At 44.2% G+C, this 144179-nt stretch overlaps 7 protein-coding genes, 4 non-coding genes and 1 pseudogene across 14 annotated transcripts in view; 2 read left to right on the top strand and 10 right to left on the bottom strand.

Moving 5' to 3' along the window:
- Positions 1-31175: 31175 nt before the first annotated feature.
- On the bottom strand, positions 31176-42950 carry LOC115206152 (deoxyhypusine synthase-like). The gene is made up of 9 exons (XM_029772806.1): positions 42674-42950; positions 42009-42149; positions 41586-41707; positions 35546-35642; positions 35313-35399; positions 34846-34951; positions 32698-32801; positions 32047-32172; positions 31176-31707 (listed from the first exon to the last, which is right to left on the bottom strand). Exons 2-9 carry the CDS (start codon positions 42009-42011, stop codon positions 31618-31620), a joined length of 735 nt encoding a protein of 244 aa, XP_029628666.1. The 5' UTR covers positions 42012-42149; positions 42674-42950; the 3' UTR covers positions 31176-31617.
- Positions 42268-42983, bottom strand: LOC115206162 (deoxyhypusine synthase pseudogene; annotated as a pseudogene).
- Positions 42984-44317: 1334 nt separating this feature from the next.
- LOC115206146 (guanine nucleotide-binding protein G(I)/G(S)/G(O) subunit gamma-12-like) lies at positions 44318-45054 on the top strand. The gene is made up of 2 exons (XM_029772795.1): positions 44318-44416; positions 44802-45054. Exons 1-2 carry the CDS (start codon positions 44324-44326, stop codon positions 44925-44927), a joined length of 219 nt encoding a protein of 72 aa, XP_029628655.1. The 5' UTR covers positions 44318-44323; the 3' UTR covers positions 44928-45054.
- A 157-nt stretch (positions 45055-45211) lies between these two features.
- Positions 45212-56062, bottom strand: LOC115206142 (F-box/WD repeat-containing protein 9-like). The gene is made up of 8 exons (XM_029772780.1): positions 55509-56062; positions 53775-53908; positions 51848-51995; positions 50482-51529; positions 50024-50172; positions 47251-47454; positions 46607-46672; positions 45212-46468 (listed from the first exon to the last, which is right to left on the bottom strand). The coding sequence occupies exons 2-8, from the start codon at positions 53894-53896 to the stop codon at positions 46394-46396; spliced, it is 1812 nt and encodes a 603-aa protein (XP_029628640.1). The 5' UTR covers positions 53897-53908; positions 55509-56062; the 3' UTR covers positions 45212-46393.
- Positions 56063-56468: 406 nt separating this feature from the next.
- LOC115206133 (transportin-2) lies at positions 56469-86339 on the bottom strand. 2 transcript variants are annotated; one of them, XM_029772757.1, is made up of 24 exons: positions 86233-86339; positions 84290-84389; positions 83136-83211; positions 82638-82787; positions 77326-77432; positions 76683-76816; positions 76213-76294; positions 75754-75876; positions 75527-75645; positions 74931-74991; positions 74040-74211; positions 72198-72350; positions 69452-69677; positions 68807-68978; positions 68215-68301; positions 66175-66282; positions 63446-63604; positions 63126-63213; positions 62763-62861; positions 61631-61726; positions 61203-61378; positions 60813-60887; positions 60395-60534; positions 56469-60204 (listed from the first exon to the last, which is right to left on the bottom strand). In XM_029772757.1, the coding sequence occupies exons 2-23, from the start codon at positions 84386-84388 to the stop codon at positions 60427-60429; spliced, it is 2670 nt and encodes an 889-aa protein (XP_029628617.1). In that variant the 5' UTR covers position 84389; positions 86233-86339; the 3' UTR covers positions 56469-60204; positions 60395-60426. The 2 variants fall into 2 exon arrangements, with proteins under 2 accessions (XP_029628617.1, XP_029628626.1); XM_029772766.1 differs by lacking the exons at positions 56469-60204; positions 60395-60534; positions 60813-60887; positions 61203-61378; positions 61631-61726 and adding an exon at positions 61838-62198.
- On the bottom strand, positions 71891-71961 carry LOC115147562 (small nucleolar RNA SNORD41). Its single transcript, XR_003866401.1, has one exon. It is a non-coding gene; the product is annotated as a small nucleolar RNA SNORD41 (small nucleolar RNA).
- On the bottom strand, positions 75131-75201 carry LOC115147569 (small nucleolar RNA SNORD41). The gene has a single exon (XR_003866402.1). It is a non-coding gene; the product is annotated as a small nucleolar RNA SNORD41 (small nucleolar RNA).
- On the bottom strand, positions 76909-76979 carry LOC115147575 (small nucleolar RNA SNORD41). The gene has a single exon (XR_003866404.1). It is a non-coding gene; the product is annotated as a small nucleolar RNA SNORD41 (small nucleolar RNA).
- Positions 83887-83957, bottom strand: LOC115147559 (small nucleolar RNA SNORD41). Its single transcript, XR_003866400.1, has one exon. It is a non-coding gene; the product is annotated as a small nucleolar RNA SNORD41 (small nucleolar RNA).
- A 7473-nt stretch (positions 86340-93812) lies between the features above and the next one.
- Positions 93813-127137, bottom strand: LOC115206127 (interleukin-6 receptor subunit beta). Its single transcript, XM_029772746.1, has 15 exons — positions 126837-127137; positions 123735-123833; positions 119214-119355; positions 106614-106765; positions 106232-106374; positions 100411-100555; positions 100220-100296; positions 98894-99131; positions 97581-97775; positions 97356-97457; positions 97100-97234; positions 96486-96626; positions 96037-96097; positions 95487-95559; positions 93813-95065 (listed from the first exon to the last, which is right to left on the bottom strand). Exons 2-15 carry the CDS (start codon positions 123805-123807, stop codon positions 94733-94735), a joined length of 2010 nt encoding a protein of 669 aa, XP_029628606.1. The 5' UTR covers positions 123808-123833; positions 126837-127137; the 3' UTR covers positions 93813-94732.
- Positions 127138-128535: 1398 nt separating this feature from the next.
- On the bottom strand, positions 128536-130587 carry LOC115205299 (relaxin-3-like). The gene is made up of 2 exons (XM_029771155.1): positions 130302-130587; positions 128536-129348 (listed from the first exon to the last, which is right to left on the bottom strand). The coding sequence occupies exons 1-2, from the start codon at positions 130492-130494 to the stop codon at positions 129083-129085; spliced, it is 459 nt and encodes a 152-aa protein (XP_029627015.1). The 5' UTR covers positions 130495-130587; the 3' UTR covers positions 128536-129082.
- A 3984-nt stretch (positions 130588-134571) lies between these two features.
- The window catches only part of LOC115206111 (MHC class II regulatory factor RFX1), a 27306-nt gene continuing 17698 nt past the window's right edge, over positions 134572-144179 (top strand). The window contains exons 1-5 of one of the 3 annotated variants that reach the window (XM_029772724.1): positions 134572-134758; positions 140728-140990; positions 141192-141320; positions 142307-142419; positions 143147-143251. In XM_029772724.1, coding sequence (XP_029628584.1) covers positions 140750-140990; positions 141192-141320; positions 142307-142419; positions 143147-143251 — 588 coding nt within the window. In that variant the 5' untranslated portion in view covers positions 134572-134758; positions 140728-140749. Of the gene's footprint in view, positions 134759-134792; positions 135641-140727; positions 140991-141191; positions 141321-142306; positions 142420-143146; positions 143252-144179 lie in introns of those variants that run through there. The other 2 variants (XM_029772709.1, XM_029772717.1) reach the window with 2 other exon arrangements.

The following is a 144179-nucleotide window of genomic DNA, read 5'->3' as shown; positions in this document are numbered from 1 at the left end:
GTCTGACTATGAAAAAGAAAGAGAGAGAAGCACTGAACGATTAAAAAGAGAGACATGCAGAGAGAAATACAAAAGAAGGGAGTAGAGAGAAGAGAGAGTGGAACCACAAGCAGACAAATGTGGATGGATGGAAGGAGGAGAGGAGAGAGGGAGAGGTTGGAAGAGGGCACGGGCACATACCTCTTCCCAGGGGCACACTTTATGAGGGATTCAGGGCGGAAATGAACACACCCTGTTAGTGCACACCTTGGCTTAGCTGACTAATCCTACAGTTACAGACTTAAGGCAGTGATTCCCAACTCCAGTCCTCCAGTATCCCCAACAGTACACATTTGTTTGTAACCTCAGACAAGCACACCTGATTCAACTTGTCATCTAATCATCAAGCCCTCAACGAGTTGAATCAGGTGAGTTTGTCCGAGGCTACAACAAAAATGTGTACTGTTGGGGATACTGGAGGACTGGAGTTGGGAAACGCTGCCTCTAGGGATTGTCCTATATGCCTACACATATACAGTTCCCTCCTGAATTATTGGCACCCTAGGTAAATATGAACAAGAAAGGCTGTGAAGAAATGTCACTGTTGTTTGTCAGCTTGATCTCACACTCAAAATAAAATATGGATCTAACCTTTAATTGAATTGATATTGTTTAAAGAAAAAAAATCATCAAGAAAAAATAACTTTATTCAAAAACATGCGTGTCACAATTACTGCCACCCCTAGAAATTCTTATGAACAAAATCTAATTGATGTATATTCCGATTAAGATTTGACTTTTTAAAGTTTATCTGATTCTATGGGAACTCTTAAGTGGTCATCCATGACTTCCTGTTTCACTGGGGAATAAATATGCGGTGACACAGGCTAAACTCCCTTAGTCATCCTTCAACATGGGAAAGGCCAGAGAACACACAAATGAAATGATACAAAAGGTTGCTGACCTTCACAAATCAGGCAATGCCTATAAATAGATAGCTACACACCTGAAAATACCCATCTCCACTATTAGGGCAATAATGAAGAAATGTAAAACAACGAGCTGTGATGAGCCTGCCTGGAAGAGGACACAAGTGTGTTTTGCCCCCACGCACAGTGAGAAGGATGGTTCATATTTGGAGAATTGCAGAAGTTGGTTACATCTTGGGGTCACCAAGTCTCTAAAACTACAATTAGACCCCACCTCCATGCCACCAAGTTATTTGGAAGGGTTGTCAGAAGAAAGCTTCTGCTGTCACCAAACCACAAGCGTAAGCTTTGATTGGAACCAGATTCTATGGTCTGATGAGACTAAAATAGAGCTTTTTGGCCACAAACACCAGAGGTGGGTTTGGTGTAAAAAGAGCCATGGTCATGCAGAAAAGAACCTAATCCCCACTGTGAAGTATGGTGGTGGATCAGTGATGTTGTGGGGCTGTTCTACTTCCAAAGGCCCTGGAAACCTTGTTAGGATACCTGGCATCATGGACTCTTCAAGTACAAGGAGATTTTAGGCCAAATCCTGTCTGCCTCTGCCAGGAAGCTAAAACCGTGTCGTCGCTGGATCTTCCAGCAGGACAACGATCCAACACACACCTTCAAATCCACATGAAAATGGTTCACTGACCATAGAATCAAGATTTTGCAATGCCATCCCAATCCCCTGACCTAAACCCCATTGAAAACCTGTGGGGTGAGCTGAAGAGGAGAGTCCACAAGCAAGGACCAAGGACTCTGAATGATCTGGAGAGTTTCTGTATGGAGGAATGGTCTCAAATCCCTTCCTATGTGTTCTCCCACCTCATCTAACATTATAGGAGACGACTCAGAGCTGTTATCTTGGCAGAGGGAGGGTGTATTCGACCACCTTGTCTAACATTATAGGAGATGACTCAGAGCTGTTATCTTGGCAGAGGGAGGGTGTGTTCTCCCACCTCGTCTAACATTATAGGAGACGACCCAGAGCTGTTATCTTGGCAAAGGGAGGGTGTGTTCTCCCACCTCGTCTAACATTATAGAAGATGACTCAGAGCTGTTATTTTGGCAGAGGGAGGGTGTGTTCGACCACCTCGTCTAACATTATAGGAGATGACTCAGAGCTGTTATCTTGGCAGAGGGAGGGTGTATTCTCCCACCTCGTCTAACATTATAGGAGACGACTCAGAGCTGTTATTTTGGCAGAGGGAGGGTGTGTTCTCCCACCTCGTCTAACATTATAGGAGACGACTCAGAGCTGTTATCTTGGCAGAGGGAGGGTGTGTTCTCCCACCTCGTCTAACATTATAGGAGACGACTCAGAGCTGTTATCTTGGCAGAGGGAGGGTGTGTTCTCCCACCTCGTCTAACATTATAGGAGACGACTCAGAGCTGTTATCTTGGCAAAGGGTGTGTTCTCCCACCTCGTCTAACATTATAGGAGACGACTCAGAGCTGTTATCTTGGCAGAGGGAGGGTTCTCCCACCTCATCTAACATTATAGGAGACGACTCAGAGCTGTTATCTTGGCAGAGGGAGGGTGTGTTCTCCCACCTCGTCTAACATTATAGAAGATGACTCAGAGCTGTTATCTTGGCAGAGGGAGGGTTCACAGTACTACATGTACTAAATGCAGGGATGGTAATCATTGTGACATTTATGTTTTCGAATATAATAAAGATTTTTTAAACTAAATAAACGGTTCAATGCAAATTATATTTTGACTTTAAGATCAACCTGATAAACAACAATTACATGTATTTTTTCACAGCCTTTTTGTTCATATTTACCTATCCTAATCTATATAATAGAGTGGTGTCTGATTTTAGTCCTACACCTACACACCAAGAGATGAACACCATCATCTATATAAAAGACAGGTTTCAAAGCTCTTAGAGAATTACCCAGAAAGACTCACAGCTGTAATCCCTGCCAAAGGTGATTCTAACATGTATTGACTCAGGGGTGTGAATAGTTATGTAAATGAGCTATTTTGTATTTCATTATCAATACATTTTCAAAACTTTCTAAAAACATGTTTTCACTTTGTCATTATGGAGTATTTTGTGTAGATGTGTGAAAAAAATGTGTTTTATCCATTTTGAATTCAGGCTGTAAAATAAATAAAAATATGGATTAAGTCAAGGCGTATGAATACTTTATGAAGGCCCTGTATCTTAGATAACTATCTAAGATGCACCAAATACATTTTCTCTAGCTCAGGGCTCCAGCTGTGCATTTGGTTTGCTAACTTGCTCGCTATAGGTAGCTGGCTTGCAAGATCAAGCTTCTTATTTACAGCAGAGACAATCAATCCCCTGCTGGATCAGGTGTGAGTAGCCTTTTGAGATACTGTAGTTGTATAACTTTATGAGCTGGGTTGTCTATCCATGCATTTAGTTTATGTCTGCTTGCGCTAGTTAGCATTTAGCTAGCGTCGGCTATAGCAATTCACTAGTAATTTGATAGCATTTGTTAGCATAAAAAAAAACGTTTGGAAAGAAATAGAGCTCTTTTTTATGTTTGGAAAGAAATGGTGCCCCTTGTGTTCACTACCGGTAATACCGTATACAACAGTATGGTACAGGAATGGTATGGAAATCTGGATACTGCTCAGCCCTAGTAAGCCCTGCTCTGTTCTGTCCTGTTCCCTTCCGTGACATACATCTCCTGTTTTTACACTATCATAAAAGCAGTGATATACTCAAGTACTCAACACTGAACATCATACATTTTTTCTCAGAGTGTCCCCGACTCCCCAACTGATGCTAAGATATGCTATACAACTGCTTTGCAGGACAGCCAATGAGATAGCAGGCCATGCATGGCTATAAGTCTTTACTATTTCCTGACCATGTGACCTGACCACCAAAAACTCCTACTAAGGCCCTATAAATAGTCTTCTAGCCCAGTCAGTATGGCATCGACAAGATGGCATTACATGTTCTACCATATGGTCCATTAGATCAGGAGGCTAATTGAAATGTAAATATGTCATATGCGCAACTGTTTGTTCTGTGTGGCCTGCCATCCATCTGTTGTATGTCATGGTAATGGTAAAGCAGACAATTCTATTAATATGGGGTTGTCCATGCAGGACTGACATTGTTACAACAAACACTTCTGACTGGAGTGGGAGGTCAGTGGGAGGTCAGTGGGCAATGAAGAATAATACATGGATTTTAACACAGAGAGCGGTGGGGGGGGAGGGAGAGAAAGAGAGAGCGAGAATGTGACAGAAATCATGAGAGAAAAAATTGTGTGTGAGAGACTTAGAGAGATAAGTGTGTGCGTGCATGTGCCTATTTACTTGCATAGATGCCTGCGTATGTGTGTGCCCGTGTGTGTGGCACGCCCGTGTGTGTGTGTGATAGAGAGACCTTGCAAGAGCTATTTGATTGATGAACAAGAGGAAGTCACTGGGCTTGTGTCATTACAGATGACCTCAGACAGTTGAATGGAGGAACAGAACACAGACTTCCCCCCCCACCTCAACAGTTTACTCACACCCACACAGTTTTACAATTAACTCAGTCACTTCACTAGGATACCACTGCAATATATTCAACACAACACATTTCATTTCCTTCCTTTTCATCACCGTCACTGCTGTTTCACCACGGCTTGCAACACTACAGTTGTGGGTTGGATTCTCGTAGGGTCATGGATATGGTTTCCACAAATAATAAAATACGTGTTGTTTGAAAAATACATACAAACTTTATATAAAGTCTTCAGCTAAATGACCATATCATCACCATCACTATCATGCTCATCATTATAGTTGTCATCATCATCATCATCGTTATCATCATTATCACCCTCTCTTCCCAGTGTGTTGTTCAGCTCTGCTGGAGTAGTCGACATAGAAATAGAATAACTAGACTAGACAGAGAATAGCTTCTCTAATCATTCCCAACATGACCTCATCTCTGGAACATCCACACCACAGTGTCTCTATTAGTGAGCTGAGATTAGTCTGTGCAGTGTTCATAACATGCAGTGTGTGTGTATGTCTCGGGACTGGGTGGAGAAGCCCTTATCAGAGGGACAGGAGTCAATATCATTTAATTACAGATATTAACTAACTAAGTAGAGAAGGAGACAGAGAGAGGGTGAGGGATAAATGAGAGAGGAGAGGGGGAGCAGGATAGAGAGAGAAAGAGAAATATTAAAAAAGGGAAGGAGAAAAAGGGAGGAAGGACAGAGAGAGGAGAGAGGAGAGGGAGAACGAGGAGAGAGGAGAGGGGAGAACGAGGAGAGAGGAGAGGGGAGAACGAGGAGAGAGGAGAGGGGAGAGGGAGAGGGGGTGGCAGAGAGAGGAGGGAGAAGAAGGAGAGGGGAGAGGGGGAAGGAGGATGGAGGGGAAGAGACAAAAGGAGAGAGGGCAGAAGGATTGAGAGAGGGAGAGAAAAGGGGGATGAGGGAGAGAAAGGGGGGGATAAGGGAGAGAAAAGGGGGATGAGGGAGAGAAAAGGGGGGATAAGGGAGAGAAAAGGGGGATGAGGGAGAGAAAAGGGGAGATGAGGGAGAGAAAAGAGGGGATGAAGGAGAGAAAGGTGGGGATAAGGGAGAGAAAAGGGGAGATGAGGGAGAGAAAAGGGGGGATAAGGGAGAGAAAAGGGGAGATGAGGGAGAGAAAAGGGGAGATGAGGGAGAGAAAAGGGGGATGAGGGAGAGAAAAGGGGAGATGAGGGAGAGAAAAGAGGGGATGAAGGAGAGAAAGGTGGTTATGGCAGGATATATTTAGCCAGTGAAGGGGTAGAGGGCGGTCTCTTCTCAAGGGGTTTTCCAGGGTATATTTAGGCTAGGCCTCCACTAAAAGAGAAAGAAAAGGAATGATGTGCTTACAGTACAGAAGGACCACCAGTCTGATGTAACACTGTGCAATAAGGGACACACACGCCCCACTTTTCATCAGGGACACATGCTTCTGCTAACAAGTTAACAACACAAGACGGATTTTAGACTGCCAAATACCACAAGGCAACTGTGGACCCCATTTTATTTCAATATTAAAACTCCTTGAGACTTTTCAACACGTCCACCGACACTCAACTCCCAGACACCACAAACGGAGTGGACAGGGGGTACCGTCAGGAGCCAGTCTACAAGTCTGTTTTCCCCACACAAATGTAGCTAACGTAGTGAAAATTAAAGAGAGTAAGACAGACACCGCTGAAAAGTGACGCTAATAATAATGAGGCCAAAGCTGTGCGGTCTCAGTAGCATTAACGATAATAGCATGCGTACTGGCCGGGGAGCGGTGAGTGGAGAGCGAGCAACGAGCCGCAGTGACGTCATTGTGGTTCCACAGCACTTCCTGTCTCTGCTCTGCTGCAATGTTTGTGTGTCTTGTCTCCATGGCGACTGCCAACACATAAATACCAGAGAGAGAGAAGAGAAAAAGAGGGAGAGAGAGAGGGCGAGGGAGAGAGAAAGAAAGAGAGCGAGGGAGAGAGAGAGAAGGAAAGAGGGTGAAGGGAGAGAAATAAAGTGAGTGAAAGAAATGAAAGGAGAGTGAAAATGAGGACAAACTCATTACCCACCAAAGTCAAGTGGACCCAATCTAGCCCTCAGTGACTGGCTAACTGGACCCAATCTGGGCCTCAGTGACTGGCTAACTGGACCCAATCTGGGCCTCAGTGACTGGCTAACTGGACCCAATCTGTCCTTCAGTGACTGGCTAACTAGACCCAATCTGGGCCTCAGTGACTGGCTAACTGGACCCAATCTGGGCCTCAGTGACTGGCTAACTGGACCCAATCTGTCCTTCAGTGACTGGCTAACTAGACCCAATCTGGCCCTCAGTGACTGGCTAACTGGACCCAATCTGGGCCTCAGTGACTGGCTGAGGGAGGCATGATGGTCCTGACTTTACCACCCTGCACTGAGCCTGGAAAGCATTCTGTTGACGTGGTACCAAGAGAACAGAGACTGTGACCCCAAGTGCCCAGGTCTGGGTCTGTTCTGGGTCTGGTTTGGGTCTGGGTCTATACAGTGCCTTAGGAAAGTATTCAGACCCCATCAATATTTCCACATTTTATTACATTACAACCTTATTCTAAAAAAAATCCTCATCAATCTACAAACAATACCATAATGACAAAGCAAAAACTGGTTTTTAGAAATTTGTGCTAATTTATTAAGAATAAAAAACTGATATCACATTTACATAAATATTCAGACCCTTTACGCAGTACTTTTTTGAAACACCTTATGCAGCAATCACAGCCTTGAGTCTTCTTGGGTATGACGCTACAAGCTTGGCACATTTGTATTTGGGGAGTTTCTCCCATTCTTCTCTGCAGATCCTCTCAAGCTCTGTCAGGTTGGATGGGGAGCATTGCTGCACAGCTCTTTTCAGGTCTCTCCAGAGATGTTCGATCTGGTTCAAGTCTGGGCTCTGGCTGGGCCACTCAAGGACATTCAGAGACTTGTCCCAAGGCCACTGCTGCATTGTCTTGGCTGTGTGCTTAGAGTCATTGTCCTGATGGAAGGTGAAACTTTACCCCCAGTCTGAGGTCCTGAGTGTTCTGGAGCAGGTTTTCATCAAGGATCTCTCTGTACTTTGCTCCGTTCATCTTTGCCTCGATCCTGACTAGTCTCCCAGTCTCTGCCGCTGAAAAACCTCCCCACACCATGATGCTGCTACTACCATGCTTCACCGTAGGGATGGTGCCAGGTTTCCTCCAGATGTGATGCTTGGCATCCAGGCCAAAGAGTTAAATCTTGGTTTCATCAGACCAGAGAATCTAGTTTCTCATGGTCTGAGAGTCTATAGGTGCCTTTTGTCAAACTCCAAGTGGGCTGTCATGTGCCTTTTACTGAGGAGTGGCTTCCATCTGGCCACTCTACCATAAAGGCCTGATTGGTGGAGTGCTGCAGAGATGGTTGTCCTTCTGGAAGCTTCTCCCATCTCCACAGAGGAACTCTAGAGCTCTGTTAGAGTGACCAAGGCCCTTCTCCCCCAATTGCTCAGTTTGGACAGGTGGCCAGCTCTAGGAAGAGTCTTGGTTGTTCCAAACTTCTTCCATTTAAGAATGATGGAGGCCACTGTGTTCTCGGGGACCTTCAATGCTGTAAACATTTTTTGGTACCTTTCCACAGATCTGTGCCTCGACACAATCCTGTCTCAGAGCTCTACGGACAATTCCTTCAACCTCATGGCTTGGTTTTTGCTCTGACATGCACTGTCAACTGTGGGACCTTATATAGACAGGTGTGTGCCTTTCCAAATCATGTCCAATCAATTGAATTTACCACAGGTGGACTCCAATCAAGATGTAGAAACATCTCAAGGATGATCAATGTAAACAGGATGCACCTGAGCTCAATTTCGAGTCTCAAAGCAAAGGGCCTGAATACTTACGTAAAATTTCTACAAACCTGTTTTCTCTTTGTCATTATGGGGTATTGTGTGTAGATTGATGATGATTTTTTTAGAATAAGGTTGTAACGTAACAAAATGAGGAAAAGGTCAAGGGGTCTGAATACTTTCCGAAGGCACTGTGTGTACCGTAGTAATAATATTGATTTGTAGAGCAAAATGTAATGGAAAATGCACCCATCTTACTCAGAGTATCTTACAACAGTCATGTTTAGGAGGGCGTATAACTATGAACATTGCAGATAGAAAAGTCATAGAGCTGACTCTACATGACAGAGGAGTATGTCTCTTCTACACCATACATCTCTATCTGAATGTTCCATAACATTTTGCCTCACTGAATGTGACCCAGGTCTGCAATGTAGTAGCCTGGGCCGCCAGTATTCAAAAAGTACCTTAGAGTAGGAGTGACAAATCTAGGATCAGTTTAGTCTTCTAGATCATAATGAATAAGATTATATGGGCAGGGAAGATCTGATCCTAGATCAGCACTCTTACTTTGAGACGCTTTGTGAATACGGGTCCTGGTCCTAGATCGGTATGGGCTTTAGCCAATTAGTCCTCTGCATGACAACGGTAGTCAGAGGAAGTTGGTGAAAGCATGCATTCAGATCTGGGACCAGTCTAGCAAAACCTTCAAAGAAGTTTGCTGAAACACATACAGATCTGGGTCCCATCCTCACTGAGTCTCAGTGTATTCCCAGTGTAGAGTGATTGAGAGATGAGGGAGTGGAGTTAGGTAGTAGTTCGGTCCAGTGGAGGGACGTCTCTCTCCACTCTCTCAGAGGAAGACCTATTTCCTCTCTGGAATGCTTGTATAATTAGATCCCTGCTGTCATGACAACCAAACGGGATCTTTTTTTTCGTATCCCGGGGCTGAGTTTAGAGTCACTTATAGTTGTGTGACTCACTGTCTGAGACACACTGACTCTGACACTTCACATGACTACCTCTCACACACACACACACACACACACACACACACACATGCACACACACAACAGACAATTACTCTCACATTCATTTTGAAGTCAGATTCAAAAAGATAAGTATTTTAATTTTGGAAAGTACTTGGAAATACACTTGGAAAGTATTGGCATGCATTTGAAAATACTAAAATACACTACACACCCATGCATTTAACCCAGATATTTGAAAATAGTACTTAAAATAAGTAAGCTATTTATAGGAAAGTATTTTAAAATACTTCCAATAGAAGAAGTTGATTCGGGCCAGATTATTTAAAAATGCTCAAATACACAGAAAATGTGTATTTAACTAACAAATAATCTAATACACATTTTAACCCAGGTCTGACACACACACACACACACACACACACACACACACACACACACAAGAGTCACATGTTACACATTTCTCTCAATAAACTCTGAGCTGAAGGTGCAAACTGACCCAGCGTGAACATGTACTGTAACATAACGTCCACATTCATTACACTGAACTACAACTCCTAAATGTTGCAAACAGGCATTCCTTTATGACCTCCCTACCCTTTACACACATACACTCCACAGACACACACACTGACACACACACTGAGCACACAATCCCATGCATGCACCTTGCACTGTGAACCTGGACCCTCAAGGACACACTCACACTCTACTTGAGCTTTGTTCTAGATTATAGCTCTGCAATCTATATTAGGACTCACATGATGACTTTTTCTGTCTAGACCATGACATTTCATATGCTACGACAGAGGAGCCTTCTTAGTGCTGAGACACACCACTGATTCAGTATCAGGGAGACATTACAGACAAATTCAGCCCATCTGACCCTGACGCACTCACGCACGCAACAAGTTATTTTTCAGACAGGCCTTACACACATACACTCACACATGTACATAAACACACACACACACTCACACATGTACATACACACACACACTCACACATGTACATACACACATACACTCACACATGTACACACACACACACTCACACATGTACATACACACACACACTCACACATGTACATACACACACACACACACATACACATGTACATACACACACACACACACACACACACACACACACACACACACACACACACACACACACACACACACACACACACACATACACACACACACACATACACATGTACATACACACACACACACACACACACACACACACACACACACACACACACACGCACACACAAATAGATACACACACAGATACACATTATTACTGACATACACAAACAATACACGCTTCCCACAATTCAAAAGAAGTTCTATGACAACATAACACTCACACATGTACATACACACACACACTCACACATGTACATACACACACACACACACATACACATGTACATACACACACACACACACACACACACACACACACACACACACATACACACACACACACATACACATGTACATACACACACACACACACACACACACACACACACACACACACACACACACACACACTCACACATGTACATACACACATACACTCACACATGTACACACACACACACTCACACATGTACATACACACACACACTCACACATGTACATACACACACACACACACATACACATGTACATACACACACATACACATGTACATACACACACACACACACACACACACACACACACACACACACACACACACACACACACACACACACACACACTCACACATGTACATACACACACACACACTCACACATGTACATATATACACACACACACACACACACACACACACACACACACACACACACACACACACACACACACACACACACACACTCACACATGTACATACACACACACACTCACACATGTACATACACACACACACTCACACATGTACATACATACACACACACACACACACACACACACACACACACACACACACACACACACACACACACACACACACACACACACACACACACACGCACACACAAATAGATACACACACAGATACACATTATTACTGACATACACAAACAATACACGCTTCCCACAATTCAAAAGAAGTTCTATGACAACATAACAAATCCACACAAATCCATGAACATTATCAAATTTGTCAACCAAAAGACCCATTTCAAGACAAATATATCTCTGTTATCATCTGCCTTACGGTAAGAATCATTACATATGCCTTTGTTAGTGTTGCTTAGAAACAACAAGTGTGTGTATATGTGTGTGTGAGCGTGTGTGTGTGAGGAATGTGTAACGTACACTACACACTGTGCTTACAGGGGCGTGGTCATCTAAGTAAGGCTCTTTCCTCACACACTACCCACCCTGAGGCTTGTGGCGGTAGGGGAGGAGTGGATGGAGGGAGGAGAAGAGAGAGTAAGGAAAGTCGTAAAGTCTTTAATAGCCTCTCTCAGAGGCTCGTCTTACCCGCGGGTGAGGAGAGGAAGGAGGAGGCAGGGAGGGAGGCTGTGTCAACACTGGACAGGTGCGGACCAAACCACACAGGCCCTCTCCTTCCCTCCCCGCCCCCCCAAGAGTTACCAACCACTGAGCCTCACAGAGCCATGAGGACTCATAAAGATTGTCGTCCCTAAAAAATCTAAACGAGCACCTGTTGCTTCACAACAAAAACAGAAAGTGGAAACACATGATAGAATCAAACTTAATTGGGAGGCTTAAAAACAACAGAAAGAAGGGCCTCCCGAGTGGCGCAATGGTCTAAGGCACTGCAGCGCAGCGCTAGCTGTGCCACTAGAGATTCTGGGTTTGAGTCCTGGCTCTGTCACAGCCGACTGTGACTGGGAGACTCATGGGGCGGTGCACAATTGGCCCATCGTTGTTAGGGGAGGGATTGGCCGGCAGGGATGTCTTTGTCCCATCGCGCACTAGCGACTTCTGTGGTGGGCCGGGCACAATGCACTCTGACATGTTTGCCAGGTGTACAGCGTTTCCTCCAAACACATTGGTGCGGCTGGCTTCCAGGTTAAGTGGGTATTGTGTCAAGAAGCAGTGCAGCTTGGTTGGGTTGTGTTTTGGAGGATGCATGGCTCTCGACCTTCGCCTCTTCCGAGTCCGTACGGGAATTGCAGCGATGAGACAAGATCGTAACTACTAATTGGAAACCACGTAATTGGGGAGAAGGTGTACATTTTTTAAATAATAAGTAAAAACAACAGAAAGACAAAAATATGAGGCTTATTGAATTTGTGGACTTTGGTTCATAGTTTTCCACCTCAAGCATAATCTGTTACTGATGCAGTAACACAAAATAAAGAGCATAAGTCAGTGACTTCCATTGCAAAGAAAACAGGTCAACCTAAAACAGTAAAGTATGTTAAGCATGGGCCAAGACATTACACAATGAACACCCCATAAAATGTTATCCTCTCAGCCCAGGCTAAGTCTTGGTGAAATAGCATTGCCCCTTTATTACCAGCATTACAGCTAATTGCCTCCCTGCCCTCTTTCCTGTGTGTTACAGCGATGTGGGGAAGGGGTGGACCCAAGCTTTGACGTTTACAAAAAGGAATCCCTCAATGGCTGGGGCTGGGCTGCCCGACTCACTCAACCCGTCTGGCTCCCAGACACACACACACACACACTCACACACACACTGTCTACTCTGGGAGAGAGACAGAACAGAGAGAGAGAGAGAGAGAGAAGGAGAGACACTGCAACCTTGAAGTTCAACTCAGTCTCTGGGAGAGAGAGAGAGAGGCAAACAGTCTCCTCTCAGGTATGTAACACTTATATCTTCTATCACATAGGATGTTCTTTTTTTACCATTGTCCCAGATAATGGTCTTATTGGATTATTGACGACTTTAACTTTGTTTTGTTTTTTAAGTGAGGATGTAGGCCTAGGTGTATGTTCCTAACAGGGGAGGGAACCACTTCACTTTTCACCAGCTGTTTGTACAACAACCTGTGGATCAGGCTTTTAACTTTTTCTAGTGAACGGTGGATATGCTTATCTGGATCTGCTACTCAAGTGTCGTTTGGATAAGCGACATATCGCCCTGATCTAAGAGTAATCTCTGCCGCCAATGTGAACATCCACCCAAAGGTCATGCTGTACATAGTTTCATTGTCTGTGACAGTCTGTCTAGTCTGTCTAGTTTGTCTAGTCTGTCCGTATGTCTGTCCGTATGTCTGTCCGTCTATCTATCTATCTGTCCGTATATCTGTTAGTCTGTCTCTTGCTCTCTCTTTCTGTAAGTCTGTCTGCCTATCCGTCCGTCTGTCTGTCTACGTCTGTCAACCAGCCCTGAGTTAGTTGGGGGCTGAGAGACAGAGCTCAGCGGATGTCATAAAAAGTTTGTTGGAAAAGCAGGCGAGAGAAGGACGTGGAGCAGACAGAGAGAGGGAGAGAGAGGGGGAGAGAGAGGAGAGCTCTGAACATTCCTGTCATTGTTCAGAAGTCCTGTAAGTCTGCTACAGCAGCCCAGAGAGGAGAGAACCTCCATGAAAGGGAATTATACAGATCACGGTTCTAGTCAAGGGTTTAGCCAGCCAGGATGTCTGTCTCTGGCTATCTGGCTCCCCCTCTCTGGGGCTCTCAGCATGGGTCTCTACTGGAGCTAACTGGGCCTCCAGTCCTAGACCTCCAGGCAGAGGGAGTGGTGGGGGGGTGATCATTTATCCTCTCACACTGTGCTCATTAAGGCTGCAAGTGTCACCGGACATTGGGGAGAGGGGTGGAGGAGCGGAGGGGTGGAAAGGTGGAAGGGCGGATTGTGACGAAGAGGAGAAAAATAGATGGAAGGGAGAGAGAGGAGAGGGAGGTGGAAGAGGGCGAGGAGAAGGAGAAGATGAGGGGCTGGAGCGAGGCCTGGTGTTTGGGGTGTCTAATTTGGGGTGTCTGCGTGTGTATGTGTGTGTGTGTACGTGTGTGTGTGTAAGGCGGCGTGGGCGTCCGTGGCAAAGTACGGTGGTGGCGGGGTTTGGCAGGGGATAAGGCCCAGGGTAGGGTTACAGCCGCTGGGCTGAAGGGAGAGAAGGATTGGCCGGGCTGAGCTGGGCTGGGTTCTGGGCTGGTACGGCCATCGAGCTTTTCGTCTGGAAATACTTTTTATTTTCATACTAATGTACCACGTGATGCGTTCCCTTGGTTGTTGGTTCGACTTCCAGTGAACTTTGAATTGGCTTTGATTCTGTTACCGCTGTTAAACATAACAATGACATTGACATCTTTCTGTGAATGTCCTTGAATGTCACGGAATCAGCACTAACTATGCCCTCACACGCATGCAAACACACACACACACACTTACTAGGAGGAAATGGAGGCAAGCACACACAAAGGAACGGGTGTGGTAGTGTATCAAGGTGTGTAGGTCTATAGAACTAGGTTAAAGCGAGTGTACCACACAGTGATTCCGCTGTGTCACACACACTACTTCAGATCTCTTGATTGAAGGACTGATTGAAAGGCTTAAGATGATTCATGGTAATTTACGGTAGGCCTCATCCTGTTTGTTACGATGTCATCTTAGCAACACCCCTGATCCCTGCTTATTTACAGTATTGAGCATCATGTAGATCATAGGAATACAGTAGTTTTCCATAGTAACACATAGAAATATAATTCAACTAGACATTATGTTCCAGTCTATATTTATCTGTCTATGTACAGCAGCGGAGGCTGTTGAGGGGAGGACGGAGCATTCACTCCATTCCAGACATTATAATGAGCCGTCCTGCCCTCAGCAGCCTCCACCGATGTACAGTTTGCTGTAGTCTGGAAAAACACAGTATTACACTTTGGTGAAAGTAGACCATAGTGGTACGGTTGGTCCAGTTGGTTCTGTATAAGCTAACGGGAGCCAGTTCACACCACCAAGTTGAGTATGATGTCAGGCTGCTACAGTATCGCTTTGGATTCTGTTCTCCTTTTATGAGTCGCTAAGGTCAGAGTGCTGTTAACACACTCACTGTGTTTGCTCTAAAGGACATTGTGAAAAAAATGCTGTTTGTATATTGATTATATGCATACTCTGTGTGCATTGTACTCTGAAGTGTACTCAGCAGTGTGTGTGTGTGTGTGTGTGTGTGTGTGTGTGTGATAGGCTGCCTGGATAGGAACACAGGGAGAAGATATGTGTTGAGACAACACACATTGAGATCCAGCTGTCTTCACAGAGTGTTTTCCACTTAGCGTTATGCCCTTGTGTAAATGCTACTGCTCAACTCACACACACACACACACACTACCCAAATATCTGAGAACAGAGAGATTGGTGGCAGGAGGTGTCCACGTCTACACATAGAGAAACACACACACACCCTATACTCTCTTTTCCATATACACACACATAGGCTACATACGTACGTATGCATGCACAAACACACACACACACACACACACACACACACACACACACACACACACACACACACACACACACAGGAACAGCTTGTCATTGCTAACATACATCTGCTTCTGAACATCACACAGTCAGTGATTACATTTTCCTCCAATTCTTCGCTTCGCTCGGGATTCACAAATTACCAAATGATGATTAGTTGAGAATTAGCCAAAACTCGTTGACTCAGAATGAGAGAGAGGGGGAAAGCAGTGAGAGATATTAGCCGTCTATCCCTTGAATAAGTGTTTGAGGTGAGGCGGCAGGGCGGCGTGCGTCACCAGCCATGCTGTCATTAAGAGGAGAAGAGGGAAGGAATGAGCTCATATACTAACGGCTGGGGGTTAGAATGGGGAAAGGGGAAAAAGAAGGCCCCAATGGAAAAGATGGGGGGAGAGAGAGAGATCCAGCTAGGAGATGAAAGGACATATGGGTACACAGCATAACTGGCTGATATGCTGCCAGAGAAGAGTTTCAGTTCTGGTCTTTCTTATAAGGGCACTGACAAAGACCTTGAATGACCTTCTGTCTCCAGGAGACTAAAGCTTTAGTAAATATTATGAACATGAAACTGTCTTGAAGGCAAAGTTATTCATATGTAACTCATACAGTTAGAAGCATAGATGCAATAAAAGACATCAGATACAACTCAATGATAAAAGGCTAGACATACTGTAGCCTAAATTGTGAAGAAAATTGAGTATTTCTCTAAATCAACTTGCAGCTTCCCTGTGTCCACTGACATGTGAACCAACAACAGTGGCCCTCAATGATGCAAAAACGATAACTCAGCAGGTAATTGAATCAGTCCCCAAATTGAAGTCAGTCACACTCCATACTGTAAGCAGGGAGAGCCAGAGCTAGAGAGAGAAGAATGACATACAGAAACTTCTATTTGCTCGGTTTCTTCCCAGCAGCCACCCTATCACGTCTAGTCCTGAGCTGTTAATCAAGCTTTGATTGATGAATTGACCCACAGAGAGAAGCAGTGGTGGGACAGAACATTGGTTTGGCAGAGCAACCCAGGTTTTGGTCAGAAAGAGAGAAGCTTGTTAGCATTAGCATGTACTCATAGGGCTGTTATGCACCAGTACAGAGAGAGCGAGAGATGTTTGTTAGCATTAGAAGCGGTCATAGGGCTAGTCTGTTCCATCAAGAGATATTATTAGCATGTGCTGGGCTGGTCTGTCTGTAGGCTGACCCAGAGATAAGAGAGAGATGTTCGTTAAAGTTAGCATTAGCATGCCAGCCTGCAGGCTACACAGAGATGTCTGTCAGCATTAGCTAACAGTGAGCACTCATAGGGCTGCTTTATACACAGTTCATAGCGTGACCCGGTATGGAATATAGAACCTTTATCTCTGTGGAATCTTATCTCCGAGGGACCATTTACTTCAGGTAGTCCAAATACATACAAGTTACATTTAGACATAAATAGTAACTGTATATCAACATTTTGGACACAATCAAGTGAGCTGTGTACACATTTTGTAATGAGTGTTTATTTCACTGTTTATTGTCTTTGGTTTGTGTTAAAACCGCCAGTCTGTTAGACATCAATGACACACTACATTAGCTAATTATAGTCTGACACTACTCTTCATTCACAGATCCAGCTTGGTAAAGTATATTAGAAACTTTACAGCTTTCAGTGCTACAGCTACCATTAGCATCTGCCTATACAGACGACAGTTATATAGCAAGTTAGCATTAGCGATGCTAACACGGGTGTACCTTGGCTGGCACGGCACGGCAGGCCTTGTGTACAGACACACGACAGACACCAGACTAACTTATTTAGGGCCTGGAATTCCCCCCAAAAGGTGCTCTAATACTGACTCATATGGTGTGATCTAGAGTCACTAGACTAGAATAAAACAGCTCTCTAAAATTGATATCCGTCCATTAGGTAATGGTTAAATATAGCACTTTGGTAGTACTGGATGTACCAAACTCTGTCTTGACGTGTCATTCACTGTGGCAGAGGAAGAACCCAGTTCCTGTGAGGTTTGGTTGGGGCAGAGTTAGGACAAAACCCCAGCTCCTGTGAGGTTTGGTTGGGGCAGAGTTAAGGACAAAACCCCAGCTCCTGTGAGGTTTGGTTGGGGCAGAGTTAAGGACAAAACCCCAGCTCCTGTGAGGTTTGGTTGAGGCAGAGTTAGGACAAAACCCCAGCTCCTGTGAGGTTTAGTTGGGGCAGAGTTAGGACAAAACCCCAGCTCCTGTGAGGTTTTGCTGGGGCAGAGTTAGGACAAAACCCCAGCTCCTGTGAGGTTTAGTTGGGGCAGAGTTAGGACAAAACCCCAGCTCCTGTGAGGTTTAGTTGGGGCAGAGTTAAGGACAAAACCCCAGCTCCTGTGAGGTTTAGTTGGGGCAGAGTTAAGAACAAAACCCCAGCTCCTGGGAGGTTTGGTTGAGGCAGAGTTAAGAACAAAACCCCAGCTCCTGTGAGGTTTGGTTGAGGCAGAGTTAAGAACAAAACCCCAGCTCCTGTGAGGTTTGGTTGAGGCAGAGTTAAGAACAAAGCCCCAGCTCCTGGGAGGTTTGGTTGGGGCAGAGTTAGGAGTGGTCCTGTCCATGGTGAGTTATGGTTAGGGCAGAGTTAGGTGCAGATCCACTATGAGGTTTGGTTGGGGCCGAGTTAGGAGTTAAGAGCAGCGCCACTGTACACTGAGTCAGTTTCCCCAGTCAGGGGCACAGCAGAGGGGCACAGAGCGTACTGTATAACATCTTAATGGGAGTGACAGAGAGAGGGGCCCAGAGGGTACTGTATAACATCTTAATGGCAGTGACAGAGGGGCCCAGAGGGTCCTGTATAACATCTTAATGGGAGTGACAGAGAGAGGGGCCCAGAGGGTACTGTATAACATCTTAATGGGAGTGACAGAGAGAGGGGCACAGAGGGTACTGTATAACATCTTAATGGGAGTGACAGAGAGAGGGGCCCAGAGGGTCCTGTATAACATCTTAATGGGAGTGACAGAGAGAGGGGCCCAGAGGGTCCTGTATAACATCTTAATGGGAGTGACAGAGAGAGGGGCCCAGAGGGTACTGTGTAACATCTTAATGGGAGTGACAGAGGGGCCCAGAGGGTCCTGTATAACATCTTAATGGGAGTGACAGAGAGAGGGGCCCAGAGGGTACTGTATAACATCTTAATGGGAGTGACAGAGAGAGGGGCACAGAGGGTACTGTATAACATCTTAATGGGAGTGACAGAGAGAGGGGCCCAGAGGGTCCTGTATAACATCTTAATGGGAGTGACAGAGAGAGGGGCACAGAGGGTACTGTATAACATCTTAATGGGAGTGACAGAGAGAGGGGCCCAGAGGGTCCTGTATAACATCTTAATGGGAGTGACAGAGAGAGGGGCACAGAGGGTACTGTATAACATCTTAATGGGAGTGACAGAGAGAGGGGCCCAGAGGGTCCTGTATAACATCTTAATGGGAGTGACAGAGAGAGGGGCACAGAGGGTACTGTATAACATCTTAATGGGAGTGACAGAGAGAGGGGCACAGAGGGTACTGTATAACATCTTAATGGGAGTGACAGAGGGGCCCAGAGGGTCCTGTTTAACATCTTAATGGGAGTGACAGAGAGAGGGGCCCAGAGGGTACTGTATAACATCTTAATGGGAGTGACAGAGAGAGGGGCACAGAGGGTACTGTATAACATCTTAATGGGAGTGACAGAGAGAGGGGCCCAGAGGGTACTGTATAACATCTTAATGGGAGTGCCACTTGGCTATACTTCCTTCTGACCTAATTCTCTACACTATCATTGAAAAGCTATTTTTAAGAGGCCTCAGGAAGCTGGGTCTTCAAGAAGCTACAACACACTGCTGAAAAAGGGTATCAACAATGACCTGTGAATGACGAAGATATGACAGTGCTGAAGAAACACACACACCCAGGCACACACACGCACAAACACACACACAGACACAGACACACACACACACACTGAGCTGGCTGGAGTTGTAGACCGTGTGAAAGGAGGGACCAGGGGAAGATCCAGAACAACACCCTCATGGACTTATACAGAAACTATCTGTGGGTTTTCATCGGGTGTCTTTTAGGATAGCACATCCATGGACCTACACTTGTACCATAAGTTACCATGGACACAGACACACACCTCCACCACAAACGCCTCAAGTCTAGTCAACCATGCTGCCGGCCAGGGGAATTCCTGGTAGAGTGATTTTTAAGACTAAAGACTGAATCACATTGCCAGGGATTTCCAATGGCCGGCATGAAGTATGCAACCTGGATCTAATGGGAATAAAGGTGTGTGAACAAACATTTATATATATATATATATATATACACACACACACACACACACACACACACACACACACACACACACACACACACACACACACACACACACACACACACACACACACACACACACACACACACACACACACACACACACCTGGTTGCGCGGCGGCAGGACTTAGCACACATGTGAACACTGTAAGTTTACCTCCATGTTCACAGTGGTTAAGTTCTGCCGCCCTGGAGCCACAGCCTGTATGTCTGAACCCAGGAGAGGAGAGGGGGCACTGGGGAGGATCACTGGGACCCTTACCCCAGCCTGGATCTCTAAGAATGGACCTTAGTATTGCCAAAGTTCAACCAGTTAGTGTTTACGCCATTGTAATACAACGCATTGGTGTTATTTGAAGCATGACATTAGGTAACACTTCATTTGGATAGTCCCAAGTAGATAGTTTGTAGATGTTCAATAACTGTCAGCAACATTTCAGCTAACTATCCATTACCCGTAACCATCTGCAGATCATCTGTTTGGGACTCTCTAAATAAAGTGTGGCCTGACATTATCAGGGCTGTTTATATGTCTGTCTGTGATTCTGATGGATCTGTTGGTCGCTCCTATCTCTCTATCAACTGGCTGTGTGACCAGGTGGGAAGTCTTTCATCCTCTCCAGGTGCATTAATGCTTCTCGGACTGTGTTCATGCATGAATAAAATAAGACAGAATTCATAGTCATCCATCACAGTTTCTATTCTCAGTTTCCTGTGTGTGTGTGTGTGTGTGTGTGTGTGTGTGTGTGTGTGTGTGTGTGTGTGTGTGTGTGTGTGTGTGTGTGTGTGTGTGTGTGTGTGTGTGTGTGTGTGTGTGTGTGTGTGTGTGTGTGTGCGTGTGTGCGACCCCAGTGCTTGTAATTGAAGTGTTGGTCTTACTTGTGGTTTTAGCAGGGAGTGTTTGTGTACCCACTATTTCCTGTCATCCGAACAATACAAATTGAATGCTTTGATCTCTCTGTGTGTAACTAAAACTTTCCAAATGTCAGTGTTTGGTTACTAGTGTCAATTAGTACAGTATAGGACATGTAGTGTATTCAAAGAACTGTGAAGGTCTCTCTCTCCTCATTAAGAGTAGTAGGTCAGCTATCTCACTGCTGTCTCTTCCTGCTGGGGTAGCTACTGTATGTGTTAGCATATTAACTACTCTGTGTGTGTGTGTGTGTGTACATCCGTGCCTGCATGAATGTGTATTATGTGTGTGTGTGTGTGTGTGTGTGGTCTCTCTCTGCCCCCTCACTGGGCCTGTCTCCCGTGCCTGCTGTGCTGATAATCAGTGTGTGAGGTTAGCTGGCTCAGTTCAGCAGGAACAGGGGCCTGGCCCATCCACAGTGGCTGGAGGCCAGAGAGAGACATACTAGAACAGGAGAACCATCCCCACCTGAGACCAGTGTTTCACTCCACTAAACCATCAGCAAGAGGTGTATTCATTACTGCAAAACGTTTTGCAACAAAAATGACAATTTCTTATAGGACAAATTCAAGGTTAGTCCCTCCCAATTTGTCCAGTGTACTTGTTTGGTTCCAAGTGAATACACCCCCGTCTTCCTCCATCATATCCATCTCTCCATCAACAAAAATGTAGCCATGCTTCTTAAATTGAAGTACAGGACAGGTGAACAGAAAACAGATTGAATTGTTGCATATGTTTTAATGTTATATTATAAAAAATGCATAAATGTGTGTGTTTGATATGAAAGTATGCAAATAAAAGAATACTCTAAAATGCATTATGTTTTTCTTTGTGTTATTTCTCAAGTTTGTTATTTCCAATTAATACCACGGTAACAAAACCTATTCTACAGGTTTATAACAAGATGTACTATCTCTATTTATCTCTCTCAATCTCTATGTTCCTCTTCCTGTCTTTCTTTATCTCTGTGTCCCTCCTCTTTATCTTCCCCTATGTCCTCCTCCTGTTTTATGATCTTATTGTCCTTGACTTGTGCTGTGAACTCTCTCAGCCCTCACAGCAGATGTGATGTGGATTGAGTAACAACAGCAAAATGGAAAACTTCACATAATGTGCTTTCAGTTACATGTGCAAGTTGTGAAACTTCATAACTTAGGAAAAAAATCTGTTTTTTATTGTCACATATACCAGCTAGGTGCAGTGAAATATGTTGTTTTACAGGGTCGGCCATAGTAGTATGGCACCTCTGGAGCAATTTAGGTTTAAGTGCACATTGACAGATTTTTCCCCTTGTCGATTTCTGTAAACGAACCAGCGAACTTTCGGTTACTGGCCCAATGCTCTAACCACTAGGCTACCAATAGACTAGTACATGTCATAATGTACTACTAACTACATTCCTGAGCTAGGTTTCTCCTTTGGGACTTAATCTGTAAATATCTCAATGTATTTGTGATATTAATCAATATTGTTATGATGAATAAAGGTTGCTAGAACAAAGTAACTCACAAATATTAAACAAAACACTAAAGACAATGCCTGCATGCCACACCCTTCTAGCGCAAATCATTTGCAACGATGAAACGACTGAAGCTTAGCTATCTGAACACATCATATAACACTTGTGGTGTACTAGAACATGGTGAACCGTGTTGTGAACTAAAAGGCAACCTGTCTCGACTGAATATCACACCACAATATTACATCACAATCCTCTGTTTCTGGCTTGAGGCTAAGGTTTGTAAAACGCTGTCTCTTTTACATATATGGAGGTAGTGTTGCCAGATTTCATGACACTTTACAGATGAATCTGAGCCAAAATCCCACCAAGTCCATTAAAAGTAGCCCAGTTGCAGGTGAGGAAAACTGCCCAATCTGGCACCACCATATGGGGTAACAAAAGACAGATGAGAGGGCTGACAGAGTTCATGTCTTCTTAAAGGGAGATATATAGAGTGAAATTGATCCCTATCTATGTTTTTATTTTTATTTATTTAACCTTTTAACTAGGCAAATCAGTTACGAACAAATTCTAATTTACAATGACGGCCTACACCAGCCAAACCCGGACGACACTGGGCCAATTGTGTGCCGCCTCATGGGACTCCCAATCAAGGCCGGTTGTGGATTTGAACCAGGGTATCTGTAGTGACTAACTAACTGTGGGAGGTTATCCACAGCAGGTGAGACAGGGTCAACCAAACGATCTATATCAATGGGGTCATAATATCACTGACTTCTACAACCACCAACCAACCCGACCCAGCCTGCGCCAGCTGTCGAAGCTAATGATCATAACGGCAAAGATGATAACGACACCGATTATAGAGGCAATGACGATAATGCTGATGATGGAGGTAAAGAGTTTAGCGTCGGTCCGGATGTTTGTATTCTCTGGGTCGTTGCCGGGCCAACGGAGAAAGTCTCCGTCAGCAGCGGCAACTGGCTGCGTCAGAGGTTACACCACATCAATCAACTTCCTGTTTCTAAGAAAGCAGTTTGTAGGTGAGGCTAAAGCTCTCTCTCTTTTTCTCTCTCTCTTTTCACTCTCTAGGTTGACTCCCTCTCTCTCACTCACTTTCGCTCTCTGTTATTTATTTTTATTTAAAAAATGTACAGGACAAATCGGAGGGGTCAAGTGCCCCGCACTCCCTCACCTGCTGCCACCTCTGCACGTAGAGGCGTCATGCCCATAGGGGGCACAGGGGTACATGCCCCCTCAGATTTGTCCTGTAAAAATAAATGTATAATGAATAAAAGGGTTTGTATTACAAATAGAAAATGGAGGGGGAAAAAAGTTACATTTTTGGTTGTTGTTTCTTTGTAATACTGCTAGCCACCTAGCAATTTTATGAATTTCTCTATAACTAGCCCAGATAGGTTTCCAATCTCCAAACATCATAACTAGCTACCAAGAAGCCATTTCAGGCTATCAATCAAGTTAGAGTAGCTAGCTTGTCAAACTATCTACGATGGGATGCCTGCTAGCAAGGTTGGTAGACTTTAGAAAAGCAAGCAATTACTACATGTACTGAATAAAACTCACATTCCTTTCAATACCAAAAAAGATATAACCACCAGTCTGGAGGACACAGACAGCTCAAGAGATATGCTTAGATATGCAGAAAAAAAAAGTTCAATTCTCAACTTCCAGCAAGAGGCCTGGCCCCCGTCCGAACCACCCCCCAGCCATCTTCACAAACTTTGTGCCCCCTCAGATTTTGGGGATGAATGACGTCCCTGTCTGCAGGTTAGCTTGGCATGGATCCAGGGCGGGAGTCCCCATGGCAACATAACAGATAAACAGTGAAGCAGATAAGAGCATGAGGACGCCGCTGCTAAAGAGTGTACAGACAGGACATACACACACTACATACATAGAAAAATACGCACAACAACACACACACGCTGCACTAGACTCTCGACAGGCTCAACCCACCCTGCAGCTGTGCAGCCTGTCATCTTTCACTTTCCCTCTTTCTTTTTTCCTCCTCCCACTCCCTTTCTTTCTCTCTTTCGCTCTCTTCTCTGTCTCTCCCCCTCTTTCTCTCCCCCTTCTGCACTCTCTCTGTCTCTCTCTCCCTCTTTCTCTTTCCCTCCTTCCCTCCTTCTCAGCAGATATCTGCCAATCTGGCTGCTGTACAGACATAATTGCCATTATGACTGTTGTGGCCCCCACATCACACAGAGTAGTGATTGTTCAGCGAGAGAAGGTCCTAACACTGTCCGCTCTGTGGAGACGTCACACAACATTATCATAGCGTGACTAGATAATGCACACACACACACACAGCCCTGAGCACGCACGCGCATTCACACACACACACTGCCGTGAGCACACATGCCCACACACACACACACGAGACAACTATCCACGCAATATCTTCTCTCTCTCAGACTTTCTGTCTCCTCATCATCCAATAAAGCGCTAAACAAACATAAGCGTCTATAGGTGATGGAAAATCCATACAGTGTGGCCTTTGTGCTGTCAATCTAATGTCTAGCCCTTGGTAAACACACCCTACAGCACACCGTGCCACACACACACACACACACCATACAGCACACAAAGCCAATAGAAAATGAAAGGTAGATTAAATGGATGGAAAAGCAGTTTGGGCAAAAAGAGGAACTGCAGAGAGTGTGTGGGGGGAGGACACATTGAGGCTGAGGTTTGGGAAAATGGACCTTGTCCAAACATTCTATTCTGTTTTGTTTTATTCCCATCTTGGAAAAAATAAATAAAACATTCCTGACGTCACTGTGGCTTTACATGAATAAACACATTTGTGGTTGTTTGGAAAAGTTCCATTTAAAAGGTTGTAATATAATGGGTCTGCATGGTGACGTGTAGGGTGGAAGTTTGGGTATATGGGAACTATGATTAGACATTGGAAGGCTCAACTCCCCTTAGGGAAACACTGATGGTACTATTTCAATGAGAGAAGAGTGCATACTCTCTCTACTATTGAGGTTAAGTTTATAGTGTGAAGTGACTGATGCCAGACTCATAAAAGCTGAGAATGTGTTGACAATTATTTCATCGTTATGTAATGCAGGTTTTTGGTTTTTACTATCCTTGTGGGGACCAGATGGAAAATTAGCTGTCCTCCGGCTACACCATGGTGCTACTCTACAGAGTGCTGTTGAGGCTACTGTAGACCTTCATTGCAAAACAGTGTGTTTTTATCAATTATTTGGTGACGTGAATATATTTAGTATAGTTTTATCTAAAAAGGATAACTTTGTTTCACCATTTTTATTTTTATGAAATTCATTGAGGATGTTCCTCTCCTTCGTCCTCTGAGGAGCCTCCACTGCTCATGGTTACATTAAGACACCCAGGAGCTGGCGCGAGATATGGGTTCGAAAACGTACCTCAATGCAGGGATGGGATATGCCAATGTACTCCAAATTTGACCTTTACCCACACTGATACATAGAGATTGAAATACTGCTAGTTTTCCCGGAAAACTGCCTTTTTCGTCCTCATGCTAGCTAGCAGTAGCCAATCAGTTCCTTTGTTGTTCAATATGAAGTGCCATTCCATAATGGCTGTTGTGGCTACTGCTAGCTAGCATGAGGACAAAAAGGGCAGTTTTCTGGGAAAACAGCAGTATTTCAATCTTCTTGATGGACCAGTGTTGTAGAGTAGTGGTTCGTTTTAGGGTTAGGAGTTAGGGTTCTAATCAAGTCAAATCAAATTATATTGGTCACATACATGTGGTTAGCAGATGTTATTGTGCGTGTAGCGAAATGCCTGGCTTCTAGTTCTGACAGTGCAGCAATATCTAACAAGTGATATCTAACAATTTCACAACATATACCCAATACACACAAATCTAATTTCACAACACATACTCAATACACACAAATCTAAGTAAAGGAACGGAGTTAAGAATATATACATATTTGGACAAGCAATGTCAGAGCGGCATAGACTAAGATACCGTAGAAAGTATAGAACGCAGTATATAAATATGAGATGAGTAATGCAAGATATGTAAACATTATTAAAGTGACTAGTGTTCCATTTATTAAAGTGGCCAATGATTTCAAGTCTGTGTATATAGGCAGCAGCCTCTCTGTGCTAGTGATGGCTATTTAACAGCAGGATGGCCTTGAGATAGAAGCTGTTTTTCAGTCTCTTGGTCCCCGCTTTGATGCACCTGTACTGTCCTCGCCTACTGGATGATAGCGGGGTGAACAAGCAGTGGCTCAGGTGGTTGCCGTCCTTGATTATCTTTTTGGATTTCCTGTGACTTCAGGTGCTGTACTGTAGGTGTCCTTGAGGGCAGGTAGTTTGCCCCCGGTGATATGTTGTGCACCACCCTCTGGAGAGCCCTGCGGTTGTGGGGGTGCAGTTGCCGTACCAGGCGGTGATACAGCCCGACAGGATGCTCTCAATTGTGCATCTGTAAAAGTTTGTGAGGGTTTTAGCTGACAAGCCAAATTTCTTCAGCCTCCTGAGGTTGAAGAGGCACTGTTGCGCCTTCTTCACCACGCTGTCTGTGTGGGTGGACCATTTCAGTTTGTCAGTGATGTTTACGCCCAGGAACTTAAAACTTTCCACCTTCTCCCCTGCTGTCCCATCGATGTGGATTGGGGGGTGCTCCCTCTGCTGTTTCCTGAAGTCCACGATCAGGTCAGGTTAGGTTAAGAGAAAATAGGATTTTGAATGGGAATCAATTGTTTGGTCCCTACAAGGATAGTAAAGCAAACGCATTTGTGTGTGTGTGTGCGTGTGTGTGTGCGTGCGTGTACAACCGGTAACGGTGCCAACAGACATTTCACAGAACAGCCCACACGCGATGCATGATTCGTTCATTAACTCTTCAGGGGAACTGGGAGGGGCGGAACAACATAGACAACAGCCGTGATTGATGGAATGGTTACCTGACATGGCCTCTTGGATCTGGAAACCCATTCAATAACACCCACCAACTGAAAACACACACCAATGAACAAACACACATCTCACCCCACAGTAGCATGTAATGGCAGTGTTAATGCCAATATCCTCTCACTGTCAATAACTACACCCTTGACTTGTTTTGAGCTTTATAACTTCATTTACTTACTACGACTGCGATAGGTTTCTGTCTCACCTGGCTATCTTAAGATGAATGCACTAATGGAAGTAGCTCCGGTTGCCAGAAGACACTGACCCTACCGTTACACTTGTTTACACTGAGCTGCACTGGGGTCAGAACACAATCGTGGTTACTTTAAGACACTTAGGAGCTGGTGCCAGATGTGGGTTTGAAAACGTGCATCAATATGCCAATGTACTAAACATTTTGCCTTTATCCACACTGATACATCGAGAAGATTGAAATACTGCCCTTTTCATCCCCATGCTAGCTAGCAGTAGCCACCGCAGCTATTTTGGAATGGCTGTGTCAGCCAATCAGTTCCTTTGTTGTTCAACATGACGTGCCTTTCCATAATGGCTGCTGTGGCTACTGATAGCTAGCATTAGGACAAAAACGGCAATTTGGATAAAGGTACAATTAGGAGTATTGTGGCATATACCATCCCTGCATTGAGGTACGTTTTCCAACCCATATCTCTTGCCGGCTCCATGGCGTCTTCATATAATCATGATTGTGTTCCGACCCCAGTGCTGCTCAGTGTAAACAAGCATAATGGTAGGGTCGGTATCTTCAGCACACATTCAACTCAGAGGGCTTGATGATTAGTTAAATCAGGTGTGATTGTCCAGGGTTACAATAAAAATGTGTTCTGTTGGGGGGACTTGAGGACATGACTTGGGAAACGTGCTAAATTACTAAAATGTAGTGTCTGCTGGTTTCTGTTTTTTCCTTTCAGTTAAGTACTAGACAACCAGGGGAGTGCAGTTCCTTACTAATTATTGACCTTATTTCATCAATTGAGTACAAGAGAGGAGCGAAAACCCCGCAGACATGTGACGTAACTGTTGTGCTGCTGTCATGTTGCTACCATGTTGTTATGTTGTGCTGCAACCACGCTGTGTTGTCATGTGTTGCTGCCATGTTATGTTGTCTTAGGTTTTTCTTTGTAGTGTTGAGTTGTCTCTCTCGTCATGATGTGTTCTGTCATATATTTTTATTTGTTATTTTTAATCCCAGCCCGTCGGCTTTTTGCCTTTTGGTAGGCCATCATTGTAAATAAGAATTTATTCTTAAGTGACTTGCCTAGTTAAATAAAGGTTAAATTAAATAAATGTATAACGCTGCACAACAAAAGTGAGCTGCCCAATTCAGATTTCTTTTCTACACTTGTTGGTTTTTTGACCAATCAGATCAGCTCTTTTTACAATATTTGGGCAAAATATCAGAATTGAGCTGCCTGTACTCAGTTGTAGATTTGCTCACATGATGCTGATTCATGTAAAGTATAAACATTCTGACTGGTTGGCAAGTACATACATGTACACAATGGTAGCTAATGCCTCCAGATCACTGTCAGAGATGATATGCACTGTAGCTAGAAGAGTTGCGGTCAAGGAATATTGTATATGTGCGTGCAAAGTGTTTGAGGCGTCACCCCGCTCCTCCGCTCTCTCCACTGGCTTCCGGTTGAAGCTCGCATCCGCTACAAGACCATGGTGCTTGCCTACGGAGCTGTGAGGGGAACGGCACCTCCGTACCTTCAGGCTCTGATCAGGCCCTACACCCAAACAAGGGCACTGCGTTCATCCACCTCTGGCCTGCTCGCCTCCCTACCTCTGAGGAAGCACAGTTCCCGCTCAGCCCAGTCAAAACTGTTCGCTGCTCTGGCACCCCCCCCCCCCCCCTTAAAGGATTTAGATGCACTATTGTAAAGTGGTTGTTCCACTGGATATCATAAGGTGAATGTACCAATTTGTAAGTGTTAAATGTAAATGTAAATGAGGCAGGGGAGACCCCTTATGGTCATTTCAAGTACTACAGCACTGCTGAACATCGTTTTTGGGAGAAGAAAACAAGAGGTAGTAAGACATCAGATGTTTTATTCTGTAATAATGGAAACATTCTGAGGTTGTTTTTATTCATTTACATTTTCAGATATACATGAGTAGGTACTAGGTAATAAATAAATACATTTCACATCAGGTAAGCGTTTCTTTGAATAACAGTGCATGCTCCCCTAAAGAGACCCTCTCACTCAGGGGCGAAAATCTGATATCAACTTTGGAGGGGACAATTACATTACATTTTCTCAAGAGCAATTCCTGAGGGGGACACCAAAAGTAGTGCTGTAACACATAGCCTACATTGTAATATGGTAAATGTATATTGAGAAACCAAAGAAATAAGGTGTTTGCCGTACTCCTAACTACCGGTACCCAAAACTACACAACTAATCACAACAGCAATACCATTGCCTTTAACAAATCTTAGTTCAGTCACCAGTTTAAGTTGAGAGTGGGGGTATCCATGGCATTTTCCAATTATGTTCCTATTTTACAAGTAAAAACAATTGGGAACCTTTCATAATGTTGCCAAACAAAGACTCAAACTTACCTGAGACTCCCTGTCTCTGCCAGTCTGTCCCTGCATATCTGTCCCCAACTCTGCTGTCTGTGTGCCATCTGTTGCCTGCTCTGCCTAATGACATCATTGTGAAACATTTCCATTAGAATTTAATTTATTTCTTATTAACATTTTATCAACTAGTCTTTGAGATATTAGGCTACTAGGGTTCTTACTTTGCGTTTTGGTGTACTGAAAAATACTCTGATGTCCGTCTTATTTTTCTGCCATTTTTCTACCTGGCTGGCTGGCTACACTCACACACAGTGTGTAGGTTATTTACAGTAGGAGATGGGCTTCTATCATCTTATCTTTTATCATTCTATTTGGGCTTCGATCTAAAAGGTAGCTAGCAAATGTGAAACGGATTAAAATGACAAGAGTTGACAGCTGTATGAGTTCCCCATTTACACAACATATGCTGCAACCTTTTGTAATTTTAATAGTTTGTTTCATATTGGCTGGCTTCCAACAATAGCTGAATTTGCAAAGCTAGCTAGCACCAATTCCGTTTCAGTGGTGTTTGCTATAATCTTTGCTACCCGGGTTAAATAAAGATGAAATAAAATAAATAAATAAAAGTTCCCTTGCGACAATTTAGCTTTTGCAACGAGACCATTAAATATATTTAAGACAATGGTAGAAGAGTGTAGTTCTGTTCAGTTTGGACTCCAGTTTATCGCTAACCTTATCACAGGGACTTTGAAGCACTAACTTACATCATCTGCATGCTGATCTTGGAATAAATTGACGATAGCAAAGATTCCATCTTTGAAGAGGCCACATAAACTAGCTAGTACCTATTCCATTTAATAGTTAATATTTGCGCGCTAGCTCTGCATATTCAGCTAGTGTGTGTGCGCGATTGACTGGATTAACCTCACGTCAGTTACGTTCATTGAGTGCCTTTCAGACAGTGGATACGACCCCTCTGTTACCTTGCCAACTAAGGAACTGGCAGTGGATCAAACCATTGTGAGGCAAAGGGTGGGGGGGTCGCAATCTTTTGAAACTTAAAAACGCGCTATTAAGTGTCTATAATCAGCACAATTGCTTTCATTGCGTATTATTAATATTATTTAAATTACATAGTTATGTTTCAGTGATATATTGGGGGGGACAAATAATATTTTTCCCAGGATGGGGGGGGGTCGTGTCCCCCCCGTCCCCCCCGGGATTTCCGACCCTGCTCTCACTAACTTAAATCAATAACATCTCATAAGTTTACCATATAGTAATGTCTCACTCAGCAATGGCATTCTCATACGTGCCAGTATGCACGCATACACACGCCTGTACACACACAACTCATTGCTACATGGCAATTCACGTCATTCAACAACAAAAACACTTTCGCTGCGCTAAATGTATCCCGTAGCAAATACTTATTTCTGAAATAATGGAGAGAGAAGTCCGTAAACAGAACATCACAGCTAAAAATAGACACAGAGAGAGATCACTGTCATATGATGCATTATCATGATGATGTGGCAAGTGACAATTAACCTTTTGAAAGTTCTATATCTTGAAAACTTGATTGCTGACATGTAAAACATTTTGGGACTGTATCAACAGTTGACTAATGAAACAAAAAACGTTTTTTTTTTGTGGATTATTCTTTTAAGTGTGGAGTGGGAACACCTTGGATAGTTTGGTTATTATTTCTTGTCAGGAATCAGCTTGTCAGCATGGTGGGCAAACGTCTCAGCTACCAGCAGTGGGAAGACTATGGAAGCATCAGCGTACACCTGGAGAGAGAAACAAAACAACACAGAAAGGAAACAGAAGCCTAAACATACAGATCTCTAAGAGAAATGTCTGGAGATGGGAACGGAAAGAGCCATTGGAAAAGGTTCAACATGAGTTTGTGTTTTATCTTTGGTCGATCTAATGCATCTATCAAGAGTTCTGGGGGCACTGCTCTCCTGCTTGACCCCGAGTTACACTTTCATGTCATCTATATTAGCGTAAGGTGAGGCCAAAAGCACATTTCCATCTTCAGGTGGCCAATAAAGTTAGATTATTTTCTATTCTATTCCATCCATTAACCTTCAGACTGGGAATAAGATAGCTGGTGAGTGAGTTACCTTGACTGGCTTGGCATCCATGCGGATCTTCCCCCAAGACACTGCCTCATCAGGCCTGGCCCCCGAGTCTGAACCATCAAACTCCTGCCCAGTGTTCACAAACACTGCATAGTCCGCTCCATTCCTCTGAGGGAGGGAGGGGGGGTTACATTATAATAAAATGGTTTGACCTGGTTGGTTAGTTACGGTTGCTAAGCACCTGTGTTGGGGAAGCTACTCTGAAAATAGTTTACCAAGCTACCAACTACTTTGAAAAAGTAGTTCACTACATCCAAACTACTACATGATAAACTATATTATCTCAATCTGAAATGTCCTTGACTTTCAAACGGCAAGAGCAGTAGTTCCAGTAGTTAGCTACACCGCTACCTGGCAGATAAGTCATTAACTACTGGAAACACTACCAAGGTTTGAATGTAGTTCAACTACCACCAAGCTACTGCATTATGTAATTACATTACTAGTTGAACTACATGTAATTTACTACTCCCCAACACTGCTAAGCACTCAACTTTCTAACTGGTGAATTGCGACAGCACAAAATTATAGGATAATAGGTGAATTGAACAGTTCATAATTTACACCAACATTATAATTAAGGAATATGATCATAGAGAACATTTTATAGTAGTAGTAATAGTAGTTACTTACCATCAGATTGGCATTGGCTATATGGTGTTTGACCAGGCCCCCACCCAGAATAATCATCCCTGTCCGTTTGGCAAACACTGCCTTGCTGTTCAACCTGTGGATTTCTACAATACAGACCGTGTTATCAGCACAATACATTACACACCACCCTTCAACTACAAAACCAAGCACCAAAACAGTGACATATACTATTGAGTGCATAGATATCTGGAATGAATGTCACCAAGTGGCAAGTTTGTGGTGGATGAGATATGTACAGTAGAAGTCAGAAGTTTACAGTCACCTTAGCCAAATACATTTAAACTCAGTTTTTCACAATTCCTGACATTTAATCCTAGTAAAAATTCCCTGTCTTAGTTCAGTTAGGATCACCACTTTATTTTAAGAATGTGAAATGTCAGAATAATAGTAGAGAGAGTGATTTATTTCAGCTTTTATTTCTTTCATCACATTCCCAGTAGGTCAGAAGTTTACATACACTCAATTAGTATTTGGTAGCATTACCTTTAAATTGTTTAACTTGGGTCAAACGTTTAGGGTAGCATTCCACAAGCTTCCCACAATAAGTTGGGTGAATTTTGGCCCATTCCTCCTGACAGAGCTGGTGTAACTGAGTCAGGTTTGTAGGCCTCCTTGCTCGCACACGCTTTTTCAGGTCTGCCCACAAATTTTCTATAGGATTGAGGTCAGGGCTTTGTGATGGCCACTCCAATACCTTGACTTTGTTGTACTTAAGCCATTTTTCCACAACTTTGGAAGTATGCTTGGGGTCATTGTCCATTTGGAAGACACATTTGCGACCAAGCTTTAACTTCCTGACTGGTGTCTTGAGATGTTGCTTCAATATATCCACATACTTTTCCTACCTCATGATGCCATCTAGTTTGTGAAGTGCACCAGTCCCTCCTGCAGCAAAGCAATCCCACCACATGATGCTGCCACCCCCGTGCTTCACGGTTGGGATGGTGTTCTTCGGCTTGCAATCCTCCCCTTTTTCCTCCAAACATTACAATGGTCATTATGGCCAAACAGTTCTATTTTTGTTTCATCAGACCAGAGGACATTTCTCCAAAAATACGATCTTTGTCCCTTTGTGCAGTTGCAAACCGTTGTCTGGCTTTTTTTAATGGTGGTTTTGGAGCAGTGGCTTCTTCCTTGCTGAGTGGCCTTTCAGGTTATGTCAATATAGGACTCGTTTTACTGTGGATATAGATACGTTGTACGTGTTTCCTCCAGCATCTTCACAAGGTCCTTTGCTGTTGTTCTGGGATTGATTTGCACTTTTCACACCAAAGTACGTTCATCTCTAGGAGACAGAACGCGTCTCCTTCCTGAGCGGTATGACGGCTGCATGGTCCCATGGTGTTTATACTTGCGTACTATTGTTTGTACAGATGAACGTGGTACCTTCAGGCGTTTGGAAATTGCTCCCAAGGATGAACCAGACTTGTGGAGGTCTACCATGTTTTTTCTGAGGTCTTTGCTGATTTCTTTTGATTTTCCCATGTCAAGCAAAGAGGCACTGAGTTTGAAGGTAGGCCTTGAAATACATCCACAGGTACGCCTCCAATTGACTCAAATGATCTCAATTAGCCTATCAGAAGCTTCTAAAGCCATTACATAATTTTCTGGAATTTTCCAAGCTGTTTAAAGGCAAAGTCAACTTAGTGTATGTAAACTTCTGACCCACAGGAATTGTGATACAGTGAATTATAAGTGAAATAATCTGTCTGTAAATGATTGTTGGAAAAATTACTTGTGTCATGCACAAAGTAGATGTCCTAACCGACTTGCCAAAAATATAGTTTGTTAACAAGAAATTTGTGGAGTGGTTGAAAAATTAGTTTTAATGACTCCAACCTAAGTGTATGTAAACTTCCGACTTCAACTGTAGTTACAATGTAAAGCAAGGCAAGTGTGTGGTCTCACATCACCAAAGGAAAGAACTAGCAGCAGCTAGCCTAGCGGTTAGAGCTTTGGGCCAGTAACCGAAAGGTTTGAATCCCTGACACGACAAGGTGAGAAATCGGTCGATGTGCCCTTGAGCAAGGCATTTATTCCTAATTGCGTCGGTAAGTTGCCATGGATGACAAAAACTGAAATATACACAGACAGAACCCCAGTCCTCATGTCTCCTCTCTCTCTTACCATCTACTATATCCAGCACCAGCCCAGGGTTTTTATATGAGTGGAAAAAGATCATGTCCCCAATGGATCCATCTGTCAGAGCAGGGCTGAACACTGGGATGTCATTCTGCAACAGAGGTTGAAAATTTATTGATTATATGAACACAGCCTATTGTAACTCAATGAGGGCTACAGGGAGGGAGGGAGGCAGAGAGAGAAAATGTGAATGACAATTTTGTGTATTAGAAAGCACCCACAAACAACTGATACAGCAACAAATATGAACAATAATATTATAAGGTGAGGCCAAAGAGGGGCATGAGCCCCCTACTGTCATTATACTGGTGAGTTTAGAGAGGGGAATGATAAGGATACTTCACAAATGGAGAGAGAGGGCAAAGAGCACTGGTTTCAATTCATTCCACTGATATCTCCTGTTTTATATCAAGGACAGGCTGATGAGACCAGTGAGCCCCTCCAGTCCTCACCTTACAGGCCCAGTAGTAGACAGACTCTGGGTTGTTGATCTCTTTGCCCAGACGGTGGATCATCTTGGACGGGGTCCAGTGGGTGCCCTAAAGGGTTAAGAGGTCAAATGAATGTCACAATACCAGCAACACCAGGATGATAAACTTTTTTGATACTTTTTACCCCAATTAATACAACCCAGACACAGATACTAAAGATGACATTTCCTGCACGAAGAGTTAAATTAGCTCACCTCATCTTTCTGCTCCTGCACCATCTGGTCCAGAATGGGCATCAGCCAGTCCTCAAACTTACAGTAGTTATCATTAGGTACCAGGAGGTTACCTATCCTAGAAAGAGAGCGAGAGTGGAGAGAGGAGAAAAGAGAGAAAAGATTAATGACAATTTAGTGTATTAGACAGCACCTACAATAATAACAACTGGGTGGTTCGAGCCCTCTTCACCGTTAACTCAGACACCAGCCAGCTTCAGCTCGATCAATACCTGCCAGTCTGCACAGCGCGATATCAACCCAGAACATATCGGACTGCTTTTTCTCTACCACATCACCAGATTCCTGCCGCAAGCTCTGGACCATTACACCGGATCATCGGAGCTAGCTAGCTGCAACCAAGTGGCTACTACTGGCTAACGCCTCTGTCCCGAAGCAAGCACCAGATAGCCTCGAGCTAGGCCCATCTCCCGGCTAGCCGAAGAGGTCTACCAGCTAATTATTGGGCTACAATACTTATTTTGCCAATTGGCCTGGCCCCTTTATTGCCGACACGGAGCCCCGCCGATCCATCACGACTGGTCCGTAATCGTCCGAGGTGGTTTCAACAGGCTTTTCCGTTGCGATGCCGCCGAAGACCCATCTGCTAGCCCCGGCCTGCTAGCTTTCTGAATCGCCATGTCTCCAGATCACCTAGCGTAATAGCGACTACCGAACGGCTCCCTGACTCACCTATTGCTGCTCATTGGACCCTACACATGCCTCTCCCTAATGTCAATATGCCTTGTCTACTGCTGTTTCGGTTAGTTATGATTGTCTTATTTCACAGTAGAGGCCCCAGCCCCGCCCAACATGCCTTAGATAGCTCTTTTGTCCCACCCCCCCACACATGCGGAGACCTCACCTGGCTTAACTGTTGCCACCAGAGACACAAGCTCTCTCATCATCACTCAATGCCTAGGTTTACCTCCACTGTACTCACATCCTACCATACCCTTGTCTGTACATTATGCCCTGAATCTATTCTACCTCGCCCAGAAATCTGCTCCTTTTATTCTGTTCCCAACCCACTAGACGACCAGTTCTTATAGCCTTTGGCTGTTCCCTTATCCTACTCCTCCTCTGTTCCTCTGGTGATGTAGAGGTTAACTCAGGCCCTGTAGCCCCCAGCACCACACCTGCTCCCCAGGCGCTCTCATTTGTTGACTTCTGTAACTGTAAAACCCTTGGTTTCATGCATGTTAACATCAGAAGCCTCCTCCCTAAGTTTGTTTTATTCACTGCTTTAGCACACTCCGCCAACCCTGATGTCCTAGCCGTGTCTGAATCCTGGCTTAGGAAGGCCACAAATCTCTGAAATTTCCATCCCCAACTACAACATTTTCCGACAAGATAGAACTGCCAAAGGGGGCGGCGTTGCAATCTACTGCAGAGATAGCCTGCAGAGTTCTGTCATACTATCCAGGTCTGTGCCCAAACAACTCGAGCTTCTACTTTTAAAAATCCACCTTTCCAGAAATAAGTCTCTCACCGTTGCTGCTTGTTATAGACCCCCCTCAGCCCCCAGCTGTGCTCTGGACACCATATGTGAATTGATTGCCCCCCATCTATCTTCAGAGTTCATACTGTTAGGTGACCTAAACTGGGATATGCTTAACACCCCGGCCGTCCTACAATCTAAGCTAAATGCCCTCAATCTCACACAAATTATCAAGGAACCTACCAGGTACAACCCTAAATCTGTAACCATGGGCACCCTCATAGATATCATCCTGACCAACTTGCCCTCAAACACACCTCTGCTGTCTTCAACCAGGATCTCAGCAATCACTGCCTCATTGCCTGCGTCCGTAATGGGTCCGTGGTCAAACGACCACCGCTCATCACTGTCAAACGCTCCCTGAAACCCTTCAGCGAGCAGGCCTTTCTAATCGACCTGGCCCGGGTATCCTGGAAGGATATTGACCTCATCCGGTCAGTAGAGGATGCCTGGTTGCTATTTAAAAGTGCTTTTCTCACCATCTTAAATAAGAATGCCCCACTCAAAAAATGTAGAACGAAAAACAAATATAGCCCTTGGTTCACCCCAGACTTGACTGCGCTTGACCAGCACAAAAACATCCTGTGGCGTACTGCATTAGCATCGAATAGCCCCGGCGATACCCAACTTTTCAGGGAAGTCACGAACCAATATACACATTCAGTTAGGAAAGCTAAGGCAAGCTTTTTCAAACAGAAATTTGCATCCTGCAGCACTAATTCCAAAAGGTTTTGGGACACTGTAAAGTCCATGGAAAAAGAGAACTCCTCTCAGCTGCCCACTGCACTGAGGCTAGGAAACACTGTCACCGCCGATAAATCTACAATAATCGATAATTTCAATAAGGATTTTTCTACAGCAGGCCATGCTTTCCACCTTGCTACCCCTACCCCGGCCAACAGCTCGGTATCCCCCGCAGCAACTTGCCCAAGCCCCCCCCCCCGCTTCTCCTTCACCCAAATCCAGACAGCTGATGTTCTGAAGGAGCTGAAAAATCTGGATCCCTACAAATCAGCTGGGCTAGACAATCTGGACCCTCTCTTTCTAAAATTATCCGCCGAAATTGTTGCAACCCCTATTACTAGCCTGTTCAACCTCTCTTTCGTATAGTCTGCGATCCCCAAAGATTGGAAAACTGCCGCGGTCATCCCCCTCTTCAAAGGGGGAGACACTCTAGACCCAAACTGTTATAGGCCTATATCCATCCTGCCCTGCCTTTCTAAAATCTTCGAAAGCCAAGTTAACAAACAGATTACCGACCATTCGAATCCCACCATACCTTCTCCACTACGCAATCTGGTTTCCGAGCTGGTCATGGGTGCACCTTAGCCACGCTCAAGGTCCTAAACGATATCATAACCGCCATCGATAAAAGACAGTACTGTGCAGCCGTCTTCATCGACCTGGCCAAGGCTTTCAACTCTGTCAATCACCGCATTATTATCGTCAGACTCAATAGCCTTGGCTTCTCAAATGACTGCCTCGCCTGCTTCACCAACTACTTCTCAGATAGACTTCAGTGTGTCAAATCGGAGGGCCTGTTGTCCGGACCTCTGGCATTCTCTATGGGGGTGCCACAGGGTTCAACTCTCGGGCCAACTCTTTTCTCTTTATATCAATGATGTCGCTCTCACTGCTGGTGATTCTCTGATCCACCTCTACGCAGACAACACCATTCTGTATACTTCTGGCCCTTCTTTGGACACTGTGTTAACAAACCTCCAAACGTGCTTCAATGCCATACAACTCTCCTTCCGTGGCCTCCAACTGCTTTTAAATGCTAGTAAAACTAAATGCATGCTCTTCAACCGATTGCTGCCCGCACCCGCCCGCCCGACTAGCATCACTATCCTACCGATCCTTGACTTCTGCGATGTCATTTACAAAATAGCCTCCAACACTCTACTCAGCAAATTGGATGTAGTCTATCACAGTGCCATCCGTTTTGTCACTAAAGCCCCATATACTATCCACCACTGCGACATGTATGCTCTCGTTGGCTGGCCCTCACTACATATTCGTCGCCAAACCCACTGGCTCCAGGACACCTATAAGTCTTTGCTAGGTAAAGCCCCGCCTTATCTCAGCTCACTGGTCACCATAGCAACACCCACCCGTAGCACGCGGTCCAGCAGCTATATTTCACTGGTCATCCTCAAAGCCAACACCCGCTTTGGCCGCCTTTCCATCCAGTTCTCTGCTGCCAATGACTGGAACAAATTGCAAAAATCACTGAAGCTGGACTTATATCTCCCTCTCTAACTTAGGGATTCAGCTGTCAGAGCAGCTTACCGATCACTGTACACAGCCCATCTGTAAATAGCACATCCCCATACTGTAATTGATTTATTTTTTTGCTCTTTTGCACCCCAGTATTTCTACTTGCACATCATCATCTGCACATCTATCACTCCAGTGCTAATGCTAAATTGTAATTATTTCGTCTCTGTGGCCTATTTACTACATTTGCACACACTGTACATAGATTTTTCTATTGTGTTATTGACTGTACGTTTGTTTATTCCATGTGTGACTCTGGACCCTGATCTCTCTTTTGAAGAACATATCAAGACTGCTTCAAGGACAGCTTTTTTCCACCTATGTAACATTGCAAAAATCAGAAACTTTCTGTCCAAAAATGACGCAGAAAAATTAATCCATGCTTTTGTTACTTCTAGGCTCGACTACTGCAATGCTCTACTTTCCGGCTACCCGGATAAAGCACTAAACAAACTTCAGTTAGTGCTAAATACGGCTGCTAGAATCCTGACTAGAACCAAAAAGTTTGATCATATTACTCCAGAGCTAGCCTCCCTACACTGGCTTCCTGTTAAGGCAAGGGCTGATTTCAAGGTTTTACTGCTAACCTACAAAGCATTACATGGGCTTGCTCCTACCTATCTTTCCGATTTGGTCCTGCCGTACATACCTACACGTACGCTACGGTCACAAGACGCAGGCCTCCTAATTGTCCCTAGAATTTCTAAGCAAACGGCTGGAGGTAGGGCTTTCTCCTATAGAGCTCCATTTTTATGGAATGGTCTGCCTACCCATGTGAGAGACGCAGACTCAGTCTCAACCTTTAAGTCTTTACTGAAGACTTATCTCTTCAGTAGGTCCTATGATTAAGTATAGTCTGGCCCAGGAGTGTGAAGGTGAACGGAAAGGCTGGAGCAACGAACCACCCTTGCTGTCTCTGCCTTGTCGGTTCCCCTCTTCCCACTGGGATTCTCTGCCTCTAACCCTTTTACAGGGGCTGAGTCACTGACTTACTGGTGTTCTTCCATGCCGTCCATGGGAGGGGTGCGTCACTTGAGTAGGTTGAGCCACTGACGTGGTCTTCCTGTCTGGGTTGGCGCCCCCCCCTTGGGTTGTGCCGTGGCGGAGTTCTTTGTGGGCTATACACGGCCTTGTCTTCGGACGGTAAGTTGGTGGTTGTAGATATCCCTCTAGTGGTGTGGGGGCTGTGCTTTGGCATAGTGGGTGGGGTTATATCCTGCCTGTTTGGCCCTGTCCGGGGGTATCATCGGATGGGGCCACAGTGTCTTCTGATCCCTCCTGTCTCAGCCTCCAGTATTTATGCTGCAGTAGTTTATGTGTCGGGGGGCTAGGGTCAGTCTGTTACATCTGGAGTATTCTCTCATCTTATCCGGTGTCCTGTGTGAATGTAAATATGCTCTCTCTAATTCTCTCTTTATTTCTTTCTCTCGGAGGACCTGAGCCCTAGGACCATGCCTCAGGACTACCTGGCATGATGACTCCTTGCTGTCCCCAGTCCACCTGGCCATGCTGCTGCTCCAGTTTCAACTGTTCTGCCTGCGGCTACGGAACCCTGACCTGTTCACCGGACGTGCTTGTTGCACCCTCGACAACTACTATGATTATTATTATTTGACCATGCTGGTCATTTACGAACATTTTAACATCTTGACCATGTTCTGTTATAATATCCACCCGGCACAGCCAGAAGAGGACTGGCCACCCCTCATAGCCTGGTTCCTCTCTAGGTTTCTTCCTAGGTTTTTGGCCTTTCTCAGGAGTTTTTCCTAGGGAGTTTTTCCCAGCCACCGTGCTTCTTTCACATGCATTGCTTGCTGTTTGGGGTTTTAGGCTGGGTTTCTGTACAGCACTTTGAGATTTCAGCTGATGTACGAAGGGCTATATAAATAAATTTGATTTGATTTGATTTAACTCTGTGTTGTTGTTTTTGTCGCACTGCTTTGCTTTATCTTGGCCAGGTCGTAGTTGTAAATGAGAACTTGTTCTCAACTGGCCTACTTGGTTAACTAAAGGTGAAATTATTATTATTATTATTATTATTAATTATTATTATAAAAATATAAAAATAAAAAATATGGCCAATATACCACGGCTAAGGGCTGTATCCAGGCACTCCGCGTTGCATCATGCATAAGAACAGCCCTTAGCCATGGTATATTGGCCATATACCACACCCCCTCGGGCCTTATTGCGTAATTGTATTATGATCTGTGATCCATAGTCGAGGTGATAGTGCTCTACCTGTTGATGCCTCTCTGTCTCAGCTCTTTGCCAGACAGGCTGAACTCCCCCAGGTAGGTGGGGGCCAGACACTTGATGAAATCCTCCTCGACTCCCCCCGCTGTAGTCACTATCACATCCACCTGTTAGGAAGGTCCACAAACACATGTAGCATTTTACTAGTGTATACGATCACCTATATGCACTGGCATCTTGAAGTGAGTGTTTATGTTGTAGGGGTGTCAAACTTCATTCCTGGTGGGCTGCAGCATCTGCTGGTTTTTATTTTCAATAGGTGTCCAATTAAGACCTAGATAACCAGGTGGGGGCAGCTCCTACTAATCAAACACCTTAATTGATCAAGTACAAGTGAGGAATGACAGCTAGCAGACACTGAGCGCTGGAATTTGACACAAGAGGGTGGGATGTTGTATAGGACTGTACCATTTTGTGCTGTGCCAGGTAGCGGATGGACTCCCTCACTCCAGAGCTGATGAGGTTGGAGGTATACCCCAGGAAGATGGTACAGCCCGAGTGGGAAGGGGAGGAGCCGCATCCTTCCTCTTCCTCCAGACGCTTCTCAATCTGTGGTTATAAATAGATGACAGAAGGAGAGAAATATAGACCACATACAGTATGATAAAAGCTCTCTCTAATAAAGGGGTTTAAACATTTCTCCCTCTTCTTATTCCTCTCCCTCTTCCTCTCCCAATCCCCCAAAAAGCAAGGCCTAGAATCAGACAAGGAATGTCATATGTCTACATAAATGGCAACAACTTGGATGCTAACATAACTCTCCACATCCCCAACTACTAGGCATCTTATCCCCTTATACGTCCTGGGATGTTTGGAGTAGGATCCCTAGTTCCCCCCTGTACACAGATCTTCGGTCAGGTGATTCTAGATCTGTACCGAGTAGATTGAGTCCTACACAGAGCAGGACATCCTCTAACCCAATGACAACACTAGCCTGCTCCCAGATCTGTTTGTGCTGTGTTGTCAACTCCTATGGTCATCAACACAAACAGATCTGGGACCAGGCTCTGAGAAGGCATCTCAACTCCCTAAATCTCTTTAGATGGATGTCGTCATCTAGCCTGGAATATAACCTTTTATGCTCCGTTTCACCATAGTTTTACTGAGCATATCAGTTAGGATTCCAGGCTAGATGGCCTCCAGTGAGTCATCATCTTGTTGATCTCCTGTATGGCATGGGCCACGCTGCTAGCCTGGAAGCCTGTGGTGTGGAAGGACTGGAGCAGGGCATGGTGGTCCACTCCCTGGTTGAAGTCATAGCCCTTGATACGGGGCATGTCATCTGGGAGGGCCATGCTGGGCATCAGCACCGCATCCATGGCCACGAAGGGGGCGTGTTGTTCCGCCATGCCGTCTGTCAAAAACAAGGAAGCAAATCAAAAAGTTACGCAACGGTTGCATAAAGAGTGTTGAACATTCATTTTACCTAAGTGTCTGCAAAGATAGTTTTAGTGGCTTTCAACCTAGAATAGCTACAAGCAAAATTATCTGACAGCTGGAATCCTGTAGTTCATGTTGAAAAGGTTTGCAGTGTCAGCACCATTATCAACTCCTTAAATCAACTGTCAAATCCCTTCAGTAGCTAGCTAAATCAACTGTGAACTCCCTACAGTAGCTAGCTAAATCAACTGTCAACTCCCTACAGTAGCTAGCTAAATCAACTGTCAACTCCCTACAGTAGCTAGCTAAATCAACTGTCAACTCCCTACAGTAGCTAGCTAAATCAACTGTGAACTCCTTGAATCATTCTGATTCTACTGTATAGCTGGTGGCAAGCAACAATATTAGGATCATGCCTTGTATTGTGCTTAGTAGCAACTTATAGAGACAGCATTCTAACGTCATCATTCAGCACATTTCATGACACCGAGATCAAAGTATAACAAGTATAGCAGACGTTAATTAGCAACTAACACTCCATCGCCTGCTGGCTGCCTGGCTTGCAACTAGCTAGCAGCTAGCTATCCATTCTCTATTGGCTTAAAAACAATTACACACACTGACAAAAGAAGCAACAAAGTTTTTTGAATTAGAGAATGCTGAAACTAAAAAGGTATCACTGTATAAAGACAGCCAAAACAATAGCAACACAGCACAGGTCTAGCGCTCTGACACTCCCCATGCAGTAAACGAAACAACTACGGAAAACGCAAAGGTTCAAACGTAGCAACGCATTCTGGTGAAAGATTGTGTTCTGTACGCATCCTTCCTATGCTTATCATTATGTGGGTCAACATTAATATCACACACACACACGCACGCACATTTCCTGTCCTCCCTGCTCCCTCCAGTCTCTTTTATCATCAGTGAGGGATGTGTGATGTTGATGTGACATTTCCAGGACTGTGTGTGTAACCTTTAAACCTGACACACATCACCGCAGCTTTGAAGTGGCCTCCACAGTAACAGCAAAGAACAGAGGGGGAAACCAGAGGTTAAAAAGGGAGGCCAGATGCCACTCTGACAGAAATTGGGACCTCAGTTGGACGTAGGCACACATAGCCTAGTGTTATACTCTAACAGTAACTTTTCCATTATTATTTCAAATCTGAATCCATATTTGGAGGTGGAACAGGTTTCTGTGTTCAGCAAGTTGTATATTTTCAACTCTCAACAATTGATTGCAATTCCATTAATTTATTTTCTCTCACTTTGGAGTGGAAAGAAGTGGAGTTTCAGCTTGCTGTCTGGGGCTAAAAGTGTGAGTCTCTCTGGAGGAGGGGATGTCAGGGAAGGTGTGCAGCAATAACAGTGTGATGCAGGCACGGAGGACTGTGGAACAACTACGAGTGGAGGCAAGCATGGAGAGGATCAAGGTGAGAGTACACTAAAGTAGCCTGTGTGTAATGAATTGGTTGGAAAGAGTACACTAAAGTAGCCTGTGTGTAATGAATTGGTTGGAAAGAGTACACTAAAGTAGCCTGTGTGTAATGAATTGGTTGGAAGTAGAATTTCAAATTAATTTGGAGAATGACAATTTTGTTGATCAGTACTTTCATTTGATGAATCAAAAATAAGATCAATTGTGGGAGCAGTCTGATACAGAACGGATAAAGGAAAATGTGAACTTACCCCCAGCCTCGTCTTAGGACACATCAGTAACTCTGTGTATATTGGGCATCACCTTTCTCCTGAATGTACAATAACCTCAGCTTTGAGACAAGCTTTGAGATATGGCTGTAACTTACTTCTTCCTCCCAGATCTCCACAGCAGCTGCCCAGCTGGTGCAGTACTGTCAGGAGCACAGTCGCAGTGACCCCCTCCTCACCGGCATCTCTGCCTCCTCCAACCCCTTCAAAGACAAGAAGACCTGTGTCCTGCTGTAGAAAGGCTGCCTCAGGACACTGCTCTCTGGTGCTGCATTCAACAGTGCTTCATCATCAACAACAATTAAACGTTTTGATGCCAGGCTACTTCAACATGTCCTACTTCATCATGCCAGACAAGACATTAACGTGTTGGCTAAAGCAAAAACTGACTGGTTGGTACAGTATTGGTCATGCTGTAACTTCAGCATATGGCTTGCAGTCTAGAGTGTCTCAATAACAAAGGAGAGCAAACTGTTTATATCTTCTTCTTGACATTACAGAACCACAGGGTACACTGGTAAACAATGAATTGATTGAGTGTAAACATTTTATTCATAACAAAAGAAATCACACATAGCATATTCACAAAAGCATATTTATAAAATCTGAATCATTTGGATATTTTTATGCAGTCAGAGGACTCTCTTGCAGCAGGTGAAGAGGGGTCGCAGATAAGGAGTTGGCATGGAGATTGATTGTTGCTAAGGACAGACACTGTTGCCTCAGACTATCAGTGTGTGTAATAACAAAAACTTGTAAGAAATAATTAGTGAACAATGCAGTACTATTGGGTTTTGCACTCAAACGAGCCACTTGAGCGAGGTGGATGCTGGGACGCTACAGATTCAAATCAACGTTTATTTTGTCACGTGTGTAACGGTACAGCGCTTTCCTCAACAGTGCAGAATGAAATAAAATATAAAAAGAGCATCACGTAACACGGTAAGAGTTGGTAAAGTAGTTACCCTAAGAGAGACCGAGGAAGAACTCAGAACAGTGTAATTGACAAACAGGTGCTGTGGTACTGAGTATAAGAACGCCACTACACACATTATGACAGTTAGACCAAAATACTTTACAATCAGTGTGTCAGAACGGCTTGACTGATCCTTTCCATTGTGTTTCCGAATCTGTTTCAATTGTCAAAGAGAAAAATACTTCATCTATTTTCTAGAGACCAACTGTCTGGAATGCTGGTGGCAGAATGTCCTCATTTTAATCAACAAGCTAAAATCAGGCCATTGAAAAATCTAATCATGTACAAGTGTTTAAAACCCTTCAGTAGTGCTGTGCCTCAAATTAACTCCCAAATATACGCTTGAAGCTAAAACCCAGTTTATGCGAAATCTTTTGAACGAGTGCTGGGTCAACAACACAGGGACACAGACAGAACTACACCATACCATGAAGTGTTATTATCTAGGCCTTTTCGTTTACATTTCTTTACATTAGTTAAGGAAGCCTTTTTGTGTGTTCTTTTCTTATTTTCTTTGATAAAATACATGGGAATCACACAGACACACTAAATATGTTTGGCTTGTATATAGTTTTTGGGGTAAAGCTAAGAGCACTGGTCCTTCACGTCCACATTCTCACAGCATACAGTATGAGAAGGTTTATCATTTAAAATGACAGACCATTATACGTCAGTCATCTTGCATCACTTCAGGAACGTAAGTAGATTAGGGTGGGTGTGGCCCCCCTCACCTCCTGGCCCTCCACACCTCCACACACATTTCTCCTGATGCGATAGCCAGCACTCCTGCTTCCACACTCAACTACAGAGAGCGAGAGAGAGGACAGAGACAGAGAGAGAGTAAAACAGATCTTTCTTCAACCAGATCAAGGTAGGAGGCTAAGGAGAGAGGCTATCAGCCATCAGAATAAAAAAATAAAAAAAGCGATGTGAGACTCACCCCATTGACGCCTGCTTGGTGGTGCAGTGTGCACAGCGTCCTTGGAGGGGAACAGGGGAGATGCACCTGAAAGATGAATGTTTGATAAGATAGGAACAGGGAATGAAGGAACATGGATTTGTTCATTCATGTCATCAATGCACACGCTCTTTGATAATGGTTTAATGTTGTTTGTAACCGAATGGGCAGTGAAAATGATTTTCCTCTCTGAGGACAATAAAGTAGCGTATCCATTTATCTAAAACCCCCAAACTTTGTTTTGGTCTCACATACTGAATGCTCTGGCTATTGGCAGCCGTCCTTGCCCAATCGCGTTGTAGCACTGCTCATACTACAAGATACACAATCAACATTTCTGACGTCAAAAAATTATCGGGACCTCCGACAGGGGTCTGGAGAATGGAACAGCAATCATCAGTGAGTCCTTGACCCGCTCAAACAAACTACACGAGTCCTGACGTACTGATCCTAGTCCAAATTAATAAGATTTCACCCCGATCATGAAAATTAATCTGGGACGGCAAAAACATGGCGAATTCATGGCAAAATCGTGTAGTGTATGCCTGGCATAAACCAGGAAGAACGCCATGCCCACCATTGTTCCACAGCATTCAGACTGGTTTAACCAGGCTAACAGGACATACCTTGATGGTGCGGTCAGCGGAGCAGGTGTAGAGGCTCCCAGGGGACCTGTGGATGCCGGTGACCAGTGAGGTGTGTCCCACGTCGAACTGGGAGAGGGGCTTGAAGAAACCGGCCTGCATGGAGAAGGCATGGAGCATGCCCCGGTTGTCCCCCGCCCACACCTCACTGTCACTGTAGCACATTGACAGCAGGTACGAGCTCAGCTGGGAAGAGAGGAGACAAACCAGAATGAAGACACACATACTAACATATTATAGCCTGGTCCTGGATCTGTTTGTGCCGACTTGCCAAATCCTGTCATTGTTGAACCAAATAAGACAAAACAGCACAAGCGGAAGGGTCAGAAATTAAGGAACTTGTCTGTTGGCCCTGCGTTAAAGAACATTTTTATAAATAAAAAAGTACCAGTTTCATTTAAGGACCAAAAACTTGACAGCTGTGCCATATAGATTGCAAAATAGTTTGGAAGAGATTTTCGAGGTACCGAAACCATGGCACATCGTTTATGAACTGATATGCAAAATGACACCGGATTCAAAATGTAGAATGTTTTAATTATTATACAAAATTCTTGCAACCAATAGAATGTTATATATATGGGGGATTCAACCATTCCAGCTGTGCAGATTTTGCTGTGAAGAGACAGAATCATTAGATGACTTGTTTTGGTACTGTCCACATGTAGCTTGTTTTTGGTCGCAGGTTCAGGAATGGCTGAACTTTCAGAATTACCTGGAGCTAACTCTGCACATAGCACTGCTGGGTGATTTGAAGAGTCATAGTCAATCAATCAATAATATAAAACTTTTAGTCAAAAAATCTTTCATTTACAATCTGTAGAAATAATGATAATAGAAAGGTTCAGAACTTTTGTGAAACATCACAGTTGAAAACTATATGGCCAGAGTTAAGAGATAGATGGGAGGGGTTGAGTGGAGCTGAAGGGTGGGACTAAAAACAAGATAGCTAATGTCAAATATTATGTACCTGTAAAATGTATATAGGTTCAGAACTTTTGTGAAACAGCAGAGTTAAAAACATATGGCAAATAGAAAAAAATCAGTTTGGACACACCCACTCATTTAAGGGTTTTTCTTTATTTTTAATATTTTCTACATTTTAGAATAATAGTGAATACATCATAACTATGAAATAATAAATATGGAATCATGTAGTAACCAAAACAAGTGTTAAAAAATAAATCAAAATGTATTTGAGATTCTTCAAAGTAGCCACCCTTTGCCTTGATGACAGCTTTACACACTCATGGCATTCTCTCAACCAGCTTCATGAAGTAGTCACCTGGAATGCACTTCAATTAACAGGTGTGCCTTGTTCAAAGTTAATTTGTGGAATTGATTTATTCTTAATGCGTTTGAGCTAATCAGTAGTGTTGTAACAAGGTAGGGGTGGTATACAGAAGATAGCCCTATTTGGTAAAAGACCAAGTCCATATTATGGCAAGAACAGCTCAAATAACCAAAGAGAAACAACAGTCCATAATTTCTTTAAGACATGAAGGTCAGTCAATACAGAACATTTCAAGAACTTTGAAAGTTTCTTCAAGTGCAGTCACAAAAACCATTAAGCACTATGATGAAACTGGCTCTCATGAGGACCGCCACAGGAAAGGAAGACCCAGAATTACCTCTGCTGCAGAGGATAAGTTCATTAGTGTTAACTGCACCTCAGATTGCAGCCCAAATAAATTCTTCAGAGTTCAAGTAACAGACACATCTCAACAGCATCTGTTCATAGGAGACTGTATGAATCAGGCCTTTATGGTCAAATTGCTGCAAAGAAACCACTACTAAAGGACATCAATAAGAAGAAGAGACTTGCTTGGGCCAAGAAACACGAGCAATGGACATTAGACCGGTGGAAATCTGTCCTTTGGTCTGATGAGTCCAACCGCCGTGTCTTCGTGAGACGCAGAGTAGGTGAATGGATGATCTCTGCATGTGTGGTTCCCACCGTGAAGCATGGAGGAGGTGGTGTGATGGCGCTTTGCTGGTGACACTGTCAGTAATTTATTTTGAATTCAAGGCACACTTAAACATGGCTACCATGGCATTCGGCAGCGATACGCCATCCCATCTGGTTTGCGCTTAGTGGGACTATCATTTGTTATTCAACAGGACAATGACCCAAAACACACCTCCAGGCTGTGTAAGGGCTATTTGACCAAGGAGAATGACGGAGTGCTGCATCAGATGACCTGGCCTCCACAATCACCCGACCTCAACCCAATTGAGATGGTTTGGCATGAGTTGGACCGCAGATTGAAGGAAAAGCAGTCAACAAGTGCCCAGCATATGTGGGAACTCCTTCAAGACTGTTGGAAAAGCATTCCAGCTGAAGCTGGTTGAGAGAATGCCAAAAGTGTGCAAAGCTGTCATCAAGGCAAATGGTGGCTACTTTGAAGAACCTCAAATTTAAAAAATATATTTATTTGTTTTACACTTTTTTGATTACTACATGATTCCATGTGTGTTATTTCATTGTTTTGAGGTCTTCACTATTATTTTACAATGTAGAAAATAGTAAAAATAAAGAAAAACCATGGAATGAATAGGTGTGTTCAAACCTGACTGGTACTGTATGTATATTATTATTATTATTATTATTATTATATAAATAAATAACAGTATTCATTTTTATATCTGTGTCTACACATACCTGTGATGACCTGCCTTTGCAACCCTAAGTGTGGGGACTACATGAACAGTAAATTGTCAACCTAATACTGTGTGTGTGTGTGTATGTGTGTACCTGTAGTTTCTGTAGGGTTTTCCCTGCTCTTCGGTCGTAGATGACCACAGTGCGGTCTTTACTCCCAGATAGGATGTACTGCTCGTCTGCTACCAGGCAAAGCACCGCGTTGCTATGGAGACGCAGGCTCTTCACCAGAGGCTCCGCCACTGCAGCGCAGACAGATCATGACATCATCATCCAGCGACATCTGACAATGTTAGTCTGTCAAATTTCATAAACCCATTGATTTGCTCTAATCAGATATATTCTGAATGGGCAGTCCATTTGGCCAACCAAAGGATAACACATAGAAATATAATTACTAGAACGGGTAAAGGCCCTTAGTCCAATTACCCCCTCAGTAAGTCTATTTCTATATGATAACCATTAGTATTGTTTGTGTTCACTTTTATCGACTGATATAATCTAATTTAGTAGAACAGAGACTACAAGTACCCATCTTATGAATCACTCACCTCTTGTGTCGTAGACGCTGACCTTCTTGTCGTAAGTGCCAGCCAGCAGCACGTCCTTCTGGGGGAGGGCCAGGCAGAGCACGGCAGCCCGGGCCCTGATTAGGCCCCTCTCAGCTCCTTGGGCCCCCAGGTCCCATAGCCTCACTGTGCTGTCGAAGGAGCCCGAGGCCAGCAGGGGTCCCCGGGCCGCCAGGCACCACACCCAGCCTTTGTGGGTGCTGAAGAGGCCCTGGCCCCCCAGTGTATGGAGTAGCCTGCCCGTGGAGCCCCCATCCCGTAGGTCCCACAGGTTCACGTTCCTGTCCCGGGAGCCTGAGGCACACACCGCCCCGTCGCCCCCTACCAAGAGGACCGAGTTGACCTCAGCGATGTGCCCCGAGGGGAGGGAGAGGCGCTCCAGGGCTGGGGGAGGACTGGGAGCGCGGCTGGACCCATTTCTCTCCCCCTCTCTTCCCAATCTCGGGCCCGCTATGTAATCTTGACCATCTCTATCCGCCAAAACTCCCACTCTCTCCTCCACCTCGATGGCCTCCAGGACACCTTGTTCATCATCTCTCTCCTCCTCCATCATGGCCTCAGCTGCAGCCTCCTGCCTCTCCTCTCCCTCCCCAACTCCCATCGGTAGATCCCCTTCCCTATCTTGCTGCATCTCTCCCTCCTCCATCAACTCCTCCCCATCCCACTGTACCGCCATCACGCCCTCCACTTGAAAATCCACCTCCTCTACCCCTTCTTCCACTTGGGGCCTGCCCTCTTCCACCTCCTCCCACTCTCTAATCCCTTCCTCTGCCAGGGCCTCTCTATCCCTTTCCCTCTCCTGAGCCCTCTCCACCTCTCTCTCCCTCTCTGCCTGCTCGGCCTCCCTGGCGGCCCTCTCCCCCTGGCCCGTCCAGCAAGCGATCAGCTCCTCCATCTCCAGGCAGGCCGAGGGCCAGTCGAAGCCGTCCCGTGGCCCCACGGGGAAGGAAGCCCTGGGACCAGTTAGCCTGCGTGCCCGCAACTGCCATGCCGTGCTGTCCTTACCCACATTTCCCAGGGCATGACACACCTGTAAAGGGAGAGACATGGACCTGATTCACACTGTAGGGCTGGCCTGAATAGTACTAGGCTGGCTTGGAAATTGTATTTTCTCAAGATCCTTTCCAGCATGGTTCCAGCAGCTATGATGGATGTGTAACCAGGTCATGACAGCCCAGTACAGCTCAGATTGAGTTCTTTATCTATGTCTTACTTTTTCAAATGTCCCTAGCCTAGCATGGTTTCCAGTTTATTATGGCATTAGCCAACACTGTTGTCAATGGCATGCTGGACAAGCTAAAGCAGATGGGCATCCAGGAAAGGTATGACGCTGTCCACTGACACACACCTGTGGCAGGACCGTGATAACACACTGTGCCGGGAGGTGCGAGGCGATGCGTGCCACCATCTCCCACGGCAACGACAGCAAGCCGCTTCCTTCAGCAGACGGGGAGGGGCTCGGTTCAGCAGAAGGGAGCGGAGAGCCTGGGTGCAGCCTGTGAAAAAGAACAGTGTGTTATACCCTTCTTACACATCCATGTCAACCCAAACAGTATAGGCGCTGACACTGTCTTTTCCAGCACGGTTCCAGCTACTATGGCGGGCGCATCAAAACCAAGCCAGCAGTGCTCATTACTGCACTATTAAGTACACTGCTCAAAAAAATAAAGGGAACACTTAAACAACACAATGTAACTCCAAGTCAATCACACTTCTGTGAAATCAAACTGTCCACTTAGGAAGCAACACTGATTGACAATAAATTTCACATGCTGTTGTGCAAATGGAATAGACAACAGGTGGAAATTATAGGCAATTAGCAAGACACCCCCAATAAAGGAGTGGTTCTGCAGGTGGGGACCACAGACCACTTCTCAGTTCCTATGCTTCCTGGCTGATGTTTTGGTCACTTGAATGCTGCCGGTGTTTTCACTCTAGTGGTAGCATAAGACGGAGTCTACAACCCACACAAGTGGCTCAGGTAGTGCAGCTCATCCAGGATGTCACATCAATGCGAGCTGTGGCAAGAAGGTTTGCTGTGTCTGTCAGCGTAGTGTCCAGAGCATGGAGGCGCTACCAGGAGACAGGCCAGTACATCAGGAGACGTGGAGGAGGCCGTAGGAGGGCAACAACCCAGCAGCAGGACCGCTACCTCCGCCTTTGTGCAAGGAGGAGCAGGAGAAGCACTGCCAGAGCCCTGCAAAATGACCTCCAGCAGGCCACAAATGTGTATGTGTCTGCTCAAACGGTCAGAAACAGACTCCATGAGGGTGGTATGAGGGCCCGACGTCCACAGGTGGGGGTTGTGCTTACAGCCCAACACCGTGCAGGACGTTTGGCATTTGCCAGAGAACACCAAGATTGGCAAATTCGCCACTGGCGCCCTGTGCTCTTCACAGATGAAAGCAGGTTCACGTGACAGACGTGACAGTCTGGAGACGCCGTGGAGAACGTTCTGCTGCCTGCAACATCCTCCAGCATGACCGGTTTGGCGGTGGGTCAGTCATGGTGTGGGGTGGCATTTCTTTGGGGGGGCCGCACAGCCCTCCATGTGCTCGCCAGAGGTAGCCTGACTGCCATTAGGTACCGAGATGAGATCCTCAGACCCCTTGTGAGACCATATGCTGGTGCGGTTGGCCCTGGGTTCCTCCTAATGCAAGACAATGCTAGACCTCATGTGGCTGGAGTGTGTCAGCAGTTCCTGCAAGAGGAAGGCATCGATGCTATGGACTGGCCCGCCCGTTCCCCAGACCTGAATCCAATTGAGCATATCTGGGACATCATGTCTCGCTCCATCCACCAACGCCACGTTGCACCACAGACTGTCCAGGAGTTGGCGGATGCTTTAGTCCAGGTCTGGGAGGAGATCCCTCAGGAGACCATCCGCCACCTCATCAGGAGCATGCCCAGGCATTGTAGGGAGGTCATACAGGCACGTGGAGGCCACACACACTACTGGGCCTCATTTTGACTTGTTTTAAGGACATTACATCAAAGTTGGATCAGCTTGTAGTGTGGTTTTCCACCTTAATTTTGAGTGTGACTCCAAATCCAGACCTCCATGGGTTGATAAATTGGATTTCCATTGATTATTTTTGTGTGATTTTGTTGTCAGCACATTCAACTATGTAAAGAAAAAAGTATTTAATAAGATTATTTCTTTCATTCAGATCTAGGATGTGTTGTTTAAGTGTTCCCTTTATTTTTTTGAGCAGTATATAATGGAACTGTTCTGAAAGCAGAAGACTGTTGTGAGGGTCATCAGAGGTACTAACCCTAGCTGTCCAGGCCTGGAGGCTTCATTGGAGGGCTGTTTCAGTGGTGCCGATTTAGCTTCTTTCTCCCCTCTCCCGGCCCCTGCCTCATCTTGCCCCACAGTGACCCGAGGCTCGGACATCCACTCCACTTACTGCAGGAGAGTGCATCATACATTTTTGTTTCATTTCTGATTCTCAGCTAAGACGGTCTATCATTGATGACTGGCACAATTAAATTGTCAATTTTCTTTTATTTTTTATCCATTTCACCTTTATTTAACCAGGTAGGCAAGTTGAGAACAAGTTCTTATTTACAATTGCGACCTGGTCAAGATAAAGCAAGCAGTTTGACACATACAACAACAGAGTTACACATGGAGTAAAACAAACATACAATCAATAATATAGTAGAAAAATAAGTCTATATACAAAGTGAGCAAATGAGGTGAGATAAGGGAGGTAAAGGCAAAAAAGGCCACGGTGGCAAAGTAAATACAATAGAGCTGGAAGGAGAGGTGGCCGAAGGAGGAATTGGCTTTGGGGGTGACCAGAGAGATATACCTGCTGGAGCGCGTGCTACAGGTGGATGCTGCTATGGTGACCAGCGAGCTGAGATAAGGGGGAACTTTACCTAGCAGGGTCTTGTAGATGACCTGGAGTCAGTGGGTTTGGCGACGAGTATGAAGCGAGGGCCAGCCAACGAGAGCGTACAGGTCGCAATGGTGGGTAGTATATGGGGCTTTGGTGACAAAACGGATGGCACTGTGATAGACTGCATCCAATTTATTGAGTAGGGTATTGGAGGCTATTTTGTAAATGACATCGCCGAAGTCGAGGATCGGTAGGATGGTCAGTTTTACGAGGGTGTTTGGCAGCCTGAATGAAAGATGCTTTGTTGTGAAATAGGAAGCCAATTCTAGATTTAACTTCGGATTGGAGATGTTTGATGCAAGTCTGGAAGGAGAGTTTAGCATCTAACCAGACACCTAGGTATTTGTAGTTGTCCACATATTCTAAGTCAGAACTGTCCAGAGTAGTGATGCTGGACAGGCGGGCAGGTGCAGGCAGCGATCGGTTGAAGAGCATGCATTTAGTTTTACTTGTATTTAAGAGCAGTTGGAGGCCACGGAAGGAGAGTTGTATGGCATTGAAGCTCGTCTGGAGGGTTGTTAACACAGTGTCCAAAGAAGGGCCAGAAGTATACAGAATGGTGTCGTCTGCGTAGAGGTGGATCAGAGACTCACCAGCAGCAAGAGCGACATCATTGATGTATACAGAGAAGAGTCCAATAATTGAACCCTGTGGCACCCTCATAGAGACTGCCAGAGGCCTGAACAGGCCCTCGGATTTGACACACTGAACTCTATCAGAGAAGTAGTTGGTGAACCAGGCTAGGCAATCATTTGAGAAACCAAGGCCGTTGAGTCTTCCGATGAGGTTGTGGTGATTGACAGAGTCGAAAGCCTAGGAAAGGTCAATGAATACGGCTGCACAGAAGTCTCTTATCGATGGCGGTTATGATATCGTTTAGGACCTTGAGCGTGGCTGAGGTGCACCCACGACCAGCTCTGAAACCAGATTGCCAGACCCTAGGTCAATAGGGTCATGATTGCGCATTCATTGCTAACAAACGGAATAACTACAGTAAAAAAACTAAAATCTATACACCACAGTGGGATATTGCCCTAGTAATTTGATAGATACAGGCAACAAGTGTAACATGCTAGCAAGCTAGTTAGATGATGCACTTACCCACAAGTCCCTATGTCACTTATGGAGAGGTCTGACAGACAGTTCATTTGACAGCAGTAGCCTTAGTCAGTCCCCGTATGCTTTAAAAAAAAACCGTATGCTGAATATTTTCAATATGAGGCCGGTGCGAGACGAAAAAGCCTAACAGCTAGACAGCGACAGTTGCCACCGGGCGTTGGCTGGTAATATACTATCAGTGTCAAGCACGCTAACTTGCAAGATGGCCTTTGTTTGCAAATCAAGCGAGTAATCCTGGAACTGATCACATGCACAAGTTCACAACTGTGCTCACCAGCTCCTCGACATTTAAAGAAAACACTGACCGATCTCTAACTCAGGCTTTCAAAGAAATCGGTTTGACATGAGTTGCTAGCTATTGTAAGAAGTTGATCCTTCATTCAAATGAGGTTTCCACTAGCTAGACAGCTGTATCGTAAAAACGAGCATCTGGATCTCAATTTAATGTGAGCAGTGTGGTTAAGGTTACCTATTCTAGAAATAGGTACGGTTTATGACTGCCAGTGGCGCGACGACCCTAACAAATGGGGTTTCTTTTCCGGCGCATTCAACATTTCGTCATCAGCCTAAAACGTAAACAAACTACAATCTGTTTTTTTTGTATGGCTATTTGTTTGTACACTAGCTGTTTGTTGGCTTTGTAAATTGTATTGTTCATTTAAGAAAAAAAAGCATAGGATCAGTTTTGACAGTGGTTAACAATAAAGAATTGCATTCATACATTGAATGATAGGTCTGCACTTTAATCGTAATCCATAGGTTGTCTCAGAACAAGCCGAGTTCAGATCCTCTCATCTGATGGAAGCCATGAAAAAATGATACCAAATGTGACAGGGCGCAACATTAACTTGGCACAGCCATACTCAATAATATGTCAGAAAATTGCTACATTAATGCTATAATCCCAAATTCATCTAAATAAAAAGAGTCCACATCGGTTTATTCCCAGTTTGATAGAAAACCTTTTATTTCCCCATTCTCAAAAGTAAACTAGAAAGTGATACATCAGTTAACATCCCACCTGCACCACAGTTGAGGAAAAAAATACCAGTACTACATCAAATTCATTCCTCAAGGCTCATATCTAGATTGAAACAAAAATACAGGAGTTTTCACAATTCTTCCCTTCTTTCCCCAGGTATGCACCACGCTCTGTCTCCCCCTCTCAGTAATACCACTTTACATTAAATTTGACAAAATCAAATGGTCCGCTATAAAACAACGAAAACAAAAAAATTCTTTAAATAAAAAGAACATTACAGGGGGAAAAAACTTTTAAAGTCTAAAAAAAACTTTGTGCGCTTCTTCTGCACAAAAACAAAATATAAAAAAATAACGGTCATTTAAAATAAAAATGAACATAAATAAAAAAACAAAATGAACATCTCATTAGCCTTGGAAAAAAGTAAAATGCCTCTACTTGTGGAAAACTGTTAAACTTGAGAAGTATAGATGGTTTTGAGATCAATGTTTCGCTACTACGATTTAAGAGGAGATTTAACACCGCTCAACATTTTTTGCCAATTCTTCCTGATAGGACCAGTATCACATTGTGCAAAGACTGTGGCAATTAGCCAGTATCTCTGTGCACACCTATCCTACTGTCAACCTTGGCGGACCAGACACCCATCCACCAACACTTGCATATCAGTTTACCCCTTTAGGATATGATTAAAGTGTCACCCTCTAAGGGTGGAAGCGGTTTACAAAAGTGTGTAAAGATTCAAAATACTGTCCAATCAACCACTTATGTACAAGTGGGTTGGTGTTAAAATTCACGTTATATGGATAAACACATCTGTATAGAGCTTACTTGAAATTGCATTTTCACAGGTACGCCTGATGCTTAAGGCAGTGTTTTCTTCACATTTTGAATATCTATTTTCATTGTGCGGCGTAAGATAAAGATGTCCATAGTTTAATTGACTCGCTAAATCTTAGCTAAGCTCTGAAAGAGAACTGATGTACGACTGGCAATCACAAACTGAGATGGTAAAATATGACAAGTGTTGATGATACACAGGGTGTCTCCAATATCTCAGGTGTGAGCTACATGTCCATCACCTTGCGGGAGGGCCGGTACAGAGTTAAGTCTAAACGGCACACACGCTTACAGTAAAATACAGACACACTCAACGAAATAGTCCGACGTGACAGACCTCCAGACATTGACAAAATACAAGACAATCACTCCCTCACGAATGTTAATGTATCCAATCTCAGGGGAAACAAAGAGAATTAGGATCAGTATAATAATACCCAGACATATCCTACACAGTATCAACGGGTTGAGGAAAACAGCAACTGGACTAGAGCCAGTTTAACCTGGACTTTAAGTACTTCTACTAAAGATAGCCGCCCACTTTTATTATCACAGCATGCGTGGGTGCGTTGCAATTGATGAAGCTCTTAAAGACGTCCCCCTAGAAGGGCATGTATCCGCCTTTAATGAGATGATAGTCAAATAAAGCGATTATGGAAAAGCATGCAACTCAAGGTTGTTCGGGACCATGGACGAGATATGTATTATGTATTATTATGATAGCCGACTGACTAGTCAAGCAAGGTCTTTTTCCATCTTCGTGGACTCATTGCATTCTCCACTATACTCATCATTCTGCTCACGTAGAAAAGGCTGGTAAATTTTCTGTTGGACTGTCTGGAAACACTGGTGGGAAGTACATTTGATCCAAAATACTTGATGTTGGTCAGTCCTTCCCCTTTAAAAGGGCTTTCAAAAGAAATCATACCCGTTGATTCTTGAATATAACATATGCCTAATGCGTTTAGCTCAACTGTCAAACACCATCAGAACCCAAAATAAGCTTTTTAGTCCTGTTTAATAAAAATGTATACAAACACTGTATAGCCTCAAAACACGGTTAAAACGATAATCTTGATACCATGGACAGTCAGCCCTTGTATCCATTACTCTGTCCATGAGGCTGAGCATCGTTACATTTCTCCAGCCTCATCCCTCAGCTGTTTACCAAATCAGTGGCGGATTAGCCGTTTGGTATTGTTCAAAATGCTGATTGACCATTTAAATCTTTTCCATCCATCTGACTGCATGCCTTACTTTTAAACCAAGCATATGAACGGAGGCATTAGCCTTAACCTAAAATTCTCATTTTGACCATTGCTTATACAATATCTTATTTATATCGTGTCTTACTTCAGCAAGCCATAACAGTCGTAAAAAAAACAAGTGCATAATTTCAATTAGAACCAGCAACTGATTTATTCTAAAGTTCTTCCTGAAGCCTTAATGCTCAAGTCCATTGTAAATACTATAAAAACAAAAGTAGCAGCAAAACGGATTATGATTTTTACTACAGTATAACTGGTTGCAGGGATGTGATTCTTCCATCTTCTATAAGATCGATTGAATCTTGCGTCTCTGAACTATGGCATCGCTGGATCTCGACACTATAGAAACCCACCCGTCCTGTTTGTTAGGTCTGGCGACGGGAGCTGGTCACAGAATAAGTACGATGGGGGTGGCTAAATAACCTGGTGTTGTTACCTTAGAACAATAAGCTGACTACCATTGTTTCTAAAGGTAGAAATCTACTTGTAACAATGAGATACGCACACACGTTACTTAAGAGGTTATCATTGCCATGCAAACCAATCACACGTTACTTAAGAGGTTATCATTGCCATGCAAACCAATCAATCCCTTATTGGAAAAATGACCTTTGTCAGCACTACAGTAAAATGATTCCTGGTAGGATTGTGTCTGTCTGTTGTAGTAAAACTATGAAAGGGAAAAAAAAGACTACATTTATATTAGTATTTCTCTTAGAGGGGAAAAAAATGTAATTTCAAAAAGTAAAATGAATTCAGCAAATGTGGGAAAAGGAAGAAAAACTGTCTAAATATACCCGTGTTTAATAGAGAAGTCCCAATATGAACAGGTACTGTACTGTCTATGAAAGCTTGAGTAGTAAAGGTGCAAATTACTCTTCTAGAACTCTCCCCGTTATTACGTTGAAAAGCATTTCATGCTTTCCCCTCTGAGGCTAGCCTTCGGGAAGCTATTATAAAACATTAGCGCTACTTCGGTATCCCACCCACAGCCTTTGTATAGATTATCAAATGACTATTGTAGAATGTATGCAAAGTGCTTGTGCACTGATTGGTCTTTCGGGCCAGGGCAACTACCTTCCCTTCCGGAACTAAGTCTAAGTGTGCCAGTCTACATATTATGTGAGTTGTGTTTTTAAACTGTGGCTCCTGGGCTGGTTTTTAGATTTCTCCTTAATTGATTTATTCTGGGGTTGCTGCCACCCCGCCCGCCCGCCCTCCCACCACAGCTCTCCTCTAACCTTGGTATCTAAAGAGTTATCGAATGGATTTAGGGCCGTTCGCAGCCGACCCCTGCATATGCTTATCCTACCCTCCCTCCCCCTCTTACAGAACCCTGTGGCTTTGGTTACATCGGAGTATGTCGTCGGATTTAAGTTTGGCGTTTGAAATCCAGAGGCTTTCTCCCCAGTTTCCCTCCCAGTAACCCTCCCTCCCACCCACCCTCACAGAGACACACAGGGTCGTGGGACTTGTAGTCTGAATGGACAGGAGCCAGGGCCAGTCCCTCTCCTCCTGCCCCCACGATCAGGGCAGTGCAGTAACACAGATGGATGAGTTCCCCCAGTAACCCTCCCGTAGATTAAACCTGGAGAGGGGAGAAAGTGGGAGAGAGGAGGAAGAGGAGCGAATAAGAAGGAGAGAAGAGGGAATAGGAAGAGAGAAGAAAATGTTTTTATTTATTCAGGTGAACAGAGAGAACATGGAGTAAACATAACATTAGGATTTGGGGAAGGGAAGCTGATCCTAGATCAGTTCTACCTAAAGTGAGTCAATACCTGACAGGCGTGTCCTGTGTCGGCGAGGGGAACTACACGCCATAGCAGGCCGACAGCCTCTCCTTCAGCAGAGGGGGGAATTGTTCTGAGAACTGCTGCCAGTTCTCCTCGCCCACCTGGTCCTTGAAGCCATGGAGGATCTACAAAAACAACAAAGCTTGTAAATCAAGGTGAGATATAGGGTCAGAGGACTTCAACGACTGGCAAAGCTGGTTCTCTTTTGTTTTCTTAGCACCACACGTCTCAGAGTCTAAAATATCCACAAGATATGTTCAGATTTCGAATGTCTGTAGAAAAAGATTATCACAGGCTGTGGAGCACTAGGTCGACTTAGAACCCAGCAGTCTAGAACCTTTGTATTCTGAGGATCAAACATATGGGTGAGATTTGTTGAGGTTTATATCTCCCGAGTGCTTACCTTGTAGAACATGTCCCTCAGATCGTCCTTAGGACTAACCCAGGAGGCCACAGCATCACAGAAGAAAATGAAGTCCTGAAGAGACACCAAAGTTCATATGTCAACATCCTCATCATGCAACATTCATCCACATTCATATCGCTCATTTAGCATCCAATCATCCTTCAATGACACCAAACGCGCTAGGTTGAATACAATGTGCCTCCTCTCACCAGTTATCTCAGTCTAAATTACATCCACACTAGTTATTCAGATTTCGAATGTCTGTTTAGAGTTCATCATAGACAAGAGCAGAGGCAACACACTCGGGGAATAAAAACATAACAAGTCCTGGCCCCAGTAAATACATGTTCCTGTGTGGAACAGTGTTCAGAAGCCCCCCCCCCTCACCTGAACCACTCCAGCAGGGTTGACTCCAATCATCATGCAGATTCCACGGAACGCAGAGTCTTTCTCCTCATTGTCCCTGATGTTCCTCAATGATGTGCACCAGGGTCTGATAAACTGTTGCAGCATGGGAGACACCTCCTGTGGACACACGTAGCCCAGCCTGCCGATCGTAATGGCTGTCCCAAGTGAAACAAAGAGGAGTGATGATTTATGTGGCAATAACTACCGGGCCATAACAACAGGGTTTAGAACAATCACTTCAGTGTCAGAAGTGTTAGTCACACACTCAGACCTTAAACTTCCACATAGAATATTTCAGATTTCGAATGTCTGTTAGAGAGATCATCATAGGTGTGGACTGGAGCCTAAATACTGGTTTTGTCTATGGGGGTGGGGGGTTTAAGCATGCGTGTCTGTGAGTACCGTACCTGTATTCTCCAGGAGGGTCTTGGGTGTGTTAGGTCTGTTGATGATCTCCACCAGGTTGTTGAGGACCAGCCCAACATAGGGTTGCATGTCTGATCCTACAGGCACCAAGGAAAACACCACAATCATCCAGTTGGAAATAATGGCATTGCTCGCCATACATGGGTTCAATTACTATTGGAAATCTTTCAGATACTTTGAGCATTTTCTGAAGCCTGCCTGGAGTGGCAAATGGACAGGGTTTGAACTTTAGGGACTTTTCTATTGGTTCCTTTCCAACACAATCAAGCAAAGCTTAAGTATTTCAAATGATTTCAAATATAATTTGAAGCCAGGTCTAAAATCAATCGATTCCTACATCAGCACTGTCAAGTATTCACTGTCATTTAGAGTATTTATAGTGTCATTACAATCATTCCTATCAAATCACCACTACCAACATGGATTACTGATGGAGTCAATCTGGTGGTGTTGCTTTCTGGCCAATTTTCCAAAATGGCCGCCATCTTTAAGCAATGGTTCCCCCTAGCTCAGCTGAGCAATCTCCTTCATCCTTCTTGTCAGTTCTCCCTGTAGAGGTATTATAGCACAATGTCGCTACACTGTACTACTGCTGGTCGGCCTGCCATGCTTGCACACACCTGCAGGCCTCACTGTTACCGAGTCCAATGGTAGCAGGACCCATCACTCAGGCATCTTGCAGCACACTGTAGTCAAGGAAGATTGGCTCACTAGTATGACAGAGGGTCATTGAGTTCATGGGTTATAGAGCAAGGGCAGCGAATCAAATCGGACAGAGTTAGTTACATGCTCCATCCAAAAGACACCAAACCCTAGCAGCACACACCATAACACACAGCACCATAACCATCTGTGTGTTCATCCCTATGTTGTGACCTCACGGTCACACTCAGACCTTTAACTTCCACATAGAACACTTCAGATTTGGAATGTCTGTTAGAGATCATCATAGGAGTGGATGGTCGTTGGTGGTCTGTGTGTGTTGTTATGAGAGTTAGAGGGAGAGGAAAAGCAGAGATAGCGAGACACACATTTTAGAGTGGTTGTGAGGTAAAGAGTGGGTGTGTAAGAAATGAAGACTGCAGTAAGTACACACAGCAAGCAGTAACTCACCCATCTGCATGGCGATCTCGCCAATGGCCCAAGTAGCGTTGTTACACACAGAGATGAACTCTGGGTTCAGGTTCAGGCCCAGGATCGGCATGAACTCAGCTGGAGGGGAGGAGACAGGTTTATATACAAACTAGTCACACAATCACTGGTATACACACACTCCCACAAACACACAGGTTCATTAAACAGTACACACAACTAGTCACACAAATGTTATACACACACACCAACATACAAATAAAACAAACTACTAGTCACTCTAACACACTCCTCAGCGCCAGTAACTGGTGATCTCGTCCTGATTATCAATCTACTTTTTCATGACATTGACAATTCATGTCTTCACTACTATGGTTGACTCACCAATGCAGGGTTTGACATGAGGGAAGCAGGCCTTGGTCAGGTCACCCAGCAGGGCAAAGGAGCTCTGTCTAACCTCTGGCATAGGGTCCTGGAGGAACGCACAGTTAGTCTCAAACTCAGACACACATCTGGTTAAAACTACTATTTTGAACTTTCCTTAACACTCCAAAAAGTAAGAATATCAACTTTCATGTATTTTTTTTGGCCAACGACAGAGCAGCACTGTACAAGCTATACGGCAACATATCCTCCTTCAAGTTGACTAACTTCACATTTTCAAAATGGCCGCTGACAGTTGGCACTTGGAGGCCCCTGAGTACCTGCATGCACTGGAAGAGCAGGGTCATGATGTTGCTGCGGGCCACCAGTTGGTCCACACTGCCCCCCAAGCCCTCGGCCAGGCCACTCAGCAGGTCCAGGGCCACAATCATGAAGTCCTTGTCAGGGGCTTCGTACTGGTCAGGGTGCTGGTTGTACATCTGGAGAGAGAGGAGACGGACAGAGAGTCAGTGGGTTTTTGGTCACAGTTAGGATATGAAGCTAAAACGTACGATTTGTTAAATAAATTGCTGAATAAACGCAGTTTGTTCACACTAACTCATGCTTTGTGGTGTAGAATAAATTGACAAGTAACATTTGTTTATAGTAAAACAATTCCTATCTGAAACCAGGTTTCCATCCAACCTTTTCATGTGCGGAAAGTAAATGTCGGATAAAAAAAAAAGTCACGACAGGCATGATGGAAAGAGAAAATTTGTCTAAACTTCCAAAATGTGGACAAAAAAAAAATACGCTCAACAAGGTGGAATCTTTTTGCTTAGGTAAAATGTATTATGCGAGAAATGGCAGTGGAAAAACTAGTGTAAATATTGATATAACCATCATACTGAAGGTTGAGTCACATGATGACATGTGGTCCCCCCACTACAACACAGGAAAGCATGCAGTTTATAAGGCTACAGATGAAAGTTATGATGAACTTCACAGGGTGGTTAAAGTGCAATGATGAGTTTGATGCTCCTTTCCAATAAATATCATGGGTCTTATTCTGGTGACATGATGATCGACGCTTGACTGCAGTTTGAGAACTAAAAATATTCTTGCTCTTTTGTCCACGATAATCTAATCATGTAGGCCAGCGGTCACCGACCTTTGAGAGTCAAGATAACTTTCTGAATCAAAATGTAAACGGAGATCTACTGCTAAGATTTTTTTTAAAGTTGACTTAAAAAACCTAAGCCTATGCAACATTAACCAATTAAAACAGTACTGTAGCAATGAGGTTTGTGCAGTAGGCTATAGGCCCAAAACATTATCACTGCATATTGGCTATGCATGAATTACCCTGCCAATTTCTTTATTATATTAAAAATGTAGGTATATGATCACACTGGTAATATATCACCTATTGTAATACTTGTGAGGCATAGCTAGGTGAGCATAATTTGCGTTTGTTTTTTACTGGACTGTTGGTCTGCATCTGATGGTCAGTCTGAGGGGAGGAAGGGAGCAGCGGTGAGGCTGCCTTACACCCGACTCGCCATCCCTCCGCTCTACCTCCCTCCCTCCGCTGAGAAGTGGACAGTCTTCAAGCTGATGGCCAAACTAAAGTCGCACTGCATTATTTCTGCCTCATGCACCAATTCAGAAAGTGAAATATTCCTTGATATTAAAAAATAAGCCGTTAATAAGAACAAGCTTATTGGAACACTTGGTTTCTCAAAGATTTGAACGATGTGTTCACAGTGATGAATAACAGCTTAAACATGAACTGACTCATAAAACCAGTAGCTTGATGCTGTACTCATTGAGTCTCTCTAGACATGGTTTTAAACCTTTGCTGTGTGTTGGAGGCTTCTATTTGCAGTCTATGGCTGGAGGAAACTTTGCAGACAGTGATCTGAGCTATCTGATGGCCAGCGATAGGCCTATAGGTGCACTTGATTTGCTCTCTGAGCCTACCGGGAAGGCAGAGTTCTACCTTCAGACACATGAAATGGTTCAAAATGTGAACACTGTCTTCCCGGCACTAGGGCTGCTGAATCAAGTGCACCTACAGCCAACAGAGCAAAACTAATACAAAAAATAGGAACGCAAGGCTTTATCATCAGTAGAGTTGAAAACACAATGGAATTTAACTTTTTTATTTTATTTGGGGGTACATGGAAATTTAACCACAAAAGTTGTGCACGACGTCATCACAGCCTTTAATTTAAATGTTTACATTTTAATCCTTTAGCAGTCGCTCTTATCCAGAGCAACTTACAGGAGCAATTAGGGTTAAGTGCCTTGCTCAAGGGCACAGACATTATTCACCAAGTCGGTTGGATTAACGAGAAGTGTATCTTTAAAATGGGATATAATAGTTGTATGTTTGAGAAATTTGAATTATGAGATTTTTTGTTGTTTTGAATTTGCCGCCCTGCTATTTCACTGGCTGTTGAATACTGTGTCCCGCAGGTGGGAAGCTAGCGTCCCACATACCTCAGAGAGCTTAACCACTATGCTACCTACACGCAACAAGTCAATTGGATGGAAACATCTCTGGTGGGAAAACGCCCATAATGTTTTTATGTCGAATATTTGCATGAAAATCTGGTCGCCAATTGGAAGGAAACCTAGCTATATCTGGCTTATTTTGTAACCGTTTGTTGCTATACATTAACATGGTTCTTCACTGAAGGCATGTCTGGTGATTTAATGTGTATAAACTGTACTAGAGAGAGCAATAGTAATGGCGTCTTTGTAGGTACTAACTCCACCATGGCTCGTAGGACAAAGCCTATGGGAAAACAAAACGTATCATTTTGGGGGGATAAACGGCAAAGATAAGGTCTGTGGTAAACACAGGCTTAGGAGATCTTATACATTTTGTTTTATGAGAATCTTCAACTAACGTCACTTCTTGTGAATTGAAGAATTTATGTAATCAAAACAAGCACATAAAGGCTTCATAATTCATAAAGGTTATGTCATTAACCGACTGTGTTACCCGAGGTAACTCATTTCCAGTTTTTAGAACAAGCTGTCGAGCTCTATAGGTTCTTACCATGGCCTGAGCGAGGGTCTTCTGGACCAGGGTTACGCAGCGCTGGTAGACAGGCTCACAGTAGGGCAGGAAGCCACTTTGCAGGGCCGTGGCCACCGACGACAGACACTGGGGAGGCACAGGGAGAGACAGGGTTAGTTTGGTGGGTGGGGGACGGTAACAACAAAAATACAGCCTGCATACCAACAGGTCAAAGTAGTGTCCTGTCAGCGTGTCCTTTCCTTCATTTGCACCGATCTTAAAGGGACAGTCCACAAATTTGAAGATGTATTTTTTTTATACCTAGGTAATTTGGAAAAAAGATTCTAATTCTTAAAATTCCCTTTAAGATATAGCATTCTTTTACTGTTCCTGTGATTTCATATCAACAAAAGTAGTCAAGGAGAGGGAGTGTATTTATAACTTTTCAGATACAGAAGTCAGTCAGTCCCCGTTTAGACCTCATGAGCCAATACATTTTTTTGCAAAATCACGTCCAATTTCTTAAACAAACCCAAGATCGACCAGAGCCTGTCGTTTCCAATGGGAGGAAATTAATCATAGTGGGCATAACAAGCAAGAGGTGGGTAGCGCCAAGCACCAGCTAGTGAGATTCTATTGGCGCATTCAAGTACATATTTGCATATTTTCGTGAGGGAATGCCTACTCTGAAGTGAGCGTGTGCAATAACTACATTTGCCCTTGCACTCCTAAACACACATTTGTTTTACTTTGGCAAAGGGTAAAGTCTCAAACACAGTCCAGTCTGTTACAGATTCTAGTTTTAGAAACAGAAAACTGTATGGAGATCAAATGTTCCATCGATGAGAACATGCAGAATGTCAGACTAAATACATCTCTCTCCATCTTCTCCCACGGCCGGCCACTGGGCTTCCTCTCATCAGTCAGACTAAATACATCTATCTCCATCTTCTCCCACGGCCGGCCACTGGGCTTCCTCTCATCAGTCAGACTAAATAAATCTCTCTCCATCTTCTCCCACGGCCGGCCACTGGGCTTCCTCTCATCAGTCAGACTAAATACATCTCTCTCCATCTTCTCCCACGGCCGGCCACTGGGCTTCCTCTCATCAGTCAAACTAAATACATCTCTCTCCATCTTCTCCCACGGCCGGCCACTGGGCTTCCTCTCATCAGTCAAACTAAATACATCTCTCTCCATCTTCTCCCACGGCCGGCCACTGGGCTTCCTCTCATCAGTCAGACTAAATAAATCTCTCTCCATCTTCTCCCACGGCCGGCCACTGGGCTTCCTCTCATCAGTCAAACTAAATACATCTCTCTCCATCTTCTCCCACGGCCGGCCACTGGGCTTCCTCTCATCAGTCAAACTAAATACATCTCTCTCCATCTTCTCCCACGGCCGGCCACTGGGCTTCCTCTCACCATATCTGGTAGTGAGTGGAAACGCCAAGCGGATGCTTCACACATACATCCGGTGAAATATCTGTCTCTGTTCTATCATTAAGATGTGTAGTACAATAAGATGTGCAGTATAATACAGACCATTGGAAGCACAACAGTCACCCGTTTCCATTGGTATGCTTTGAGTGGCTTTAAGAGCTAAAGATCCTTTTAAAAATCAATAAAAAATGACCTACAACAAAAAACCAGCCTAGTGCCTCATCTCCGGCACCAGTTATTTGTCAGCTGAAGAGGTTAAGGAGACCAGTCCTACCAACATGCTGCTGTGGATCAGAAAACGATCTCTAATTAGCATCATGTATGTTCAGATGAGAACATGTCATCACTTCCACAGTAGCAGCTAAACGTAAAGTCGTTCTGCAGTCTTTAAACACACACACTAGCAACAGTCTACCAGCCACTTAAGGAGTTCTACGCTTTTCCCCAACATGCCAGATTGTCCTTCACCAGAATATCATTATTGTTGGTGTCTGGCTCACGAGACTAGCAACAGCCATAAAGCAATGACGGCAAATACCACAAAATCTCGCCTAAGAATGATCCACCTCCTGATGCACCAAACATGGTTGTATATAATGTATATAATAATGTATATATGTATATAATGATGTATAACCTCCAGAAGTGGAAAGAGATCCTTGTCCTCGTCCTTCAGCTCATTCCATTTGGCAATGAGGGGAGGCATCAGCTTCTGGATGTACTCCTGTAGGGGGAGAGAGGAGACTCATTATACAGTTCAGTAATATTGTGTCTCTTCACCATAAAGATGAAACCTGTGTAAACCAACCAGGTTGAGGTTGTGACGTAGCGACAACCTACACGTGACATGATTTATACACGTGTCTTCTCTCACTAAACAACCTCAGAGTCTAAAATACATCCACACTGGTGATTCAGATTTCGAATGTCTGTTTAGAATTCATCATAGAGGAGAGCAGAGAGGCAACCATCTTCACCATAAAGATGAACCTCTGAAAAGTAACCAAGGAGGTTGTGATACAGCAACAAAGCACCACAACAGAGGATGTTGTACATCATAAGACGGTTAGGAGTTGTTGGCCATGAAGCTGATCCAGCTTGCTGATCCAGCTTGCTGATCCAGCTTGCTGATCCAGCTTGCTGATCCAGCTTGCTGATCCAGCTTGCTGATCCAGCTTGCTGATGTTTCTAAGTGCTAGTTTTCTAACTAAGTGAAGATCCAGACTCACAGGCTGGTTGAGGTGGTGTCCTACGGAGTCGGCGAGCGTTCCGATGGCGTCGTAGAGGATGAGCAGGTTCTTGTGCTGGTACTTGCCGAAGGCGAACACCAGCGTGTCCAGGATGAAGCTGAGGTAGGGCACCAGCTCTGTACACGCCTCCTCCTCCAGGGTGGCAAACGCACTGAGGGACACAAAGGCCAAAGGGTCAGAGTACAAAAATGGACACGTCACACACACGGACATTAATACAATGGAAACACAATAACATCTGCTTTAACAACCAAGCTGGCCTATACACAACCCTTTAGGAGACCAGTCCTACCAATATTCTGCTGTGGATCAGAAAACGATCTCAAATTAGCATCATATGTTCAGGTGAGAAACATGTCATCACTTCCACAGCAGAAGTCAAATGCCCAGTCATTCTGCAGTCTCTGAACACCCCCCCCCTCTTGAGCGTTTAATTGAGCTTGCCTTGAGTGCCAGGGTTGAACTTTTGGGACTATTCCATTGGTTCCATCACAGCAGGCAAGCTCAATCAAGCACAGCTTAAGTAATTTGGGGGGGGGGGGGGGGGGGGGGGGCAGGTCTGACTGTCATAGCTGAAACACATTGACAATGCCAAAAGGACCCTCCCACACACACAGTACACACCTGCAGGCGGCCTCCTGCACCCTCTTGTTGCCGTCCAGTATCCTCTTGAGCAGCTCGGTCATCAGGGGTTTGAGGTGGGAGTCTGGGGGCTGGCTGACCACCCAGTGGGCGTAGCGGGACAGGGTCCAGCAGGCGATGGAGCGCACCAGGGCCTTCTTGTCACACAGGCACGCAATGAGGTGGGGGAGGAGCTCCGGAAGGTAGGGCACCATGCCCTGCATACAGCCTGGAGGAGAGGAGGGGTTAGAGAGAGAGAGTGTTTTTTCACAGACACAGGATGAGGTGGGGGAGGAGTTCTGGGAGGTAAGGCACCACAATGCATGGAATTTTATTTTACCTTCTATGATGCTATTTCAATATTTGGTCTGTGATTGGGGGTGGGGCGGATCAGTTTAGTAGGGAGGGTATGAGGTCAAAGCACATATTGGAGATAAAACCTCATATTAAGTGATCAGTTTAACCATGACACATTGTCTTTAGCTGGTGTATTTGTGAAGAGATTCAATTGAATATTGCCATCTGTGTATCGCTTAGGCAACGTTCAATTCCTCCTTTCATGACGATAAAGTTGGATAGAATTTGAATCTGGCTAGCCTGAGGCAAATTCTTTATTGACAACACTCAATTGTAGGCCAAGTCTTTTATCAACACAAAGCCACGTGAAGGACAGCCAGTCATCTGGCTTAGTGTTTATACGTTTTAATATAAAATATACTCTCAAATGGAATCCAATTAGTGTACATCCTATTAGTGACGTGTTAACTGGGTCAGCGCAGTGGAAAATATATGGCATTACACCTACTCTGCATTAGGACAGTGACATGTCTCCCTATACTGTCAACATCTGCTGTCTGCCTATATGAGTGTGTTACTGACTAACAGACAGGGGGGTCATAAAGGGCTGAAGAATGAGAGAAAGAGAAGGTGTAGCCAAATCACAGTGGAGAGAGAGAGCAAGACAGAGACACAGTAGAGTGACAGGGGAACCAGACATTGGCTTGAGCAGCCACTGACAAAAAGGAACGACAGCACCACTGCTAAGTCAATCTGAACTGACCTATCGCAACACGGAACTAGACAGAGTTCCACTAGCAGAGAGTCCGCAGGGACAGAGAGTGCAGTGTTCATTTCGTTGACACTTATTTGTCAGTGGCAATTGACGAGACGATAACTGACTAAACACACCCAGAAAACACTACAATTCACCAAAATTATTTTTCATTTAAGTTGATGAAAACAAGACTAAATACTACTACAATCACTTGTTTTTTTACCTGCTGCAGAGTAATGTGTTCCTCTGCCAATTGGGCTATAGGGAAGAGAATCCTACGATGTGTTATGCAGAACGATATGTTGGATGGACAAGGCTATGTATGTTTGTGCACATGGAAGTCAGTGATTTGTGTTTACTATTGGTTAATGAGCCATGAAAAATGTGATGACTAAAATATGACGACAATGAAAAGACATTTAGTGGACTAAAATGGTCCACTATTTCCATCATTTTAACAATTGCTACACTAAATCATTATTGAAATGACAAAAATGTGACTTTGAAATATTTTAGTCAAAATGACTAGACTCAATCTAAAAAAGAGTGGCAAAATGAACCGAGTAGAGAAGTCTGACTGAAGGAGACCTCTGGATCAGACAGAGTAGAGAGGTATGACTGTAGGAGACCTCTGGATCAGACAGTAGAGAAGTCTGAATGTAGGAGACCTCTGGATCAGACAGAGTAGAGAAGTCTGACTGAAGGAGACCTCTGGATCAGACAGTAGAGAAGTCTGACTGTAGGAGACCTCTGGATCAGACAGTAGAGAGGTATGACTGTAGGAGACCTCTGGATCAGACAGTAGAGAAGTCTGACTGAAGGAGACCTCTGGATCAGACAGTAGAGAAGTCTGACTGTAGGAGACCTCTGGACCAGACAGAGTAGAGAAGTCTGACTGAAGGAGACCTCTGGACCAGACAGAGTAGAGAAGTCTGACTGAAGGAGACCTCTGGACCAGACAGAGTAGAGAAGTCTGACTGAAAGAGACCTCTGGACCAGACAGTAGAGAAGTCTGACTGAAGGAGACCTCTGGATCAGACAGTAGAGAAGTCTGACTGAAGGAGACCTCTGGATCAGACAGTAGAGAAGTCTGACTGTAGGAGACCTCTGGATCAGACAGAGTAGAGAAGTCTGACTGAAAGAGACCCCTGGACCAGACAGTAGAGAAGTCTGACTGTAGGAGACCTCTGGATCAGACAGTAGAGAAGTCTGACTGAAGGAGACCTCTGGATCAGACAGAGTAGAGAAGTCTGACTGAAGGAGACCTCTGGATCAGACAGAGTAGAGAAGTCTGACTGAAAGAGACCTCTGGACCAGACAGTAGAGAAGTATGGCTGTAGGAGACCTCTGGACCAGACAGAGTAGAGAAGTCTGACTGAAGGAGACCTCTGGATCAGACAGTATGAATACTAACACCATCATTAACAGTCAGGAGTTACATAGAATGCATCATATCCAGAGGGACAGTCAACTCTCAATGGAGTGAGAGAGGAGAAAGAACCACTGTGTACTGAACGTCACAGGACACAGAAGAGAGGAGAGCAACAGAGCAGAGTAGCAGACAGAGAGAGAGAGATGGAGTCAAGAGAGAAAGAGTCCAAAGTGTGGAGGGGGAGACACACAGATGGAGAGAGACTGAGCAAGAGATCTATGTGAAGTGTCAACAGTGTGATTGATTGATTTCCTAGTCCTTACCCTCAGCGATGGCCCCCAGCACCAGGATGCCAGACTCCTTTATGACCCAGTCAGGGGAGAAGAGAAGGCCCTTGAGCAGGGGCAGCAGGTGAGGCAGCAGCTCGTCTCGGAAAACATTGGCCAGCACATCCAGCGCCGCCGCAGAACACTTGCCTACAGAAAGATAAGAGGGACAAACCTTTAAAGGGATAGTTCACTCAAAAACATGACAAAACACTTCTTTACAGTTTTGCTCTGTACAGAAGTGCTCTATGTTGAAAACTTAACTGCAGGGACATGCACCATTTTGGGGGATTTTATTAACAGTGGACTAATGAACAAAACACTAAGATGGTTTTAGAGTGAACTAGCCATGTAATATCACACACTTTTCACACTACTGAATCTGGGCCACGCCAAGTTGTAAAGGTCTGAAAAGTAACAGATTCTCCTAATAAACCAACTAAGCTGGGCTGTACATCCATTCCTTTAAGGTGGTCACGGAGACCAGTCCTACCAACATGCTGCTGTGGATCAGAAAACGATCTCTAATTAGCATCATGTATGTTCAGATGAGAACATGTCATCACTTCCACAGCAGCAGCTAAACGTAAAGTCGTTCTGCAGTCTCCGTACACACACACACACACACACACACACACACACACACACGAGCAACAGTCTACCAGCCACTTAAGGAGTTCTAGGTTTCTCCACAAGTCAGATTGTCCTTCACCAGAATGTCATTGATGTTGGCGTCCGGCTGACGAGACTAGCAACAGCACTGAAGCAATGACACAGCAATTTCCATAAAATTGTCTAAGAATTATCCACCTTGTAATCTAGTTACGACACCGGTAAAAAGCGATATCATTTCGGTAAAGGCTACGTGAACTAACACTCATATACAGAATAACACTTCCATGTTTTATTTCTATACAGACACCATTGTGATAACAGTGGTCTTCCACCGTTCTGGTGCATCTCTGCATGCCAATCGCTACTGATGCCAGTAATCACTACTCTGGCTGTGCTGTTCAGGGTTCACACTGTCCAATTAGCACCTCTAGCTCTACTGCTAATGAGACGCTGGGGAGCAGTGCACTAACAGTGGAGAGCAGCCAAACAGGGAAGTAACCGAATCGGTGCTGTCAGGATGGTGTGAGTACATTTGATGACACATTGTCCCACAGGGATGACTATCAAATGTATATTACGCTGTTCAGCCGGCACACGCAGACCAGACTCGCGTAGAGCCTGCAGCAGACCAGACTCGCGTAGAGCCTGCAGCAGACCAGACTCGCGTAGAGCCTGCAGCAGACCAGACTCGCGTAGAGCCTGCAGCAGACCAGACTCGCGTAGAGCCTGCAGCAGACCAGACTCGCGTAGAGCCTGCAGCAGACCAGACTCGCGTAGAGCCTGCAGCAGACCAGACTCGCGTAGAGCCTGCAGCAGACCAGACTCGCGTAGAGCCTGCAGCAGACCAGACTCGCGTAGAGCCTGCAGCAGACCAGACTCGCGTAGAGCCTGCAGCAGACCAGACTCGCGTAGAGCCTGCAGCAGACCAGACTCGCGTAGAGCCTGCAGTAGACCAGACTGGCGTAGAGCCTGCAGCAGACCAGACTGGCGTAGAGCCTGCAGCAGACCAGACTCGCGTAGAGCCTGCAGTAGACCAGACTCACGTAGAGCCTGCAGCAGACCAGACTCACGTAGAGCCTGCAGTAGACCAGACTCACGTAGAGCCTGCAGCAGACAATCCTCCTGCTCCATTCATCTACAGTATCAGTCTGTTTTCTCTAACGCATCTCCACCCTGGCTGCGGGGGTTTCAGTTACAGTCGGCTTTAAGTCATGTCCGACTCACGTAGGTTCCAGTCAGATAATGTATCGTCATCATCGTCGTCGTCTTCGTCGATGTCCTCTCCCTCCTCGCCCTCTCCTCCCTCGTGCTGCAGGGTGACGGTGCGAGACTTGTGGAAGCGGGGCTTGATGTCCTGCTCACTGTCCGGCACAGCCTCGTCCTCCTCCACATCACCCTGGAGAGAGAGAGATGTATCATTGCTATGCGTTTTATTTTTCTGGTCCGAGGTCTGTGCTGTGAAACATGACAGTATGCATAAGAGATGGCTATACAGCACAAACATATCTGGGACCAGGCTAATATTTAATAACTTGGGCCAAATGTGATTTCAGTTCAGGAGGCTAAGACATTCTCACTCTAAAAAGCATGCTGAACCATGGACATATGGACACAGCTTAGTGCCAGAAACAGCCAGAAGGATATTAATGCAGTCAAACTAGTAACTGTGTGGCTTCTATGACCGAGGACTATGAGTCAGAGTAAGGAGTGCCTGGCAGGGGAAATCCCCTGTGGGTTAGCCTGGGTGATGTGTTGTGGAACTGGGAATGTGTGGACAGTTGGGAGAGGGAAAAACCGTGCTACACCATTAACTGGCATTAACCAGATACAACACTTAGGTCAGAGAGTACGAATACGTCAAACATCAGTCGAGTCTCAAGCATAAAGCTGTCACCACATCAAGAGTACCAGTAAGAAGAGAGAGGAGGGAAGGCGGGAGGAAAGACTTCTGGGTCGTGTTCATTAAGCACACAACTGAACAAATGGTCCGAAACAGGGAGGTACTGTCTTAACTGGTCCTTTTCAAAGCGGTCCTTTTCGTTTCGAACACAACCCCGGTGGGGGGAAATAGGTGTGGTGTCATCATTCACACCCAGAACAGAGAGACAGGCTCACCTTCAGCAGGATAATGTCTATCTCAGAATACTTCATGCCGTTCACCAGGATAGGAATGAGCCTACAGGAGGAGAGAAAAGACACCATTAGTCAAGCAGTCTTCCTACTGTTGGTCAAACAGCAACACTGCATTTCTTGGTTCCATATAATAATTGATTGAAGTTACACAGCGTCAGATGTGGCAAGTGGGCTGCAGCTGTCTGGATCAGACAGTATGAATACAACAAGCATCACTGACCATCACAGTTAATGTGTTATGCATCATATCCAGACAGCATGGGAAGGGCAGAGGGTAAACGTCATAATGAGGTCTGTACTGCAGCTAGCCAACCCTTTTGAACTGTAATCAACATTCTGTTCCTCTGAACATTCTTCTCTTTACATCACCCATAATAGAACACAGTACAGTGTGTAAACAAAATGAAACACACCAGGAAGTATAGGACCTCTATGGGTATGTTACTCTTACATGCTGTACTATTGACTCTGTTGCCCTCTACACCTCTGACCTGACCGTCCCCACTCTCTCTACATCACGTACAACCAACACAGTCCAGGTGATGCTGTATGTTACAGGTATGTTTAGGATTACTCACTGCACCAGGTGTCCAGAGAGCACCTCCTTGCAGATGGGCTGCTCAGCCAGGGTGAGCCAGAACTCACAGGCCTCCAGAGAAACGTTCTCATCCGGGTCCTGTGTGCGCTGCAGCATGTACTGGTGGGGGAGAGATACAGACACAGCAGTGTCAGGGGTTGGGATTGGCTGATGGGGTATGACAGTGTCGGACGTGCTGACCGGTAAATAAGTAAGTGGTGGTCTCACCTGTATGATGCTGTGCATGTGAGGGATTAGCCGGTCGATACGGACCTCCAGCAGCATGACCAGAGCCCGGCACACGTTCTTCCTCACCTCAGAGTCCTCGTCTGTAGCCAGCGCAAACAGGCTCTGAGAGAGACGGAGACACGAAGAGAGAGAGAGAGAGAGACCAAGAGGGGCCAGAGAAGAAAATGAGACAGAGGTCAGTGTTGAATCTACAGCTATCCTCAACACAGTTGATTACAGTACACACCATTGGCTGTAGATTCTGGATTAGACAGTATGAATACAACAAGCGTCAATGACAATCACTGTCATGGTGTTCTGCAACATAGCCAGATGAGCAGATCAGTGTTCTTCAGCGTCACCACCATAGAAGTAGAACTACTAGAATGGGAATAGCCCATCAGACCACGGTGATTATATTTCTATGGTCAACAGTGTTGTGTGTTGCCTGATGCTCACCTCGATGAAGGTGTCGATGTTGTCCATCAGGGCCTGGGCTCTGCCGATGATGAACTGGTTCACACAGGCGATGGCATGAGATCTATAGGCAGAGAGAATAGGTACCATGAGAAATAGAGTTTTATAAAGGGAGAAAATTAATGTCTTTGAAAACAGTGGGATAGTAGGTGGAAAACGTTTTGAAAATGACTCAAAAAGTTCCACGCAACTACCTGAGCTGGTCCAATAAGAACACAGATGTGTAATCCGGTGCAAAACGTTTTGCTATGGTGTGCTATGCTCTACTGGACACAACAGTGAGAACAGAGGAACAACCAATGGCGTCTGGATGCAGCCTGTTCACAGATCTGTTTGTGCCGTCTTGCCAACACCTATAGTCACTGGCATAACAATGACCATAGGTGTTGGCAAGACAGCCCAAAGTGATCTGGGACCAGGATAGTCTGGAGTACAGGGGACCTGGGACTGACCTGATCTTAGGGCTGCAGTGCTTGAAGAACTGCAGGAACTTGGGGATCATGATGTTAAGCGGACGGTTGAGCGCGTCGCTCTCCAACAGCTCCGACGAGTCCTCGCAGATCTTCTGCAGGGCGCCAAACGAGCCCTGATCAAGAGAACACACGCAGACAGACGGAATCAAACTCAGAGCAACAGAGGGGAATGATGTAGGATGTTTGGAGGCAATAGGCTACAGGTCTGGATCAGACAGTATGAATACAACAAGCATCACTGGCAATCACTGTCAAGGTGTTCTGCATCATATCCAGATGGCATGGGATGTGGAGAGAACGCTACTGAAACATTTAGCAGAGAGAGTAAAATACTTCTTAGGAGGTAAAGAGGGTTGCGGAGAGGTAGAGAGCGGGGCAGGAGCGGTAGAGAGCGGCAGAGAGGTAAAGGAGAAGGGATATGAAGATGGAAGGAAGAAAAAGGGACAGGGGAGGTAAGGGGAAAGAGAGGGTGACAGGGAATGAGGAAAAAAGAGAAAAGCAAGGGAGATCGGAAAAAAATGAGAAAGAAAAATGAAGGGTGACAGATGGAAATGAAAGGAGGAAGAGAAAGGGGGAGAGGCTAGAAAAAGATGGGAGTGTGTGGCAGGTAGGTAGCTCTGACCTCGCAGGTGTTGTAGTCCTCAGAGTTGAGCAGGTTACACAGCTGGGGCAGCAGCTCTGGCCAGGTCTGCAGCTCCCCTTTAGAAGTGATCGTGGTGATCAGGATACCTGAGAGAGAGGGATGAAGAGAGAGGTTAGGAACCAACAATCATAGGGTGGTCTGGTCTTAATACTCTCTGGGAGGGGACACTGCCGTTCTCACTGGGCACCTTCATTTTGCATTGCCCAGTGACTAGGGTGGGCGGAGTTTACACATTTTAGACCATTCCATTGGTCCTTACGTGAAATCTCCACCCATCCAGGGCACCAGATGAAGCAAAACGATTGAGCCCACTGATCTGGAAGAGGTGGACAGGTGAATGTAAACCCTCCTGAAGGCTTCCACCTATGCTGTCTTGTCAGACCAGATGTAGGGAAACAGGGATGTACAAGAGAGTTAAGGAATCAAGAGACCTCTGGATCAGACAGTATGAAGACTAACACCATCATTAACCTCTCTAGGGCAGGTGGCACCAAATTGTCCCACCTACGTAACAGCCAGTTGAATCCTGTGGCGCGATTTTCAAATACCTTAGAAATGCTATTACTTCAATTTCTCAAACATATGACTATTTTACAGCTATTTAAAGACAAGACTCTCGTTAATCTAACCACACTGTCCGATTTCAAAAAGGCTTTACAACGAAAGCAAAACATTAGATTATGTCAGCAGAGTACCCAGCCAGAAATAATCAGACACCCATTTTTCAAGCTAGCATATAATGTCACAAAAACCCAGAAGACAGCTAAATGCAGCACTAACCTTTGATGATCTTCATCAGATGACACACCTAGGACATTATGTTATACAATACATGCATGTTTTGTTCAATCAAGTTCATATTTATATCAAAAACCAGCTTTTTACATTAGCATGTGACGTTCAGAACTAGCATACCCCCCGCAAACTTCCGGCGAATTTACTAACAATTTACTAAATTACTCACGATAAACGTTCACAAAAAGCATAACAATTATTTTAAGAATTATAGATACAGAACTCCTCTATGCACTCGATATGTCCGATTTTAAAATAGCTTTTCGGTGAAAGCACATTTTGCAATATTCTAAGTAGATAGCCCTGCATCACAGGGCTAGCTATTTAGACACCCAGCAAGTTTAGCCTTCACCAAACTCCGATTTACTATATGAAAAGTTTGATTACCTTTCCTGTTCTTCGTCAGAATGCACTCCCAGGACTTCTACTTCAATAACAAATGGTTTGGTCCAAAATAATCCATAGTTATGTTCCAACAGCGGCGTTTTGTTCGTGCGTTCAAGACACTATCCCAATGGTAAATAAGGGTCATGCGCACGGCGCATTTCGTGACAAAAGATTTCTAAATATTTCATTACCGTACTTCGAAGCATGTCAACCGCTGTTTAAAATCAATTTTTATGCCATTTTTCTCGTAAAAAAGCGATAATATTCCGACCGGGAATCTGCAATTAGGTAAACAGCCGAAAGAAAATACAGCACGGGGTCGACTCGAGCACGCGCCTAATTCCTTTGTCCTCTGATCGGCCACTTGGCAAAGGCGATAATGTGTTTCAGCCAGAGGCTGCCTCGATATCGTTCAGCTTTTTCCCGGGCTCTGAGAGCCGATGGGTGCCGTAGGAAGTGTCACGTTACAGCTAAGATCCTCACTCTTCAATAAACAGAGACAAGAAGAACAACTCCTTGTCAGACAGGCCACTTCCTGCATGAAATCTTCTCAGGTTTTTGCCTGCCATATGAGTTCTGTTATACTCAGACACCATTCAAACAGTTTTAGAAACTTTAGGGTGTTTTCTATCCAAAGCCAATAATTACATGCATATTCTAGTTACTGGGCAGGAGTAGTAACCAGATTAAATCGGGTACGTTTTTTATCCGGCCGTGTAAATACTGCCCCCTAGCCCTAACAGGTTAACAGTCAGGAGTTATAAAGAATGCATCATATCCAGAGGGCAGGATAGGGGGGGGTGAGAGAAATTTATTTTTGGGGAGATGAGGTGAAGATACAGTTGAAGTCAGAAGTTTACATACACCTAAGCCAAATAAATGTAAAATCAATTTCAAAATTCCTGACATTTAATCCTAGTAAGAATTCTTTGTCTTAGGTCAGTTAGGATCACCACTTTATTTTAAGAAAGTGAAATGACAGAATAATAGTAGAGAATTATTTATTTCAGCTTTTATTTTTTTCATCACATTCCCAGTGGGTCAGAAGTTTACATACACTCAATTAGTATTTGGTAGCATTGCCTTTAAATTGTTTAACTTGGGTCAAACTTTTAGGGTAGCCTTCCACAAGCTTCCCACAATAAGTTGGGTGAATTCTGGCCCATTCCTCCTGACAGAGCTGGTGTAACTCAGTCAGGCTTGTAGGCCTCCTTGCGCGCACACGCTTTTTTAGTTCTGCACACAACTTTTCTATGGGATTGAGGTCAGGGCTTTGTGATGGCCACTCCAATACCTTGACTTTGTTGTCCTTAAGCCATTTTGCCACAACTTTGGAAGTATGCTTGGGGTTATTGTCCATTTGGAAGACCCATTTGCGACCAAGCTTTAACCTGTTGGGGTGTAGGGGGCAGTATTTTCGCGGCCGGATGAAAAAACGTACCCAAATTAAACTGGTTACTACTCTTGCCCAGAAACTAGAATATGCATATTATTAGTAGATTTGGATTGAAAACACTCGGAAGTTTCTAAAACTGTTTGAATGGTGTCTGTGAGTAGGCAAAAACCAGAGAAAAATCCAACCAGGAAGTGGAAAGTCTGAGAATTGTAGTTCTTTTGATTCTCTATCGAAACTACAGATTCTGTGGGGTCACAGAAGGCTTCCATTGGCTGTCAACAGCCTTCAGAAAGTTCTTTCAGCATTCTCCTGTCACTGGGCAGATAATAGGAGCTCAGTCAATCAGTGGACTACCTGTGGACAAAGGGGTTAGATATGCTCGATCCCGCGAGTGTGCCGTTCCTTCTTTTTCTTCTTGAATGAATATGCTATTGTCCGGTTGGAATATTATCGCAATTTTACATGAAAAATAACAAAGATTTATTTTAAACACCGTTTGACATGCTTCTAAGTACGGTAATGGAACATTTTGACTTTGTCTCTGGTACCGTGCTCGCGCGTTATGCCTTTGGCTAAGTGATCTGTACGCACAAACAAAACGGGGGTATTTGGACATAAATATGGATTATTTCGAACAAAAACAACATTTATTGTGGAAGTAGCAGTCCTGGGAGTGCATTCTGACGAAGATCAGCAAAGGTAAGAGCATATTTCTAATACTAATTCTGAGTTTAGGTGACCCCGAACTTGGCGGGTGTCTGTATAGCTTGCTGTGATGGCGAGCTATGTACTCAGAATATAGAAAAATGTGCTTTCTCCGTAAAGCTATTTTAAAATCTGACACAGCGGTTGCATCCAGGAGTAGTCTATCTATAATTCTTTAAATAATTGTTATATATTTCGTCAACGTTTATGATGAGTATTTTTGTAAATTGATGTGCACATTCACCGGGAGTTTTGGTGGGAATACATTTTCTGAACATCACGCGCCAATGTAAAATTCTGTTTTTGGATATAAATATGAACTTTATCGAACAAAACATACATGTATTGTTTAACATAATGTCCTAGGAGTGTCATCTGATGAAGATCGTCAAAGGTTAGTGCTTCATTTAGCTGTGTTTTGGGTTTTATTGACACATGTCCTTGCTTGGAAAATGGATGTGTGATTATTTTTGTCTATGTACACTCCTAACATAATCTAATGTTTTGCTTTCACTGTAAAGCCTTTTTGAAATCGGACAATGTGGTTACATCAAGGAGAAGTGTATCTTTAAAATGGTGTAAAATAGTTGTATGTTTGAGAAAGTTGAATTATGACATTTTGTTGTTTTGAATTTGCCGCCCTGATATTTCACTGGCTGTGTCCCGCAGGTGGGACGCTAGCGTCCCACGTAGCCCATAGAAGTTAACTTCCTGACTGATGTCTTGAGATGTTGCCTGTATATATCCACAATTTTCCATCCTCATGATGCCATCTATTTAGTGAAGTGCACCAGTCCCTTCTGCAGCAAAGCACCCCCACAACATGATGCTGCCACCCTCGTGCTTCACGGTTGGGATGGTGTTCTTCGGCTTGCAAGCCTCCCCCTTTTTCCTCCAAACATAACCATGGTCATTATGGCCAAACATTTCTATTTTGTTTTTAATCAGACCAGAGGACATTTCTCCAAAAAGTATGATCTTTGTCCCCATGTGCAGTTGCTAACCGTAGTCAGGTTTTATTATGGCGGTTTTGGAGCAGTGGCTTCTGCCTTGCTGAGCGGCCTTTCAGGTTGTCGATATAGATACTTTTGTGCCTGTTTCCTCCAGCATCTTCACAAGGTCCTTTGCTGTTGTTCTGGGATTGATTTGCACTTTTCGCACCAAAGTACGTTCATCTCAAGGATACAGAACGCGTCTCCTTCCTGAGCGGTATGACGGCTGTGTGGTCCCATGGTGTTTATACTTGCGTACTATTGTTTGTACAGATGAACGTGGTACCTTCAGGCATTTGGAAATTGTTCCCAAGGATGAACCAGTCTTGTTTACAATTTTTTTTTTCTGGGGTCTTGGCTGAATTCTTTAGATTTCCCATGATGTCAAGCAAAGAGGCACTGAGTTGGAAGGTAGGCCTTGAAATACATCCACAGGTACGCCTCCAATTGACTTAAATGATGTCAATTAGCCTATCAGAAGCTTCTAAAGCCATGACATCATTTTCTGGAATTTTCCAAGCTGTTTAAAGTCACAGTCAACTTAGTGTATTTAAACTTCTGACCCACTGGAATTGTGATACAGTGAATAATAAGTGAAATAATCTGTCTGTAAACAATTGTTGGGAAAATGACTTGTGTCATGCACAAAGTAGATGTCCTAACCGACTTGCCAAAACTATAGTTTGTTAACAATAAATTTGTGGAGAGGTTGAAAAACAAGTTTTAATGACTCCAACCTAAGTGTATGTAAACTTCCGACTTCAACTGTAGCTACTAAAAGGGAGGGACAGTGAGAAAAATGAACCACATTAAAGCAACAGAAGGACAGCAGTTGCCTGAGACAATGACAGATTTAACGCGTGTCACGACCCCACCCCCAGTCCCAACTCACCCACCCACCTACGCACCCAGACCTAACCCACCCACCTACGCACCCAGACCTAACCCACCCACCCACCCAGACCTAACCCACCCACCTACGCACCCAGAGCTCTCACACACACACACTGACTCACCGATGGTGGCGCGGATGAGGGGCGACGGGTCGCCTATGTTGTTGAGGCATTCCTGCTTGATGAAGTCAGCCACGGCCGGGGGGAAGTTCTGGTAGTGGGCCTTCACATTGTTCTTCAGGATCAGACCACTCAGAGAACGAGTGGGTTCATCTGGAGAGGGAGAGCAGGAGAGGATGATGTGCGGGGAGGAAAGGATGAGGTCGGGGGGGGAGAAGTAAGGAATGATGAGGTCATGGGGTAGAGGAAGAAAATAAGAAAGTCAGAGATGCAGACGAAGACCACAGCAACGTGCATTCCAAATGACACGTAGCAGCCTAGAGAACCACTAATAACAAGGCTAGCAGATAATGACGGCATGCTGACCAAAGAATGGATACAGACAAAGAAACCCAAAACTACTTTTTGAGCTAAGAAGTAATACGTGTGCCCTAATGTACACGACTCAGGCTACCAGATGCTCAACTAGAACATATAAACTCACACAGACAGGGTTCTCACCTTCAGTTTTCAGTCTTGTGAGCACAAAGATTAGATAGTTGTTGAAGTCAGGGAACTGGTTGAGCTGTTCAAGTTTCTGACAGCGCGGTTAAGGGAAATATGACATCACAGACAACTCACACGATGCTCAACTCAAACAAATAACTATGAGTTTTTTCTTTCACTGCAGCACTAATCTACGGGTGACACTTAGACAGGGGAAAAATACCACTTGTTGAAATACTAAGTGAGGCACTTATTTCATAAGTTAGGAATGCGACAGAGTTTGGAATGCAACGGAACTGCGATTTCGTCACATACCGGCTAAGTTTAATTCTAAAGCTGCAGAAATGGTTTCTGCACCTTTGTATAGGTTGTACCATATGGACAGTTTTGAAATAACTGCTGTTATAAGTAGCGTTACCCATGGTTCCTAATGAGGACAAGGGTTTAAGTAAGTAATAAGTTGGCTAGTGGTAGTTATGGATTGGAGGGTTAAGATTATATGCTATCCTAACAAAGGCTAAATCTATAGGACCAGACAGAGTAGAGAAGTCTGACTGTAGGAGACCTCTGGATCAGACAGAGTAGAGAGGTATGGCTGTAGGAAACCTCTGGATCAGACAGTAGAGAAGTCTGACTGTAGAAGACCTCTGGACCAGACAGTAGAGAAGTCTGACTGTAGGAGACCTCTGGATCAGACAGTAGAGAGGTATGACTGTAGGAGACCTCTGGATCAGACAGAGTAGAGAGGTATGACTGTAGGAGACCTCTGGATCAGACAGTATGAATACTAACACCATCATTAACAGTCAGGAGTTACATAGAATGCATCATATCCAGTGGGCAGGACAGTCAGTGTGTCTTATAACACTATCTCCACTTTAACATTGTCAATACAGGCCCCATAGACAGATCAATGCAAACTGAACTAGATGCAATAACCATAGAATAATATGCCATTTCGCAAGCTCTTTTATCCTAAGCGACTTACAGTAATGTGTGCATATATTTTACGTATGGGTAATCCCAGGAATCTAACCAACTATACTGGTGTTGCAAGCACAATGCTCTACCAACTGAGGACCACAGAAGAGCACACAGAAGTACCACTGCCATACAGGGCCCCATTCCACTAACCCCACCCTCCGGTCAGTGTCTGTACATGAGGATACTTGTTGCACGGCTCTCTGTGTGGCCGTGTTGGGGGACTGGGAGTCCTTGAGGAGCTGGAGGACCTGCTGGAGTCCCTGTTCGTCCGGCTGCCACTCCATCCTGCACGGGGACCACACACACAAAGTTACAGATATAGAAATGATGTCCCCGTTACTGATAAAAGATAATACAACAAGGAAAAGGAGTGATATAGAGAGTTCTACTAGAAGAGTCAGTCTGCAGGGACCGAGAGAATATAGGAGTATGACTGTATGAGAGACCTCTGGATCAGACAGCATGAATACCAACACCATCATTAAGTTACGCATTTTAAGTGTGCATCATATCCTGTGGGTCAAGTGGTCTCAGAATTCTACAGTTAACTTAGTGTAATTAGCAATGCCAAAATGAGACAGGGTTGCATCATACATTTACTGCACCCTATTACTTACTGGTGCATTACTTTTGACCATGGCCCGTAGTGCACAATGGGGAATAAGGTGCAATTAGGGAAGTAACCATGGGCTGACTGACCTTTCTATAGTTTAAATAATTTATGAGGGTTTATAAACAGATGCTTCTTGTGATGTGGCACAGATTGGCACTGGGATATATGACAAAACAAATCAATACTTATATGTAGACCTAAGAAACAGGCTACAAAATCTACATGCTCTTGCAGCCAGATTCCCAAATTGAACATTGAGGGATTCTATGATTAAAATATCGACTGCCAGACTAAACGCCATGTGCTCATTAATGATGTGGAATTCAGTGGCATTATGCGACTTAAGGTGAGACATGCACATGGCCAGAGCAGGGCAAGCAAAAAAGCGCCATTTGCACTCGTTGCCCGGAGCATGAGCTTGCTTCTACCCGGAAACGGGTCTATAAGGCTGTGTAAACAGAGCACCAAATTTGTGGGAGCTCGAAGCTGGAGTTGAAATTGGTAATCGGATTGTGGCAAATAAAACGAGGCGATGCTCTGCTTTAGACAAGGAGTAAAATATCTCCGTGACCCAGCTTAACCGCCCTAATCCTGCCCCACCCCCCACGACACCCGGTTCCCTTCTGCCAGTGTGCTGCAATATAGTTAGTGATCCTTGGACTTAGAACGACTTGAAACAATTGCCGCCTTACAACTTTCTTTGGTCACAACACAAGTAACGTTAACCAGCGGATATTTAAACACCACAAACTATCTTGATAGTGGGAAGTTTAACTAACCGGACAACTATCTGACTAAAGTTGGCTCTATGGTTATATTAGTTCCGACATTCTAACTATAACTAGTCACGAAAACCCCCAAAGTACTGGCCATTCGGTAGCTTTTCGGATCAACGCAACTGAATTTAACGCTTCTCACCACGACAGTCCCCGGCTTCAGCCACACACATGCAGTAAAAAAAAAAGGCCAAATATGCGGCCTCGCCACTAACAAGCAGTACAAAGATAGCTTTATAGCGTAAACTAACTAACCCAAGGCAGTCGATATATTATTCGATTTAACATGTGAGAAAATTAACACCGACTGAGAAGTACTTGCTCGTAAGTTTAGCTAGTTACTCTACTGCTAAACATAGCTACAAACGTTAGCCAAGCAAACGAACTAATAACATATCTTTCCAAATTTGGCCAGTGGGCTACTTTGTTAGTATCCAACTTTACAATAATCCCTAGCTAAATCCCATTGAGTATCGACAAACGGTAAATTCGTTGATGTTGCGTTTACTTGCTAGTGTGGCCCAATACATTCATGTGCTCTCGCTAGCTATTAAGCTAACGTTAGCTAGCTCACTAGCCGAAATTGTCAGTTTGTTAGCTAGCTAATGCTAACTAAGCTATTTCGATTCCCAACGCTTAACGTTACCTGCTTGCTAATGTGACCAATTATTCAGATATCAACCATATTTCGTCTTAATTTATTTAATATACCAAGATAAACACATTACATGCTACGTACAATATTGATTTGTAGACTGAAGTTTGTCGACGGGGAAGCTTCTTTCTCGTGCTCGTCCTCTCTTGTACTACAGGTTTGAAACGAACACGCCGATTCTGTAGGACCCACTGACCCTTTCCGGTTTCCGTTCACTTTCTTCTTCTTCGGTTGTTATTAACGGCGGTTGGCATCCAATATAATGTTGCATTACCGCCACCAACTGAACCGAAGAATAAAATCATTATACTTTGTGATATAACAAATACAAATTATCCCGCCAACTTTGAATCCTACACTCATAAAAAGAAACACCCCCGTTCCACTAATTTAACCTGATCTAATCCTACACCAGGCCAACGGCCTGGGAGGACAGGACACTACCATTCAACACACCCTGTAACTCTTCTGCAGTAAAATTTTGTAATCCCAAGTACTTCTCGGTAACTGCCACAGCAACGCTTATTTCTGTGACTTTACGTTCCATACCTATGGTACAGTTAATAACCATAGCAATGAACGCTAAAAAGCCAACCTTACTGAAGCACATTTCATTCGTATGCCTATCACTCTGTACTGGCAAAATTCTACTACTAACTGGGAGCCTCTTCGTATCCCTCACCCCTGACCCATCTTCCTCTACTTTCTTCACTGCCTCATCATACAACACTTTCTCCACAACTCTGACCATGGCAATCTCAACCTGCCTCTCTCGCACCAGACACTTCTGATCCCCAGCAACATGGGCAGTTTACACACACCACTTCTTTCACTGATATTACACAATCCTTTGACTCAAGCCCTCCTGTATGTACACTTCTCACGCCTAGGAATCTTCCTCCTACACACTGCTGCAACATAACCATACACATGGTACCTGAAACACCGCAGTGGGTTCGGCCCAAATGCTCATACAGGATAACTGATATATCCTACCATTAATTTGTCGGGTAAAGTCTCAACATCAGATAATCAAATCAAATTTTATTGGTCACATACACATGGTTAGTAGCTGTTATTGCGAGTGTAGTGAAATGCTTGTGCTTCTAGTTCCGACAGTGCAGCAATATCTAACAAGTAATCTAACAATTCCACAACAACCACCTAATACACACAAATCTAAGTAAAGGGATGGAATAAGAATATGTACATATAAATATATGGATGAGCTACAAAAGGAAAACCAGCTACATCGGACTACAAAAAGAAAACCAGCCACATCGCCGACACCGACATCCTGCTTCTGGACAAGCTAAACACCTTCTTCGCCCGCTTTGAGGATAACACAGTTCCACCGACACGGCCTGTTACCAAGGAATGTGGAGCTTTCCTTCTCCGTGGCCGCCGTGAGTAAAACATTTAAACGTGTTAACCCTCGCAAGGCTGCCGGCCCAGACGGCATCCCTAGCCACATCCTCAGAACATGCGCAGACCAGCTGGCTGGTGTGTTCAAGGGCATATTCAATCTCTCCTTATCCCAGTCTGCTGTCCCTATATGTTTCAAGATGGCCACCTTTGTTCCTGTACCCAAGAAAGCAAAGGTAACTGAACTGCTCCGTGGCTCGACGACTCATTGCGAGCTCACAGAACAGGGTTCCGGGCAGCCGAGCGGAAATGGAGGAAAACTAGCCTCCCTGCGGACCTGGCATCTTTTCACTCCCTCCTCTCCACATTTTCTTCCTCTGTTTCTGCTGCTAAAGCCACTTTCTACCAGTCTAAATTCCAAGCATCTGCCTCTAACCCTAGGAAGTACTTTGCCACCTTCTCCTCCCTCGTGAATCCTCCTCCCCCTCCCCCCCTCCTCCCTGCGGATGACTTTGTCAACCATTTTGAAAAGAAGGTTGACGACATCCGATCCTTGTTTGTTAAGTCAAACGACACTGCTGGTCCTGCTCACATTGCCCTACCCTATGCTTTGACCTCTTTCTCCCCTCTCTCTCCAGATGAAATCTTGCGACTTGTGACGGCCGCCCAACAACCTGCCCGCTTGACCCTATCCCCTCCTCTCTTCTCCAGACCATTTCCGGAGACCTTCTCCCTTACCTCACCTCGCTCATCAACTCATCCTTGACCGCTGGCTACGCCCCTTCCATCTTCAAGAGAGCGAGAGTTGCACCCCTTCTCAAAAATCCTACACTCGATCCCTCCGATGTCAACAACTACAAACCAGTATCCCTTCTTTCTTTTCTCTCCAAAACTTTTGAGCGTGCTGTCCTTGGCCAGCTCTCTTGCTATCTCTCTCAGAATTACCTTCTTGATCCAAATCATTCAGGTTTCAAGACTGGTCATTCAACTGAGACTGCTCTTCTCTATGTCACGGAGGCTCTCCACACTGCTAAAGCTAACTCTCTCTCCTCTGCTCTCATCCTTCTAGACCTATCTGCTGCCTTTGATACTGTGAACCATCAGATCCTCCTCTCCACCCTCTCCGAAGTGGGGAATCTCCGGCGCGGCTCACTCTTGGATTGCGTCCTACCTGACAGGTCGCTCCTACCAGGTGGCGTGGCGAGAATCCATCTACGCACCACGTGCTCTCACCACTGGTGTCCCCCAGGGCTCAGATCTAGGCCCTCTCCTATTCTTGCTATACACCAAGTCACTTGGCTCTGTCATATCCTCACATGGTCTCTCCTATCATTGCTACGCAGACGACGCACAATTAATCTTCTCCTTTCCCCCTTCTGATAACCAGGTGGCGAATCGCATCTCTGCATGTCTGGCAGACATATCAGTGTGGATGACGGATCACCACCTCAAGCTGAACCTCGGCAAGACGGAGCTGCTCTTCCTCCCGGGGAAGGACTGCCCATTCCATGATCTCACCATCACGGTTGACAACTCCATTGTGTCCTCCTCCCAGAGTGCTAAGAGCCTTGGCGTGACCCTGGACAACATCCTGTCGTTCTCCGCTAACATCAAGGCGGTGACCCGATCCTGTAGGTTCATGCTCTACAACATTCGCAGAGTACGACCCTGCCTCACACAGGAAGCGGCGCAGGTCCTAATCCATGCACTTGTCATCTCCCGTCTGGATTACTGCAACTCGCTGTTGGCGGGGCTCCCTGCCTGTGCCATTAAACCCCTACAACTCATCCAGAACGCCGCAGCCCGTCTGGTGTTCAACCTTCCCAAGTTCTCTCACGTCACCCCGCTCCTCCGCACACTCCATTGGCTTCCAGTTGAAGCTCGCATCTGCTACAAGACCATGGTACTTGCCTACGGAGCTGTGAGGGGAACGGCACCTCCGTACCTTCAGGCTCTGATCAGTCCCTACACCCAAAGAAGGGCACTGCGTTCATCCACCTCTGGCCTGCTCGCCTCCCTACCTCTGCGGAAGCACAGTTCCCGCTCAGCCCAGTCAAAACTGTTCGCTGCTCTGGCACCCCAATGGTGGAACAAGCTCCCTCACGACGCCAGGACAGCGGAGTCAATCACCACCTTCCGGAGACACCTGAAACCCCACCTCTTTAAGGAATACCTGGGATAGGATTAAGTAATCCTTCTAACCCTCCCCCCTACCCTCCTCCCCAAAAAAGATATAGATGTACTATTGTAAAGTGGTTGTTCCACTGGATATCATAAGGTGAATGCACCAATTTGTAAGTCGCTCTGGATAAGAGCGTCTGCTAAATGACGTAAATGTAAAAATATAAAATGAACTAAATTACTTTCGCCTAGTAGCACACATCTTTGTCATCATGAAGTGCTTTGAGAGACTAGTCAAGGATCATATCACCTCTACCTTACCTGCCACCCTAGACCCATTTCAATTTGCTTACCGCCGCAATAGATCCACAGACGATGCAATCGCCATCACTCTGCACACTGCCCTATCCCATTTGGACAAGAGGAATACTTATGTAAGAATGCTGTTCATTGACTATAACTCAGCATTCAACATTATAGAACCCTCTAAGCTCATCATTAAGCTCAGGAGGCTGAAGAAATTTGTCTTGGCACCTAAAACCCTCACAAACTTTTACAGATGCACAATTGAGAGTATCCTGTCGGGCTGTATCACCGCCTGGTACGGCAACTGTACCTCCCAAAACCGCAAGGCTCTCCAGATGGTGGTGTGGTCTGCCCAACGCATTACCGGGGGAAAACTACCCGCCCTCCAGGACACCTACAGCACCCGATGTCACAGGAAGGCCAAAAAGATCATCAAGGACATCAAGCACCCGAGCCACTGCCTGTTCACCCCGCTATTATCCAGAAGGCAAGGTCAGTACAGGTGCATCAAAGCTGGGACCGAGAGACTGAAAAACAGCTTCTATCTCAAGGCCATTAGACTGTTAAACAGCCATCACAAGCACATTAGAGGCTGCTGCCTATAGACATAGACTAGAAATCACTTTAAGAAATGGAACACTAGTCACTTTGATAATGTTTACATATCTTGCATTATGCATCTCATATGTACAGTTGAAGTTGGAAGTTTACATACACTTAGATTGGAGTCATTAAAACTCGTTTTTCAACAACTCCACAAATTTCTTGTCAACAAACTATAGTTTTGGCAAGTCGGTTAGGATATCTACTTTGTGCATGACACAAGTAATTTTTCCAACAATTGTTTACAGACAGATTATTTCACTTATAATTAATTCACTGTTTCACAATTCCGGTGGGTCAGAAGTTTACATACACTAAGTTGACTGTGCCTTTAAACAGCTTGGAAAATTCCAGAAAGCTCAGAAGCTTCTGATAGGCTAATTGACATCATTTGAGTCAATTGGAGGTGTACCTGTGGATGCATTTCAAGACCTACCTTCAAACTCAGTGCCTCTTCGCTTGACATCATAGGAAAATCCAAAGGAATCAGCCAAGACCTCCACAAGTCTGGTTCATCCTTGGGTGCAATTCCCAAACGTCTGAAGATACCACGTTCATCTGTACAAACAATAGTACGCAAGTATAAACTCCATGGGACCACGCAGCTGTCATACCGCTCAGGAAGGAGACGCGTTCTGTCTCCTAGAGATGAACGTACTTTGGTGCGAAAAGTGCAAATCAATCCCAGAACAACAGCAAAGGGTGTATTGGGTATATGTTGTGAAATTGTTAGATTTTACTGCACTGTCGGAGCTAGAAGCAGAAGCATTTCGCTACACCCGCAATAACATCTGCTAAACACGTATGTGACCAATAAAATGTGATTTGATTTGACATCAAAACTCAAAAGAACAGACAGTGACTCTTCTGTTTCACCACGATAGCCACCAGGTCTGTGTCGCTCCAGACGGCAGGTGTCAGACACCAGGAATCTTTCACTTCAGCTGACCATCTTCACCCCCACACTCCTTTCTATGGCGCCCTGTTCTTGAAAGCAAAGCAAGTAAGGAGGGAGATGTAATATCTCTTGTCCCCATCTGCATGGTCCGGAGTGCCCACTCCCTTTTTTAAATTAATGTAAAAAATTTTGTAACCTTTTATTTAACTAGGCAAGTCAGTGAAGAACAAAATAATCATCACAATACCACTTCGGGTTACCTTCATCGATTCAACAGCACCAAACTCCTTTCCCACCAGTGGTATAAAGTACTTAAGTAAAAATACTTTAAAGTACTACTTAAGTAGGTTGTGGGGTATCAGTACTTTACTATTAACATTTTCTAAAATGTAGTTTTATTTCAATACATTCCTAAAGAAAATAATGTACTTTTTACTCAATACATTTCCCCTGACACCCAAAATTACATTTTGAATGCTTAGCAGGACAGGAAAAGTGTGCAATTCACACACTTATCAAGAGAACATCCCTGGTCATCCCTGCTGCCTCTGATCTGGCAGACTCACTAAACACATATGCTTTGTTTGTAAATGGTGTTGGAGTGTGCCTCAGTCTATCTCTAAATAAAACAATCCAGAAAATGGTGCCGTCTTGTTTGCTTAATATAAGGAATTAAAATTACTTTTACTTTGATATTTAAGTATATTTAAAACCAAATACTTTTACTCATGTAGTATTTTACTGGGTGACTCACATTTACTTGAGTCATTTTCTATTAAGGTATCTTCACTTTTACTCAAGTATGACAACTGGACACTTTTCCACCTCTGTTTCCCACCCATCCTGAAACCACATATGGTTCCGGTAAAAAAACAGGTCCACTTTCTCCAAAAACGTCAGACTTACTGGATCAAATTCCTCCTTATCCTGAACATCGGTGCAAGGCTCAGGCTCCAATATCGTCTCCATTCACTTTCCATAGACCTTTGTCGAAGTAAGGGAACTTCAAGTTGACCGTGGTGAGAGGCCAGTTTCATTTTTTTTAAAGGCCTCTCAAAAGGGACATAGTTATTATTTAGCTAGATATAAAAATATGTTTAATAAAACTAACAGCAATTAACTTTCAATAACTATTTTTTATAAAAAAGTTAAACTATGCTATTCTGAAATAGCATTTCATCTGACCTAATGAGCAGACATGATTGACAGTTGTAGTTCAAACTGAACAATGTAGATATTGTGTTGTCGTGTCTTTGGCATCATAAAATTGAAGACTGTTATTTTATCTAATCAATTCTCTGTAATTATTATTATGTGATTAACTAATCATGTTAATGTAATTAACTAGGAAGTCGGGGCACCAAGGAAAATCTTCAGATTACAAAGTTATAATTTTTCTACTATAACTTTTCAGATATTTTCAATATCTGATCAATTAGTCTTCTAATTAATGAATTATTCTTTACCTCACGTTAGTCTCATTCCAAACGTCGTAAATTTTTGGTTATGTGCACGAACCCAGCCTTTACTATGAATCATCCATACATCAATTGTCTTAATCATTTATTTACTAACTAACTAAATAATCACAGAAATGCATAACAAACAAACAGTAGATACGGTTACAAGGAAATGATAGGGGATGTGCCCTAGTGGGCTAAACCGATATGACGCTTGGTAGACAAAGGTACTGAGAAGGGCGCGAAAGATAAAAGACACTACAAAGTGATAATTATAACCATTGAAATGCTAATCCTTTGCACATGAACGCTCACTGATTCGGGAATAATTGCAATCAATATATATATTTACGCTCAGCGTGTCGTCATGATCTCTGTTGGAATCGTCCGTCTTTCTGTTGGAAAGTTAATCTGAACTTCTCTTTGCGTCCCTGGAGTCTTTCGTGGTTAGAATGGACACTTCAGAGTCCCATTCAGAAATGTTCTTATAGAATAGATGTTTCGGTGGTTGTCAGTCTTCGCATTCAGTCGACATAATTTCTAGCTGCAGAATAGTAATTAGTATCGAAGATTTGCTCTTATTCTGTCGATATCGATAGTCTGAGTTTAACCATTTCCACCAGTGTAGCCAATGCTCCATGTGGTTTGGTTAGGAATTCAACAACCGAGGAATGCATGGTCTCTACTCAAACCTTAGCCCTCTCGGTAATCGAGGTGCGCATGGTCTCTACTCAAACCTTAGCCCTCTCGGTAATCGAGGTGCGCATGGTCTCTACTCAAACCTTAGCCCTCTCGGTAATCGAGGTGCGCATGGTCTCTACTCAAACCTTAGCCCTCTCGGTAATCGAGGTGCGCATGGTCTCTACTCAAACCTTAGCCCTCTCGGCAATTGAGGTACGCATGGTCTGCAGTGGGCTTCTCCAGGTGGGGTTTATATTCGGAACAGCAGAAAAGGTCTGTCCCATGGCGCCAGATCGATGTCTGTGCTCATGTGGCGGGCCAATGACAGTTACATTTGAAAGGGAATTGGATTCTCTTTCATTAATTAGTTTAAAATCACATTACATAATTTCACGAATAGTTTAATCTTTACTCATTCATTTTATACAATATTTAGATGCAAGCCTCACAACTGAGACTCTTGTATAAACAGAGTTATGGTAATGTGGCTGTATTGTCTCTCATGATGTCACAAACATTAAACAAAATGGACCGGTTGTAGCTGGATTCTCCCCAGACCGTTTACACATTCTCCAAAACATGGATATTGTTCAGTTCTCAAGTACTGTGAAGTAGAAGAAGTTCCTTTGTTGTACTGTGAAACCTCTCTCTATACTGCATGGTGGGGGGGGGAAGAGAGTCTCCTCCAGGAATTTACGACTTGAGATAACAGAGCCTGGGTGTAGGGGGAAGAGAGAGGTGGTGAGAGAGAGGTGGTGCTTGCTATATCCAAAGAGGGCCACGTCATGACAGTGTACACTGTAGGCAACATGGTTTTTCACACAGGTATACATTTGCTGTAAAAAAAAGTTTACTGTTCCCAAACAACATTCCTTGTAGTTGGAGCATGGAAAGCAAACGGTCGACTACATCCCTTTTCCTTTCCTTGAAAACAAGACGAGTGGCGTATTTCAACTTGTGTCGTGTTGTTTTTAGGGCAACCCTTTCCCATGAATCAGTGATCTGCATCTAGATCAACAAGCACAATATCCCACAATTGAGGTGTTTGGCCCTTGGGGTTCCGATTGAACAATGGCTGTCTTGTCGTTGCTATGAGGAGATCATACACACACCAAAAGAGTCGATCGGTAGCACCAGACAGACAGTAGGGTCATACACCCACAGGCATGAAATGCTTCTCATAGTCCGAAACAAACGGATCGTCCTCCAACAAGCTCCCGGACTCTCCCCCGTCCCTCTCCTCCTCGTCAGTATCAATAATTCTACTGTAACCCTTGTCAGCATCCTCCTCCTTTTCCGCCTCTTCGTCAGTCCTTATGTGGGTGCGCTCCTCTCCCACCACCCCCTCTGTCTGTCCATCAGGGCTGGACCTTTTCCTAGGACAGGCATTGGCATCCCAGAAAGAGTTTTCCACCACCTCCAGCTCAGAGATCTTTGGGTTAGACTCCAGAGGAGAGAAGATCGCCGTCGAGGAGCTGTTAAACTGGAGCAACGACAGGCAGGCAGTCAGACATTCATTTAGTCCTCTATGGTTGTATGTTATGCCTCTGACTGATGATAATATAACTCAAGGGAATGGTATATTACTAGCCCAATACAGCCCCTGCTACTGTATGTGGTATAATCAACATTTAGGTTCATGTAGTATGCACATTCTTTATTTTACAACAGGTTCTTACTGGAACATTACAAATAAGATACCATCCATATCTATAGGTAGTGTGTTCCCTTGTCCTAAATGGCTGGAGGAAGAAAAACCAGGCAGGAAGACATGATGAACTCCGGGCCTCTGCCTGGGGCTCTGTCCACCACTAACTAGAATACTATAGACTAACTAATATCACACTCACTGATAGTAGATCAGTCATTCACAGCCACATAGTGATAGTCTGCTCTGCTCTCACCTGCAACTTCATCTGTTGGAGCAGTTTGCTGTTGCTGGGGTCAGGCACTTTCGCACAAGTCTTCATTTGTATACTACAGAAAATACACAACAGTATCATTCACATACTGCACACCAAAAGAGTTGTGTTCCTTCAATTGACATGTCCATTTGTATATCACCCTAAAAGTGGTAGAAATGTATTATCCATTATGTTTTAGTTGAAAGGGGTATAACATATTGTTTGTTTTATGTTTTTGATCAAGCCCATTGTTATGACTGGAGGGCACAATTGAAAGCCCAACTCAACTGCCCGTTCTCATTTCCACTTCCTCAAGTGTTTCCCCTTTTGTAAACCTATTTCGGGCATGGGTGAACTTTCAGAGAGATAGAGGAAGGAGACATGAGAGAGCACCACACCCTGTATGTGTTCAGTCGGCACGAAACGTTGCAAAGCCTTTTAAAACATTTTGTGTTAGTGTGCCCTAATGAACATGGCCCTGGTTCAAGACAATGAGAAAATAATCAGAATCAGGCTATTTGGGTTGAAGTATGGGAATCCAGTCTCTCACATTATGATGATCAATAGCAACATCCCTGCTATTATTCCTGGTACCAGATATTTGAGGTAACCTGTGACAACAAGGGGAGAGAGATGGGGAAGGTCAGAAGGCAAAATGACCAATTAGACCGCAATCCATGTTCATAATCACATACTGTAGCACAAAGGTCTACTTCATACAAGGCATGCATTCAATATTACACTGTTATTACTTTCTAAGGAACTTCAGGACCCTTTCTGTTTTAAAGGTGATGTTATATACAGTATTATACACAACCTATAATAATATATCTAGTTTGTTTAATAATAAATAATAATTAGTGTTATACATGACCTCAGTGTCACCAGTTAGGTACATAAGCACTTAAAATATCTCATCACGGTTGTTAGAGAACCTATAACAGCTATATGCTTCTTGTCATCATTATCAAATTACTACATGGCAGAGTGGTAGAATACCATGGCTGTTCTCAGTAGAGAAGATGATGGTTTCACTGGGTCCCAGTCCAGCCTTAGTCTCAGCCCTGATCCAAACCTGGTGGTGACCCGATGTAAGTCCTAACAGATGGAAGCTGTTCTGGTCCCCACTCACGTTGTACACTGCAGATGAAGGAAAGGTTGAATGATTGGGAGCAAGGCCACTGATGTGTGGGAACCAGAGTGTGCAGCACGGTAGCCATTCTTATTTACAATGACGGCCTACCCTGGCCAAACCCGGACGACGCTGGGCCAATTGTGCACCGCCCTATTGGACTCCCAATCACGGCCAGATGTGATACAGCCTGAAATCGAACCAAGGACTGTATTGACGCCTCTTGCACTGAGATGCAGTGTCTTAGACCGCTGCCCCACTCGGGAGCCAATAATGACAATAGGAGTTGGCAAGACAGAACAAACAGATCTGGGAACAGGCAAATTTTTTTAATACTATTTAAGCTACTACAATGTAATGCTATATTTTATGGTAATGTACACAATGGGCAGTGGAGACTGCACTTTTATTATAACAATATAACATTGTAGCAACAAAAGATTTATCCCAGATGGTCCTCCACTGTCTTTGTGATGTTTACCTGTAAATTTGTTTAATACCAGCTGATAGCGCAGTATGAGCCCCGTACTCTGGGTCAGGGAAACGTGTTGCCAGGACAAAGTCACATGAGAGTCAGAGATGTACTGGGCCTTGAACTCAGTCACTTTGGGTGGGACTGAGGAGTGATTGAGAGAGAAGGAGATGGAGGTGAAATGGATAGAGGAATAGTCAAAAGCAGCAGAAAAATAAACTATAAATAAAAAATAAAAACATTTTATATGCTCTAATATACTTACGTCCATGAAGAGAATACGAGATTGCAGACGCAAGCAGGCAGCTACTGTTGATGAGCACTGCAAACAATGACACATTGTAGGCAGTGTGGTTCACAAAATCACCTGTATGTGGAGACAGAGACAAAGGCGATGCTGTCATCTTGAAACCAATTTGAAACATTACAAAATATCAATAAATATGTTCAGAGAGAAATGGTATTATAGATCAGTTTAAGCCACACAAACCTCTTAAAATGATTGACGTATGATTTTGGTGCACTTTTATCCAATCAAAGCCCTGTGTCGGAGGAAGTCCCACCTGCTTGTACTGCACCACATACTCATGCATGTTTTCAATGGGCTGGGCTGGCAGAGACCAGGATACATTGAGGCTCAATATATCTTGGTTCACAGTGAAGGATAGCTCTGGCACCTGTAGACCTAAGCGAAAGAGAAAATGTGTGAATCTGTGAAGACAGAAACATATAAACCTACACTCTATTATCACACTCACACACACCTTTCAAATCAAATCAAATTGTATTTGTCACATGCGCCGAATACAACAGGTGTAGACCTTACAGTGAAATGCTTACTTACAAGCCCTAACCAACAATGCAGTTTAAAAAAAATAACAAAAAGAAATAAAAGTAACAAATAATTAAAGAGCAGCAGAAAAATAACAATAGCGAGGCTATATACAGGGAGTACCGGTGCAGAGTCAATGTGCAGGGGCACCGGTTAGTCGAGGTAATTGAGGTAATATGTACATATACGTAGTTATTAAGGTGACTATGCATAGCTAATAACAGAGAGGAGCAGCAGAAAAGAGAGGGGGGGTAATGCGAAAATTCTGGGTAGCCATTTGATTAGATGTTCAGGAGTCTTATGGCTAGAAGCTGTTTAGAAGCCTCTTGGACCTAGACTTGGTGCTCCGGTACCACTTGCCATGTGGTAGCAGAGAAAACAGTCTATGACTAGGGTGGCTGGGGTCTTTGACCATTTTTAGGGCCTTCTTCTGACACCGCCTGGTATAGAGGTTCTGGATGGCAGGCAGCTTAGCCCCAGTGATGTGCTGGGCCGTACGCACTACCCTCTGTAGTGCCTTGCGGTCTGAGGCCGAGCAGTTGCCATACCAGGCAGTGATGCAACCAGTCAGGATGCTCTCGATGGGGCAGTTGTAGAACCTTTTGAGGATCTGAGGACCATTTCCAAATCTTTTCAGTCTCCTGGGGAATAGGTTTTTGTCATTCCCTCTCCACAACTGTCTTGGTGTGCTTGGACCATGTGAGTTTGTTGGTGATGTGGACACCAAGGAACTTGAAGCTCTCAACCTGCTCCACTGCAGCCCCGTCGATGAGAATGGGGGCATGCTCGGTCCTCTTTTTCCTGTAGTCCACAATCATCTCATTTGTCTTGATCACGTTGAAAGAAAGGTTGTTGTCCTGGCACCACACGACCAGGTCTCTAACCTCCTCCTCATAGGCTGTCTCGTTGTTGTCGGTGATCAGGCCTACCACTGTTGTGTCATCCGGAAACTTAATGATGGTTTCCCTTACCTGATGTGGGTAGAGCTAGGGGAGCAGGTTTGGTGGCACCCTGGGAATTGTAGACGGACACATCCACCCCTGATACACCCCGCAGAGAGGTTGTAAAGCGGCATCTCTTCTCTTGACAGACACAAAGGCCACCAGGCTCTGACATGGACACGTTCACAACCGCCACTGTCCCGTTACTGTGTGATAATGTCACCACGTACCCCAGCACCTTCCCCTGAGCCAACCAGCTGGGCATCTCCTGAGGATAGATACCAGACAGGGGTATTAGTTATAGCAGGCTATAGGGAAGGGGGTGTTTTGGGGAGGCAGGTAGCCTAGCGGTTGAGAGCATTGGGCCAGTAACCAAAATGTTGCTGGTTTGAATCCCTGAGACGACTAAGTGAAAAATCTGTTGATGTGCCCTTGAGCAAGGCACTTAACTCTAATTGCTCCTGTAAGTCGCTCTGGATAAGAGTGTCTGCTAAATTCTGTAAATGATTTGAAGTTCTTATGATTAGAAAATGCATAATCCTTTGAAAGATGAATCACTTGTCTAACCTGATTATATGGTACAGTTTGAGAGAGAGATTTTTTGTCCATTAAAATAACATCAAATTGATCAGCAGAAATACAGTGTAGACATTGTTAATGTTGTAAATGACTATTGTAGCTGGAAACGGCAGATTTATAATGGAATATCTACATAGGCGTACAGAGGCCCATTATCAGCAACCATCAGAGCCAGTTTGCGCTGCTCTGTGAAGGGAGTAGTACACAACGTTGTACTTGATCTTCAGTTTCTTGGCAATTTCTCGCATGGAATAGCCTTCATTTCTCAGAACAAGAATAGACTGACGAGTTTCAGAAGAAAGTACTTTGTTTCTGGCCATTTTGAGCTAACAAATGCTGATGCTCCAGATACTCAACTAGTCTAAAGGCCAGTTTTATTGCTTCTTTAATCCGACAAGTTTTCAGCTGTGCTAACATAATTTCAAAAGGGTTTTCTAATGATCAATTAGCCTTTTAAAATGATAAACTTGGATTAGCTAACGCAATGTGCCATTGGAACACAGGAGTGATGGTTGCTGATGCTGGGCCTCTGTACGCCTATGTAGATATTCCATTATTATTATTATTTTTTAAATCAGCCGTTTACAATAGTAATTTACAACATTAACAATGTCTACACTGTATTTCTGATCAATTTGATGTTATTTTAAATGGACCAAAAATTTGCTTTTCTTTCAAAAACAAGGACATTTCTAAGTGACCCCAAACTTTTGAACGGTAGTCTGTGTATATATATATATATATTACCTATTATGATGGGATGTTGTGTTAACATACCTTCCACATAAGGGCACATTGAGAAAGCTCAGAGGTGACTCCACAGTCACTCCACACATCCAATGCTTTCACAGGCGCTGAGAAAGAGAGAGAAATAGTTTAATCATCTATCAGCACAGAATAAGTGAACAAATATTTTCAAGCTGTGGAGACCACAGGATTACATTACCCATCAGCACCCACTGACAGACCTGACTCAGAACTCTGTGCTGTGTAGACTGAGCTCCAGTCACTCATCAGGGCCTGAGGGCCCTCACAGGCACAGCGCACCTGGAACTCATAAACAGTGTAGGGCCGTGGAGTCAGGAGCAGGAAGCTGCGTAGAATGTCCTCTTCCTGAGCAGGACATGAAAGAATGACACACAAAATAACAGGGATGGGCAAGAGGCAGCCCCAGGGATGGGGGGGATGAGGGATTATTTTGCATTAAAAAGCAACTCCAGGCTACATTGCACATTTAATAGCTTATAGAAAGTAAAATTATAATGGAGCTATATATTTTGAAATAGCTGGCCTTTTCTGCATGCAAATAGATTTTGACAAACAAATTGGTCCCCAAAAAATTGTGCTACCCATCCCTAACTCAGAAGGACAACATTCCCAGTGCAAAATTCCCAGATAATCGAGAGACAATGGTATTTTCAATGTTTCATTTCCTACATCTAAGGGACTGAATGTTTGAAAAAATAAACAAGTGACCCTCCCCAATACCCAGAATAATAATTACAACAAAGTGGATAGCAGAGAACATGACTTTCATTTACCGTTACTCCTAGGACAGACCAGAGCCTTAGATATGCAGTTTTAGAAACTGTTCTTAGTTTTGTAAGCATTACATGGCAAAGTAGCCAAAGTTGTCTATCAACTGCAAAAATTGAACGCAACAGAACCAGTTACAACTGAAATACCTGATGATCAATGAACTAGAGAAAAACATAGCAACCACATATCATCAGGTAGCCCTATTTGTATTTGTATTTATTATGGATCCCCATTAGCTTCTGCCAAAGTGGCAGCTACTCTTCCTGGGGTCCAGCAAGATTAAGGCAGTTTATACAATTTTAAAAACATTCCAATACATTCACAGATATCACAACACACTGTGTGCCTTCAGGCCCCTACTCCACCACTACGCTTCCCCAGTTGTTTAGTTCATTTTCATTCCAATCTCCTTTGCATTAGCGTAGCCTCTCCTGTAACCTGTCAACTATGTGTCTGTCTATCCGTGTTCTCTCCTCTCTGCACAGGCCATAGAAACACTTCACACCACTCTAACCTGGTGGTCCCAGCGCGCACGAACCACGTGGAGTTCCAGGTCTCCGGCAGCCTCTGGAACTCCTGGTCTGCGGCCAACAAGGCAGAGTTCATCTCAGCCTATGCTACCCTCCAGTCCCTCGACTTCTTGGCGCTGACGGAAACATGGATTACCACAGAAAACACTGCTACTCCTACTGCTCTCTCCTCGTCTGACCACGTGTTCTCGCATACCCCGAGAGCATCTGGTCAGCGGGGTGGTGGCACTGGAATCCTCATCTCTCCCACATTCTCTCTTTCTCCCCTGACCCATCTGTCTATCTCCTCCTTTGAATTCCATGCTGTCACAGTCACTAGCCCATTCAAGCTTAACATCCTTATCATTTATCGCCCTCCAGGTTCCCTTGGAGAGTTCATCAATGAGCTTGACACCTTGATAAGTTCCTTTCCTGAGGATGGCTCACCCCTCACAGTTCTGGGTGACTTTAACCTCCCTACGTCTACCTTTGACTAATTTCTCTCTGCCTCCTTCTTTCCACTCCTCTCCTCTTTTGACCTCACCCTCTCACCGTCCCCCCCTACTCACAAGGCAGGCAATACGCTTGACCTCATCTTTACTAGATGCTGTTCTTCTACTAATCTCACTGCAACTCCCCTCCAAGTCTCCGACCACTACCTTGTATCCTTTTCCCTCTCGCTCTCCTCCAACACTACTCACTCTGCCCCTACTCAGATGGTATTGCGCCGTCGCAACCTTGGCTCTCTCTCTCTCTCCCGCTACTCTCTCCTCTTCCATCCTATCATCTCTTCCCTCTGCTCAATCCTTCTCCAACCAATCTCCTGATTCTGCCTCCTCAACCCTCCTCCTCCTTTCTGCATCCTTTGACTCTCTATGTCCCCTATCCTCCCGGCCGGCTCGGTCCTCCCCTCCTGCTCCGTGGCTTGACGACTCATTGTGAGCTCACAGAACAGGGCTCCGGGCAGCCGAGCGGAAATGGAGGAAAACTAGCCTCCCTGCGAACCTGGCATCTTTTCACTCCCTCCTCTCTACTTTTTCTTCCATTTAACATTTAACATTTAAGTCATTTAGCCGACGCTCTTATCCAGAGCGACATACAAATTGGTGCATTCACCTTATGATATCCAGTGGAACAACCACTTTACAATAGTGCATCTAAATCTTTTAGGGGGGGGGGGTTAGAAGGATTGCTTTATCCTATCCCAGGTTTCTGCTGCTAAAGCCACTTTCTACCACTCTAAATTCCAAGCATCTGCCTCTAACCCTAGGAAGCTCTTTGCCACCTTCTCCTCCCTCCTGAATCCCCCCCCCCCTCCTCCCTCTATGCGGATGACTTCGTCAACCATTTTGAAAAGAAGGTTGACGACATCCGATCCTCATTTGTTAAGTCAAACGACACCGCTGGTCCTGCTCACATTGCCCTACCCTATGCTTTGACCTCTTTCTCCCATCTCTCGCCAGAAGAAATTTTGGGACTTGTGACGGCCGTCCGCCCGCTCAACAAGCTGCCCGCTTGACCCTATCCCCTCCTCTCTTCTCCAGACCATTTCCGGAGACCTTCTCCCTTACCTCACCTCGCTCATCAACTCATCCTTGACCGCTGGCTACGTCCCTTCCGTCTTCAAGAGAGCGAGAGTTGCACCCCTTCTCAAAAAACCTACACTCGATCCCTCCGATGTCAACAACAACAGATCAGTATCCCTTCTTTCTTTTCTCTCCAAAACTCTTGAGCGTGCCGTCCTTGGCCAGCTCTCTTGCTATCTCTCTCAGAATGACCTTCTTGATCCAAATCAGTCAGGTTTCAAGACTGGTCATTCAACTGAGACTGCTCTTCTCTGTGTCACGGAGGCTCTCCGCACTGCTAAAGCTAACTCTCTCTCCTCTGCTCTCATCCTTCTAGACCTATCTGCTGCCATTGATACTGTGATCCATCAGATCCTCCTCTCCACCCTCTCCGAGTTGGGCATCTCCCGCGTGGCTCACTCTTGGATTGCGTCCTACCTGACAGGTCGCTCCTACCAGGTGGCGTGGTGAGAATCCATCTCCGCACCATGTGCTCTCACCACTGGTGTCCCCCAGGGCTCAGTCCTAGGCCCTCTCCTATTCTTGCTATACACCAAGTCACTTGGCTCTGTCATATCCTCACATGGTCTCTCCTATCATTGCTATGCAGACGACACACAATTAATCTTCTCCTTTCCCCTTCTGATAACCAGGTCTGGCAGACATATCAGTGTGCATGACGGATCACCACCTCAAGCTGAACCTCGGCAAGACGGAGCTGCTCTTCCTCCCGGGGAAGGACTGCCCATTCCATGATCTCGCCATCACGGTTGACAACTCCATTGTGTCCTCCTCCCAAAGTGCTAAGAGCCTTGGCATGACCCTGGACAACACCCTGTCGTTCTCCGCTAACATCAAGGCGGTGACCCGATCCTGTAGGTTCATGCTCTACAACATTCGCAGAGTACGACCCTGCCTTACACAGGAAGCGGCGCAGGTCCTAATCCAGGGACTGGTCATCTCCCGTCTGGATTACTGCAACTTGCTGTTGGCGGGGCTCCCTGCCTGTGCCATTAAACCCCTACAACTCATCCAGAACGCCGCAGCCCGTCTGGTGTTCAACCTTCCCAAGTTCTCTCACGTCACCCCGCTCCTCCGCACACTCCACTGGCTTCCAGTTGAAGCTCGCATCTGCTACAAGACCATGGTGCTTGCCTACGGAGCTGTGTGGGGAACGGCACCTCCGTACCTTCAGGCTCTGATCAGGCCCTACACCCAAACAAGGGCACTGCGTTCATCCACCTCTGGCCTGCTGGCCCCCCTACCTCTGCGGAAGCACAGTTCCCGCTCAGCCCAGTCAAAACTGTTCGCTGCTCTGGCACCCCAATGGTGGAACAAGCTCCCTCACGACGCCAGGACAGTGGAGTCAATCACCACCTTCCGGAGACACCTGAAACCCCACCTCTTTAAGGAATACCTGGGATTGGATAAAGTAATCCTTCTAACCCACCCCCCCACCCTCCCCCCCAAAAAATATATAGATGTACTATTGTAAAGTGGTTATTCCACTGGATATCATAAGGTGAATGCACCAATTTGTAAGTCGCTCTGGATAAGAGCATCTGCTAAATGACGTAAATGTAAATGTACCACATCTACAGTACTAAATCCATGTGTATGTATAGTGCGTATGTTATCGTGTGTGTGCGCATGTGTCTGTGCCAATGTTTGTGTTGCTTCACAGTGTCACGTTCTGACCTGTAAAGGTGTTATTTGTTAGTGTTTAGTATGGTCAGGACGTGGCAGGGGGTATTTTGTTTATATGTTTCGGGGATTGTTAGTCTATGTGTATAGACAAGGGGTGTTTGTTTAGAGTGGTCTAGAGGTTTGGTATATTTTCTATGTTAGGGCATTTTCTATGTTTATTCTAGTCACACTGTTTCTGTGTGCAGTTTTGTTCTTGACCTTCAATTGGAAGCAGCGGCTCCTCGTTGCTTCTGATTGAAGGTCCTATAATTAGGGGTTTGTTTGTATTGTGGATTGTGGGTAGTTGTATTCTGTTTTGTGCTTATCACCTGACAGAACTGTTAGTGTCGTTTCCGTTAATTGTATACGTTTTTCATTTGTTTCTCCTTCTTCAATATTAAAAAGAAGATGAGTATACACTTCCCTGTTGCGTCTTGGTCTTCCACACACGACACGCGTTACACACAGTCCCCGCTGTTCCTATATGCACTAGTAACTTTTCTTCATTTGGGAAACTATCATTTTAAAATGTATTCTATTTTATTCCATGATATTGTTGTTACAAAATAGATATGTGTTGACTGTGATTAGGGCATGGGATTATAAGAGCACTGCTAGGCTAAATTAACAAACTAGGCATGCATAGCTCATCGCATGATCCTCAAACCAAAGACTGGCCAAACTCGTGTTTCTGAAAGTGAATTCAAAGGCAGTGTAGAATGACTGTATAATTGGTCCCAAATAATCTGTGTAAATTACTTGATTATGGCTAATTGTGAGGTCAATAACTCTGATAAATATCTCCATTATGGGCAACGAAACATATTGTTTTTATTAAAATCAATTATAGCAGTAGGAAGCTTACCTCCAGTCCTCCTCATCTTTGCACTCTCCCTCTCAAACTGAACAGGACATCAGTAGGCCTAGACCGCGCATGTGTGTAATGCAGTGTAGGCTAGTTTTATATACACCATCCCAGCAGCAGATAAACTCAGGAAAAAAAGAAATATAACTTTGCCCTGTACTTCTCCAAGCATGCTCTTCGTATAGCCTAGGCCTATAGCATAGGCTATGGATCATTTGATTAAGACCACACTAGTTGCACTTGATATTGCGCGCCAGCAGAGAATCAGGGATGAGGGGCAGCATTGAGCACACATTGAGATATAATAAGCAACTAATTCTCAATATGACATTTAATCGATTACAAATTACATGACCCTCCCCTGGATTAACTAAAAAAAGACTAAACCCTCCCCGACTGAAATTGAAAAAACATCATTGGGTACATTTCGACCACTCCCAAAATACCCTGTCTTCTGTCCTGAAGTGCACAGTACTCCCCGCGTTGGATTGGTGTAGGTTTTGGCGGGAGGGAGTTTCCAACATATTTCTTATACCGGTCATTTTACTTTAAATCCATGAATGGAAGTGAACAAGTGCACACTTGGGGAAATGAACAAAACCCCAGCCATGCACAGCTCACTCACCTGAGTCCAGCCCTGCTGGTCCTGGGTGCGATACTGGACCTCACAGAGTTGGTCGGAGCTGCCTTGATCATCACACTGCAAAATCCAGTAGATCTCCAGAGGCTGAGGGCAATGGTGAGTGATTTCAGGGGTGGGTGGCTTTTCTAGTAGAGGAATGGATAGGGAAGAGAGGACAGAGTGGGAGAGTGAAAGAGAGACCAAGAGAGAAAGCAGGAGATAGAGAGAGGGTGGGGGAGAGAGTGAGGGTGGGGGGAGAGAAAGAGCACAAAAGAGAGTCGGTAAGAGAGCGAGAGAGAGACAGAGACAGAGCCTGAAAGTGTCATGTCTGTCCCTCTGAATGAATTGGGAATGTACAGAGAAGAGTCATCCCTGACTGACTCACTGATATCGCCAGTGTTGAAGGCAGCCATTGTAGACGTGGCAGAGCCATGCTGGTTCGCAGCTTTGACCAACACAGTCAGGTCACTGTAACTGGTGTAACGTTCACGAGGGATCACGCCACTTACATTGGTGCCCTCCACCGCGCTGCTAATGCTGAAAAGGAAGATGCAGGACACATAAATACACACCACTCAAACACCACATCTGACAGCACTGTGCAGACATACAGTCTTAGACCACAGACACAGACCTAGCTCCAACACACCAAGCATGCCACAGGGCTGCAGGTAGGGCTGTGACGGTCATGGCATTTTGGATGACGGTTATTGGCCAGTTAAATGACTGAGGTCACCGTAACAACTGTTCACATAGCAAAAGAAAAGACACATTTTCTACTCTCTGCCGCTCCTGATTGCATGCGCTGCCATAGAAATACAATAAAACGGGCGTCCCCATCAAGTCAATGATGGCATAATGGGTGTGAGTGTACCCATATGTGCAAAGCTAGGGGTGCGTTCGTAAATTCACTCTGGAGAGCCAGAGAGTGCGCTCTGGGCGTTTGTAAATTAAAAGAGTTGTCAGATTGTCAGTTCGTAAATTCAGAGCGTTTCGCTCTCGGAGCGTTCAGAGCACACACTGGACGCTCTGGCGGAGGAGTAGGTGATCCGAGCGTTCTGGCCTCACAATGGCAGTCAAGCACCCAAGCTAACTGGATAAAGTTTGCTAGCTTGCAAGCTACTTCCAGACAAAAGTGAGAGAACACCTCACTGACCGTTTTACACACACTAGCAAAGCTGGTTAGGCTTTTTCCATGTTATCCAAAGCGTTGGTGACTGTAGCTGTGCTGCTGGCAACAATTTAATCACGCTTAATTACACCGGCAATATTCAATGCTGTTGCGCATTCGTAAATTTGTCAGTTATTCTGCGCTCTGGCACACTAAGATGAGAGCTCTGAAAACGGAGTAGATGGCCAGAGCAAATTTACGAATGCACCCCTAGGGTGAAGATGGAACAGCATCACTAATCCGCGCTGAATCAACCATGGGAACAACTCTAACGTTGTATCTACGGTGTCTAGGCAGAAGGCAAGAGGTCTGAAGCATATCATAAGGCTGGTGAAGAAAAAAAATATTTTAAGTGAATTCTACAAAAAAAATACACCAACCATCTAAACTCAGCAATAAAACTGTCAATTGCGTTTAGTTTCAGCAAACTTAACATGTGTAAATATTTGTATGAACATTACTAGATTCAACAACTGAGACATAAACTGAACAAGTTCTACAGACATGTGACTAACAGAAATGGAATAATGTGTCCCTGAACAAAGGGGGAGATCAAAATCAAAAGTAACAGTCAGCGGCCACCAGCTGCATTAAGTACTGCAGTGCATCTCCTCCTTATGGACTGCACCAGATTTGCCAGTTCTTGCTGTGAGATGTTACCCCACTCTTCCACCAAGGCACCTGCAAGTTCCCGGACATTTCTGGAGGGAATGGCCCTAGCCCTCACCCTCCGATCCAACAGGTCCCAGGCGTACTCAATGGGATTGAGATCCGGGCTCTTCGCTGGCCATGGCAGAACACTGACATTCCTGTCCTGCAGGAAATCACGCACAGAACGAGCAGTATGGCTGGTGGCATTGTCATGCTGGAGGGTCATGTCAGGATGAGCCTGCAGGAAGGGTACCACATGAGGGAGGAGGATGTCTTCCCTGTAACGCACAACGTTGAGATTGCCTGCAAGCTCAGTCCAATGATGCTGTGACACACCGCCCTAAACCATGACGGACCCTCCACCTCCAAATCGATCCCGCTCCAGAGTACAGGCCTCGTTGTAACGCTCATTCCTTCGACGATAAACGCGAAACCGACCATCACCCCTGGTGAGACAAAACCGTGACTCGTCAGTGAAGAGCACTTTTTGCCAGTCCTGTCTGGTCCAGCGACGGTGGGTTTGTGCCCATAGACGACGTTGTTGCCGGTGATGTCTGGTGAGGACCTGCCTTACGACAGGCCTACAAGCCCTCAGTCCAGCCTCTCTCAGCCTATTGCAGACAGTCTGAGCACTGATGGAGGGATTGTGTGTTCCCGGTGTAACTCGGGCAGTTGTTGTTACCATCCTGTACCTGTCCCGCAGGTGTGATGTTCGGATGTATTGATCCTGTGCAGGTGTTGTTACACGTGGTCTGCAACTGCGAGGATGATCAGCTGTCCATCCTGTCTCCCTGTAGCGCTGTCTTAGGCGTCTCACAGTATGGACATTGCAATTTATTGCCCTAGCTACATCTGCAGTCCTCATGCCTCCTTGCAGCATGCCTAAGGCATGTTCACGCAGATGAGCAGGGACCTTGGGCATCTTTCTTTCTGTGTTTTTCAGTCAGTAGAAAGGCGTCTTTGGTGTCCTAAGATTAGATAACTGCGACCTTAATTGCCGACCATCTGTAAGCTGTTAGTGTCTTAACGACCGTTCCACAGGTGCAAGTTCATTAATTGTTTATGGTTCATTGAACAAGCATGGAAAACAGTGTTTAAACCCTTTACAATGAAGATCTGTGAAGTTATTTGGATTTTTACGAATTATCTGTGAAAGACAGGGTCCTGAAAAAGGGACGTTTCTTTTTTGCTGAGTTTAGGTTGAAGATTACAAGGTTAACAACGGGGTTCTAATATCCCATAACTCTTTGCAATTCATGGGACCAACATTGCTAGTTAGCCTCGGCACCTAGTAGTTACAAAGGTTATGGATACTGACAAGATACATGTCTCTCCATCCTAGTTGTCCACAAAGTGGCGCTGCGGGCTGACTAGCTCCCGCCTATCCTTTATTTGTATTGGTGGATAGATCTCATTATTGTGGTCCATTTTTTACTATTGAAAGAGGGTTTCCGACATCAACTGCGTGTATTCAATAGACAGAGATGCTATGCTACTAGCTTAATTTCAGGAATATGCATAGCCATCGTGACAACTCCAATATAAAGTGTTTTTTTCTCAAAGTTGCCGGGACATCACATGTCCTACTTATATCAGTACACTCGTAACAACTTAAGTATTACGAAACTTCTATTCGATCAAATAAACTTCACATAGAAAATAAGCCATACATTTTTTGGTTGACCAAATTCGACACTCATTAACCTCCATGAAAAAACTCAGTGATTTTCCGCTGAGTTCAGCCTTTCTCATTCTCTTCGTCTCTGGTAGTAATCAATGGCACTGGTCGAATGTGTTTTTTGTTTCGGACGCTTCCACATGGCATTACTACGTTGTCTTAACCTTGTATCAAAGACAGTACAGTATGAAGATAGGCTAAACTGCATCTCCAATAGAAATCCCTGATCACACTTGTAGTTGATGTCATGGTGACATTGGCTAGCTAAACTCATGTGAAGAAACACTTTCAATCAACTTCCAATATAGATCTTTTCTTAGACAATGTAGCAAACATTGCATAGAAGATTGATAATGATTTCAGGGATTTTTGTGATGAGTTATCTGAAATTGAGATAGACTGTATTAAAAGCCTTAAGGACAATAGGTCCCCTGGAAATGATGGTTTAATAAGCGAGTTTTATAAAGCATTCAATGATAAATTGATTCCTTTCATTCTTGCTATGTTTCAAGAATCCATAGAAAAAGGGGAGTTACCGGCTTCCTTAAAGCAAGGTGTAATTACTTTGATTCCCAAACCTAATAAGGATACTCTTTATATAGACAACTGGAGACCCATTTGCCTGTTGAATAATGATGGGAAATTATTTGCCCTTGTATTTGCTAAGAGGTTGAAACGAGGCGTGCATCATATAATTGATGAAGAACAATCTGGTTTTATGCATGGTCGACACATTAGTAATAACATCAGGTTGATCTTAGATATGATTGACTATAATGACCTCATCCTTGATGAGTTTTCTTATGTTTGTTGATTTTTATAAAGCTTTTGACACTGTAGAACATGAGTTTATGTTCAAAGCAATTCGTTTTTTGGGGTTTGGTGATTTTTTTTTTGAAAGCAGTCCAAACTTTATATAGTGGTTGTACTAGCTCTGTAAAATTAGCTCACGGGACATCCCAAAGATTTGATATTGGCCGTGGCATTAGACAGGGCTGCCCAATTAGTCCATTTTTATTGGATACTCAAATTATGGCTTTTCATATCAAGAAAGGGAATTATCAAGGAGTTTCAGCACTTGGCAAGGAATTTAAACAATGTCAAATGGATGATGATACCACCATATACTTCCTGTATTGAAGACTTTTCCTTAGTTTCGGGTTTGAAAATTAATATCAATAAGTAATTCTTATTTCCACTCAAGGATTGTGTTTTACAGGAAGTATATGGTATCCCAATTAAAGATAAGGTTACTTATCTTGGAATTGTTATATGCAAGGATGAAAAACAAAGGAGTGAATTAAACTTTAACCCCATTATTGAGAAAACAAAGAAGAAAATGAACCTCTGGTTGATGAGAGATATTTCATTATACGGTCGGGTTTTATTGTCCAAAGCTGAAGGGCTATCCAGATCGGTTTGTCTCGTTATCACTTGACTTACCCCCTAAAATTGTAAAGGACTTAGATAAGATTCTATATCATTTTATTTGGAGGAACATGCCTCGCTATCTACGAAAATATATTCTCACTAATACCTGTCACGTTCGTCATAATAATGATCGGACCAAAGCACAGCGTGAGTAGCGTTCCACATAATTTATTACAAAGTGAAACTTTAGAAAAATACAAAACAAATAAAGAATAAACAAACCGTGACTAACAATGCAACTACACAAACAATATCCCATAACCCCCAAGTGAAAAACAAGCTACTTAAGTATGATCCCCAATTAGAGACAACGATTACCAGCTGCCTCAAATTGGGAACCACACAAATCACCAACATGTAAAATAAAACCTAGAACCCCACATAGAAATAAATAAACTAGATCAACCCCCAGTCATGCCCTGACCTACTCTATCATAGAAAATAAGAGCTTTCTATGGTCAGGATGTGACAATCCCCAAGAAAAAGGAGGTCTTGAGGTTTTAGATTTCAATACTCTAAATAATACTTTTAAAATAAATTGGATTCTGAAGTATGTTGGTTGGTCAGTTACTGAATGAGGATGAATATCTACTCTCATATGGGGAATTTCTTGATAAGTTTTAAATTCCAATAACCCCAAAATAATATGCAATTGTTTTTGATGCGATTCCAAGGAGGGTTGTATCTCTTTTAAATTCCTCTGTGGTTGGTGTAAGTAACATAGATTTACATGAAAATATATTAATTGGCAATATTAACATCAAAGATAAATGTAGTAATAAACAGATTAGGAATATTGTTTGTGATACTACAATTTCCTCAGCAAGATTCTTTTGGTCAAATATCTATGGTGATATACAGTGGGGAAAGCATGGAAAATTGCTAACAAATATTGTATCAGTAAAAAAGTCAAGGAAGTTTCATTTAAAATGTTAGATAGAATTTATCCTGTGAAACATGTTTTGGAAAGATTCAAGCTAAATATTGACTATAACTGTGATTTCTGTGGAATGGAGAAAGAGACCATTTTGCATTTGTTTTTTGCCTGTATTAACAGTAGATTTTTTTGGATTGACATACAGAATTTTGTTACAAAAAAAAATAGGAAAGGTTGTACTATTTAATGGTTTTGATACAATGATTTATTTCAGAAATTCTGACATAGATAAAGATGTAGTATATTTAATTCAACTGCTAATAATACTAGGTACATTTCATATTCACAAATGCAAATGGTCTAATTCAAAACCAAACTTTTTTCACTTTATAAATTAATTTAAACAATGTGGCACTACTTTAACTAAAATGATAAACAAAAAGACAATTAAAACTTGTTGTATTATTAATGAATATGATTTGTTTGTTTAGGATTCCTGGCAATGTAAATAGTTTGTATGTATGCTTGTTTGCATGTGACTATTCCTCTTTTGTTTGTTGATATTTGTTAATAAATTATTATTTTTTTAAATGTAAAATTTAAAAACACGGTTGTCTCGCGTCGAACTGCGCATGTGCAAGCTGTCAAATCAAAGGCAGTCACGTCCTGACCATAGTAAGATGTGATTTTCTATGGTAGAGTAGGTCAGGGCATGACCTACTCTACCATTGTGTTTTGTGTTTTTCTATGGTTTCTATTTCTATGTTCTTAGGTTCTAGTTTTTGTATTTCTATGTTGGCTTGTTTGGGATGATCTCCAATTGGAGGCAGCTGGTCCTCGTTGTCTCTAATTGGAGATCATATTTAAGTAGGGGTTTTTCTTCCTGGGTTTTTGTGGTGATTATATAGTTTGAGTAGTGTTTGTTTCTCTCTGCGTCACGGTTTGTTGTTTTGTCATTTTCAGTTATTTGTGTATTGCAAAGTTTCACGGATTTAATCAAATGTGGAACTACAACCACGCTGCACTTTGATCCGCTCCTTTCGACCGCCATGACAGGCACTCCTTCAATATGAAGTCGTTTTTGACGAAAATTAAAATGTGTCATTTTGTCACCTTCACGAGGTTTGAGTAATAACAAGTTAAACTATTTAAAGCTACAATATGTCATTTTTTGGGCAACCGGACCAAATTTACATAGTTTTTAGTGTTATAGATCTGTCATTCTCATTGAAAGGAAGTTTAAGAAGAGGTACATATGTTCTATGTGCGCTATTTCTATGCTTCCCGTTCTTAAGTTTTGTTTTTGTGTCTTTTACTTTCGGTTTTGTACACAAGCTTCAAACAGCTAAAAATACCATATTGTTGGTTGTGGAAAAGATATAAGATGGTACAATGATTCTCCACACTGTACTTGCTTGTTTTGTCACAAACTGAAATTAGGCGAGCTATTAGAATTTTAGCAAACATAGTGCATCTTTAAGACATTGGCTCGAATCTAGGTTGTGCCTTTCGATTTCAATAAAATGAACAACTATCGGAAGAATTTGTCACTTCTCTCATTGACTTCTCAAACCCCACGACTGGTCTGTTTGGTCTGTTTCTCAATCGTTCCCGGAAGTTTTGCGATTTTCTGGCTCTGGGTTTAGAAACTCTTTAACCTAGACTACTAGTCTAGGTAAGAAAATACAAAGATTAAGGCATCGTAATAATTCCATGCAGAAGCATTTGAAAATAAACATTCATGGGATCAGCGCCATTGCTAACTAGCAACACTGGTCCCATGAATTGCAAAGAGTTATGATAAATTAGAACACTTGTCTTAACCTTGAAATCTTCAACCTATATGTTGGCTAGATGGTTGTAGTATTTTTCCTTGCATTAGCATAAAGTGCTTCTTTTTTCACCAGCCTTATGATATGCTTCAAACCGGTTGCCTTCAGCCTAGGCACTGTAGCTACAATGCTTGAGTTGGTCCCATGGTTGATTCAGAGCGGTACAACTTTCGCATTATTGTGACGTTTACCTTACCATCGTCAACCTAGGAACAAAGCATGAAGTAAAAGCAGGACGCGTACCCATCAGTATGTGCTGTGATTTGTTGATTAAACTCAAATGACATTCCAATGTATGAGCCACGTCAGTTAAAATCATTAGAATTACAATTTTACATTACCATGGAAATTATTGCATCACAATAGAAGGCAGCCATTGCGAGAGTACCCATGAGTTTCCCAGTCAAATTGCCAGGGTTAGAGGTTCCAAGCCTGTTTTATTCATTCTACAGTATTTCTGTGTGTGCTGATGCTGCAGGGAGAGAGGTTTTGCCTAGGGAACCGAAGACTTGTTTGTTACAACACCTTGCTTGTTTCAGCAAAGCGCAACGAAGTTTCATGATGTTAAGAGTCCATGTTACCGCAGAAACGGACTCAATCACAAGAACGCCCAGCAGTCCCATCTTCAGTCAGTTGTTTGTTCCACAACATGGTTATGACAGTTATTTTATTTTCTTGACAGTTTTCATCCATAACTGTCGATTACACGGTAATACAGTAATTGTGCCAGCCCTAGCTGCAGGTTAGCATTGTGAATGCGCATTACCCCACCACCGCGAAAAATAAAGCCAAATTCCCACTTCCCACTTGGTTACGAATGCAGCATAAGAGTCCGCCTCTTATGGTGCATTTGTAACCAAGTGGAAAGTGGGAATTTACCACCATAGGGTTAGCTATAGGACTCTAGATGCATAAAACCCGTTTTTGGCATGGAAATTGCCAATGAGGGCTTAGAAAAGTAATAACATGTGATAATAAAAGTAATGATAAATACAAAATGAGTAATGACAACACGGGGTACCAGTACCGGGTCGATGTGCAGAGGGGTACAGTGCTTCGGAAAGCATTCAGACCCTGTGACTTTTTTCATATTTTGTTGCGTGACAGCCTTATTCTAAAATTGACTAAATAATTTCCCCCCTCATCAATCTACACACAATACCCCCAAATGAAAAAGCAAAAACAGTTTTTTTGATTTTTTAGAAGAATTTTAAACATAAAAAACTGAAATAATACATTTACATAAGTATTCAAACCCTTCACTCAGTACTTTGTTGAAGCACCTTTGGCAGCGATTACAGCCTTGAGACTTCTTGGGTATGACGCTAAAAGCTTGGCACACATGTATTTGGGGAGTTTCTCCCATTCTTCTCTGCAGATCCTCTCAAGCTCTGTCAGGTTAGATGGGGAGAGTCGATGCACAGCTATTTTCAGGTCTCTCCAGAGATGTTCAGTCGGGTTCAAGTCCGGGCTCTGGCTGGGCCACTCAAGGACATTCAGAGCCTTGTCCCGAAGCCACTCTTGCATTGTCTTGGCTGTTTGCTTAGGGTTGTTGTCCTGTTGGAAGGTGAAACTTCGGCAGAGTCTGAGGCCCTGATCGCTTTGGAGCAGGTTTTCATCAAGGATCTCTCTGTACTTTGCTCTGTTCATCTTTCCCTCGATCCTGACTAGTCTCCCAGTACCTGCCGCTGAAAAACATCCCCACAGCATGATGCTGCCACCCCCATGCTTCACCGTAGGGATGGTGCCAGGTTTCCTCCAGATGTGACGCTTGGCATTCAGGCCAAAGAGTTAAATCATGGTTTCATCAGACCAGAGAATCTTGTTTCTCATGGTCTGTGAGTCTTTAGGTGCCTTTTGGCAAACTCCAAGCAGGCTGGCATGTGTCTTTTACTGAGGAGTGGCTTCTGTCTGGCCCCTCTAACATAAAGGCCTGATTGGTGGAGTGCTGCAGAGATGGTTGTCCTTCTGGAAGGTTCTCCCATTTCCAGAGGAACTCTGGAGCTCTGTCAGAGGGACCATCGGGTTCTTGGTCACCTCCCTGACCAAGGCCCTTCTCCCCCAATTGCTCTGACCGGCCGGCCAGCTGCAGGAAGAGTCTTAGTGGTTCCAAACTTCTTCCATTTAAGAATGATGGAGGCCACTGTGTTCTTGGGGACCTTCAATGCTGCAGAAATGTGTTGGTACCCTTCCCCAGATCTGTGCTTTGACACAATCCTGTCTCGAAGCTCTACGGGCAATTCCTTCCTGGTTTATGGTCTGACATGCACTGTCAACTGTGGGACCTTATATAGACAGGTGTGTGCCTTTCCAAATCATGTCCAATCAATTGAATTTATGACAGGTGGACTCCAATGAAGTTGTAGAAACATCTCAATGTAACAACCTCTTTCCAGAGGGGGGTGTGTGTGGAATCAGGAGCAGGAGAGGAGAAGGGTTCCAGGGAATCAAATGTATTTTAATACAGGCGGTCCCAAAAGCACAGCACAAAACGCACAAGGAAACCACACTAAATATATCATCCACCCACAGGGATTGGAACACAGTTCACACAGAGGAGAAACCTCAACTCCGAAAATCTAGCGAATGTCCATGGCAAAACACATACCGTTCAAAGCCGAAACCAAAATCCCGTGGTGCAGGCACGCACCCCTTACCGTACTAACTAGTAACAATCCCGCACACATCCTAACCTGCAGCGGGGAACAATATACACACGAATCAGACACAACAAGACACAGGTGTGACAAACCAGACAGTGCTAAACAAAAAGGGAAAATGGGATTGGTGGCAGCTAGTAGACCGGCGACGACGACCGCCGAGCACCGCCCGAACAGGGAGAAGAGCCACCTTCGGTGGACGTCGTGACACTCAAGGATGATCAATGGAAAGAGGATGCACCTGAGCTCAATTTCAAGTCTCATAGAAAAGGGTCTGAATACTTATGTAAATAAGGTATTTCTGTTTTATATTTAATAATTTTTTTTTAAGTTTAAAAGTAAAAACAAAAACTTTTTCGCTTTGTCATTATGGGCTATTGTGTGTAGATTGATGAGGAAAAACGTTAATTTAATATATTTTAGTATAAGGCTATAACATAACAAAATGTGGAAAAAGTCAAGGGGTCTGAATACTTTCCAAATGCACTATACGTACATATAACTAGGAATAAAGTGACTAGGCAACAGGATAGATAATAGACAGTAGCAGCAGCATATATGTGATGAGTCAAAGAAGTTAGTGCAAATATGGTCAGTGCAGATTGTCCGGGTAGCTATTAAACTAACTATTTAGAGGTCTTATGGCTTGGGGGTAGAAACTGTGTTGGTGTGTGTGGACCATGATAGATCCTTAGTGATGTGGACATCAAGAAACTTGAAGCTCTCGACCCACTCCATTACAGCCCTGTCGATGTGAATGAGGGGGTGCTTTGCCTTCCGTTTCCTGTAGTCCACGATCAGCTCCTTTGTCTTGCTCACTTTTGAGGGAGTGGTTGTTGCCCTGGCAGTCTCTGACCTCATCCCTATGGGCTGTCATCGTCGCTGATCATGCCTACCACCGTTGTGTCGTCAGCAAACTTAATGATGGTGTTGGAGTCCCTGGGTGAACAGGGAGTACAGGAGTGGACTAAGCATGCACCCCCGTGTTTAGGGTCATTGTGGCGGATATGTTGTTGCCTACCCTCACCACTTGGGAGCGGCCCGTCAGTAAGTCCAGGATACAGTTGCAGAGGGAGGTGTTCAGTGCCAGCGTCCTTAGTTTAGTGATGAGCTTGGAGGGCACCATGGTGTTGAACACTGAGCTGTAGTCAATGAACAGCATTCTCACATAGGTGTTCCTCTTGTAAAGGTGGCATAGGGCAGTGTGGAGTGCAATAGAGATTGCGACATCTGTGGATCTGTTGGGGCGGTATGCGAATTGGAGTCGGTCCAGGGTGTCTGGGATGATAAGTACCTTGATGTTCTTGGGCACAGGGACTATGGTGGTCTGCTTGAAACAAGTAGGTATTACAGACTGGCTCAGGGAGAGGTTGAAAATGTCAGTGAAGACACTTGTGTGGAGTAAAGGTGATCTAGAGTTTTGTCGTCTGTAGTTGCACTGGTGACATGCTGGTAGAAATGACGTAAGACAGATTTAAGTTTCCCTGGATTATAATCACCGGCCACTAGGAGCGCGGCCTCCGGATGAGCATTTTCTTGTTTGTTAATAGTGCCATACAGCTTGTTGAGTGCGGTCTTAGTGCCAGCATCGGTTTGTGGTGGTGAATAAACAGCTACAAAAATATAGATGAAAACTCTTTGTAAATAGTATGGTCTACAGCTTATCATGATGTATTCTAACTCAGGTGAACAAAACCTCGAGACTTCCTTAACATTAGAGAACGCACACCAGCCATTGTTAACAAAGAGACACACACCTCGGCTTTATACCTCTTCAAACAACACAAACAACGCAGTTTGCACTCGTTCAGTTTGTTTGCCAACTCATAGAAGTAGTAAAAACATTTTTTGACTACTTCAAAATGGAGATGGCCTCAATGGCACTGCCTGAGCGCTCACAGATGCCATAATGGGAAATATATAAAGATGATATCGCTATCATTCTCTGTGTTTACCACATATGAATGGAAGAAAAGAAAATCCTCCAACTGGTAATTACTAGTGGGAAACTTGTCTGTTTCGCTCGCTTGAATGCTTTATCTGAGATTGATACGTCTTTCTGTCGGTGGCCTCTCTGTCAAATAAATGATCACTATTTCAATATTTTATTTGGACCGACAAGGTGGTACGGTAAGGCACATAAGTCCGGCCCTGGTACGGGCAGAACCATTGAGCCATCTCCATTTTGAATAAGTTCATTTTCTTCTTCTTCTACTTCTATGAGTTGGCAAACAAACTGAAAGGGTGCATACTGCCATCTAGAGTGTGTTGTTTCAACAGGTATAAAGCCAAGGATGGTGATTTACTACCACCTACAGTTATGGAATGTTTACTCACGAGTATAATTCATTGGCTGATCCCTCCTGATGACCCAGATGGAATCATGTGATCCTTCCTTCACCCATAGGAAGTCCCACCCAGTTGACTACTTTAAAATGCTGAATCCTTTGATGACAATGTCCATGCCAAATGGGTTTTATCCATATAGAGTCCTCTGTCTAACGTTATGGTGGTAAACTCCCACTTCCCGCTTGGTTACAAATGCAGCATTAACCCATCGGTTTCTAAACACCACGAGTCACCGCAGGTTTCCAAACACAGCGAATAAACAGCTATTCTTGCATCTGTGTAGGAACAGTATATGATAGTTATGATGTATACAGGCTATAGTAGACATGTCTTTACCCCTCCGTAGAATTCCAGTGCAGGCTGTAGGAGGTGGGGATCTGTGGGTCCTGTCCTGGATCCCAGAAACAGTGGATATCTGCCTGTCGTCCCTCCGTATAGGGGATGTGACACTGGGGAGCGGAGGGAGGAGATGGAGGGCCTGCAGAGAGTGAGGGAGACAATGAGGGTGGTAGAAGTGAATTTCAATTGATAGAGTAAAAGAGACAGACAAAAAGAGACAAATCCAATCAAAGTTTATTTGTCATGTACACAGTTTTGCAGATGTTATCACAGATGCAGCAAATTTCAAGTTTCTATCTCCAGCAATATCTAGCAATACAATAATAATACACACATAATCCAAAAGCTAAAAAAATTATGAAAAATTAAGACATATCAGAACGAGCAATGTCAGAGTCCGGAATATAAGTAATATATATATGAATAGTGTGTATGGACAGTATGTAAATAGAAAAGGTCTGTACAGCAGTAGTTTTGTAATTTTTTATTTCACCTTTATTTAACCAGGTAGGCCAGTTGAGAACAAGTTCTCATTTACAACTGCGACCTGGCCAAGATAAAGCAAAGCAGTGCGACACAAATAACAGAGTTACACATGGAATAAACAAACATACAGTCAATAACACAATAGAGAAAAAGTCTATATACAGTGTGTGCAAATGAGGTAAGATAAGGGAGATAAGGCAATAAATAGGCCATAGTGGCGAAATAATTACAATTTAGCATTAAACACTGGAGTGATAGATGTGCAGAAGATGAATGTGCAAGTAGAGATACTGGGGTGCAAAGGAGAAAAAAAAAGAACAGTATGGGGATGAGGTAGTTAGGTAGGATGGGCTATTTACAGATGGGCTATGTACAGGTGCAGTGATCTGTGAGCTGCTCTGACAGCTGGTGCTTAAAGTTAGTGGGGGAGATATGCCATTCAGTGATTTTTGCAATTCGTTCCAGCCATTGGCAGCAGAGAACTGGAAGGAATAGTTATATAGGATGAGCCATGACTAGAATACAGTATATAAATATAAAGTGGGTAAAACATTATTACAGTGGCCTCCCCAGTGTCGCAGCGGTCTAAGGCACTGCAGTGCTTGAAGCGTCACTACAGATCCAGGTTCGATCCCGGGCTGTGTCGCAGCTGGCCGCGACCGGGAGACCCATGAGGCGGTGCACAATTGTCCCAGCGTCGTCCGGGTTAGGGGAGGATTTGGCCGGCCGGGATGCCCTTGTCCCATCGCGCTCTAGCGACTCCTGTGGTGGGCCGGGTGCATGCACACTGACATGGTCGCCTGTTGTACTGTGTTTCCTCTGACACATTAGAGTGGCTGGCTTCCGGGTTAAGCGGGCATTGTGTCAAGAAGCAGTGCGGCTTGGTTGGGTTGTGTTTTCGAGGACGCATGGCTCTCGACCTTCGCCTCTCCCGAGTCCGTACGGAAGTTGCAGTGATGGGACAAGACTGACTACCAACTAGGGAGAAAAAGGGGTAAAACATTTTTTATAATAATAACATTATTAAAGTGACCAGTGTTCAATGACTCTATGTACATAGGGCAGCAGTTTCTAAGGTGCAGGGTAGAGTACCAGGTGGTAACCGGCTAGTGACAGTGTCTAAGGTTCAGGGCAGGGAACAGGGCGGAGGCCGGCTAGTGATGACTGTTTAACAGTCTGAGATGGCCTGGAGAAGCTGTTTATCAGTCTCTCGGTCCAGGCTTTGATGTGCCTGTACTGTCTCCGCCTTCTAAATGGTAGAGGTGAACAGGCCACGGTTCGGGTGACTGAGGTCCTTGATGAGCTTCTTAGCCCTCCTGTGACACCGGTGTTCTAGATGTCCTGGAGGGCAGGCAATTTGTCCCCAATGATGTGTTGGGCTGACTGCACCACTCTCTGGAGAGCCCTGCAGTTGAGAATGGTGCAGTTGCCATACCAGGTGGTTATACAGCCCGACAGAATACTCTAGGTGGTGCATCTGCAGAAGTTTGTGAGGGTCTTAGGGGCCAAGCTGAATTTCTTCAGCCTCCTGAGGTTGAAGAGGCGTTGTTGACCATTTCAGGTCCTAAGTGATTTGCACGTTGGGGAACTTGAAGCTTTTGACCCTCTCCACTGCAGCCCAGTTAATGTGGATGGGGGCGTGCTCTCTCCGCTGTCCTACGTTTTGTTGACGTTGAGGGAGAGGTTATTTTCCTGGCACCACTCCGTCAGGGCTCTCACCTTCTCCCTGTAGGCTGTCTCGTCATTGTTGGTAATCAGGCCTACCACTGTTGTGTCGTCTGCAAATTTGATGATTGAGTTGAAGATGTGCGTGGCGATTTCACGGAAACAGATAGTGAGAGGGAAAGAGAGAAATAAAATCCAGATGACATTTATCTTTAAAGGAACTGTGCCAGTTTAGCGTTCCTTCTGTTGTCATTGCCATCCACTTGAACCTAGACCCCCCTCACACACACAATGTTGAAACCACAAGCACATACTGAGAGCGTTTCAAGGAACATGAAGCCCAAATAGGAAATGATAACAAGACAGATATCTTGCGAGGTGGTGACACCCTTCCTCTCTCAGAGTTCCTCTACTCTTCTAGTATCAGTATGACACATACAATCATAACCACACACCAAGTGTTGTGTTCATTAGGCACCAAACAGACGAAAAACGTCTGAAACAGGGAGGAACAACCTGGACTTGTCCAATAAGAAACACTCAAATGCGTTTTCCGTTGCAAAACTTTTCCATTGCCTTCTACAATGAACACAACGCAAGGTCCATAGCGTATGTGATATGACTAACAGGGTGGTGATTAGGAACCATTTACTTCTTGGTCCCCTACGCAGTAGTTAAGACTGATACGATCTCTATGGAAGGTTGTGTTGAATAAAAGGAAGGAAATGGGGATGCATAAAGTATAGCAGATGTTATAGCGGGTGCAACGAAATGCTTGTGTTACATTGCATGTCAGAGCAAAAACCAAGCCATGAGGTTCAAGGAATTGTCCGTAGAGCTCCGACTGTGTCGAAGCACAGATCTGGGGAAGGGTACCAACACATTTCTGCACCATTGAAGGTCCCCAAGAACACAGTGGCCTCCATCATTCTTAAATGGAAGAAGTTTGGGACCACCAAGAGACTTCCTAGAGCTGGCCGCCCAGCCAAACCAAGCAATAGGGGGAGAAGGGCCTTGGTCAGGGAGGTGACCAAGAACCCGATGGTCACTCTGACAGAGCTCCAGAGTTCCTCTGTGAAGATGGGATAAACTTCCAGAAGGACAACCATCTCTGCAGCACTCCACCAATCAGGCCTTTATGGTAGAGTGGCCAGACGGAAGCCACTCCTCAGTAAAAGGCACATAACAGCTCGCTTGGAGTTTGCCAAAAGGCACCTAAAGGACTCTCAGACCATGAGAAACAAGATTCTCTGGTCTGATGAAACTAAGTTTGAACTCTTTGGCCTGAATGCCAAACGTCTGGAGGAAACCTGGCACCATCCCTATGGTGAAACATGGTGGTGGCAGCATCATGCTGTCGAGATGTTTTTCAGCGGCAGGGACTGGAAGACTAGTCAAGATCGAGAGAAAGATGAATGGAGTAAAGTACAGAAAGATCCTTGAAGAAAACCTGCTCCGGAGCACTCGGGACCTCAGACTGGGGCGAAGGTTCACCTTCCAACAGGACAACGACCCTAAGCGCACAGCCAGGACAACGCAGGAGTGGCTTCAGGACAAGTCTATGAATGTCCTTGAGTGGCCCAGCCAGAGCCCGGACTTGAATCCGATCGAACATCTCTGGAGAGACCTGAAAATAGCTGTGCAGCAACGCTCCTCATCCAACCTGACAGAGCTTGAGAGGATCTGCAGAGAAGAATGGGAAAAACTCCCCAAAAACAGGTGTGCATTTTTGTTATACTGTTTATACATACTGTGTATTTACAATGTATTGAGAAAGTGCATTGAGAAAACTCAAGGCTCTAATCACTTCCAAAGGTCCTTCAACAAAGTACTGAGTAAAGGGTCTGAATACTTATGTAAATGTTATATTTCAGTTCTGATATTTTTATGGGGTATTGTGTGTAGATTAATGAGGGAAAAAAACTAATTTAATACATTTTAGAATAAGGCTGTAACTTAAAAATGTGGAAAAAGTCAAGGGGTTTGAATACTTTCCAAATGCACTGTAAATACACAGTATGAAAAAACAGTATAACAAAAATGCAATGTACAGTAGTAGATGTATTAAAATGAGATATGTGAAGAATACAGTACATGAATGCACAGTGTGAAAAACAGTATAAAAGAAACAGTTCAGTGTTTAATAATAAGAATGAACTAATAACAGAGACATACAATCAGATCAAACATATAGATCAGCATTACGGTTTAGTCCATCTAAATTATTTGAAGAAACCCCAGAGCTCAGTGAATGGTGGATCTGAGGGTGTGTCAAATAAAGATTATAAATAGTCACAAGGAGAATTTCCTGGTCACATGACTTTACCAGGAAAAAGATCTGGGATCAGTCCAGTGTGAAGGACTCACCTGGTTGAGGTAAGCAGGTGTGCAGTAAGAGCAGCAGGATCAGCAGGAGGCATGGGACTCTGGGCCATGCCATTACTCACACCACTATGCCATCAGCACCTATGGAAAACACACACACCAAATGAGAGGTGAATGGCAGGTGTATGAATGTTTCAGAATTCTCACACACACACACACACACACACACACACACACACACACACACACACACACACACACACACACACACACACACACACACACACACACACACAGCCTTAAAGGTCCAATGCTGTCATGGGCGTCGTAAGGATTGGACAAGGTGCAGCGGGTAAAGTGCTCATCTTCTTAATTTATTTCAAGTAACGTGAACACTTAAACAAAAATAACAAAACGACGAAACAGTTTGTCGTGGACGAATCAGAATTAGTTGGGTAACATAGATAATTAAGATGTTTTATTAGTATAATATGCTTATTTGAGGTACTTGTCATTAGAAAGTGTCCATTGGACTCTGGTGTCTTTTCAGTTGCACGTCTACCTTAGCTGGGGCTCAGACACTTGGGGCCCAGAGAGGGGAGAGAATGTATCTTTACCTATTTCTTAAACCATGTGAAGGGATGGCGTGATTAATGGGGAACCAATGACTTGTCTCCACAATGTCTGTGAGCAAGTCACTCCCTCCTTTTCTTTATTGTGGGGAGGATTATGGCAGTAAATGGACCCTTGTATGTCCTCTCTTAGATCTCACACTTATCCTGTGATAATATATATGGCCTAGAGGCTCACTCCCCCCAGTGAGCCTGTCCAGGAGTGGGGTCAAGAGGGGCTTACTTGAGATGGGAGTATCTAGAGTTGACAATTGATATATGCCATTGGATGAAATAGTTCTGTTCAATACCGTACCAGGGAGGGACGGTTCTAAGGAGACCAGATACTGGGCTATATAATGAACCCTGTTGACATAGCAGTTACTGTCTGATGTGTTTTATTGATATCTGTCATACAAAACTTAACCTTAGTGAACTGTTACTAAGTATCTGTGGTTTGTCAATGTACGTTGAAGGGGGTGTATCGTTGCTATAAAAGATCCCTGTAGCCATTCTGTAATCACCTTGTTCAATAGTTCATTCGAGAGAGTGCATTATTGAAGGTCAAGTACTTTTGCAAAAGTATCTTAAGTATTAAAGATGTAGTTTAACTCGGACTGGTGTGTTTGTAACTCTTCTCATTTGGTAATGCAGAAATTAGCCACCACAAGTTCCATAAGGCACACAGGCTATTCAGAAAATAACCACCCACAAAACACAAGTGAAAACAAACCCAACTAAATATGGCCTCCAATTAGAATCAACGACAACCAGCTGCCTCTAATTGGAGGTCATTGCCAAAAACCAAACATAGAACTAGAAAACTAGATATACACATAGAAATAGAAAATATAGAACATAAACCAAAAACACCGAAACACACAAAACAAACACCCCCTGCCACACCCTGACCAAACTACAATGACAAATAACCCCTTTTACTGGTCAGGACGTGACAAATGCAGCCAGATTTAATATCAATATCAAATAATTTCTGGGTAACAAATAAAAAGTACCTTACTGTGATTGTTTTCAATTGAAATGATCAACAACAACAACATAGCTTCTTAGCAAAGAGCGATTTATAAAGCAAGAATTTTGCTAGGACTGTCTGGGAGTGATCTGAGTAGGGAATGTCAAACTGAAAACTAGCTGTTATTGGCAAAGAGGTTTGAAACTCTCTTTCTTATTGGTTTATTAACTCATTTAATGTCAGGTGATGTCACCAGGCAGGTAAAATATCCATCCCACCAAAACAGGCTGAAATGAAATTTCAAACAGCTCCTACACTAAAAGGGCATTATCATAATTTTCACAATTTCACAGTATTATTCCAACCTCATAGTGTGGAAATATATAAAACACAGGAGCATCACTGCACTGGGCCTATAGTCCTTCATTGAAATAATAACATAGTGGTCAACCGCCTCTGTTTTGGTAAAAAGATGAGGGATGGGCCTGGAGAAATGTAACCACTCTCAAATTCATAGACAGGGCTATGGATGCAAGGACTGACCATGCATGATATCAAAATTATAGTTTTAACCATGCTTTGGGGCTAGACAGTGTTTGTTTACATTTACATTGTTTACAAACATTGGAGTAAAACAAGAATGATCTTTGGTAGTAGGTGTTGTTCACACAGTAACGTGCAAACCTTTTCAGTGTTACAGCCAATGATTTATATATACACTAGATGACTGCTTGGGGGCGATGTGTTGAATCCACTGTGCCTCCAGCTTGGCACTGCCTCCCTTACTGTTGTAAAAAATACTTTGGAAGCTATAAAAATGTATGTATTAATGTCAACATTCGTTTTTGCCACATGCATTCTATTATAGACACCTTAACTGACAAGGGAGAAATCTGTCGTTCTGCCCCTGAACAAGGCAGTTAACCCACTGTTCCTAGGCCGTCATTGAAAATATGAATTTGTTCTTAACTGACTTGCCTAGTAAAATAATACATACTTTAAAATTATATTATGTGTGCTTAACATAAACATTTTAAATATATACAAATGTCTTCCTTATTAAAGTACAATTTTTAGAGATTACTAATGTTACTGCCCCACTACAACAACAAAAATTACAAAAATACATGTAATTTCGTCCTTGAAATATTTAATGGAAATACTGTAGAATTTCATTCATTCCTATAGATTGATGTTCCTACACTGGCCAATACATAACAATCAGCAATCCAGGGTTTATATACATCATTGGTTACATATCTGTCACTGTCTTTGCCACTGACATATCTGCCACTCTGTGTATTGTGTAGCCTACATACATATTTTTAAGCCAAAAGCACATGATGACAAAAGCATCTGGTTTCTATTAACCATTGTTGTCATGTTATGATGCAAATTAGCTTACCATAGCCATAAGTATCGAGATGAGAGTGAACATTCAAAGTATTGTACTATTTCAAGTCTAAACACGTTATACTGGTAGGCCTAATGATCAATATGATTTCGGCAAACTGCAAGTTATGTTGAAAAATAAGTGGTTCGAAAAATAAGAGCTATTACCTCGTCATCAATAAAGACATCAAAATAACGGAACTTCCATCTTTCGCCAGCATTCTATTGTACATTGAATGAATTACGTGCGCAGAAGTTTGGGTGCTTTTCGCTGCACACTGGCTGTATTTCATTCCAAATAATGCTTCCTCCCTTGCATCCTCGCTCACTCCCTTTCACTCGAAATGATCAGACTGAATAGGTAAAAGCAATATGGCAGAAACTAGATTGGATATGTGTGTAGACCTAACTATTTCTCACACATACAGCTTGTCTATGATCCGCAAAGCGGAATGTAATGAGCCCCGAAGGAAGTGGATACATCTCTAAAAAGCTCCGTGATCTGTCTATGACCCGCCTACTTTGTTTTACGGAAATTGCCTTTGGCAGCGATCCCCTATTGCATCAATTTTAACCCTACATAATAAGGGTGTTTTCACATATAGTCAGTCCTCTTTAAAATAACTGATCTCAGTCCTCTTTAAAGTGAACTCTGGTGTAAAAAAAAAGCGAAATATCTCAGTTCTCTTTGTATTCACACTGCCCTTTCCTTTGAATGAGGACTCAACTCTTTTGCCAGTTCACTTCACCTATTTTGTGGCCCGAATCCGTTTTGCATTTACATTTCTATGTTTAGAAGGGAACCAAGATCTTTTCCCAACATTCACTTAATGCACTGTGGGTTTTTCAAAGTACAGGCGGAGCCATTCAATCAGAAGGTGTTATCGGACAGCTAGATATACCTTATACCTACTTACATTTTGGAAGCTAATAGATTGCATTTAGTGAAAAGATGAGAGATAATAATTGTAATCAGAATATACTTTTAACATGTAAATAGTATTGGAAACATAATAAATGAATTTATGTAGGCCACTGCCACTTCCAGATTGTATCAGTTTTGTTCAGTTCCCTTAGGGGCTCCTTTGAGGGGTCAAGTGTGTTTTATTCCAGTGGGATTGTGCTCCATTTCAATGAGTCATTTTATTCAAAACGCAATATTTTTGTTCAGTAGAATTAAAAGTTGCTTTACACATGTCATAGGCCAACTCCATTATGTCCCATGGCCCTATGTTTTCCTATGTCATGATTCTGGCATTGGCCCTATCTATGGCTGGTGGGAAAACATACCAAAAGTCAGAATGTTAAGCAAATCAAATCTTTATTAAAACCTTTATAACAGGTTCATAATCCAAAATAAAACAGATTTGACAGATTAAAAAAATAAAATAAGGGCCATGTGAATGACGACAGTGAATGGACAAAAAGTATGAAGGATCCAAAAACAGTAATGGAGAAAGAGGTCTGGAAACCACATTTCATCACAGGTAGCCAAATTCCACACGTATAGAGACAGGAAGATATCGGTATTCAGTCCCAGTCGGTAATGACATAATAATAAGGAATTCCCGTAGACCACGCCCATAAATTGGGGGAAACCCGCAGATTTTTTTGTTATACAGAAATAACAAAACATGCCAAAATACTCCTGTGTTGTTCAATGTACATGTAGTAGCCAGGTCAGAAATTCCGACCTATGGTTCGCAATGGTCCCACGTTGGGAAATAGAGCCTGCGAGAAGAGCCCTGTGGCTTCAGGCTATTCGGTGTGGGAAATGTGGGGACGCGGTGTCCAAGTAGGCTATACGTAGCTATGTGTGTGGAAAACATTTCATCACAGTTAACACATTTAACTTGTTCATACTGTCCGTTTGTAATTCCACTAGCTGGATAGTCAGATTGTTTGTGCTGTTGGTCTTGGCTAGCTTAATGTCCCGGTCGGTAGCTAGCTCTCACTCAAGTTGCTGCTAGCATTGTCATGAAAAAGGGCATAATAAGGGAAGCCCTACAATATTACGTTTTTCTAAGTAGTGAGAACGCTAGGGAGAGGCAATATTGAAAAGTAATCTTTAGACATGTTGTACTTTTCTTAAATTGAGTTTTGTAATTGACTAAAACAAGCAGACAATGAGAAACTTGCATTTGAAAAAGATAACGTTTTTGCTGTGAGCCAATGAGGAAACCTAGGTAAACACAGATTGTTTTACAGGCAGGTAGGGTCATGACGTTCAATCTAATACCGACTGGGTCTATATGGAGAATAAGGTTATATTCTCCCTGCACAGTTAACATGATACTTTAACTCGGAATTACTGGGGAGAGCAGTTAGAAAAACCGAGAGAGAGAGATATGAGAAATACAAGGTATGTGTAGGGCTATGTGTGTGCATGGGAGGGGAGAGAATGCGGTGGATTCTCAGCAAAGGGAGCTGATGTCTCCCTTGCTGCAGCCCCACTTGCAGCAGGCGTTGGACAGGCCCACCACCACATCACGGCCCTTACGGTCTGACATACGGAGAGCCTCCAGTATCTCCTCTGAGATAAGGGAGCGGGCTGGCCTGCTGATGAACACCCCACCCTCCTGGACATGCTGGAAGGGACCCTCTGGGACCTGGGAGTCTGAGTTCCAGCCTTCAGATGAGTCCTCGTCATGGGAGCTGAAAGGGTCCTGAGGGAAGTCTCCTGAAATGCAGTTTATAATACGAGTGTTTAAATGTGACATTGACTCTCAGTGCTGCTTAATTTATACATTCAAAAGTCAAAGATTACTGTGTTTCTATTTCAAATCAAATGTTATTTGTCACCTGTGCCAAATACAAGTAAAAAATAGATAAGTCATTTTTTTAAATAAAAGTAACAAATAATTAAAGAGCAGCAGTAAAATAACCCTAGCGAGGCTATATACACGGGGTACTGGTACAGAGTCAATGTGAGTAGCAGTAGCGTAAAAGGGGGGGGGGGCAATGTCTGAGTAGCCCTTTGATTATCTGTTCAGGAGGCTTATGGCTTGGGGGTAGAAGCTGTTTAGAAGCCTTTTGGACCTAGACTTGGTGCTCCGGTACCGACTGACACTCGGTAGCAGAGAGAACAGTCTATGACTAGGGTGGCTGGAGTCTTTGACACATTTTTGAGCCTTCCTCTGACACCGCCTGGTATAGGGGTCCCGGATGGCACGAAGTTTGACCCCAGTGATGTACTGGACCGTACGCACTACCCTCTGTAGTGCCTTGCGGTTGGAGGCCGAGCAGTTGCCATGCCAGGCAGTGATGCAACCAGTAGGATGCTCTCGATGGGGCAGCTGTAGCACTTTTTGAGGATCTGAGGACCCATGTCAAATATTTTCAGTCTCCTGAGAGGGAATAGGCTTGTCGTGCCCTCTTCACTACTGTCTTGATGTGTTTGGACCAATGCACAATACATTTTAAAAAATGTAAAAAAATGTGTGGATGTAATACATTCCAATGGACAAAGCCAGTGATACAATGAAAGCCAACATAGTTCTTTCCCTTTACTCAGCAAACCATAAATCACTGATAAATTGAATCAGGTGCATTACTGCTTGGCTAGAATCTAAATGTGCACAACTTAGAAACACAATGACCCAATAAAAGGCTTGTCCAGCCGGCATGCCTCACCTGCACTCCCGAGTGACCGTCTCCAGCGAGATCCTCCACAGGTGAAGATGACCGCCCGGATGAACTCCCGGCCACATAGCTTCACTCCATATGTGGGGCGCTCCATCCCCTGCACCCCAGCCACTAACAGACACACAGCTAATACCAGTGTTTTCCACATCATGTCCCAGGAGGTGAAAGAACGAGTGAGCATAAAAGGAGAGAGAATAGATTCTTCAGTGGTAGACTGGGCTGTTTGAAGCAGGTGTTTTTCTCAGTCTCTGTGGTGGCGAGTGTTGTGTGACTTCCCCAGTGACCTGGTATTGGTTTATAAAGGGGTCCTCAGCCATACGAGGTAGACATGGAACTTGCACACGCACATCCTCCCAACCAGGACAGTCATAGATAGGAGAGAGAGATAGACCCAGAGACCTTTATGGAGACAAAGCACTGACCAAAGGTGGCATAATTAGCCAATACTGCTCAAACGCGACGATGATGTCAGAGTAGTTTGTAATCTGATTACAGGAAAAACTAATTTTCTGGATGTCAAACCCACATTTCATTTGAATCCTCACCTGCACCTTTTTTGTGGTCATCACCCACCTCACACTCACTTGATCACCAGACATTTCTGCTTATGCAAAGCAAGTGTTAATGTGCAGAGTCACAGTGTAGTGGTAACACTCCCTAACACGTTACATACAAATCCCATCCGGAGACCAGGGTTCAATCCCTGTGTCCACCCTTCCCACTGTTTCTCCCTCTTGTCTATTTCCTCACTATCTGAATAAAGTGTCAAAACACTTTAAAAATACACATTTAAACTTGATCAAATCTTCTACAGGGGTACAGTAGGAATGTTGGGTATGATGACACAGTTCAGAAGTGCGATGTCAAAATGTCGGTATCAAGAACATGTTTTCTCAAACACAAATACCCAGTTTAGTACATACAGTATACTACAAATGTACATATGTGCTACATTTCAGTAGTGGATGATCCAGCCTACCGACGGAGGAGGAGCTGTGACTGTGGACGACGACGAGGTGACCGTTGAGGAGCTCCGTGGCCTATCTGTCAGATGTCTCTACATCTATGCTCCCTCCTCTCAAGATACTACCTTTCTGAACTGCCAATCATCTGAAGGTGACCATTGCCAAAATACTGACAGATCCCTACATTTGTTTTGTTAAATAGTTTCTGGTTTATTTTGTTTTCAAAGTGACTTTGAGATTCTGCTTGTAATGAAAAGCGCTAAATAAAATACATATGTTTATTATTTTATAGAACTTACTTTCAAGTAAAACTTCAACTCTTCCCCTATACCACTTCACACCTTTTCAGTGCTGACTCTGTGTAACCCCAGCTGCTCTGATTATTCTCCCATTACTTGCTTCTCCCCTCATATTTCTTCATCTCTCTCTCTCTGAAAAAAGAGGGATGAAGTCACAGGTGGGGGGTTCACACAGCAAGGAGTAGGGGGTGCGTGCGACGGAATGAGGCAAAGCGGGTGACATTTTCAAAGGCAGATAGCATGGAAGTCATCATCTGAGTCAAACAAAGGCTGGGGCCCTATCTGTGTCACCGCATAGTTAAAGGTCTCCCGTTTCAGAATTGACAATGGATTTGTGAATTTGTAATTAATAGGTTGATAACAATGCGATCAACATGGTATTTCAGGGGGACGTTGGAGACTCATTTGCACATTGTCTAGTGGTGAGTGACCAGGTGAGGAGGTTAAGAGAGCGACATTGATGGCGACTGAATGTGTTTCTTTTTGAATAAATTGTTTGTGGCCAGTATGTAGACTTTGTCTGTATACGTGTGTGTGTGTGTATGTTTGTGTGTGTATTTGTGTGTATGTATGTGTGTGTGTGTAAACTCAGCAAAAAAATAAACGGCCCTTTTTCAGGACCCTGTCTTTCAAAGATAACGTGCCTTAGGCATGCTGCAAGGAGGCATGAGGACTGCAGATGTGGCCAGGGCAATAAATTGCAATGCCCGTACTGTAAGACAACGCTACAGGGAGACAGGACGGGCAGCTGATCGTCCTCGCAGTGGCAGACCACGTGTAACAACACCTGCACAGGATCGGTACATCCGAACATCACACCTGTGGGACAGGTACAGGATGGCAACAACAACTGCCCGAGTTACACCAGGAACGCACAATCCCTCCATCAGTGCTCAGACTGTCCACAATAGGCTGAGAGAGGCTGGACTGAGGGCTTGTAGGCCTGTTGTAAGACAGGTCCTCACCAGACATCACCGGCAACAACGTCGCCTATGGGCACAAACCCACCGTCGCTGGGCCAGACAGGACTGGAAAAAAGTGCACTTCACTGACGAGTCGCGGTTTTGTCTCACCAGGGGTGATGGTCAGATTTGCGTTTATCGTCAAAGGAATGAGCGTTACACCAAGGCCTGTACTCTGGAGCAGGATTGATTTGAAGATGGAGGGTCCGTCATGGTCTAGGGCGCTGTGTCACAGCATCATCGACTGAGCTTGTTGTCATTGCAGGCAATCTCAACGCTGTGCATTACAGGGAAGACATCCTCCTCCCTCATGCGGTATCCTTCCTGCAGGCTCATCCTGACATGTCCCTCCAGCATGACAATGCCACCAGCCATACTGATCGTTCTGTGCGTGATTTCCTGCAAGACAGGAATGTCAGTGTTCTGCCATGGCCAGCGAAGAGCCCGGATCTCAATCCCATTGAGCACGTCTGGGACCTGTTGGATCGGAGGGTGAGGGCTAGGGCCATTCCCCCCAGAAATGTCTGGGAACTTGCAGGTGCCTTGGTTGAAGAGTGGGGTAACATCTCACAGCAAGAACTGGCAAATCTGGTGCAGTCCATGAGGAGGAGATGCACTGCAGTACTTAATGCAGCTGGTGGCCACACCAGATACTGACTGTTACTTTTGATTTTGACACCCCCTTTGTTCAGGGACACATTATTCCATTTATCTTAGTCACATGTCTGTGGAACTTGTTCAGTTTATGTCTCAGTTGTTGAATCTTGTTATGTCCATACAAATATTTACACATGTTAAGTTTGCTGAAACTAAACGCAGTTGACAGTGAAAAGACGTTTCTTTTTTTGCTGATTTTATGTGTGTGTGTGTGTATGTATGTTTATGTGTGTGCAAGAGCACATTCCCTCCCCAATATTTCCCCCTAGACATAACTACGACAAAACAACCAACAAAAATTGGAGCTATGTCGGTCGCTGGGTCTGTACTTAGTCACTGGTAAGCTTTGAGGGGACTCCAATGGTAGGTACACCTACAGTTCATACCTTGGCAGTGGTTTTGTAGATTGCTTTATCACTGATCCCAACCCAGAGTCTCTCAGAGCCTTCACAGTCAGCCCACTGACACACCTATCAGATCACAGAAAAATCAGTCTATTTGAAAAGCGCAATATTCAATCATGAGGCATCAAAGCCAAAGGGACTGCATAATACTAAGACATGCTATCGATGGAAGGAAAGTAGTGTAAAAACCTACCAAAAGAAAATTGGGCATCAACAAATTCAATCCCTTTTAGAAAACGTTTCACTGCAATAGTTAAACTTGTCATTACAAAGCCTAAAGTCTATCTGACCTTTCAGCTGCCTTATCAAATCTAAAAATGTCAAGCAGACAACCTAAGAAAATTAACAATGACAAATGGTTTGATGAAGAATGCAAAAACCTAAGAAAGAAATTGAGAAACCTATCCAACCAAAAACATAGACCCATGTATTTCACTGTGTTTCCCACGCCAATAAATCCCTTTACATTAAATGTGAGAGAGAGCAGGAGAGAGAGAGAACCGAATCCATGTTTAACTGCTCATTTTTATTCAGTGTTCATATACAGCGTTGTTGTTTTAGACAACTAAATTCACTGATCACTCATCTGCAATATAATAGTTATGTCACTTTCGCTTAACCTTATTGCTCTAAAAGAGCTTGCTACACTAGGTCTAGGCCTACACAATAATAAAGTTGCATGCTTGCAGACCAGGTGACATTGAGGTCGCATTGTGTAACTTAATGTAACATTTTATTTCAACGTATTTGATCAAATAAAAGGCGATCAAACTGAAATACAGTGTTACTACCAAATCACAAGTTGATTGACATTAGAATAATCACATTTCTATCCCGGATATGGGATCCGCCTCAGTTGTTTAATTTCATGTTCAAGCTGGACACGGGTTTCTCACAAATGTGATGAAGTGCTTTGTATCGGCAAATTATGTGGTACTACCACTTTAAAAGATGTTGGGAGTTGTCTGCCAATCAGCGCGAATGAGGGGGAGGGAAGAAAGCGGGTGGGTAGCAACAGTTGCCCCGGTGAGGACGAAGCGCCATAGCCACGGTAGCCCTGGCGACAAGAACCCAGCAACGAGAATCAACAACAACAGCCTGAATCCTTGAAAAAAATTAAAACAAAAATACCGGTGGGAAATTCACTTGGAATCAGAGGTGAAACTCTAAACATATTAGATAGCTTACGTGTGCGTCTAACATTTCAAATGAAACATTATGTTGGATGCTGCTGTTTTTTTTGCCTGTTTCAGTAGCCATTTATAGGAAACTGGTTGCCAACGTCTCTAGCTAGCTAACTGGCTTATCAATAGTGTCTCTTGAAACGCGGTGTCTGAGTACATTATGCCTGACATGACGCTTTAATACCCAGGCCGTTGTTATGGCGATGTCAAATGCACGATATGGGTACAAAATGGCGGGTGTTGTAGATATGCGTGACAAGCTAATGACCATTCGCTAGCTCAGCTGTTGACATGCAGCTTGCTGACCAGCTCGAAGCTAATGTTAGCTAGCAGGCTACGTGGAATACCACAGTAGTGTGTGTCAAATAATGTACTAACTTTACCTAGCTTATCAGCTTTAACGCAAAATGTCCTTCTGCCTGGCTGAGACAGAGGTTGACTAGTTAACCAACGTTAGCTAGCTAGTAGCTGCTAGCCAATCTCACTGCGAGCTGATAGTAGTAGCCTGGATTTAAAAAAAAAAAAGCTAACTAAAGATGCATTGTAATTTGGTAAATAAAGAGAAATAGCCGGCCAGAGGTTTTAGTTCTCAAGCCCGTACGAAGGCAGGAAAGGTGGCTGGCACTGGGAAGTGAAGTCAAGCAAGCAATGTAAAGAGGGGCGTGTCAGTGAGGGGCGCGACTGACTATATTATGCAGATGCCAGTTACAGTGGCACGAGGGACCAGTACAAAAAAAAGTATTAAAATGAATGCACTCACTACTGTAAGTCGCTCTGGATATGACAAAAATGTAAATGTAAAAAGCCTTCTGACCTGTAGCAGCAGCAATCACAGAGATGACTGCTCGCATTACAGGTAACGGACACCAAATGCATGCCTTTCTTTCCCTTCAAGCCTTCTACTTCCCCACACCTCTTCTCTAGCTGTACCACTCTGGAGGGGAAATCTCAGTCATAAGTGAATTGACTCATTATTATGCCCAGACAGAATATGTGTAAAGAAACAGAAGTTCCCCATGTGTATAGCAATTTCAATTATGGAATTAATTAGAAGCAGTGCTAGAATACATTCATTACGGTGGTATAATTGTTTAAAATGTATGTAAACTGTGTTTCAACTTCTCTGTCTGTATTCTGTCTCTAAATGTTTTCTATCACTAGCAGCACCATATCACCAAGTACAATACAGAGTATGTGCAAATGCACATGGTGAATAAAGGTGATTCTGATTCTGAGACAGCAGTAAAAAGCCAGGTGTTGATAAGAAACCTCTCCTGCTGGGTTCCATCTGGCCTCACTGACTCAATCATTATCACGTTAAGGAACAGTCTGGATGATGATGATGATGATGATGATGACAGGGCTCCATTAAAGATAAAGCAACGATTTAACAATTGCTACAAAAAAAATAAAAAGTATTTCATCCCCTTCTGATTTTGTAAATTTGCCCACTGACAAAGAAATGATCAGTCTATAATTTTAATGGTAGGTTTATTTGAACAGTGAGAGACAGAATAACAACCAAAAAATCCAGAAAAACACATGTCAAAAATGTTATAAATTGATGAGCATTTTAATGAGGGAAATAAGTGTTTGACCCCTCTGCAAAACATGACTTAGTACTTGGTGGCAAAACCCTTGTTGGCAATCAGAGAGGTCAGACGTTTCTTGTAGTTGGCCACCAGGTTTGCACACATTTCAGGAGGGATTTTGTCCCACTCTTTGCAGATCTTCTCCAAGTCATTAATGTTTTGAGGCTGACGTTTGGCAACTCAAACCTTCAGCTCCCTACACAGATTTTCTATGGGATTAAGGTCTGGAGACTGGCTTGGCCACTCCAGGACCTTAATGTGCTTCTTCTTGAGCCACTCCTTTCTTTGCCTTGGCCGTGTGTTTTGGGTCATTGTCATGCTGGCATACCCATCCACGACCCATTTTCAATGCCCTGGCTGAGGGAAGGAGGTTCACACCCAAGAGTTGACATGGCCCCGTCCATCGTCCCTTTGATGCGGTGAAGTTGTCCTGTCCCTTTAGCAGAAAAACATCCCCAAAGCATAATGTTTCCACCTCCATGTTTGATGGTGGGGATGGTGTTCTTGGGGTCATAGGCAGCATTCCTCCTCCTCCAAACTCGGCGAGTTGAGTTGATGCCAAAGAGCTCCATTTTGGTCTCATCTGACCACAACACTTTCACCCAGTTTTACATTTACATTTAAGTCATTTAGCAGACGCTCTTATCCAGAGCGACTTACAAATTGGTGCATTCACCTTATGATATCCAGTGGAACAACCACTTTACAATAGTGCATCTAAATCTTTTTTGGGGGGGGGGGGGTTAGAAGGATTACTTTATCCTATCCCAGGTATTCCTTAAAGAGGTGGGGTTTCAGGTGTCTCCGGAAGGTGGTGATTGACTCCGCTGTCCTGGCGTCGTGAGGGAGCTTGTTCCACCATTGGGGTGCCAGAGCAGCGAACAGTTTTGACTGGGCTGAGCGGGAACTGTGCTTCCTCAGAGGTCGGGAGGCGAGCAGGCCAGAGGTGGATGAACGCAGTGCCCTTGTTTGGGTGTAGGGCCTGATCAGAGCCTGAAGGTACGGAGGTGCCGTTCCCCTCACAGCTCCGTAGGCAAGCACCATGGACTTGTAGCGGATGCGAGCTTCAACTGGAAGCCAGTGGAGAGAGCGGAGGAGCGGGGTGACGTGAGAGAACTTGGGAAGGTTGAACACCAGACGGGCTGCGGCATTCTGGATGAGTTGTAGGGGTTTAATGGCACAGGCAGGGAGCCCAGCCAACAGCGAGTTGCAGTAATCCAGACGGGAGATGACAAGTGCCTGGACTAGGACCTGCGCCGCTTCCTGTGTGAGGCAGGGTCGTACTCTGCGAATGTTGTAGAGCATGAACCTACAGGATTGGGTCACCGCCTTGATGTTAGTGGAGAACGACAGGGTGTTGTCCAGGGTCACGCCAAGGTTCTTAGCACTCTGGGAGGAGGACACAAGGGAGTTGTCAACCGTGATGGTGAGATCATGGAACGGGCAGTCCTTCCCCGGGAGGAAGAGCAGCTCCGTCTTGCCGAGGTTCAGCTTGAGGTGGTGAGCCGTCATCCACACTGATATGTCTGCCAGACATGCAGAGATGCGATTCGCCACCTGGTTATCAGAAGGGGGAAAGGAGAAGATTAATTGTGTGTCGTCTGCGTAGCAATGATAGGAGAGACCATGTGAGGATATGACCGAGCCAAGTGACTTGGTGTATAGTGAGAATAGGAGAGGGCCTAGAACAGAGCCCTGGGGGACACCAGTGGTGAGAGCACGTGGTGCGGAGACAGATTCTCTCCACGCCACCTGGTAGGAGCGACCTGTCAGGTAGGACGCAATCCAAGCGTGAGCCGCGCCGGAGATGCCCAGCTCGGAGAGGGTGGAGAGGAGGATCTGATGGTTCACAGTATCAAAGGCACCAGTTGTCCTCTGAATCATTCAGATGTTCATTGGCAAACTTCAGACGGGCATGTATATGTGCTTTCTTGAGCAGGGGGACCTTGCGGGCGCTGCAGGATTTCAGTCCTTCACGGCGTAGTGTTTTACCAATTGTTTTCTTGGTGACTATGGTCCCAGCTGCTTTGAGATCATTGACAAGATCCTCCTGTGTAGTTCTGGGCTGATTCCTGACCGTTCTCATGATCATTGCAACTCCACGAGTTGAGATCTTGCATGGAGCCCCAGGCCGAGGGAGATTGACAGTTCTTTTGTGTTTCTTCCATTTGCGAATAATCGCACCAACTGTTGTCACCTTCTCACCAAGCTGCTTGGCGATGGTCTTGTAGCCCATTCCAGCCTTGTGTAGGTCTACAATCTTGTCCCTGACATCCTTGGAGAGCTCTTTGGTTTTGGCCATGGTGGAGAGTTTGGAATCTGATTGATTGATTGCTTCTGTGGACAGGTGTCTTTTATACAGGTAACAAACTGAGATTAGGAGCATTCCCTTTAAGAGTGTGCTCCTAATCTCAGCTCGTTACCTGTATAAAAGACACCTGGGAGCCAGAAATCTTTCTGATTGAGAGGGGGTCAAATACTTATTTCCCTCATTAAATTGCAAATCCATTTATAACATTTTTGACATGCGTTTTTCTGGATTTTGTTGTTGTTATTCTGTCTCTCACTGTTCAAATAAACCTACCATTAAATGTATAGACTGATCATTTCTTTGTCAGTGGGCAAATGTACACAATCAGCAGGGGTTCAAATATTTGTTTCCCTCACTGTATCTATAGCTACACTGAACAAAAATATAAATATAACATGTAAAGTGTTGGTCCCATATTTCATGAGCTGAAATAAAAGATCCCATAAATGTTCCATACACACAAAAAGTGTATTTCTCTCAAATGTTGTTCACAAATTTGTTTACATCCCTGTTAGTGAGCATTTCCTCTTTGCCAAGATAATCCATCCATCTGACAGGTGTGGCATATGAAAAAGCTGATTAAACAGTATGGTCATTACATAGGTGCACCTTGTGCTGGGGACAGTGAAAGGCCACTCTAAAATGTGCAGTTGTATCACACAACACAATGCCACTGCTGTCTCATGTTTTGAGGGAGCGTGCAATTGGCATGCTGACTGCAGGAATGTCCACCAGAGCTGTTGCCAGAGAATTGAATGTTCACTTTTCTACCATAAGCCACCCTAATGTCGTTTTAGAGAATTTGTCAGTACTTCCAACCGGCCTCACAACCACAGACCATGTGTAAGCACGCCAGCTCAGGATCTCCACATCTGGCTTCTTCACCTGCGGGATCGTCTGAGACCAGGTACCCAGACAGCTGATGAAACTGTGGGTTTGCACAACTGAAGAGTTTCTGCACGAACTGTCAGAAACAGTCTTGGGAAGCTCATCTCCGTGCTCGTCATCCTCACCAGGGTCTTGACCTGACTGCAGTTCGGCTTCGTAACCGACATGGGAAAATTCTCACCTTCGATGGTCACTGGCACACTGTAGAAGTGTTCTCTTCACGGATGAAACCTGGTTTCAACTGTACCGGGCAGATGGCAGACAGCTTGTAAGGCATCATGTGGGCGAGCGGTTTGCTGATGTCAACGTTGTGAACGGAGTGCCCCATAGTGGGGGTGTGGTTATGGTATGGGCAGGCATAAGCTACGGACAACGAACACAATTGCATTGTATCAATGCCAATTTGAATGCACAGATATATTGTGAAGTGATCCTGAGGTCCATTGTCGTGCCATTCATCCGCCGCCATCACCTCATGTTTCTGCATGATAATGCACAGCTCCATGTCACAAGGATCTGTACACAATTCCTGGAAGCTGAAAATGTCCCAGTGCTTCCATGACCTGCATACTCACCAGACATTTCACCCATTGAGCATGTTTGGGATTCTCTGGATTGATGTGTACGACAGCGTGTTCCAGTTCCCGCCAATACCCAGCAACTTCGCACAGCCATTGAAGAGGAGTAGGACAACATTCCATAGACAACCATCAACAGCCTGATCAACTCTATGCGAAGGAGATGCATCGCGATGCATGAAGCAAATGGTGGTCACACCAGATACTGATTGGTTTTCTGATCCACGCCCCTACCTTTTTAAAAAAGATATCTGTGACCAACGGATGCATATCTGTATTCCCAGTCATGTGAAATCCATAGATTTAGGGCCTGATGAATTTATTTCAATTGACTGATTTCCTTATATGAACTGTAACTCAGTAAAATCTTTGAAATGGCTTTTATATTTTTGTTCATTGTAGATTAGCCTGGTCCCCGATCTGTTTGTGCTCTTGCCAACAACATTGCTGTCATTGTCAAGCCAAACACAATAATTCCGTCAGGAATTGGCAAGAGAGCAGAATAAGACTGGCACCCAGGCTTCAGCTAGATCTCTCAGCGAACAAGATTTTATTTTATTTTTCACATATTCAGTGTCTGAGTCCCAGTTCTCGTGATGGCCACGACAGGCTACGTTGGGGAGTTGCAGCCCGTGACGACCCAGCCCCAAGGGGCAGCGAGTGGGAGTGTGACGGTGGCAGGACAGTCCTCAGCCTCCGCTGCCCCACACACCGTGGTAGCTCCAACGCAGCAGTTCTTGGCCGAGCTTCAGACCACGGTGGGGGCTCCTGCAGCCGCAGCAGGACAAACCACACCCCCTGCACAAGCCACTCCCACTGCGGCACAGAAGACAGCAGGTATTGTTTCTGCCAGTATAATTTTTCATTTGTTTGTAATACATTTATTAAATGCAATGTATAAATAAATATTTCTATAGTTTCATTGACACATTTATGTACTTTTACGTCATTTTGAGTCATGTCTTATAGGTATGCATCAATTCAGATGCTTATGACAATGTGTATCATGCAATACATAAACCCTAGTGTCTGTATCAGTTGTTCAGGTGGCGCCCACACAGGCTCCTCCCCCCCAAACCCAGTATGTGACGGCTGAGATCCAGGGTTCCTCATCACAGGCCAACAACGCCCAGAACACCCCCCAGTACATCGTAGTCACCGTCACAGGTGAGCCGGGCTCAGCATCACATCACATGCTACTGACTGTAGACTTGATTTATCTGAAGTCATGACCGACACTAGACTGCTCCCAGATCTGTTTGACAACTCCTATGGTCATTGTCACGCAGACCATAAGAGTTAGCAAGAAAGCACAAACACATCTGGGACCAGGCTACGTTATTGCGGCATTTCATTCAGAAACCTGACAATTTGTATTTATTTAATTTTATTGAACCTTTATTTAACTAGGCAAGTCAGTGAAGAACAAATTATTATTTACAATGATGGCCTACCAAAAGGCAAAAGGCCTTCTGCGGAATTGGGGGCTGGGATTAAAAATAAAAATAGAACACAAAACATGGTGCAAACATTATTTTAGCTTAGAATAGGTACAATATGCTTTATAGAAAATATCATTTATAAAACTAAAGATAAATTAGAATCAGATTACATTGGTGTCACGTTCTTAGATGGGCCTGAGAGAGAGGAAGTAACAAGTCTCACAGCTTCCTGTTCAAGCTCTGTTCTTGATCTTAAGAGAGCTGTTCTGATTCACAGTTTCTACCAAATGAGTCTAAAAACCTGCAATGAGTGGAATGTCTCTGACTGCTGTGAACTCTGTCCCTGTGCTCTTGCTTATCATGAAGAGGTTGTGTACTGTAATATGTGGGTGTAGTGGCTCAGAAAGAAGTCACAGTTTCATATTAGCAGGTCTCGCTCTATCTCTCTCTCTCTGTTTTTCTCTCTCCCTTTCTCCCTCCCTCCACACCCCTCTCTCTCTCTCCCTTTCTCTCTCTCTTTCCCTTTCTCTCTCTCTCCCTTTCTCTCTCTATCCCCCCTCTCGCTCTCTCCCTTTCTCTCTTTCTCTCTCTCCCTTTCTCTCTCTCTCTCTCTGTTTTTCTCTCTCCCTTTCTCCCTTTCTCCCTCCACACCCCTCTCTCTCTCCCTTTCTCTCTCTCTCTCTCCCTTTCTCTCTCATTCTCTCTCCACAGAGGGCTCTCTTCATTCAAGTGACTCTGTGTCTGACTCCAGCCCCCCTCCAGCTGTGGTACAGCAGACTGGGGTTCCCACACAGGTGGTGCAGCAGGTGCAAGCAGCACAGCAGGTAGAGGTCCCTTCCCCTCTCTCATTCACACCTGGGTCATGTTCATTAGGCACCAAACAGAAGAAAACGGATTAAAACAGAGAGGTGACTATCTGGACTTTTTTCTGTTTCATGCCCTAATGAACATGATCTTGGTAGACACATGATATTGCAACAATTGCAACTCACTTGAAACCACACAGAAAAAATGGTTTATTATTCACAACTCATCATAAGACTTGGTGAAGCCAAAATTGTGCTGACATAAAGTATTTATGGTGTCTAGCATTGGTACACTATTATGTGGAAAATGAGAAGTGATAGTCTCAGCAGTTATGGGTTTTACGGCAACAACCTCTGGACAAACCAAGAATTGAGGAAAAAGTTTATCGAAACTAGCATTTGCTGTTCCCCGAGAGAACTTGGCCGGAAATAGCTCAAAAATACTTACTAGTCTCTCAAGCCTATGGTGTCTAATTGCTCTCAGATGGCAAAACAGTAACTCAGATGTTTTATTGTCACACACTGGATAGGTGCAGTGAAATGTGTTGTTTTACAGGGTCAGCCATAGTAGTACGGTGTGAAACATGTGTTGGACAGGGAAGAATGGGAAGCATGAGGAAAAATGTTCAGTTCACATCAAACCCAGTTTGAGTTGATGTAACAGGGCTATTATCTTACCTACCAGACGCTATTGTCTTAGCTACACACTGTGTGAATCTATCTGTGTTGTGTTTCCTGTCCTTAGAGGTCAGTGGTGCAAGCAACGTCCCAGATCACAGCGAAGACTGAACAGGGTATCACCACCCAGCTGAGTGTCACCAACCTGCAGCCTGTCCACCTCACTCAGGAGGTAAGACACACACACACACACACACACACACACACACACACACACACACACACACACACACACACACACACACTCTCAAAAATGCATAACACACACATTTTCTTTTTTTTCACCTTTATTTAACCAGGTAGGCAAGTTGAGAACAAGTTCTCATTTACAATTGCGACCTGGCCAAGATAAAGCAAAGCAGTTCGACACATACAACAACACATGGAGTAAAACAAACATACAGTCAATAATACAGCAGATAAATAAGTCTATATACAATGTGAGCAAATGAGGTGAGATAAGGGAGGTAAAGGCAAAAAAAGGCCATGGTGGCAAAGTAAATACAATATAGCAAGTAAAACACTGGAATGGTAGATTTGTAGTGGAAGAAAGTGCAAAGTAGAAATAGAAATAATGGAGTGGAAAGGAGCAAAATAAATAAATAAATACAGTAGGGGAAGAGGTAGTTGTTTGGACTAAATTATAGATGGGCTATGTACAGGTGCAGTAATCTGTGAGCTGCTCTGACAGCTGGTGCTTAAAGCTAGTGAGGGAGATAAGTGTTTCCAGTTTCAGAGATTTTTGTAGTTCGTTCCAGTCATTGGCAGCAGAGAACTGGAAGGAGAGATTGCCAAAGGAGGAATTGGCTTTGGGGGTGACCAGAGAGATATACCTGCTGGAGCGCGTGCTACAGGTGGGTGCTGCTATGGTGACCAGTGAGCGGAGATAAGGGGGGACTTTACCTAGCAGGGTCTTGTAGATGACCTGGAGTCAGTGGGTTTGGCGACGAGTATGAAGCGAGGGCCAGCCAACGAGAGAGTACAGGTCGCAGTGGTGGGTAGTATATGGGGCTTTGGTGACAAAACGGATGGCACTGTGATAGACTGCATCCAGTTTATTGAGTAGGGTATTGGAGGCTATTTTGTAAATGACATTGCCG

This window comes from Salmo trutta, chromosome 1, assembly GCF_901001165.1.
Source record: "Salmo trutta chromosome 1, fSalTru1.1, whole genome shotgun sequence".
Taxonomy (NCBI): domain Eukaryota; kingdom Metazoa; phylum Chordata; class Actinopteri; order Salmoniformes; family Salmonidae; genus Salmo; species Salmo trutta.
This window is presented reverse-complemented; position numbering and strand designations above follow the sequence as displayed.

What these genes read in the sequence shown, in the direction of transcription:
- LOC115206152 (XM_029772806.1), bottom strand. An exon ending in TCTACTACTGGGCCTGTAAG is followed by an intron (nt 34,952 to 35,312) that starts GTGAGGACTGGA and finishes CCTCTGTTGCAG; the next exon opens with AATGACATCCCAGTGTTCAG. An exon ending in TAGCCAATGCCAATCTGATG is followed by an intron (nt 32,173 to 32,697) that starts GTAAGTAACTAC and finishes TCCCTCCCTCAG; the next exon opens with AGGAATGGAGCGGACTATGC.
- LOC115206146 (XM_029772795.1), top strand. Translation starts at nt 44,324, where the DNA reads ATGTCAGGGAAGGTGTGCAGCAATAACAGTGTGATGCAGGCACGGAGG. An exon ending in CAAGCATGGAGAGGATCAAG is followed by an intron (nt 44,417 to 44,801) that starts GTGAGAGTACAC and finishes TCTTCCTCCCAG; the next exon opens with ATCTCCACAGCAGCTGCCCA.
- LOC115206142 (XM_029772780.1), bottom strand. Translation starts at nt 53,896, where the DNA reads ATGTCCGAGCCTCGGGTCACTGTGGGGCAAGATGAGGCAGGGGCCGGG. An exon ending in TCCAGGCCTGGACAGCTAGG is followed by an intron (nt 51,996 to 53,774) that starts GTTAGTACCTCT and finishes TCTTTTTCACAG; the next exon opens with GCTGCACCCAGGCTCTCCGC. An exon ending in AAACCCTACAGAAACTACAG is followed by an intron (nt 47,455 to 50,023) that starts GTACACACATAC and finishes CTCTCTTCCCAG; the next exon opens with CTGAGCTCGTACCTGCTGTC.
- LOC115206133 (XM_029772757.1), bottom strand. Translation starts at nt 84,388, where the DNA reads ATGGAGTGGCAGCCGGACGAACAGGGACTCCAGCAGGTCCTCCAGCTC. An exon ending in ACATGCACAGCATCATACAG is followed by an intron (nt 75,646 to 75,753) that starts GTGAGACCACCA and finishes CTCCCCCACCAG; the next exon opens with TACATGCTGCAGCGCACACA. An exon ending in GTGCAGGAGGCCGCCTGCAG is followed by an intron (nt 68,979 to 69,451) that starts GTGTGTACTGTG and finishes TGTGTCCCTCAG; the next exon opens with TGCGTTTGCCACCCTGGAGG.
- LOC115206127 (XM_029772746.1), bottom strand. Translation starts at nt 123,807, where the DNA reads ATGGCATGGCCCAGAGTCCCATGCCTCCTGCTGATCCTGCTGCTCTTA. An exon ending in CACTGGAATTCTACGGAGGG is followed by an intron (nt 106,766 to 119,213) that starts GTAAAGACATGT and finishes CTTCCTTTTCAG; the next exon opens with CATTAGCAGCGCGGTGGAGG. An exon ending in TCCAACAGATGAAGTTGCAG is followed by an intron (nt 95,066 to 95,486) that starts GTGAGAGCAGAG and finishes TCGTTGCTCCAG; the next exon opens with TTTAACAGCTCCTCGACGGC.
- LOC115205299 (XM_029771155.1), bottom strand. Translation starts at nt 130,494, where the DNA reads ATGCTCACTCGTTCTTTCACCTCCTGGGACATGATGTGGAAAACACTG. An exon ending in ACGGTCACTCGGGAGTGCAG is followed by an intron (nt 129,349 to 130,301) that starts GTGAGGCATGCC and finishes ACTGCATTTCAG; the next exon opens with GAGACTTCCCTCAGGACCCT.